The 127,682-nt window shown below is 43.6% G+C and overlaps 2 protein-coding genes across 10 annotated transcripts; one reads left to right on the forward strand and one right to left on the reverse strand.

Annotated features, from left to right (window-relative positions):
- Positions 1-18,668: 18,668 nt before the first annotated feature.
- Positions 18,669-26,586, reverse strand: RMI1 (RecQ mediated genome instability 1). Of its 2 annotated transcripts, none has more exons than XM_033927920.1 (2): positions 26,362-26,586; positions 18,669-20,503 (listed from the first exon to the last, which is right to left on the reverse strand). In XM_033927920.1, exon 2 carries the CDS (start codon positions 20,465-20,467, stop codon positions 18,863-18,865), a length of 1,605 nt encoding a protein of 534 aa, XP_033783811.1. In that variant the 5' UTR covers positions 20,468-20,503; positions 26,362-26,586; the 3' UTR covers positions 18,669-18,862. The 2 variants fall into 2 exon arrangements, with proteins under 2 accessions (XP_033783811.1, XP_033783817.1); XM_033927926.1 differs by lacking the exon at positions 26,362-26,586 and adding an exon at positions 24,588-24,650.
- HNRNPK (heterogeneous nuclear ribonucleoprotein K) lies at positions 26,584-90,754 on the forward strand. Of its 8 annotated transcripts, none has more exons than XM_033927966.1 (16): positions 26,973-27,059; positions 40,425-40,497; positions 40,589-40,669; positions 41,319-41,416; positions 43,107-43,163; positions 44,455-44,498; positions 45,374-45,446; positions 45,875-46,012; positions 46,594-46,722; positions 46,832-47,136; positions 47,399-47,432; positions 65,582-65,597; positions 65,799-65,866; positions 85,491-85,660; positions 86,416-86,494; positions 90,632-90,754. In XM_033927966.1, the coding sequence occupies exons 3-15, from the start codon at positions 40,621-40,623 to the stop codon at positions 86,453-86,455; spliced, it is 1,221 nt and encodes a 406-aa protein (XP_033783857.1). In that variant the 5' UTR covers positions 26,973-27,059; positions 40,425-40,497; positions 40,589-40,620; the 3' UTR covers positions 86,456-86,494; positions 90,632-90,754. The 8 variants fall into 8 exon arrangements, with proteins under 8 accessions (XP_033783849.1, XP_033783857.1, XP_033783875.1 ...); XM_033927950.1 differs by lacking the exon at positions 90,632-90,754 and adding an exon at positions 87,944-88,114 and having other exon boundaries at positions 26,974-27,059; XM_033927958.1 differs by lacking the exons at positions 26,973-27,059; positions 90,632-90,754 and adding an exon at positions 26,584-26,605 and having other exon boundaries at positions 86,416-86,991.
- The last annotated feature ends 36,928 nt before the right edge of the window (positions 90,755-127,682 follow it).

Raw genomic sequence — 127,682 nt, forward strand, 5'->3', positions numbered from 1 at the left:
CCTCCCAAGTCCAACATCTCTCTTCTGCGTTCCTCTTCTCCCTCATGTCTAGCCATCTTCTGTATCCATATACCCTCCTGTGTCTGGCATTGCTCTACTGACTGTATCCATATACCACTTCCATAAAACATTCTCCTTTGTGTTTCTGTTTTTATGCTTCTATCCATGCCCACATCTCTCATATAGCTCCATGTCCAGCTTCTCCCCTCTTACTCCTTTACACAAAAGTGTCTCTCACCTTCTCTTTCCCCCCTCCCTGCAGTGTGTTAAATATTTCACTCTCTTCCTCCCTTTGGTTCAGCATCTCTTTCCCTTCCCTCTCCTTCTCCCTGAATGTCCAGTTCCTCTCTCCTTTCTCTCAACACTCCCCAAGGACCCAGCACCTCTCTTCCTTCCAAGTTTATTTATAGTTTAATATACTGACCATTTATGTGTAATCTGGCCGGTTTGCAAAGCTAAATGTATAAAAATAAATATAAAATGGGGTAAAAAGAAAGTTAAACAAAGAGAAAACTAAGACATTGACAAAACTGGACATGGAGGAGTTGGGAGTGATGAAAATTAATAATTCACCATCCCTGTAGCCCCTCCTCCCATTGGTCAAACAGCTCTCCCTTCCCTCTAGCTCCAGCTCTGAATCGTGAATCCAGTACCTCTCCCTTCCTTCAACTCCCCATTTCAGGTCTAGCACTTCTCTTTTCCCTTCAGGTTCAGTCCCCCCTCCACATTAGTACAGCCCCCTCCCCCCCACATGCCCCGCCCCCATGTATTTACCCATTTTCTTATTTACTTCTTTATTTCCACTTTATTTCTTTTATTTTAAAATTCAAAACAAACAACAAAGATTACCATATCAGTACCAGTGTACAGCTTTACTTCTATGCAACATCTAAACATCTCTGAACAAATCTCCCCTTCTTTCTTATAGGAAGCGATCTTCAGCTGGCAGAGCTATGGGAAGTCCACCAATTTATATTTTGCTTATGGACAGGAGGCATGAGGCATGGCAGGAAGAAAATTTAGTGCCCATCATTTTATTGGACTAATACATTTCTCACTTAGCTTTCAGAGATTAAAACCTCTTTCTTCAGATCAGTAAACTATATTGCTGTTACAGTTTCCCTGTCCTGACCTGAGGAAAGGAGTTATGATCTCTGAATTGGTAAAAAATGTATTAAAATTAGTTCAATAAACAGTATTATTTTATTTCCATTTTCTATTAATAAACGGTTATCAACACAGCTACAATAATACCTTATCAAAAAGCAAAAATAAATAAAACAAATATAATTTTTTTTCTACCTTTGTCTGGTTTCTGCTTTCCTCATCTTCTCGTCATTCTCTTTTTTTCATCCACTGTCTGCCCTCTCTGCCTCTTCCATATGGCATCTGCTCTCTTTCCATGCCTCTTCCAGAAATTGTCTGCCTCTCCCTTCCATATCTCCACCCCCATTGGTGTGGCAACCATCTTCTTCCCTTCCCTCCTCCAGTGGTCTGACATCTCTCTCCTCTCCTTCCCTCTCCCATACCCCCATGGTCTGGCATTTCACTCTCTCCTTTCCTCTCCCATCCCCCCCCCACTTGTATCAGCATTTGCCCCCTTTCTTTCCCTCCATCCCAATTGCATCCAGTATCTTTCCCCCTTATGTCTCTCTCTTTTACTGCATACCAATTCCATCAGCATCTGCCCCCTTTCTTTCCCTCCACCATCATTCCATACCACGCTGCCCCACCATCCTTCCCACCACCCTTCCATAGCACCCTGCCCCCTTTCTCTCCCTCCAAACATTGCAGCTGCTGGCTCTGCCCTCTGAGCTCCTTTGCAAAAGACAGCCCAAAAGCAGAAATAGAACAGCTGGCGGCATCAATAGCAACGGCCCCCCACCTGCATCAACGGGCCCCTCGGCATCAACAGCAACGCCCCCCCAGCATTGATGGCAACGCTCTATTACAGGAAGGTCTCGCGATGACTGCATCTGCCGGTCCGTCCCTCTCCGACGTCACTTCTTCTGGAGCAAATAAGTGACATCAGAGGGGGATGGACCAGCAGACACAGTCATCGTAGGACCTTCCTGTAATAGAGCCGGCCACGTTGCCATCAATGGGAGTGGGCCTGTTACCGTTGATGGGCCTGTTGCTGTTTTAAAAAAATGGCAAGGTGAGTCGTCCTTCAGCGGGCCCCCCTCACAGTTTCAGGCCCTAGGCACGCGCCTACTGGGCCTATCCATTAATCCAGCCCTGAGGGTGGCAGGTTGTGGGCAGCAGCTCAGATCTGAGGAGGTAAGAACATATGAATAGCCTTACTGGGTCAGAGCAATGATCCATCTAGCCCAGTATGCCGTCTTCACGGAGGCCAATCCAAGTCACAAGTACCTGCGTTAAAATTTTTAATGCATATTATTCTTATTAATTACATTATTAGCTGCATTAAATGTGCAGGCCTATTTAATTATAATAATCCATTAAAAATAGAAGTTATATAAAGAAAAAAAATGTTTACTTATTTTCAAGAACCCAAAGCAACCTCATCTACTCTTTATCTCCTCTAGAAATTACCAGATATCTTCTTCTTGTAATACATTTTTTGTAATTCTTTTGTAATCCGCCTTAAACCGCAAGGCAATGGTAGAATAGAAATCTCTAATATAATGTAATGTAATGACAGTGGAGAGTGATATTATGGGATTCATTGCCTTTTGAAACAAAAACTGTGCCTACACTACTGTACTTCAGGAAGATGGTAAAAGCTATGTTATTCAAGAGATGTTTTTCTTGAGTAATAGGGTTTTAATGTATGTCGTTCAGCCAATTCAGTTTTTGGACATGATGTAAGATAATGTTATTTGTAAAGAAACTTTTTACTATGTGTTGTTTTTGATTCTGTTTGTTAATTCATTTTATTATGGGGTTTTTTTTTTTAAATTGTACATCGCACAGAATTGTTGGATATCTGCAAGTAATAAAATTTTTAATAAATAAATTTAATTAAATTCCTGAAGTTCAGCCATTGCAGCGTAACTTTCAATATCCTTTATAACATGCAACAGTCCGCTTTCCAACAGAGGAGGCTTTTTACTGCTAGTCTCATATCTTCAGAAGACTTAAAAAGTTTGTTTACATTTCTAGCTGCACACTTCAATCTAAAAGGATCCTGACAAGGGTACCTTGTTTCGCCCAGCAGGGCTGCCTCAGGAGATATAAGCTCACCATTTCAATTGCATGTGTCCCTTGTTAAGATTCTGGTCAATTCAGCTGGCTGTCTAAATTCTCCTTTCTAGCCTGAGGTAAATAAAATGCTCTTGCTAATGGAAGCACAGACATAGGAGACACCTTCAGTATGGTAGTGACATTCCTTTTAAACATGTCTAGTGTTGGAACTGATGAAACATTTAAAAAAAATTAACAAATGTAGATTCTTTCTTCAAGTTTTCTGTCTAGAACTCCAGAATCTGGACTGATAAGGATATTTAAAGAACTACCAATCTTTCCTATAGAGAATGAGAATCAAAACAATCAGGTCTCGCCATTGCAAATCTACTTGAAAAAGCATCAGCAACTTCTTCTGCCTCAGGCAGTGATATAACTCCAGGGGCAGTTCCACTTGGTCAAATTGCTGACTGGCCAGCTATTCTTTCATCATACTTCTCTTGCTGCTCCATTGTGCTCACTTCCTTAGCTTCAATCCTCATGGAATCTTTCTTTTCAGATATGCCTTCATCTCTACTACCTCAACTGGGAGACCTTTCCACGAATTCACTACCCTTTCCATGAAGAAGTATTTCCATAGGCTACCTCTTTGAGTCTGTCCCCTTTCACCTTCATCCTATGCCCCCTCATTCTAGAGCTTCCTTTCAGTTCACAGAGGTATTTAAATGTCTTCTATTATATCTCTATTCTCTTGCCTTTCTTCCAAACAGTGTTCACAGTATTAGGTCAAAGTACTAAAGTAAAAGTAAAGGTACAGTGAAGCACACATGAAAAATTTTACTTAAGTGAAAGTAAAAAAGTAGCTGTCCTAATAAAATACTTTTTGAATAAAATGTAAAAGTACTGCAACTACAACAAAATCAACTATTATTAACATTTTATTCCAATAAGTTTATAGCTTTACAATTCTATCCACTTTACTTTTAGTAAAACTAAATTTATGAAATTGTTACTTATGCAAGTGAGCTTCCGAGTCACTAATCCAGCATAGCTAAAAACGGGTTCAACAACTATATTGGCCAAAAGTGTATTGTTCAGTCTAAATAATTCCTTCAAATACAGCCAAACTGCTGTATTACTGACTGGGTCTGCAGATGCTGAGAATCTCTGAAACACTTGATTTCAATATAACTAAGAATATTTTATTAGCATAATCATTGTCATTATCATCTACATTAGAAGTAGTGCTAATTCATCATTGTCATGCTGTCCAATTACAGAGTTTTACAAAGTTTTTCTAACTATTTTTCATCTGATGGCAAATTCTGAATATCTGCAAGAATTGATGCAAGAGTAATTGTGCAATTGATGCAATTGATCAAATGTGTTGGGGACTCTTCAGTCTTAAGGTAAGACAAGCGGATGTGTTCTTGAAAAACTATCAATCCATTCTAAAGTCACCTAAATGTAAATTTTTCCATGTGGTGACCAGCAATTTGCTGTGATCGAGACATATGCCTGTTCACCAAAAATTGCCATCAGCTTCAGCATCATCTCCACTTCAAAGTGACCCAGCTCATAGATTACATAGAGTATGAAGGCAGCAAAGGGCCGACGGCCCACTCAAAGAACCCTCCCCTTAAAAGAACCCTCCCGATTACGGGGGGAGTGGCCAAGATGGCGGCGCTTTGCTAGGACGCTGAAATCTGCTCTCGTTCGGAGGAGTTTTTTTACCTGAGTTCTATTATGCCGCACACAAAGCGAAAGGGTACAGTGAGGGTGTTTTCCTCCTCAACATCATCGACGCCCTTAAATCAACCGACAATTGAGCAATGCCTAGCAACACTTGCCTCAAGACCGGGCGAGTTAAGCCTCACAACGGGGGAGAGTCAGAGGCACTCAACCCTGTTGGGGCACGAGATCTCTCTCGCCCGCACTGGATGTCCCGCCTCCCTGTCTGGCAGAGACAGCTGCACTGGAGGACGAGAGCTCGGTGGCTGGAGATGCCCCCGATGTCTCCGTGGAGGATGGATCCATGGCAGAAGAGCCTCTGCCGGTGTTGACCAGCTCTGGGAACCTGACTCCTGACAGAGAGGACATTTTAGGAGTCATCTTGGAAACACTCCAGAGAGTGGACGTGGTGACCAGGAAGACTTCAGAAGAGGTAAAGAATTTGGGGAAGAAAATGGATAATTTTACAAAGGGTTTTGAACAAATACTGAAACAAAAAATTCCATAATTAAATTACAAAATGAAGTCCAGAATTTACAAGTTTATAGAACCGCAGCGATAAGACAGTGCTATGTTACAACGGAAAATAGAAAATATAGAGGACTTTAATCGTCGGTTGAATGTAAGGATTCTAAATTTCCCGAAAACTCCTGGAATTTCTTCATACGAAATGTTTAAAAAATATATGGTGGAAATTTTGTAATATTCTTCTGAATATATACCCCCATTGAACAAAATTTATTATCTCTACCATCTATAAAAAATTTTTAGGAGGTTAAGGAAAGAGAGGGTGAAATTAAACAAACTCGGCAAATTGATATGGAAAATATATCTGCTTTTTTGGAAGAATCTATTTCTGAGACAGCGGAGAGAGCTACATTATTGATTTCCCTTGTTTTCCAACAGGACTTGTACTCATTTATGAAACAGTACTTTAGATCCTCAAAATCTTTATTTTATGGGAAAAAAATATGGGCATATTTGGATGTTTCAAAAACAACACAGGAAAGACGGAAACAGTTCTTATCTTTAAGGCAGGAAACAATGGCATTAGGAGCCTCTTTCCTTTTGGCATACCCCTGTAAATGTGTTGTAAAGTATGCACAAGTTAAATATGTATTCTTTCTTCCTGACCAGCTAAAGTCCTTTCTGGAGTTGAAAAAGAGGACTTGAAGTTTTGACCCAGTGTAATTAGAATGGCAAGTTAATTGCGTTATAGCCTTTCTTCATAAATTGTTTTCTTCTTATTGATTAAGCTTATTTTAATTCTGAGCCAGCTCCCCCTTGATTTGTGGTCTAAGGAAGGATAATCGGATATGCCACAAGTTTTGTTTTCTTTTGAATGTATAATACATCTTTGTACTGTATTTCTCTAACAAGAAGTTAATTTTCTTGTAAACTTGTTGAAAATAATCTATATATATAAAATCGGATGTATGTATGTATGTGCCGCGATCACGCAAAAACGGCTTGACCGATTTGAACGAAACTTGGTATGCAGATCCCTCACTACCCGGGATGATATGTTCTGGGGGTCTCGCGGCCCACCTGCACACGTGGGCGGAGCTACAAACAGATAATCGGATTTCACCCATTCATGTCAATGGAAAAAATGTAAAGAGCTGCCAACGCAAAAAACGGCTTGCCCGATTTGAACGAAACTTGGTATGCCGATCCCTCACTACCTGGGGTGATATGTTCTGGGGGTCTCGCGGCCCACCTGCACACGTGGGCGGAGCTACAAACAGATAATCGGATTTCACCCATTCATGTCAATGGAAAAAATGTAAAGAGCTGCCAACGCAAAAACGGCTTGCCCGATTTGAACGAAACTTGGTATGCCGATCCCTCACTACCTGGGGTGATATGTTCTGGGGGTATCGCGGCCAACCTGCACATGTGGGCGGAGCTACAAACATAAAATCAGATTTCACCCATTCATGTCAATGGAAAAAATGTAAAACAGCTGCCAACGCAAAAACGGCTTGCCCGATTTGAACGAAACTTGGTATGCAGATCCCTCACTACCTGGGGTGATATGTTCTGGGGGTATCGCGGCCAACCTGCACACCTGGGCGGAGCTACAAACAGAAAATCAGATTTCACCCATTCATGTCAATGGAAAAAATGTAAAAACTGCCTCCGCAAAACCGGCTTGCCCGATTTGAACGAAACTTGGTATGCGGATCCCTCACTACCTGGGGTGATATGTTCTGGGGGTCTCACGGCCCACCTGCACATGTGGGCGGAGCTACAAACATAAAATCAGATTTCACCCATTCATGTCAATGGAAAAAATGTAAAACAGCTACCAACGCAAAAATGGCTTGCCCGATTTGAACGAAACTTGGTATGCAGATCCCTCACTACCTGGGGTGATATGTTCTGTGGGTATTGCGGCCAACCTGCACACCTGGGCGGAGCTACAAACAGAAAATCAGATTTCACCCATTCATGTCAATGGAAAAAATGTAAAAACTGCCTCCGCAAAACCGGCTTGCCCGATTTGAACGAAACTTGGTATGCGGATCCCTCACTACCCGGGATGATATGTTCTGGGGGTCTCGCGGCCCAACTGCACACGTGGGCGGAGCTACAAACAGAAAATCAGATTTCACCCATTCATGTCAATGGAAAAAATGTAAAAAGCTGCCATTCTCACAGTAATTCACAAACGGCTTGACCGATTTGAACGAAACTTGGTATGCAGATCCCTCACTACCTGGGGTGATATGTTCTGGGGATCTCGCGGCCCTCCTGCACACGTGGGCGGAGCTACAAACAGAAAATCAGATTTCACCCATTCATGGAAAGATAGAAAGATGACGGCAGAAAAGGGCTATAGCCCATTCATGTCAATGGAAAAAATGTAAAAAGCTGCCATTCTCACAGTAATTCAAAAACGACTTGACCGATTTGAACGAAACTTGGTATGCAGATCCCTCACTACCTGGGGTGATATGTTCTGGGGGTCTCTCGGCCCACAACTCTATGTTGCTTGCTCAAGGGTGGGTTCACCCAACAATTTATATGTTCTTGCTCCTGGAGGTGAAACTAAAAATGTTGTTTATAATCACGTTTTGCATTAGTTGTATTGTATTCATTTTGTCAAATATTTCACATTATAATTTGAATATTGTACTTTTTATTAAGCTGTAAAACAATAATTTCATTCACCACTATAAAGTATCTTTATTTGAATCCATTTACAGTGTTATTGCTATAATTAAATACCCGTGCACCGCCGAGTCATCAGCTAGTAAAGAAATAAAAAAATAAAAAAGAACCCTCCCCTAAGCATTTCCCCGGAGAGAACCCACATGTTTATCCCATCGTCTCTTGAAGTCGAGCACGTTGCTGGCTTCGACTACCTGACGTGGAAGACCATTCCAACGATCAACCACCCTTTCAGTGAAGAAGTACTTCCTGATGTCGCCATGAAGTCTCCCGCCCTTGAGTTTGAGTGGATGCCCTCTTGTTGTCGTGGTACCTGTAAGGAAAAAGATATCTTCTTCTACCTCAGCATGGCCTTAAAGATATTTGAACGTCTCCATGTCTCCCCTCTCTCTGCGTTCCTCGAGAGAATATAATTGCAGCCTGCTTAGACGTTCTTCATATGGGAGATCCTTGAGTCCCGAGACCATCTTAATGGCCATTCGCTGAACCGATTCCATTCTCTTCACATCCTTTCGATAATGTGGCCTCCAAAACGGAACACAGTACTCCAGATGAGGTCTCATCATGGACCTGTACAAATGCATTATAACTTCAGGCTTTCAACTGACAAAACTTCTTCGGATGCAACCCAGCATTTGTCTAGCCTTGGTTGAAGCTTTCTCCACTTGATTGGTAGCCTTCATATTATCACTAATGATTACACCCAGGTTCCGTTCTGCGACAGTTCTTGTTAAGGTTTCACCATTAAGGTTGTATGTTCTGCAGGGGTTACCGCTACCAAGGTGCATAACCTTACACTTTTTGGCATTAAAGCTCTGTTGCCAAGTATTTGACCATTTTTCCAGTAAAAGTAGGTCCTGCCTCATAGTGTGGGGCACGGTTGCACTGTCCACTACATTGCATAGCTTTGCGTCATCAGCAAATAAAGCAATTTTACCTCGAAATCCTTGGAGCAGGTCTCATACAAAGATATTAAATAGCATCGGACCCAAGACCGAGCCCTGTGGCACTCCACTGGTCACTTCTGACGTTTCTGAGGGAGTACCATTTACCACCACCCTCTGAAGTCTACCACTGAGCCAGTCTTTCACTCATGCAGACAATGTTTCTCCTAGTCCCATTGTATTCATTTTGTTCAACAACCTACGATGTGGGACACTATCAAAGGCTTTACTGAAGTCTAAATACACTATATCCAGGGACTCTCCCCTATCTAGTTGTTTCGTTACCCAGTCAAAGAAGCTTATCAGATTGGATTGACAAGACCTTCCCTTCGTAAATCCATGCTGGTGGGGATCCCTCATCCTCTCGTCATCCAGAATCCTATCCAATCTGGTTTTAATCAACGTCTCCATAAGTTTACACACTATTGATGTGAGACTCGCAGGTCTGTAATTTTCAGCCTCTGACCTGCATCCCTTTTTGTGGAGCGGAATGACGTTAGCAGTTTTCTAGTCCAAGGGGACTTTTCCCTTGTTTAGGGAAAGATTGAAAAGCGCAGCTAATGGCTCTGCCAGGACATCTCTCAATTCCCGAAGTACCCTGGGGTGTAGATTATCCGGTCCCATGGCTTTGTTCACTTTTAGCCTCGATAGCTCCTGGTAGACGCTGCTCGCGGCAAATTTAATATCCCAGAACGCGTCCTCCGAGCACTCCCTTGTCTGCAGCTGTGGTCTGGATCCCGGCGCCTCACAGGTAAAGACCGAGCAGAAGTAGCCATTGAGTAGTTTGGCTTTATCTGAGTCCGAGTCTACATAGTTACCGTCAGGTTTCTTGAGGCGCACAATCCCGTCTGTGTTCCTTTTTCTTTCGCTAACATACCTGAAAAATGATTTATCCCCTTTAACATGCCTAGCTAGTTTTTCTTCCATCCTGAGTTTGGCATCCCTGACTGCTGTTTTAACAGTTCTAGATTTCATCAGATAGGCTTCTTTAGTTTCCGATCGTTGTGATTGTTTGTAGGATATAAATGCTCTTTTCTTCTGCTTTACTAGTTCCGAGATCTCTGCGGAGAACCACTGGGGTCTATTATTTCTCTGTCTTTTACTCCCGGTTTGTATGTAAAGTTTGGTTGCTTCCTGCAGGGTAGATTTCAGAGCCGACCACAGTACCTCCACATTGTCTATTGTGTCCTGGTTTTGCAGCATCTCTTGGACAAAATCTCCCAAGTTAAGGACCTTTGTCGATGTGACTCCCTTCCTGAGGTGAAACCACACCATGTTGTGGTCACTGGAGGCCAAAGCATCTCCTACCGAAACCTCTGTGACACTGTCTCCATTGGTGATTAACAGGTCCAGAATCACCTGATCCCTGGTGGGCTCCAATACCATCTGTTTGAGGCATGCTCCCTGTATGGAGGCTAGTAACCTTCTGCTGCCACTGGTCATAGCGGTAAGTTTGTTCCAGTCTATAGAGTTGCGCGGGGACAGAAATCCCACCCGTCCCCGTGAGGACTCCCACCCGTCCCCGCGAGGAATCCCTCCGTCCCCACCTGTCCCCGCGAGGAATCCCCTCCGTCCCCGCCCGTCCCCGCGAGGAATCCCCTACGTCCCCGCGAGGAATCCCCTAAGTCCCCGCGAGGAATCCCCTACGTCCCCGCCCGTCCCTATAAACTACAGAAATAGTTATTTCATTTAATTATGCTACTGAATTAAAGGCTCTGGTAGAAACCCATTTAAAAATAAGCAAAAAGACTTTATTAATTTGGAAATATTAATTGGGAAGAATACATACTTTGTAAACGGGTTTCTACCAGAGCCTCTAATGTTTATAAATTTTTATCAACACAAATAATATACTACTTTATCCTTAAGCAAAAAAAAAAAAAAAGAATTTTTTTCCTACCTTTATTGCCTGGTTTCTGCTTTCTTCATGTTCTCATTCAATTCCTTCCATCCACTGCCTCTCTTCTCTCTGTGTCTTCCATTTGCTCTGTTACTGTGCCTCTCCCTTTCTCCCCCCTCCCAAATTGGTCTGGCACCCATCTTTTTCCCTCCGCTCCCCCCATAGTCTGGCACCTCTGTCTTCTTCCCTGCCAGCATCTTCTTCCCATTCCCTCTTCCCCATTTCCTTTCAGTGTCCTTCTCCCCCACCATCTTCCCCATGTCCTGTCAGGCAGCATCCTTCTCCCCCCTCTGCCTTCCCCATGTCCTTTCAGCGTCCTTCTCCCCCCTCTGTCTTCCCCATGTCCTTTCAGCGGCCTTTCTCCCCTCTGTCTTCCCCATGTCATTTCAGCGGCCTTCTCCACCCCTGTTTTCCCCATTTCCTTTCAGTGTCCTTCTCCCCCACCATCTTCCCCATGTCATGTCAGGCAGCATCCTTCTCCCCCCTCTGCCTTCCCCATGTCCTTTCAGCGTCCTTCTCCCCCCTCTGTCTTCCCCGTGTCCTTTCAGCGGCCTTCTCCCCCCTCTGTCTTCCCCCATGTCCTTTCAGCGGCCTTCTCCACCCCTGTTTTCCCCATGTCCTTTCAGTGGCATTCTCCACCCCTTTGTCTTCCCCAGTGCTTTCAGGGTCCTTCCCCCCCCTCCCGTTTACCCCATGTCCTTTCAGCGTTCTTTTCCACCCCTTTGTCTTCCCCAGTGCTTTCAGCGGCCTTCTCCCCCCTTAAGTGTCTTTTCTTCTCCACCCACCTTTCCTCCCTCCCTGCCTCCACCTTTGTGGCGCTTTTGCACCCGACCGACAACAGAACAGGCCCGGTCGGACAAATCTCCCTATCCTGTAGCCGCGAATCTAAATTACCTTCTTACAGCAGCTGGAGTAGTAAGCTGCTGTAAGAGGTAATTTAGATTCACGGCTACAGGGCAGGGAGATTTGTCGGCCGGGCCTGTTGTCGGTCGATCGGGGGACCTGACCGGCTGTGCACATTCTCCGGGGCAGACCGCCCCTTCCCCCCTCTTTCGTACGCCATTGCCTTCTCCCTACCTGCCCTGCCGCACACAGCCGACCGGAAGTCTTCCTGATGTCAGCGCTGACGTTTGAGGAAGGGAGGGCTTTGCTTAAGCCCTCCCTCCGACATCAGCGCTGACATCGGGAAGATTTCCGGTCGGCTGTGTGCTGCGACAGGGCTGGTAAGGAGAAGGAGACTACCCTCGCGGCTCGAGTGCACTGCGATCCAACCCCGCAGGAACCCCGCGACCCTTGGAGGCGTCCCCACGGGATCCCCGTGACCCAAAGGGGAACCCGCGGGTCCTGCGGGATTCCCGTCATCCCCGTTCCCATGCAGCTCTCTATTCCAGTCTACATCAGGCATGTTGAAGTCCCCCAACAGCACAGTGTCTCCACGCAGAGTGATGGTCTCAATGTCTTCGATTAATTCTTTGTCTATGTTGTCTTGTTGTTTTGGAGGTCTGTACACAACACCAAGATACAGGCATTTGTCATTGCCCCTGGCAAGGTTCACCCAGAGGGTTGGCTGGAGACCAGTAACCAGGTCAACAAATAGTAATAATCCACTGACAAGATTTGCAATAGCAAAATCCTGTTCCCAGTTTTGCTGTTTCATTTGGTTTACTGAGGAATTTTCATTTACATCTCGCTCCCACTTTTATTTTCACCTTTAACTGCAAGCATCAGATGTAACTGAGTAACAGTGGTAAAAATCTGCAAAATTACTTCAGTAAAAGTAACATCCTGTACTTCTTTACAAGTATAAGTAACACAACTTTTACTTAAGTACAGTAACTAGTTACTATTCAACACAGCATTCTGGTGCTCTTTCTTGAATCTATACCTCAAGTGACCAGAATTTGGATTTTCCGAGTCTGATGCTACTGAACCATTTTGTGAATTTCTAGCTACCTGAGGTATATGATAACAAACATGAAAATCAATATTGTAGAAACTATGCAGCATTGATCCCTGCAGTTGTAATGTTTTAGAATAAAGATATTTAAAACATTTAAATGTAGCAACTGTTCTCTCAGTATGGACTGCTGAGATTTTTTTTTCCATATAAAATCCTAGTAGTGCTCTGAGCTGTTATCATTTGATTTTCTTGATCAAAATAGTGATTGGCTAAGGTGATCATTCTGCTAGGATTCCACTATATGTACTTTGGTAACCATGTGTTTGCTATATGAATAATTCACACAGGTTCAATACAGTTGCTATTTTCCTGTGCCAAACCATCAACTTGTAAAATGTCAACTTCATCTATAATTAACTCTGGGCCTTAATCACATCCAACCTCATTTTTTAGACTTCAATTTTCTGAGTGTTTGGAGAGGAAAAGCCAGCCTTTAAATGATCTTTCTTTTAAATTGCCCTCAATTTTGAAGAAATTCCTTTTCATTTCAAAATTTAATTACATCGTCAATGTTTTTCATGTAGTCATAATTTCTTAAATGATGGATACCTCTTGTTCACATAAAGTTCCTGTCATTTTTGAGATCTTACACAACATATTCATGTTCAAAGTATAGGATAATTGTATAAGAGTGTTTTATGCTTAGAGGGGGTAATTTGAGAAAGCATTTTCCATATGCAAAGTGTGATTTATACACAGAAAAAAGCTCTTATATGCATGTATTCAACTGCAATTTTTGAACTATATGTGTTGACATGATGACATATATATATATGTGGATTGCATGTGGTTGTTCTTGGGGTATGATTGAGTGGACTGGGGCAGAATTGTAATATTTGCACTAATTCCCCCCCTTTTTTTTTTAACAAAAAGTCTTGGAGGTAACAGATCTGATGCTCATAGAAATTCTATGAGCATTGGAGCTGTTACTGCCATGGCCAGTGCTAGAAACCATGCTATGGTTTTGTTAAAGGGGGGTGGGGGCGGGTAAGTTAATTAAGAAACACCATTTAAAACAGCAAAAAAACATTAAAGTGCCTATTGGTGCCTAAAAAATCCGCACTGAAATTGAACCTCTGTAGGCACTTTAGGCCGCCTAATGCCACTGTGGGCGTAGCTAACACCAGAACTGGCATTAGGCGGCCTAAAGCGCCTACATAACATCCTGTTAAGGGAGAGAAAGTGAAATGTTGGCAATGCTCTTTAAAAGGGAGTCAAAAGAACTGTTGTTCTTTGGATTGCAGTCAAGACTGAGATTTTGTTGTCTCTGCTATCTAGGATGCATTTGAGTAAATGGTCGTGAAGACATACAAGGCTGATTATAACAACACCTGGAAGTATAGTAAGAGTGTTTACAGATATTAGAATACTGTCGAGATGGTCGTGTTTGTGAAGACTGCACTTTGGGGTATTAACGTAGAACAAAATCTTTTCCAGAGAAAGGAAAATGGTAAAACCAAGGGACATGATTTGAGGTTGAGGGGTGGTAGATTCAGGAGCAATGTTAGGTAATTCTACTTTACGGAGAGGGTGGTGGATGCCTGGAATGCGCTCCTGAGAGAGGTGGTGGAGAGGAAAACAGTGATTGAGTTCAAAGAAGCGTGGGATGAACACAGAGGATCTTGAATCAGAAAATATTAAATATTGAACCAAGGCCAGTACTGGGCAGACTTGCACAGTCTGTGTGTCTGTATATGGCCGTTTGGAGGAGGATGGACTGGAGAGGGCTTCAATGGCTTGGGAGGGTGTAGATGGGCTGGAGTAGGTTTTGACGGAGATTTCAGCAGTTGGAACCCAAGCACAGTAACGGGTAGAGCTTTGGATTCTTGCCAAGAAATAGCTAAGAAGAAAAAATTTAAAAAAATTTAAATTGAATCAGGTTGGGCAGACTGGATGGATCATTCGGGTCTTTATCTGCCATCATATAATATGTTACTATGGACAAGGATTTCTACTTGAAAGCTTTAAAATGAACCTTTTTTTTTTTTTTCTTTTTGTGTCTAAAATGTTTGAACTGTTTTGTGGAAGGTTTATCCTTTTCCTTCACTGGAACCAGTGAGTTTGAACTGTGCCAAGTGGGGAACATTTGTCTCAATGTTTGTTATATTTCGTGGGGAATGGGCACCACATTGTGCTGAAGAAGGAACTGTTTGTGTTTCTAAAGTACTGAACTTTATTTCTTTACGCTACTTTATTTTCATTCAGCAAGAAGCTGAGGATTATTTGGGGAGAAGTCTGCTAATACTTGTTTTTTTAGTCTCCATATGTTGGAGGTGAGATCCTGCTTCCATCAACATTTTTATGTTCTTGTACAATCAATCATTCTTTCGAGGTTGGATTATTGTAATGCGATCTTCTTAAGCCTGACTAAGAAAAGTCTTCAAAGACTTCAGTTGATCCATAATACTGCAGCTAGGCTGATCTTTGCAAAAAGTAAATTTGATCATGTTTCTCCACTTTTGCTAAAACTTCATTGGCTTCCAATTATTTCTAGAGTCTATTTCAAATGTGCTAGCTTTATATTTAAGATCTTGCTTGGCATCTTTCCTTCCTTCCTTCCTTCATTTTGGAATTCTACAAGATCTGACCGACCTACTCAAAAACTTAAATTATCCTTTCCTATGCTGAAAGGTGTCATCTATACTGGAAAACTAGGGAAGTCTCTTCTTTTCAAAATTACTAAGCTCTGGAATAATTTTCCTGTCCAGTTGCGTGATCTGGGCTCTCTCCAATTATTCCGAACATATATGAAAACTTGGCTTTTTTCAAAATTGTGATCTTCGTTTCCCTCTATATTATCCATTGTATTTTTTTCTTTAATTTTCTGTAAACTGTGTCGAGCTCTATTTTATAGAGAAGATGTGATATATAAGCTTAAGGTTTAGTTTAGTATTTTATAGAGAAGATGCGATATATAAGCTTAAGGTTTAGTTTAGTAAAGAGATTTTGGAAACTGTATGCAGCTACAGAAAGCAGACTAAGTAATCTTTCCAACCTAGCTCTTAGGAGCTGGAGCCTTTTGCTATTTTAAAAACAGGGCCAATTGAATGGACATTGTGGGATAAGTTTAATGAACTGTGTTAATAAAAACTTGTTCATTAGAATTTGGAAACAAGGATATTTTTGTTGTTTGTATAAAAGCCTAGGCCCAAGAGTGAGCTTCATAGAATACAGAGTATGACAGCAGACAAGGGCCAATGGCCCAACAAGTCTGCCCACTCAAAGAACCCTCCCCTAAGCATTTCCCCGGAGTGAACCCACATGTTTATCCCATCGTTTCTTGAAGTCGAGCACGTTGCTGGCTTCAACTGCCTGACGTGGAAGACCATTCCATCGATGAACCACCCTTTTGGTGAAGAAGTACTTCCTGATGTCGCCATGAAGTCTCCCACCCTTGAGTTTGAGCGGATGTCCTCTTGTTGCCGTGGGACCTGTAAGGAAAAAGATATCTTCTTCCACCTCAGCACGGCCTGTAAGATATTTGAACATCTCCATCATATCACCCCTCTCTCTGCGTTCCTCGAGAGAATATAACTGCAACCTGCTTAGACGTTCTTCATATGGGAGATCCTTGAGTCCCGAGACCATCTTAGTGGCCATTCGCTGAACCGATTCCATTCTCTTCACATTCTTTTGATAATGTGGCCTCCAGTACTGAACACAGTACTCCAGATGAGGGCTCACCATGGACCTGTACAATGGCATTATAACTTCAGGCTTTCGGCTGGAAAAACTTCTTCAGATGCAACCCAGCATCTGTCTAGCCTTGGTTGAAGCTTTCTCTACCTAATTGGTAGTCTTCATATCTTCACTAATGATTTCACCCAGGTCCCGTTCTGCGACAGTTCTTGTTAAGGTTTCACCATTCAGGGTATATGTTTTGCAGGGATTACCGTTACCAAGGAGCATAACCTTATACTTTTTAGCGTTAAAACTCAGTTGCCAAGTATTTGACCATTTTTCCAGTAAAAGTAGGTCCTGCCTCAGTGTCGGGCACGGTTGCGCTGTCCACTATGTTGCATAGCGTAGCGTCATCGGCAAATAATGTAATCTTACCTCGAAGTCCTTGGGGCAGGTCTTGTACAAAGATATTAAATAGTATCGGACCCAAGACCGAGCCCTGCGGCATTCCACTGGTCACTTCCAACGTTTCTCAGGGAGTACCATTTACCACCACCCTCTGAAGTCTACCACTGAGCCAGTCTTTAACCCATGCAGTCAATGTTTCTCCTAGTCCCATTGTATCCATTTTGTTCAATAACCTACGGTGTGGGACACTATCAAAGGCTTTACTGAAGTCTAAATAGACTATATCCAGGGACTCTCCCCTATCTAGTTGTTTTGTTACCCAGTCAAAGAAGCTTATCAGATTGGATTGACAAGACCTTCCCTTCGTAAATCCATGCATGCCTTTTTGCCTACAGAAAAGTTAATTTTTCAATGAACTGTTTTTGTGTGTGTGTGTGTGGTGAGGGGGGGGTTGCCTTGGAAGAATGTTACTCCTATTCTTTTCTTTCCTTAACTGCAATGCTACTAATGCCTAGGTGTTCTGAGGAATATGAACTACACTATTCAGTTTGAGTATAATTTTCTTAACTGGGTTTGACACTAGTATCCTGGGTTTCTTAACTGGAACAGTTTCATCATCCGAGTATAATTGGCCAGTTTCATCAACTGAGTATAATTTTCTTAACTTTGTTTGACACTAGTATCTAGACAAAGTTACCTGTAGGGCTTTCCCCATATTGGGAAGCACACCAATCTATTGTTTGTCGCCAGGCAGGGTCCCCACCGCACAGTCCATGGCCCCCTGCGGCAACAAGAAGGAAGAGTTGAAAACCGTGATTGATACTTTCTGCACAGTTTACGGATTCAGACTGAATACCCATCCATCCAGAATGACACACCTATTGCACTAGAATGCCCTTTATAGAACAGTGCTGAGAATACATTTTTCCTGGAGACTAAGTTTTGGCACCATTTACTGAATCTTGCCCTTAACATGTGAATTAACATGTGTTGTTACATTGGCTTGACACTTAGCATCTGTTAATTCCAAAGTTACATGCATGAGGAAAATAGGCATGACTGCACCTTACAGTTAGCACCGATCGTTTACCACCACCTACTGAGGTGGCATTAAGTGCATCTGCATTACTGTCTTATGCTTAATGCATGGTATTTTATTTTTTTTAAATCTGTATTAACACTAGGAGAAGATACTGGGCATGCACAGAGACTTTACAGTTTCTGTGCATTAATTTTTGCAACCAGTATACCATGCTTTAGTAAAAAGAGCCAAATATAGCAGAGCTGCTCAAAAGTTTAGTCTGTTTATTTCTTACATGCACATATAGCATTTGGACCCCAAAAGCCAACTTCCTCAGTGACGGTGGCCATTGTGTTTTAATTTTTGATCCCCTTTTTGAAATGTCATATTTTTTGACAAACTAATACTTTCCTTACTTGGATATCTTTATCATATCTCTACAAACTGCAAAATGTCCTATTACAACAGCTACACATAAAAACAAATTAAGTATACTGTACTATTAATACAGTATATTGCTGTTATCTCACCTGAAAAACTCAATAGTAACTATAGTAAATATCTGTGAAGAAAAAGTCTGTATTGCTATTGTTATTTCAAATTCAGGAAAAGGCTCAACAAGATATTACGTTCACACTGTGAAGTCTTTTGTAATATTTTTTAAAAGATGTATTGTTGTGGATCTTAGAAACATTTCAGACTCTTACAAAGACAATGTATTATTTCCAATGCAAGTCATTTTTAAAAAATCCATGCAAACAAGCTGAACAAAGTGTTTTATTATACTCGGTGTAAGCTTGCACAATGTTTCAGAGAAACAGAATATTGTTTCAACATAAAAGTCAGTTTTAGAGAGATTCAGAGTATAGAAATGTAAAAATATATCTACCTCATTCTTCCTTGTCCTGCTTTCGCTCAACTAGTTTCAAGATTTAAGAAATGGTCCTACACAACTAGTACCTGTGTAAACGCTTCTTTAAATTCTCTATCATTTCCATGGTCACATCTTGCAACGATAACACTGTTGCATTACACTCAGATGGATTAAATGTAATTGTCATCAAACAACAAAGATCTATTAGTCCTTTTTGGCACTGCTGTAGACCAGACATAAGTTTTTGACGTTGATTAGGAGCCTTCTTTAATCGTTTCATGTCAGACACAGAGAATCCAATAAATTTAGTTAGAACTTCATCTTTAAAATCTACATCTAGGTAAGCTGTCCCATCAGATATCTTTGCTTTTATACTCCAAAAGCCACTGCTGCTAGTCAGACTTCCACTTAATGTTACAATAAATGATTTGATTTGTACAGTTTCTACTTTATTAGTTTTTCTGGCCAGTAGGACTGAAAGATACGTATAAGGTAGATTGTCCAAGTTCTCATCCATACCATTCTGGCACTTATGTTCACTAGTCCTGCAATGCAAGGGTGAAACTTTTGAGTCAAAAGACAAATTTGTAAAGCTTCTTGTAGGTATATCTTGATTTCCTTTCAGAACCTGTGGCTGGCACGTACCAGGTTCTTCTAATTCCTTCTGGATCTCCTCATCTAAAAACAAGTTATCATCCAATAAATCATACTCATCCTCTAAATATCTATCTAAATCTATTACAGAATCCTCAGGTGGACCATCATCTGTTTGTAATATTCTCATATCTCCTTGCAATATTCCACTGTTTTGTTGTGCTTCACGTCCAATGCTTGAAAAGGCAGAATACGATGGTGTGTTTGAATGATCATTTCTACTGCAATATCCACTTTCTGAGGCAATTCCGTTACTTATTGTATATTCAGCATTTTCATCAAGACTTGCTAAAAGTTCTTCATCTGAAGGCCCTAAATTTTGGCCAGTTTCATCAACTGATTCTAAAATACTTTGTTCTGGATTAACTGGTTGAATAAGGATGGGGCTATCTTCTCCAATTAATCTAGCAAGAACTTTTTCTTGAGTATATTCTTCAACAAGAGTTTCAACTTCACCACCAAGTACTTTCACATTTTCTGGCTTCAGTAAAATTACTCCAAGACGACATGTCATTTTCCCCTGTAGCATAACTTTGGTACCTGGAGAAATGTTACTGTGAAGGACAGAAATGGGTTGATATTCCATACCTTGAATCGGCTGTAATCCATCGGTTAGCATTAGCATCAACATTCTAGTAGGTTTTACTTCCCAAGGCTTTTGGGGCATCTGGATGCAGGCTGAAACTTGCTCATTTGGGTTGTTTTTTCCCCTTATTTTTTGAAGCTGAGAGTATGCTGGTTGGCTGACATCAACCAGCGAGTCAATTTGAATAGAATAAAAGCCATCTAGTTCACATTTTGGAGTATCAGCAATACCATCTGGCAAAACAGGAAATTCCAAATCTCTCAGATCTGTAAGCAGCCACTGTTCATATACCTGTTTGTTAATTTCTGCCTGTGACAAATTACCACCACTATTTTCTTGTTTGATCCAGTCAATGCAAGCTTCTAACCATCGAGCAGGAACTTTTACATGCCAAGCAGAGGAAAGCCAGGTGTCCACTCTTACAGCAACAGTTGATGAATTCATTTTACTTTAAATTAATTTTGTCCATAAATGAATTCTCTAAAAAGGAAAAAATATACATACCTTTTAAATCAAACATTTCAAAATCATCATTTTGTACCTCACTTTCGACAAAATATTACTCTTACTTACTTAAAACATTTGGGGAAGGCAAACCTCAGCTATCTTTAGCTGACCTAGTAAATAAAGACTGTGGAAATATTTACTGAATAAATCATCAACAAAACTTGTTAATACATTATGGGGTCCTTTTATCAAGCTGCGCTAGTGGGGTTAGCGTGTCGGACATTTCATCACGCGCTAACCCCTGCGGCCGGCTAAAATACTAATGCCTGCTCAATGTAGGCGTTAGCGGCTAGCGCGGCAGGCGGTTTAACGCGTAATATTACATGCATTAAACCCCTACCGCAGCTTGATAAAAGGACCCCTATATCTTTTCCAGTAGAGAGGGATGGTGTGCTGAGCCACAGGGTACTCGATCACAGAAAGATGTCAACCACAGCTTTTGAACACCTCCCTTCTCTCCAGTCTCTGCTACCCCTGTCAGTTCATCCCAAAGCATGCGAGAGCTCTAGAGTAAAAAAAGACAGGAGAATAAGGGACACAGGGAACTCCCCGAAACCAAGGTTCTGATCTGCTCATATAAACATTATAACAGTCAATAATGAACTGGAATTTATAAATGAATGAACATTGCTATTGAACAGTAAAACACATCAAATAAAAGCCACAGATTGAAAATTAGTGGAGCTCAAACATCTTTTGAGATTCTAATTACAAACTGATTTGGAACCCATAGTCCATTTGGCAGAGAAGTCTTAGCTATGAAGAGGACCATGAAGCTTAAGGCAGAAACAGGTGATTCAGAAATTATTGGGGGAAGGAAGGGGGGGGGTTCAGCATACCATCCCTATCTACTGGAAAAGATTATCAAGGTAAAAACCCAATCTCTTTTTCCAGTGCAATAGGAATGGTATGCACCTAAGCAGTCCCCAAAATCCTGGGAAGGATATATAAGCTTGCTCTCAGCACCAAGGACATAAAAGCATCCTTCTGAGCTACCACGTATATACTACAGAATTTAGTGAACATATGAAGGGAAGACCACGTAGAAGATCTACATATCTCTTCCAGAAGTATCACTCGCAATTCTGCCCGAGGAGGCCACTCCTTTTGTCAAATGTGCTTTCAGCGACAATGGCAGTTTGCCACAGACAATGTATATAGAGGAAATCACAGCCCGAATGCACCTGGAAATGGTGGCCTTGGAAGCTGGTCTGCCTTGCCTCTTTGGTTAGCACAAAGAGATGGTTCAACAAATGAAGCTCATTAGTTACTTTCAGGTAACGCAAAAGAAATCTGCGGACATCCAGAAGCTTTAAAGCCTTGTCTTTCCTTTTAGAACCTGTAGGTTGAAAGACTGAAAGTCTGACTTCCTAGTTAATGTGAAATGCTGAAACAACCTTTGGCAAAAAGGTACCATATGCAAAGTTTTACTCCCGCTTCCGTGATCCTTAGGAATGGTTCCCTATACAACAAGACTTGCGGAGAGTTTGCTTGTGAGAAGTACTGTAAAGAGGGGCTGTTTCCTACCTGCTGGAAAGTTCAGTGCTCTGTTTAACATCATCAGAGGAGGCGATTTCGGGTGCCATTTCCCTGCAGGCATCCGCAGAGACACATATCCCTATGTCATCGGGGCCTTTCACCTGTGGGTGAAAAAGTGAGCTGCCACTGCTGCGCGCTGCCGGAAGGGCACGCCAGGCCCCTTTGGAGACTCAGGAGACACGGGGAATCTTTAAATTGAAGATAAGTGAGAACTTATTATTTTCCCCAATGGGATAAAAAAAGCCCAAGGACTTCATCCCAATCAATTTTGAGACATAATTGAACTTCTGGATGCACAGGGAACTTTTGAAGAAAAAAAAAGATCACTAAAAATCCAAGATGGTTGCCATCAAGATTTTTGTACCTAAAAATGCAAAAAAAATCCCCCAAATAAATATATACCCTCCCCCCCACTAAATTAAAATAAAAACTGGCGAATATAGGACTTTTCAGGAGAGGAACATGCAGAACCCCTAAAAAACCTGCTTTTTTCAGGCCCCTCCTCCCCCCCTGGATTCACATAATAGGCATTAACAGCCTTACTCACTGTGACCTGTGTTGGCAATATGCTGTAGCCCTTGGCTCTTTACACTAGCTGGAAAGGAGAATCACTGCCTCATGCTGGATATGCCTCTTCAATGCTGATCTTCGGGCTGCCAGTCAGACAAGGTGTCTGACCATACCCCCACCCCCATGGACCGACAGATGCACTAACAGAAGGGGGAGGTGAAAAAAATGCATCCGGACCCTGCGAGACACAACTAAGCCTCCTACAGAAGCCTAACAGCCTGCGCTTGAACTAGAGGTCTGCACAGGAACAGGGGATTGCATGAATCCTGTGGAACTCCCACAGGAATTCCCCCCAGGTCTATGGGACTCCCGCAGAGATCCCCCCCAGGCTCACAGGACTCAAACGGGGATGGAACCGGGGTTCACGAGGCCTGGAAAGAGAATTAGTAGAAGATAGACAAAAGAAGAAACTGGGACCAAGATAATAGAAAACCAAAATGTCCCACCAGCTACAGGCAAGGGAGATGTTCATTTTCAGGGGGGGGCTAAGCTCAAAGGGGGAGGCCCAGTCCCCTCTCATGGTTATGCCACCAATTGTGTTTAGTACAAAATGAAGTACTTGCTGAGTTGGTTTTGGGGTTTTCAGTTCAGTTTTGGCACATTTTTCTTATTCAACCATTGTCCTGAAAAGTGCCTCAATCAATTCTGCTTTAAATTATTTTGATGCTGTATTGTTTGATTATTTACTCATTGCTGCATTAAAAACCATTTGTGGATCTTGGAAGGACCTCTCCCAAGTTACCTATGCCAGATGGTGGATCTAGATTTGTTTGCTCTACAGATATGAGTTTTATATTGCCAAAAAATCCAACTAATTTCTTTTAACAAGAAATGGTGGACCCTAAAGTCAGATGACCTAATTCTTTCCGGTGATGTATGCATTTCATTTCTGTTCAATGTTATTTATTTATATTGTATTTTATTGTTGGTTTAAATAAACTAAGACTTAAAAAAAATAATAAATAAAATTAAAACTGTCAGAAGTAATTGCTGCTTTTTATGGGGACAGGTAACTTTTATGGGGGGACGGGCGGGGACAGACAGAGGAGATTCCTCGTGGGGACAGAGGGGATTGATTCCTCATGAGGACAGAGGGGATTTCTGTTCCTGCACAACTCTCTAGCTTGAACCCCTGTTAAGCAGTAGGTGAGGGATTAAAGCAGGGATGGCCCTGCTGGCTAACAGGTACCACTAGGGATCGGCCTATCTGCTTCTTCTCTAAGCAGGCAGAGCTGAAACCAAGGTGAAAGCTCCAAGCATTGAAAACACAGGAAAAAAAATAATCAAACACACTAAACAAAATAAGAAAAAAGGAGAGCAAAACAGAAACACTCCTTCCGGCTTGTGTGGCAAAAGGGAAAAATTGCAGGTGGCAATAGAGCTCCCAGTGAAGTAAAAGGATCACAGAAAAAAATCTAGAGTGGATTTCTTCTGCACAAGACTCACAGCCAAGGTGAGATAATCCACTTGTCCAGAATGACACACCTATTGCTCTGGAAAGTACAGAATGGCACAGGGAGAAATTTGTCCCTGTGGGATCTCTCTCCATCCCATACACACAAGTTTTGTGTCTGTCCCATCCCTGTAAGCCAGTGGTCTCAAACTCAAACCCTTAGTGGAGCCACATTTTGGATTTGTAGGTACTTGGAGGGCCGCAGAAAAAAATAGTTAATGTCTTATTAAAGAAATGACAACTTTGCATGAGGTAAAACTCTTTATAGTTCATAAATCTTTCCTTAACAGTTAAAGGAAAGATAACAGTTAAAGGAAAGATTTATAAACTATAAAGAGTTTTTATCTTATGCAAAATTGTCATTAACTATTTTTTCTGCGGCCCTCCAAGTACCCTATTTTTTCTGCAGCCTTCACATTTAAAGTTTAATATCTTTCCTTTCTCAAAACTGATACATTTCAATCACTATATTGAAAATAAAATCATTTTCCCTACCTTTGTTGTCTGGTGACTTTATTTTTCTGTGCTTTTAACTATGTTTCCAGGGCCTTCTTGTCCTTTGTTTTTCTCTCTGTTTTCACTTTCTGCCTTACATCCATCTTTGGCATTAACTTAATATTCAATTTTTCTGCTTTCTTTTCAAAATCTACGTTTCCATGTCTTACCTTCACTTCTATCTCTCTCTTCTTCCGTCCCTATTTCCATGGTCTGACATCTCTTTCTTTCCTTTCTCTCCCTCCCTCCTTCTTTCCCCCTGGTCTGGCATCTGTCTCCTTCCCTCCCCCAACTTTTTATTTCTTTCACCCTGCACCCTTCTTTCTTTCTATATGTCTGACTTTTTCTCTCTCTCCGTGCCCTTTCTTTCTTTTTTTTCTTTCTCCATGCCCTACCTTTCTTTCTGTCTTTCTCTCTCAATGCCCCTTTCTGTCTGTGTCCCATCTCCCTTCTTTCTTTCTGTCTCCCTGACCCCCCTTTCTTTCTTTATTTCTCCCTGCTCTCGCCCAAGCCACCACCATTGGGGAACAGGCCGCCACCACAATCAGGGAACAGGCCACACCGAGGTCTTAACTCTCCCTGCTTATCTTCCCCAGCACAGGGCCGACCAATTCTCGCCACCCAACGTCAATTCTAATGTCGGGGAGGAACTTCCAGGCCAGCCAGGCAGGTGGTGAGAATTGGTCGGCTCCGAACTGGGGAAGATAAGCAGGGAGAGCTAAGACCTCGGCGTTGGCCTGTTCCCCGATTGCGGTGGCTTGGGGGAGGGAAGTGGGAAGGGAAGCAGATTGGGGACCTCTGCTTTAGGTGAGGACAGATCATGGGCCGCAAAATAGTCCCTGGGGGGCCGAACGCGCCCCGCGGGCCACGTGTTTCAGACCACTGCTGTAAGCTGTCCTCGTCTGCACAAGCCTCAACACAAAGATGGGAGGGGGACAAATTTGTTTCCTTATCTTTGTCTACATCATTACCATCTTGACACTATGATGAAATGATTATCCCAAGGATATATGTTTATATACTTCTCCCTCTGAATTCACTGTGATAAGGGATATACAGAAAAACGCAATAACTTTTTCATACGTTATTCGCTGTTTTCTATCAAAAACCATCGGGAATATGGTGAAACCACAAACAACATGGTGGGAGACCTGGCCTGTTCCAGAAGGACAGGCAAAACACGGTGGAGAAAGTGCTGGGAATCGGTGATTTGCTCTGTATCAGCGATTTCTCTATGTAAGCTGACATCATTTGGGGGGGGGAGGAGCCAGCACACTAATAATCGAAACTGCGAATATGGAGGGAGAAATGTATTACAGGCAGCAGACGACAAACCTAAACATGAAATATTTAATAAAATTTCATGGAAAAAAAACAAATATTTTTAAGATTAGCTACCTCTGCCTTCATACCTTCCTTTTTTTTTTAACCCGAACCCCCCCGATATCTGGTAATTAACAAACAGAAGTATGGCTCTCGTCTGCCGTATCCACAGGGGTCAAATTTTCAAGCCCACTGTGGGTATTTAATTGAACTTAAATTACTTCGCCCTATACACAAAGGAGTTTACTTGACAGAATAGAAATATTTAGCCAGTTGCGCAAAACGTAAAAATATGGAAATAGAAAGCTGTTATCTGCCTACTTATTCCCTCAGCAAAGCACCAAATCTCATCCCGAATTCTCGTCCATCTCTCACACCAAACCTTAACAAAAGTGGGAGGAAAAAAAAGGCCACACTTTTTTACAACTTTCCTGTAAAAAATATAACTTACAAATTGGTCTACCCGTCAGTTTTCCGCGACTGGAATTTTCAAAAGAAACCGTTAAAGAAAGTCACAAAAGCGAAGAATATTCTGAATTCTAGAAGCACTTTACATTCTTCCCGCCATCGCTTTCATACTCAGTAAGTTTCAAACGCCACATCTTGGTCACCACTCCCACAAGCTAAAAAGAAACAAATAAAAACCTCGCGAGATTTTCCTATCAAGTGGCTTCCATTTTGTACTTCGGAAAAAGGTAGGGTAAGGAACTGTTCTGGCGGTTTGTTTTACGTATCTAGGACGCTTTTTTACTGTTTATTTCTACGTAATAAACCTATTTGTTATTTTCCCATTTGATTTGTGATGTTGTTCTTTGAGTGTATATGTTGGTGACTAAAGTTTTATTTTTTAATCGTTTTTACTATCGTGGCACAAAAAAAAATTCTACGGTCAACCTAACTACTCCGCAAAGTAGGTGGAGAAACAAAGCAGCAGGCGGGCCCGAGCCACCGAATTGCTGCTTATTGGCATAGCAACTAGCCAATCGATATGTAGAAAGCAGCTCATGTTACTGGGGAAGCCAATCATAGTGTGCCGTTTGGGCGACAAGTTGTGTAATCCGATAGACGGTTTAGGTTGTGGTTGAATTTTTTTTCTCTCTCTCTTTTTTGCCTTGTCTGGTGAGTGTACTCGGACCGGCTGCGTGCGCGGTAAGATGAGTGGAAATAAATGGGGGGGGAAATAAATTTGTTCTTGCCAATATGCATGTATTACCTTGCTTCGTAGGAAATAATGGATTTATTAGCCTAAAAAAAATACTACGTGGTAATTTTTTCAGTACGCCGTGAAGGGATGCGCCACGTTGTTTAGCACCGATGTTTTTTTTTTTCTTAAGATTTTTTTTCCCAATCGCCTTCGAGCGTTAAATATTTGTGCCTGGGCTTGTTTGTTTCTCCCATCCCTTTTTCTCTTCTGTCTTTGTGCTTTCGCGGCTCGCTGATGGAGGTACTACGATCGACGTATGATTTCTTGCGCAGGAAGGACACGCGCCTAGGCCGCCATGGGCCGACATCTTTGTTCGGAAGAGCGCATGGAAGTATTTTCTTATTCTTTCGTCCTCGTGCTTATTAACTTTGCAGCTATTAATCATTCGTGACTCTCGGCGGAGTTCGGAAATATGCACGTTCTGGAATCGTCTCGAGCGTTTTCTTTTGTTCGTGAGGGGAGAGAGAACTTGGGAGGGTAGATAGTCGTGGGGTTTAGGCTGTACTATAATGATAAGAATTGTGGTCTGCGATATGGTATAGGTGTAGAGAGCTTGTTCTAGAACGAATTCAGTAAACGGTCGATTTTTTTATGTGTCTTTTTTTTCCCTTGAGCTCGTGTGGGATGGAAACGCGCACGCGGTTGGAGCATTATCGTGCACGCGGTTTTCTGCCTGCCGCGGCCATGTTGCGTTTTCGCTTCTCATGTGGCCTGAGTAGTGGAAATGGCCGACTACGTAGTTCTAGGCAGCCTCCTTCATCTTGCTCTTTATCTCCCTACACACACACACACACACAATCTGCTCACTTTTCGTGTATGTGCTCGGTCGAGAGTAAGAATTTATTGGTTGCCTTAAGAGGAAAAATATTTTTCTGTACAGTTGGGTCGAAATTTACACTTAAAGTTTTAAAGAATTATTTTCATTACATCTACAAACGGAAAATGGCTATTGTAAAATTGTATAGCGTCCTGTAAGTCTGAATTGAAGCCCAGTAGGTAGAGCTTAATTTTAAACGGCATCTCTAATGTTCCTGAGGGTGTAGCTTGGACAGTCACGTATGCTCATATTTTATGCAATAACTTCCTAATTCTATGTTATGCACTAGAGTACATGTGCCTATATGTAAACGTGCAAATGCTGACTTGGGTCCTATTCTGCAGGTGCCTTTATGGCCTATTGTGATGCATTTTGGTACTTAAATTTGGGTGACCTTTACAGATTTGCCCCATGTACACACTTATCTTTGTAATAGGTGTACAGGTTGCACAAGATCATTTGTGCAATGTAAAGCTAGTTTTGGAACATATTTCATAAAGGCCAGTTGTCGTTATAAAATAGTTTTAAAGGTTTTCAAAACTGTGCCTAAATTGCAGTGAAAAAATATTAGTGTCCTTTTTGCTAAGTCATGCTAAGCATTAATGTGTGCTTACAGCAGTGGGGGTATGCTGAGGCAACCTGCAGTTAGATGTGCATGCTCTACCCACATGTTAAAAGATATTTTTCTCAGGGCGTAGAGAGTAGGTGTGTATTTCCTACACTTGGTATTTCCATACACTTAATGATTAGAATGGGTTTATTAGCATGCGAGTCCTTACTGCCTACAAGATAGGTGGGGATTAAAGCCTACCTACTAATGGCAACATTAGTGTAGCCATTGATGCTGAGAATAGAAAATCAGCCATCTTATTGGCTACACTAAAAATGGCCTTGGAGCCATAGTCTGTTGGTGCCATCAACTAGCATGATTGTATAAAAGGTATGCGCACCTTATATAATTGTGCTAACCACTAGTGCATCAACTAATCTACCGTGTTTCCCCCATTATAGGACCTCCTCCTTTAGTAAGACACCCCCCTTTTTTTCCCCACCTGGGAAATATAAGGCCCCCCCCCAAAAAAAAAAAAAAATAAGGCACTATTTGGCAAGCATGTCTTGGCGATCCAGAGTACTGGTACAGTACCGTATGCGTGGTCACACAACTTCCTGCTTCCGCTGTCCAGGAAAACAAGCCCAGGAACAGCCTCTGTACACCGAGGCCCTGATTCTCCAAAAGTGCGTCCCGATTTTAGGCAGCTGTAGACGTCCTACAGCTGTCTAATCAGCCAATCGGGATGCACGTTTTTTTAAAAAAAATGCTCCCCAGGCAGGCCGCCCGGGAGAGGCGTCCTATACTAAACGCCGATTCTGTAACCGGCGTCTTTAGAGAATCGGGTTAAATTAGACGCGGCCGCTATACTTATGGCAGCAAGGGATCTCCCTGCTGCAATATGTATAGCGGCCGCGGTTGTTGCGGCCGCCTGTCCCATCACCGACAGGAGAATGCCTAACTCCTCCTGTCGGAACCCCGAGCCCCCTCCCCCCCAAACTCGTAATCTCCGACAGGAGGATGCCCAACTCCTCCTGTCGGAACCCCCTCCCCCCCCCCAAACTCGTAATTGCCGACAGGAGGATGCCCAACTCCTCCTGCCAGAAAGCCCAACGACCCCCCCGCCCCAACTAATCTCCCTCCCCAACTAACCTTTCAATGTTGGTCAGCTGGACGGGTCTTGCTGCCGTCCAGCCGACGGGTCTGCCTCGTGGAAATGAGACGGCACACCCCTTCCCGGCCCATCCCCGCTAAATCTAAGGCCTGATTGGCCCAGGCTGTAGAAGCCTGGACCAATCAGGCCTTAGGCATAGCGGGTCCGCCCATCCCCACTAATCCTAAGGCCTTATTGGCCAAGGTGCCTAGCCTGGGCCAATCAGGCCTTAGATTTAGCGGGGAAGGGGCGTGCCGTCTCAGCAGTGAATTTACCAGTTTTGTGTATACTCATTTTGAAAAGTTTTTTTTTTTTTTTTTTGTAAGTTTTGCTTTTTCATGTAAATAAACTAGTTGGCAGCACAAAAAAAAAGGACGTCTACAGTTGCCTAAAATCGGGACGCACTTTTGGAGAATCAGGGCCTTAAATGTTTTTCTGGTTTGTGATACAGCTTTTCTGGTTTGTGATGACCTGTACCATATACAGGTAATAAATGTCTTTTTTTCAGCAATAAATGTGTACTGTATTCTTCTTCATGGAAAAATAAGACATCCCCCTGAAAATAAGACCTTGTGCATATTTTGGAGTTTTTAAAAATATAAGACAGTGTCGTATATTCGGGGAAACAGGGTATGCACACAAGGGGCATACTGTATAACAGTGAGCGTAAATTTTTAGGAAAGCCTGCCTAGGCTCATCCTTGACCACGCTCCGTTCAGATTTCATACACTAGAACTGTGCACAGCACTTATAGAATATGCCAACAAAGTTCTGCGTGTCACTTGAATGATAATTAGTGTCAATTGAGGAGCTAATTGCCAGTTATCAGCACCAACTAGAAACCTGATGACATAAAGGCCAGCTGGCCCAAACAGTCTGCCCATCCATAGCATCCACTATATTCTCTGTTCCCTAAGATCACATATGCATGGCCCATGTTTTTCTTGAATTCAGACTCTCTCCACCACCTCTTCATGCTATGCCCTCTCATTCCAGAGCTTCCATTCAAATGAGAGATTTGCCTCGTGCGCATTTATGCCACATAGGTATTTAAAACATCTGTCATATCTCCCCTCTCCCACCTTTCCTCCAAAGTATACATATGCCTTATGACAAATACCACTGACCATTTTAGTAGCCTTCTGGACCGATTCCATCCTGTTTATCTTATGAAGATGCAGTCTCCAGAGTTGTACACAGTATTCTAAATGAGATCTTGCCTGACTTGGTGCATCGATACCTCCTTTTTCTTACAGGTTCCTTAGGATCCTTCTAGCTTTCACCATTGCCTTTTCAACCTATTTGGCCACCTTTAGTTCATCACATACAACCCTACCCCCAAAGTCCTGCTCCTCTTCATGCAAAAAAAGTTCTTCACTCCCTAAACTACCGTTCCCTCGGGTTTCTGCAGCCCAAATGCATGACCTTGTATTTCTTAGCATTAAATCTTAGCTGCCAAATTTCAGACCATTCTTTAAGCTTCACTCTTCCTCATGTTCACACCAAAACAGGCCCAAGAACCGAACCTTGAGACACCCCCACTAGTAACATCGCCCCTTCCACTCAAACAGTTCCAGACCCAGTCTTGTTACTTTGGAGCCCATCCCAAGGAAACTCAGTTTTAGGCACCTGTGTGGAACACTGTCGAAGGCTTTGCTAAAATCGAAATATACCACTTCTAGTACACCTCTATCCAATATTCTGGTCACCTATTTAAAGAAATTGATCAGATTTTTCTGATAAGACCTGCCTCTAGTGAATCCATGAGGCGTCAAATCTTGTAATCTAATATAATAAAATGCTAGCCGCGCATGCACACTCCATCTGCGTGTTCTGTTTTCCGTGTGCTGTAGGGCACCGCAGGTAGGAGTCCTGAAAAGCCATCGGCCGTGAAGTATGCCGCCTGCATACTTCACGGCCGATGGCTTTTCAAACCTCCCCCCACCACCGCTGTACCTTTTAAAACCCTCCAACCCCCTCAGCTTTGTGGTTAAGGCCTGGCTTCTTTGGGCAGCAGCAGCGTTTAAAATTCGCTGCTGTTGCCGGCTTCAGGCCTTCCTCTCTGGCAGGTCCTGCCTACTTCATGTTTTCATGAAGACAGGACCCGCCAGAGAGGAAGACCTGAAGCCAGTAACAGCAATTAATTATAAATCTATCCTCTGCATCCCTATCCATTCAGTGTTTTCCCTCTGTATCTTTTTCCCTAGCCTACCACATGTTCAGTATCTCTTCTCTGTGTCTCTATCTTACTCTGTCCAGCATTCCCCACTGTGCCACTATTCCTCCCTTTGTGTACAGTATTGCCTCTCTGTGTCCCTATTTCTATGCTCCCTTCATACCCAGCATCTCTTTGCTGTTTTCCTGAACCTTCCTAAGTTCACTTTCTCTTCTATCTCTTCCTTTCCTCATGCAACCACCGCCCCTGAACCCCACCCCCCACCCACTCCATAGTCCAGCATCTCTTTTCTTTCCTTCTCTCCCTTCATGATCCAGGGTCTCTCTCTCTCCCCTTGGTCTAGGATTTCGCTCTTCCTCCCTTCTTACTTCAAGGAATCTCTCTGTCCCCCTCCTTTGTCCAAGGTATATGTGTCTCTCCCTCCTTGGTCTAGCATCTATCTGTTTTTCCCTCCCTCCTTCCTTGGTCCAGGATGTCTCTCTCTCTCCCCCCCCTTTGCTTCCATGGTCCAGGGTGTCTCTTTCTTTTCCCCCTTACCTTCTTAGTCAAAGGGAAGTGGGGTGGGAGGGAAATGCTGCAGCACAGGAAAATGGAGGGGCAGAAAAAGGAACGGAGGCGTACTGCTGGGCAGGGGGAGCAGGAAAAAGGGGTTGGTGGACAGGGGAAGTGGTGCTGATGGACAGGGGGGACAGAAAAATTAAGGCAGGCCTACTGCTGGACAGAGGGAGCAGGAAGGAGGTGTTGATGGACAGGGGGGGAGGTAAAACAAAGGGAGAAGGGCTTCTGCTGGATAAGGTGAGCAGTGATGGGGTGGTGGAGGACACAGGGGAGGTAAAAGGAAGGGAGAAAGGACAGGGGGAGCAGGCAAGGGGTGGTGGTGGTGGACAGCCAAGGAAAAAAGAAAGAAAGACAGAAATACAGAAAGTGGCTAAAGAGAGAGAAAAAAAATAAAGACAGACACATACACATATATTCTAGCACCTGTTAATGTAACGGGCTATAAGACTAGTTACTATATTCCAGAAACTACACTATTCTCGGGTTTTGAAAGCATTTCCATTACTGGAAGCAAGTCATACTTACCAGCCTGTAGTTCCCTACTTCTTCCTGACTTCAAGTTTTGTGGAGAGGAACCACATCCACCCTTCTCTAGTCCTCTGGTACCACTCCTGATTCTAGAGAAGCATTGAATAGTTCAGCTACAGAGCTGCCAGAACTTCCCAAGTTCCTTCAGTAGCCTCATATACCATCTGGCCCCATTGCTTTATCTGCCTTTCAGTTCAGCTAGTTTCCTCACAAATACAATCCTCTGAAAATCAAATAGGGTCTAACCACACCTCTATTACTTTTTGTCTTTTGTGGTTCTGCTCCTGGTACTATTTGTCTTTTGTGGTTCTGCTCTTGGTACTTCACCTATGAACACAGAACAGAAATATTTGTTAAGCAATTCAGCCTTGTCTTTAAGCTTCTACATTTTTCTCTCCTCATTTGAGTCTCACAATGCCACTTTTGCACTTCTTCCCATAACTAATGTATCTTAAAAAAAGTCTTGTCTTCCCCATTTTACCATGTTGGCTAACTTTTCTTCCATTTTTATCTTTGCTTTCCTGACTACTTGACCAGCTTCTCTTAATTTTTACAGATATTTTAGCCTGTCTTCCTCTTTCTGTGATCTTCTGTATTTTATGAAAGCTAAACCTCTCTTTCCTTATCTTTTCAGCTACTACTTTTGAGAACCAAAGTGGCCTTCTTTTCCTTTTCCTTTACTTATTTCCTTACAAAGTGTTTTGTTTCCTTACTATACAGGTCCTTTCAATATTGCCCCCTGCTTTCCTACTTCCAGATGTTCCCATGCAGGTGACAATTCCTTGATGTAAACCCCCCCCCCCCCCATCTGAACAAAGTTGTTTTTTTTAAATGTCTAGAACAGGGGTGTCAAACTCAATCACACTAAGGGGCCAAAATCCAAAACACAGGCTAAGTTGCAGGCCAGACCCCGCCCAATCTCCACCCCAGACCCGCCCCATAGTACTAATTATAACACAATTTTTTTCCATTCATTTTTCATATATATGAAAAATGAATGGAAAAAATTAAACTACACAAAGCACATTGTATGCTTCTCATTCCTACCAGAACACAGATAACCTCTATGCAAATACAGGGCCAAAAACTAAGAGTACTAATATAGAAAAAAAGAAACCCCAGTACAACCCCAGAGGAAAACAAATGTATGTCTTCCTGAGCAGTGCAAAAGATAGATTAAAATTCTCAAAATTGACACAATTCAAACACTAAATTGAAAATAAAATCATTCCACCTACCTTTGTCATCTCCCTCCCTAACCACTGTGGTTGTGCAGAATATTACTGGAGGCAGGAGAGGTACTCATGCTCCTCCACCCCTGCGCACATTGCACCGCTGGGCCAGACCAGTAGGGAGGTGGAGCTGGAGGAGGAAGTCAGGAGGGGAGCTAGAGCTGGAGATGGAAATCAAGAGAGTAAGCCTATGGTTATAATCACCCCCCCCCCCCCCCCTCCTTGCTGCCTCAATTTTCTCTTGTGGTCTGGCTTCCTCCTCTCTTCAGCAATAATTTAATAGTGCCGGCCAGTAATTTACACCGCTGGTGTGGTTGTCAACTTGCATGTGCCGGTACCGCACCAGAAATTTAACTGTGCCAGCTCCAGCGATGCAACCTAGCTGGGGCCGGCACAGTTAAATTCATGTATGGTGTGCTGCTGAAACGCGCAAGATGATAATCACACGGGCAGTGTAAATTTACTGGCTGGCAATGGGGGTGCATCGCTGGGGTCGGCACCGTTAAATTGTTTTTGTTGTGTTGCCGACGAGCACAAGCTAATGATCACTGCGGTCCACGAGTGCTATTGTTGCCGTCAGGTGAGGGCCTAAAACAGAAAGCAAGATGACATCTTGAAGCCCTGTTTTCTCCCCTGTAATGCCGGCCCTGAACCTCGGGCCGCAAAATACAGCCAGGTTGGCCAGATTCGCCCCGCAGACCTTGTGTTTGACACATGTGGTTTAGAACCTTTACTTTTGAATGAGCCCTTTCTACGCCTGTCTTGGGGCAAGATTTACTAAGCCCACCAATCCACAACGTGCCCTCATGCAAATGAGGGCGATTGGATGCACGCCCCTCACCAATGACATGGATCACTGGAGAGCGATCCCGACGCATGTGCAGACCTTCTACTTTGCCTGTAGATGGTTTGCTGTCTGTGGTTTGTTTTTGGGTGTGGTTTGTTTGTTTTTTTTACACTTTTCTCGTGAGCCAGCTTGCACTGCAGGGAGAGCGGGGCGGGAAGCAGGAGAATCGCGGCAGAGAGCAGTGCGGATAGCATAAGACTTGGGGCAGAGAGTGGGGCAGGGCGAGCAGGAGAGTTGGGGCAGAGAGCAGAGTTTTTTCTCAAGTGACTGGTCCTCATCAGTCGCTTGTTTTTGGATCAGCCAGCCCAGTTGGTGTGCCTTCTTTAGTTTAGTGAATTGTGTCCTTCCCACTTTGCCGTTTCCCCCTCATTTGCATGTGCGGATTGGGTGTGGGAGGGAAGGTTAGTGAATCGGGTTAGGACCGCAAAGTAGTTGGGACACGATCGGTGTCCTTAGTGAATCTAGCCCTTAATATTAAACCACGCCAAATGGTGATCACCCACTGTAACATCAAAAGCACTTTCCCTGTTTGTAAGTACTAAGTCCAGTATGGCCTCATCTTACTTGAGTTCCATTACCAACTGAAACAGTTCTTGTACAGAATCCAGGATCTCTCTACTTCTAGGAGACCCCCCACAATAAAAATATCCCAGTCAATATCTGGCGTAATAAAATCACTTTTTAGTATTACTTCCCCTATATTCTGAATGTCTACTATTAAATATCTGTGCATTCCCTCTTTTCAGATTGATCCCACAGTACCTTATCCTGTAGTTGTGTGGCTCTAATGATATTTAATATATAATGCCACTCCCCTCCTTTTTATCCCAGGACAAGCAGGCAGCATATTCTCACATGTGGGTGACGTCATCTACGGAGCCCCAGCGCAGACAGCTTTTCAAGCAAACTTGATTGAAGTTTCAAGCTTGCTATGCTACACCACGCATGTGCATGCCTTCCTGCCCACTAGAGTGCGCATCCTCACCTCGTCCTCAGTTCTTTTTTTTCCGCGGAGCCAGAAGCCCTGTGGAATTTGTGCTCCGTGCCTTTTGCCTTATGACACCGCGGTTGGGTTTGTTTTCTCAGTCGCTGTGCTTGATTTATTGTTTTGTTCGTTCGTGTTTTTGAAATCGTCAAAAAAAAAAAGTTTTTCATTCTAGCTCCGGGGGCTCCCAGTAGCCGCGGCCGCGGGACCTCGCTTGTTCCCGGCCGTTTTTCGTGTTCATGTCCCGTCCTTTGACGGGCTTTAAAAAGTGCACCCGGTGCGATCGGCTGCTTTCCATCACCGATCCACACCGGTGGTGCCTTGTTTGCCTGGGTGCGGATCACCCGACTGATTCCTGCACTCGGTGCTCGACCTTTCAGCCCCGAGCGATCCGCCGCCGGCGTGCCTGCATGGCGGAGCTCTTTAGTGTTGACTCCGCAGCGGGGAAGGCCTCGACGTCGGCCTCGACCCCGGCTTTGACCTCGGCCTTGACCTCGCCGCGGAGGCCTTCTTCGTCGAAGCCTGCGTCCTCGACCCCGAAGTCAACTGTGGGTAAGTCCTCACTTCCTTCTTCTGCTCCAGGGTCTTCGAAGAAGCCATCCTCGGGCTCCTCGACGGGGGCGAGAGGGTCGTCCTCGGCCCCGCCCTGGGCGTCTTAAGTCGGGTGCTCCACGGGAATAATCCTCGCCGAGGTCGCCCTCTAGAGAGCAGCCGCCGTCTTCGAACATGCCATCTATGATGGCTATCCCTGTCTTCCAGGACATGCTCCGAGCGCTTATTGCCTCGGAGCTGTCCTGCGCCATGGCCCACCTGCAGTCGTCCTCGACCGTAGCCTCAACCTCGGCTCCGACTTCGGCTCCGGTGGTGGTCCCGGCCTCGACCCCGGCGGTGGAGCAGCCTGTGCAGAGTGTGCGACCTCGGGACAAGGTGTGCCGGGTTCGCAGGATTTCCTCCTCCTCGAAGTCCTCCCGCGGGTCCTCGCCCTCGGGTCGGCCTCAGGCGAAGCACCAGTCCCGGAAGCCCAAGCGCCCTCGGGGGGTCTCCGCGGAGGCGCGGTCGCTCCTCGCCAACCCGGGAGGTGCAGCGACTAGGGGTTTCGGAATTCCGCCTTGATAATCCGAGGCTTCTGCGTTCCCCTGCATGGAAAGGATCCAGGGACTCCTCCCCGAGGAGGAGGGGGCGATCCTCGGTGCCTTGTACCCTGGGGACTTCCCCGAGGGGCTCCTCGGGTCGTTGGAGATCTCCGACTCTGACGAAATCCCTTGGTGCTGCTTCCTGAGGTTTGGAGTCTGGCACCGGGCGGTAACCCAGATACTCCCGGGAGGCTTATCCGTCCTTCATGGCGGCAGAGGCCTCTCGCTCCTCTTCCCCACCCTCGAGGCCCTCTTCATTCTCGAAGTTTGTGGTGGATATGGGGAAAGCCTTGGACCTCGACCTGTTTTCGGGGTCTCAATATACAAAGGACTTTTTGGAGGAGCAGGATTTGCCCTCTCCTCAGCGGGAAGCTCCGCGTTCGCCTTTGCACAAGATCCTTCATCATACGTTCTTGCGCAATTTGGAGTCCCCTTATGCAGTCACGGCTGTCCCTTCGAAAATGGAATCGAAGTACCGCACAGTTCCCTGCAAGGGCTTCGAGAAGGCGCAATTGTCCCACCAATCTTTGCTGGTGGAATCCTCGTTGAAGAAATCTCAGCCTTCTCGCGTCTCTGCAGCGGTTCTGCCCGGGCGTGAAGGGCGGATGCTTGATAAGTTTGGGCGCCACCTCTATCATAATTCCATGATGTCCAACAGAGTGCTCAACTACGCTTTCGCCTTTTCTTCTTATCTGCGTCGCCTAGTCAAGTCTATGCCCCGTTATCACGGGGTCCTGCCTGACTCCCATAAGGGGGACTTTAGTGAGCTCATGGATACTTTGTCCCAGCTGCGTCTCTTTCTTTTTCATGCAGTCTACGACGCCTTTGAGTTGTCGTCCCGGGTCTCCGCCTTTGCCGTGGCCATGCGCCGTCTTGCGTGGCTGCGCATTGTTGATATGGACCCGAATCTACAAGAACGCCTGGCAAATTTGCCGTGCGTGAGGTCAGAACTATTTGATGAGTCCCTGGAAGCGGCTACCAAGTGCCTGTCCGATCATGAGCGCTCTTTTGCCTCGTTGGTCCGTCCCAAGGCCAAAGTGGCCACTCCGAGGCCTTACCGACCTCCCCCGCGGCGCTACCCACAAAAGTCCACGCCGGCTTTTTCTAGGCCTCTGCCTCGGCGACCCCCTCAGCAGACCAGGGCGTCCCACCAAAAGCCTCAGGCGCAAGCGGCATCCAAACCGGCGCCGTCTTTTTGACGCTCTGAGCGGATGGGGGCGGGCCCCCTCCACGCTGTCGCCGTCCCCGCTTCCAATCGGGGGCCGGCTGCGAGCTTCGACCTGTTTTTCCTGAACAGATTATATAGCCCAGTGTAAAATATATTTGGATGCTTATTAAACTACATACTGGTACACCTGAAATTCTGTTCCTCAATTTTTTTATTTTGCCCCTCCATTTCCTTTGTTAAACTTTTTGGTGCTTTTGGAGGGGGAGGGGGGCGGTTAAAAAAAATTCCAGTCATGGATGTCTGTGGTTGCCACTAAATGCAATTCAGCCTTTACCATCAGAACATCTGGCTGCATGCACAATATAAGGTGCCATATACAGAATTATTTGTGAGTTAGTGTAAGGGTGTATTAAAGCTGATGTTTGGCACTGCTTTGTAAAGGGGTCCCTAAATGAGTAGTCCCTTCAAGGGACCTGAAATAAATGATGGTGGTTTTATTTATTATATAAGTGTGTATATACTGTATATGTATGTATATATGATACCTGTATTGAGCAAATTTCAGTGTACAGTAATTTTAGAATAAAATTTAAAGGTCAAGTTGGTGTGTTTAGTAGCAAAAAAAAAAAAAAAGGTTGGTAGTACTTAATAGAGAATGACATGGGGACAATTTTTTCCCTGTTCCTGTGATTTTTGTCTTTGTCCTTGCCCCATTCATGTAAGCTCTGCCTTAACTGCACAAGCCTTGAACACTTGTGGTTTTAATGTGTTTGAGGCTTGTGCAGATGAGGACCTAGCTTACAGTTATGGGGCAGGGACAGGAAAATAACTTGCCGGGACAGGAATAGGAGTTCCTGTGGGGATGGGGAAAAATTTGTCCCCATGTGATTCTATACTTAAGACTGAATTATTGAGGTATAATCTTGAATAACAAGAGTATAATGAAGTGAACTGTGTCCTGAAAGCTTATACTTGTTAGTTAAACCCATTGTTTGCATATAGGTTTAGATGAATGTATTATTATAAGGGGGGGGGGGGTGATTTTCCAGTCAGGATTTTCATTATCCTTCCTGCTCAATTGAGGTATGATGTCATATCCCCCCCCCTTCCCTATTCTTTTACTTTGTTTTTAATTATGTATTTATCGACTCCCCCTTCTCCTCTTTACTCTCAAGTCCAAGTTTGTATTTGTAAATTGTCTTTTAATGTTCACTCTTCCCCCACTTATAATTATTATATATTAACCTTTTAATTTTTTTAGCATTGTAAACTGGCTAGATGCACGTTGATGGTCGGTATATTAAAATTAATAAAACTTGAAACTGTATGAATTGACTGCTTAACTTCTGTGAAAATAGATGATCCTAAATAGCTGGCTTAGGGTATTATGAATCCTGTGATCTGTTGTCCATCATACCTTTCTTTGTTTTAGATATGTGCAAACTGCTCACTTTCATTGATACATTAAACATTTTTGATGGAACTGTTTAAAACTTGGTATATGATTAATGGTGTCCTTTTTTTTTTTTTTTTTTTTTTTTATATATAAAGGAAAAACCCTGGGTGTAGGGGTTTAGCTTTCTTGCAGTAAACATTTTTTGACTAGAAGGTTAGTCGTCTTCTGGATAAAGAATCATTCACCTTAGGTCTGTCACAACCAGTTGAAATATGGTTTGTCGGTTGAGAATTTAATTAGTCTATTAAGCTACGAAATAACCTTTTTATCATATCAAGAAAGTCCCCAGTGTTCTAGAAGCAAAATTTGCTTGGGTTGTCTTTTCAAAGTAGTAGGTGATCCTTCCAGACATTGCTGAAACAAGTTGACAGAAGCCGGTACTGCTTCAATCTATCCCAAACTATATTGATGAATGAAATAATTTTTGTAATACCATTAATCTGGCACTTCAATTGCACCAAGCTTTCTGAAGAATAAATTCATGTTTGTCAAACATTTGCTTTTAATTTTTCCTATAACTAAAAGTAGCATAGCATGGGAGTATTTTTATTAGATGAGATGAGTTGGAAAATAGGATTGCAAGTATTACATATAGATGAACTCCATTTGATATTAGTCTGAGTTTTTGCATGTTTTGTGTGTCGTTAACCTAAATACTTTTATCATCAGAATTGTAAATGAGCAAATTCAAAACTTTGTTTTTATAGGCTGCTGTGACAATTAGGGTGCCAGTGGTTGATCCCGCCCAGAACACCATTCTGCCAAGGATATATAAAACTGGTATGTTCTGGAGGCAGTTATTTGCTCTTGTTTATTCAAGCAAGATGTTGCATGTACTATATAAAGCTTATGTGCTACTGTCACTTGACAGGTTGTATCCATTATTATATATAATACAAAAACATGGAAACAGAACAGGAAGAGGTTGAGTTTACCAACACAGAAACAAATGGTAAGATCTTTTAAGAATTCAAGAATGGTTTGGTTGAAAGTTAGATGTTTTGTTTTCAAAATATAAAATCTTTTATTCTAATGGCAATTGGCTCACATAATTTTTTATAGAATACGGCATTACACTTAGTATGGGTGCTTTTCTGTATAAAAATGCATTTGTTTTATAAGCCATAAAGTGTTTGGGTTTTTTTTGGGGGGGGGGATGTTGGTTTTTGTTTGGTTTGGGTTTTTTAACACTATTTGGTTTGTACTGTATCAACTTAAATTTGTTTCTTTTGCTTAAAAGCTCACTTAATTCAGAATTCAAATTCATCTGTGATACTCAACTTTTGATTGTTAAATTTGTGGTTAATATGGAGGTGTCACATCTTGAGGGGTATTTTAGTACAATGCTCTGGTTAATATATAGCAAAATTGATTAGGTAATTTTGATTTCCAGATGTATTGGCCCCTTTAGGAGAGAATGCCTGAGTATCACAAGTAGAGTATTTTGTGTGAAATGACATTCTATATTCTGAATGTTAAACACAGAAATATTTAGTTAGAATACTGAGGCGCTGCATCTTATATTCTGCAGTCAGCTGTGAAAAGGAATTGTAGAATTTCTCCTTTTTGATCATGGAGGTATGTTTGTTTTTGATGAGTAGGCAAACGACCTGCTGAAGATATGGAAGAAGAGCAAGCTTTCAAGAGATCACGCAATACAGATGAGATGGTTGAACTTCGCATCCTGCTGCAGAGCAAAGTGTGTACTTATGTATTTCTTATGGATCATATAAAAATGCACATATATAGATAGATATTAAACATTTGCTTAAGGTACATCAGCATCTAAGACCTTTTTTCCTATAAACCCACAGAATGTAAGAAAAGCCTTGTTGAATTAGGCCCCTAGTTAACTTGTATAAACTGCATAGAATCTAAATTTAGAGGAGGAATGAAAGCATCTGTGTAATAAGCAAGATAATTAAACTCTGGTCTAGAGGTCAACTAATAGATCTTCATGATCAAGATGTAACAAATTAGCTTACTTCGTAGACCAAATATCATTGTGGTAGTTATCTTAATGTAAACAATTACCCTGAAGGAAAAAAATAATATAAAAAGGAAAACCAAAGTTTAGCAATTGCCTGCTGTGGGTGATAATTTGGGGAATGATTAAGGATCATACACCTACTGATACTCATACTGCTTTTACTCTTGGGTTTTCTATGTTCATTTATACATATATTGTTATCCCTAGGTAGTATACATTGATTTAAGTTTCATAAAGATCTGCTTGCATACAGTAAGGAGTATGAGAATAGATTTGAATCCATTAGTGGGTTTTCAGGGATAGTCAAACTAATACATACACAGAGAGCTCCTTTTACTAAGCCATGTTAAGGCCTTAACGCGTGGAATAGCGCATGCTAAACCTTTAACGCCAGCATTGAGCTGGCGTTATTCTAGAAGCATACTGTGTGGTAATTTTGTGCATGCGCTAAAAACGCTAGCACACCTTAGTAAAAGGAGCCCATAGTAGACGGGTCACAAATTTGTATTGAACAAAAAGTTGTGTGCATTTATTTTCGTAGTGTCTGAATATAGCTTGTTATGCAAATGGATACCTTGCATCTTGAAAATAGTTATTTGTTGCAGAAAAGAACATACTCTATATTTAGAGTATAACTTTCTATTGTGACCACCAAAGTATATTTTTTCAAATAGGCAAATCTTGCACTGACTTCACAAAATCAATTTGAATTGAATGAAATGGAAAATTAGCTACATATTTAAAGTTGTGTTTTTAATTGTTCGGTACATTGGGAGGAGGTTAACTGAGAACATAAGACTAGGTCAGACCAGTGATCCAGTAGCCCATCCTCACTGTGGCCAATCCAGGTCAGTAGTACCTGGCAAAACCCCAAATAGTAGCAACATTCCATGCTAACAATCCAGGGCAAGCAGTAGCTTCCCCCATGTCTGTCTCAATAACAGACTATGGACTTTTCCTCCAGGAAATTAAACCAGCTACATTAACCGCTCTTGCACAACATCTGGCAATACATGCCAGAGCTTAACTATTCTCTGAGTTAAAAATATTTCCTCCTATTGGTTTTAAAAGTATTGCCCTGTAACTTCTAGTATCCCCTAGTCTTTGTAATTTTTGACAGAGAAATAAAACATTTCCAGCTGCACAAGCACTGTATGTAGTCTAAATACCATGATTCTGGTTCCAAAGTACCCATTGTCCTTTCCCTGCTTTAATATTACATAGGAAAATATTCTGATTGTATAATTTTTATACTTTTCAAAGAAATCTTATTTTCTCTGTTACAGAACTAGGGGATAATTTTGTCTCTTTTTAAGAGAATCTATATAGCTCATTTCAAGTAAACAAAATAGGCAAATAATTTGATAGTTGATAAAATGCCAATTTTTTTTCTTTAAAGAATGCTGGAGCAGTGATTGGAAAAGGTGGCAAAAATATTAAGGCACTTCGTACAGACGTAAGTTTTTCAAGAGTTTCCTAAAGTTGTGTTGAATGTATTAAATCTATGTACATAATTTATAAAGAGAATAGATACTTTATGATGTAGTTTAAAGCTGTTTATGTAGACTTTAAATGCATATATATTGTTTTTGTAAGTACTTAATGTGGTAGGATAAGACTTGTCATTTTTAAGCAAAACACTTCTAACAAGGTTCCATTAAAGTTTTTAAGCAACAGTATTTCCATTAAAAATATTGAATAAGCCCTCAGTCAGTTCTTCAGCTATCTGAATCAGTTAGTGAAACCATTGGAGGTGATTGGCTTAAACTAGAGAGATGAGTATATTTGAAATTTTTAAAATGTCCATCTGTTCTTATTTAACAGCTTGCACATGAAGCACAAAGACATAAATGTAAAGAAGATTGCATGATTAAAAATTGGGTATAGAACAGTATCCATTGTAATATTTGTAGCTAGGCTGAAGTTTTTGTTAAAATGGTATATTTGGACATAAATTTTAGTGGGTTGACTCTTGTGATTAGACACATGTAGTTAATTAAAAATATATACAAACATTTCTTTTACTACTTGGAGCTACTTCTGATAAGGCAATTTGAGCATGAGAAATTTGTTAGTACGTTTAATGATTTTATGGAAAAAAATATACTAATTGTAGCATAAATTAATGAGAAACTTGAATTTTCAAAATTTTCAGTTCAGTGTGTGTGCGCTGCTTCTTAATATGGAATATATATAAACTTTCTGAATCCATATAGTGTAGTTAACATGCCTGGATTGTATCATTTCCTGTTTGCCTTAGATTTTAATATCCAGTTAACCTCAATAGGATGTGTCTACCCTCATGAGCCAATCTGCTACCAAAACGTATGTTTTAAAAGTAATGTAGTTTTTATAAGAAGTAACTCAAGGTCCACAAATGATAAACCACAGTAAATGTACAGCAATCCTTTTATTGTATTAATCTTAATCTTAATACAATACAAATTAAGATTGTTTCATTGAGAGTAATGAGTATAGTTTTGTATTAAATTAAAATTTATTGCTTTTCCCCCTTTTCCCTCTCCTTGTTTTTTTGGCCACATATCTCCGTTGCCCATGTACTGGATCAACATGCCCCGCGTTGCCCATCATGACGTTGGCCCATCCACCCCTGAACGCCCATGTGAAAACCCTGGTTGGCTTTGCCCAAAAATGTGCTCGTTGCCAAACGGGCATCATTCTTGACAACTTCTGATTGAATACCCATGCCCATTGCCAACATCCACGAACGCCAATGACCAATGCAGTACAATGCCAGTGTTTCAGTCCCAGACAGCAGTGGCCCCGAGCGGTATGTCCCAACAGTTTATGCCTCACTGCCTGATTAGAAAGAGAAATGTATTTTATTACCTGCCTTTAGTATAATTAAATAGTAACCCCTTATAGACAGTGTATTGTTTCTTGTCTTATTTTCCCCATTTAAGTCTTTTGTCACTGAACTTGTACATAAGTTGCCCACACAAAACAAACACTAATATTTCAGTGGAAGGTGCACAGCTTCAAGTATTGAATATTTAGCTGCATCGTACATCAAGTTATTACAGGATAGTCTTTGCTCTGTCTTTGTGACCCACCTTGCTCCCCAACATTGCCTGTTCATTTTTTTTTTTCCCCCTGATGAAATGCTAACTCTCTGGTTCACATTTCTTCGCTTCTCATTTGTGTTGTCTTTGTTTTAGTCTTGCATCTGTATTTGTTTTCTTGCAGAGCCCATTAGCAATCTAATTTCTAACTGGTCTCCATAACTTTACTCCAAATACAATGTTCACTCCTTGCATATTCCCAGTTTTCCTATGAGTAAGGTGCGCCAGTTTGTTTGTTTCTTCTCAGTATGAGGGAGTAACCTAAATTAGTGGTGGCGGGGAGCATTGATAGTCACTTCTGCTTTCATTTCTGCTTCAGTATTTTGTCCACTTAATCTGAGCCCTTCCAGAAGCCCTTCTCTGCCAGGCATATACTTTAAATTTTTATCATGTATGTTATGTTGAGCATAAACAGATGCATGTGTAAAAAATTAATTTACAAATTTTCTATGGGGAAATTTTAATTAAGTTTTAAATATATATATATAGCTGTCAATTTTTTAAATATAGATTTCTGTATAACAGATAAACTTACATTTTCTCTTCCTGCTTGTCCTGTACTATGTGATTTTTACATTTCCAGCATATTGAGTATCAGTGCAGATATAGACACAACTGGAGAAATATTGAAGAAAATCATCCCTACCTTAGAAGAGGTAACTATTTAATTTATAATGAAAATGTTGATCTTTCTGTAATAAAAGTACTTGAAAATATTTTAAAATAAGGGTTTATGAAATGGTTTTGTCAAAACTATGCTAAAGATATTTGAATGTGCACCATAATGGTAGAGTAGGACTTAGAATTATATAAAAGTATTTTGCAGATGATGCTGTAGTTTGGTTAATAGGCACTTAAGACCCACAAGTATTTTGTGAGCCCTTTTTTCCTTTTGGGGATGAAAATAGAACTGCAAAAACTAGCATATTTGGGGGGCTTCTCTGTAGTTTATTTATAACTGTTTCTATTGATCAAAAGACATCTCTTTGGGGAAAATGGGATAGAAAATGAAATAAAGTATTTAAGTTGTGAAAAATGTCTTTTTGGTATTGAATTTGACACTATGTTAAATTATTTAATGCAGCACAATTCTGTATTTCATATACAGTATCAACACTACAAAGGAAGTGACTTTGACTGTGAGTTAAGATTGTTAATTCACCAGAGTTTGGCAGGAGGAATTATTGGTGTCAAAGGTGCAAAAATCAAAGAGCTTAGAGAGGTAAGTTGTCTTCCCTTTTTGTTAAGCCTCTTATTTTATGGGAAGGAGATGGATGCACTTCTGGATTCAATAATTTTATATTTTTCCAACACTTCTCTTCTACCTAAAAATGTGGAGAGGTTGACTTAACAGCTTAATATCTGAGGGGAAGTCAAAACTACAACTCTCCAGGGTTATTTTGTCAACTGCTTGTGTCCTGCAAGGGAGATTAATATTAATATATGGAATATGTAATACATATTCAAAATACTAAAGTTTGAGTTCATGGAAATCTCTCATCATGGTTCTGTGGAAAGCAGTTCATTTATCATATTGGAAAACTTCAACTGCTTCTGCCATTACCATGCTTGAATCTGATAAGATACAAAATTGTAACCACTTTGTGTAGTAATAGGGTAAGTGTTTAATCCTACAGCTGAAGTACTGCTAATTTAACTTTTGAATTGTACACCTTTTGAATACATAGAGGAGTATTGAGGAAATAGGGAGAGAACCTGGAAGAGAAAATTTAAAACAAATGTGTGTACCCTTGACACAAACATGGGAATTTCAGTTGATCTTGGTTTAAATTTGTTTTACAGAATACTCAGACAACAATTAAGCTTTTCCAAGAATGTTGTCCTCATTCCACTGATCGTGTGGTTCTCATTGGAGGAAAGCCTGACAGAGTTGTTGAATGTATCAAGATTATCCTTGATCTTATTTCAGAGGTAATTTTGCAGCAAAGTGCCTGTTTTATAGCAGTTTTAAAATATTAGTTTAATATCTGTATAATTCACACCTTTATAACTTTTTTTTTTTTTTTTTTTTTTTTTTAAGTCTCCAATCAAAGGGCGTGCACAGCCTTATGATCCTAACTTCTATGATGAAACATATGATTATGGTGGTTTTACAATGATGTTTGATGAGAGAAGAGGACGCCCAATGGGATTCCCAATGCGTGGAAGGGGTGGCTTTGATAGGATGCCTCCTGGTCGTGGTGGACGTCCAATGCCTCAGTCAAGAAGAGAGTATGATGATATGAGTCCTCGCAGAGGTCCTCTCCCACCACCTCCAGGTCGTGGAGGAAGGGGTAGCCGAGCCCGCAATCTTCCCCTTCCTCCTCCACCTCCACCCAGAGGAGGGTAAGTGTATGATTTTATTTATTATTTATTTTTAATTTTCTATAAGCCATCAATCTGAGTACATGGGTTGTCTTTCAAAAAAAAACCTCCACTGTTCTAGAAGTCGCATGCCATTAGTGAGATAATGGGGTTTTTATTTGTTGAGAGAAGATATGCATATCAGCTTATAATCAAGTATTATTACAATATAATACATTTTTATTAGCATATACAAATAACTTAACATAGCATGTTTCTTTTTCCTTCCCCCCCTCATCATCAGTAGAGGTAGACCTGGTGACCATTATGATGGAATGGTAAGACCTTATCTATATTTTTGGGGTTTTCCCACTTTTATAAAGTAAAACAAATTTTAATATATCGGGGCTAGAAAGTAAAAACTGTTCTAATTTTATTTCATTTTTAAAGAGCAGCTATTAAGCATTGGGGACTACTTTGTGTTATAAAAGGCAGTATATTGACATAAATGTGCATTTAGTGTGGTGTAATGATTAGAGCAGGGGTGGGCAACTTCTTGAGAGCCGGAGTTGCCCACCCCTGGGTTAGAGCTACAGCCTCGGCACCCTGAGGTTGTGGGTTCAAACCCTGGGCAAGTCATGTAATCCTCTGCCCCAAGTACATTAGATTGTTAGCCCACCAGGACAGATAGGGAAAATGCTTGAAGTACCTGTATGTAAACACTTTGAATGTGGTGGTAAAACTACAAAAAGGCAGTATACAAGTTCCAGTCCCTTTCCCTATATTAAAATTTTATTCTAATCCTACTGTCCTTAGCAGATTACTTTAATTCTACACAGGGACAGACAAATTTTTAAGAAACATTTGCAAAACCAAAGGCAGATTGTAACCTTTCATAATTGTTGAATAGTATTGTTATCTTAGAAGTTTGTAAATTAAGAAAATCTTGCATAGGCTACACAAGGACATGAATGTATGCATTAGAGCAGGGGTGTCCAATGTCGGTCCTCGAGGGCCGCAATCCAGTCGGGTTTTCAGGATTTCCCCAATGAATATGCATGAGATCTATTTGCATGCACTGCTTTCAATGCATATTTATTGGGGAAATCCTGAAAACCCGACTGGAATACGGCCCTCTAGGACCGACATTGGACACCCCTGCATTAGAGAATGACATGATGGCAGGTAACCTGCTGAAACGGTGGAGGGAGGGGGAGTGCTCACTGCGGGCACGGGGACAAGGCCATCCACAACCCTGTGGAGCGGTGAATGGCCTTGTCCCCGCAGTTAAGGGAGGCAAGGCGCATTTTGCCCCCTCCCTAAGGCCAAATCTATCTCCTTACCTTCGGCGCTTTAGTAAAGAAACTTACTGAAGCTGGCGAAGTCTGCCTGCGTGCCTGCAGTCGCATGTGTGTGGACGAAAGCTTCTCCTCTGACGCAACTTCCGGTTGTGTCAGAGGAGAAACTTTCGCCCACACACACGACCACAGGCAGGCAGTCTCCGCTGACTTCAGTAAGTTTCTTTACTAAAGCGCTATGAAGGTGAGAGGGAGATTTGGACATAGATTTGGCTTTGGGAGTTCCTGGCAGCCCTGACGCCCAACAAAGCTGGAACCCAGCCAGGGACCTAAACCCAAGCAGGCAGTCTCCACCGGCTTCAGTAAGATTCTTTACTAACGCGCTGCGAAGGTACGGGGGAGGGAGGGAGGGAGATTCTCAGACCGCTGAAGGGCGGTGAGGTGGCGAGAGGGAAGGGTGGATGCTACGGGGGTGGTGGTGGGGACGGGGTGGTGAAGGGGACGGTTGTCCGGGGATGGGGACAGATTTTTTTTTTCCCTGTATCATTCTCTAATATGCATATCATTAAGAAGGTTTGTGGGTTCTTTATTCATGGAAATGTTTGTCCTGTGTGTGTGGTGGTGGGGGATTATCTAACTGATTTAAAGTGGTGGTAAAAATTACAGGAAATAGTTGATCTATATTGCCACATGCTATACAAGGCAGTATTTTGCCTTATTTTTTTTACTTCATTGCTTTCTGTTGGCCCTACTTGTTTTTACTTTCTGCATTGTTTTCAGTCTGTTCCTTGTTCATGCTGTATTGGAACTTTTTTTTTTTTTTTAATGGCTGATGGCACACTTAACGCAGACCCTGGGGCTAAAATATAGCAGTCTTAATAGTTAAGCTACTGAAGTCATGTAAAAAGTGCTAGTAGCTCTGGTTCATCTATGTAATACATTGCCTTTGTGGTACACTTCTCCCTCTGAATCCGCAATTTTTTTTTTTTTAAATCCATTTTCAGGCTATTTTTAAGCCCTCTTAGACCTCCCCACCCTTAAACCATGCCTGGTGGTCTAGCAGGTTTTCGGGGCAGGAGCAATCTTCCTACACTCCTCAATGTTCTCCCCAGAATTTTTTTCCAGCTGGGTGGTATGAAAAAGTAGCCAGGTGGGGTGGGGCAGGGAAATTTGGTGGTTAGAATAGGGTCATTAAATCCAGTGGTGTATCTGGTATATATGACAGAGAGGTTTCCAGTTGAGGTGTAGGAAGCGGGTAGGAACCTTTTCCCATGGCTTTGTGCACTGCAGCACTCAAGGAGCCTGCCCAAAGACGCCGCGTTGATCGCTGCAGAACATTGTCTTGGCCCGATGGAGGTGCCGGCCCTGTGGACTGGCAGAAAATTTCTGCGGACCGGCACCGTTCCACAGACTGGCGGTTGAAGAACACTGCATTAGAGCACCAACACACGAATTGTAAAACTAAACAAGTCAGATCCTGCACAGTCAATTGATTTTGTACAGTCAGTGCTAACAGAAAACTATGTCCTTTTCATACACACAGAACAGAGAAACACCCTCGCCCAATATGGAATAATCACAAATTAAAAATAGAAATATGTAGACAAAAGTTAAATTATCCCAGGACAAGCAGGCAGGTATTCTCACTAGTGGGTGATGTCATCCGACAGAGCCCCGATACAGACATCTTGCAAGCATGTCTTGCTTGAAGAAACTCAGAAGTTTCGAGATGCCCGCACCGCGCATGCGCCAGTGCCTTCCCGCCCGATGGTCCGGGCGTGTCTCCTCAGTTCTTTTTCTTCCGCGGAGCTGAGAAGTCTATCTTCAATTTGCGCCATTGAATCTCTTTTTTGCCTTCTATTTTGCCGCGGGTTGAGTTCTTTTGGCTCTCCTGTGCATTTATTTCTTTCTTTGATTTCTTTTATTAAAAAAAAAAAAAAATTTCCTTCCGATACCGGGTCGGCCGCGTGGCTGGGGCCCCGCGCCTTCGACCTTGCGGCGGAGCTTTTCCGGCCTGTGTCCCGGCCGATTACCAGTTTTAAAAAGTGTAGCAAGTGCCAGTGCGCTATTTCGCTCACGGACCCTCATCGACGCTGCGTACAGTGTCTGGGACCGGATCACTTCCCGAAATCGTGCCAGCCTTGCTCCACTCTGACGGCGAGAGCGTTTAAGCGCCCCTGTCTACTGTGGGAGTCCATGTTCAAGATGGAAGCTTCATCGGATCTTGCAGCTTCGACATCGACAGGTGCTTTGACTCCTTCCGCGAAGCCCTCTGCCTCCCCGGCTGCTTCGGGCCTCCTGAAACCGGCATCGTTCACACCGGTTTCGGCCCTGGCTTCGGCGCCGGTGCCTTCCTCCGTCTCCTCGGAGCAGGTATCGACCCCGACAGTTCCACCGGTGGTGCTCAAGGTGCCGAAGACTGGCAAGCAGAAGCACGCAGCACCGAAGGAGCGCGGAGACCGTGCGGAAGGGCCCCCTTTTGATGCGGATCCCTCCATATCGGCTTCGTTGTGGTCCCTTCTGGAGGCTCATGAGACCATGGTGCCTCGGCTGATTGCCACCATCCAGGGTGACCTCCCAGCTTCGGCTCCTCCTCCTCGCCGCACGACCTCGTTGCTCGGCGAGGAGGAGCGGCGAGCGGTGTCAGGGTCCTCGAGGAGGTCCTCCGTTAGTGCTGTGCCTCCTTTGGAACAGATTCCCTCGAGGAGGGCCTCCCTTAGTGATATGCCTCCCTTGGAGCCCATCCCCTCGAGGAAAGCCTCGTTTAGTGACCTGCCTCCCTTGGAACCGATTACTCCGCCCCATGACTCAGTGTGGGGTCCACCTTCGGGGCCACCCAGTCCTGGGCATAGCAGGAAGCAGGACGAGTTCTTCCGAACCCCCTATCAAACCTGGGCGGCGTCGGGGGAGGCGCCGACTCTTCCGCCTCTGCGATCAACGGCATCGAGTCCGATCTGCTCCTTGGAGGCGTCTGACCCAGTTTCTCACAGACGGGCTCGATCCCCTTCCAGGCATCGGGAAGGGCATCGATCCAGACATTCTTCGAAGCATTCCTCTCGGCACTCGACCGTCTCGCCTCAGAAGAAATTGCATCGGTTGGGGTATGCTGCTTCGACTGGGTCTCCTCCTCCGGGCCCGGAGTTCGAGGACCCCGAGGTTTTCTACTCGTCCTGTTGCTCGCAGGCCTCTCAGGAGCCTGAAGCCTCTTCTTCTTCTAGTCCGTCTCGCAGACCGGCGACGGCGGACCAACTGTCCTTTTCATCGTTCCTCAGGCAGATGGCAGATGACATGGACATTACTCTCAATGCTGGGTCTCGATATTCCAAGGAGTACCTCGATACCATGCACTTGCCTCGTCCTCCGGCAGAGTCCTTGCGGCTTCCCCTGCGCAAGCTCCTCGACCAGACCTTCATGCGATGCTTCGAGTCTCCTTACTCTATCCCTGTGGTCCTTGCAAATTGGATGCGCGGTACCGAACGGTGCATCATAAAGGCTTCGAGGGTCCTCAGCTTTCTCACCAGTCCCTCCTGGTCGAATCCTCGCTCAAGCGGTCTCATCCTGGCCAGGTCTATGCTTCAGTGCCTCCGGGCCGCGAGGGCAGAACCATGGATAAGTTTGGTCAACGCATCTATCAGAATTCGATGATGGCATCTCGAGACCTGAATTACAATTTCCACTTTGCAGCCTACTTGGAATTTTTTCTACCTGTGCTTCGGAAGTTCACATCATACATCGAGTCCCAGGCTAGGTTTGAGTTTGAGGAAGTGGTTGCTTCGCTGTCCCAACTTCGGCTTCAGTTGATGCAATCTGCCTATGATGCGTTCGAGCTCTCAGCCCGAGCGGCGGCCTGCTCGGTGGTGATGCACCGGTTGGCCTGGTTGCGGACCATTGATATGGACCCGAATCTTCAGGCGAACGTCCCGTGTGCTGGGGCGGATCTTTTTGACGAATCCATCGAGACTGTCACGAAGAAGTTGTCTGACCACGAAAAGTCCTTCCAATCTATCCTTCGGCCGAAGCCTAAGCCTCAGCAATCTCGACCTTCTCGTCCGCCGTTGATTTATCAGAGGCGTTATCAGCCGAGGCAAACTCCACCTGCGAGGCAACCGGTGAAGCGTCAGCCTCCCCAGAAGGGTCAGCCTAAGTCTCAGTCGCCTGCTGTCCCTAAGACCACTCAGCCTTTTTGACTGTCTCGTCGAGGGCATAACCAACCTCGTTCTGCCTCCCCCTGTTTTTCCCATCGGAGGGCGCCTCCATCATTTTTATCATTGCTGGGAGGCCATAACAACCGACCTCTGGGTCCTTACTATCATCAAGGAAGGATACTCTCTTCATTTCTATCGGGTCCCTCCGGACCACCCTCCAAGAGAGTATCCTTCCAACTTGACTCAGACCGCCCTTCTTCTTCGGGAAGCTCAGGCTTTGCTCCAGCTTCGTGCCGTGGAGCCGGTTCCGACGGACCAACTGAACCAGGGGTTTTACTCCCGGTACTTCCTTGTTCCGAAGAAGACGGGCGACCTGCGACCCATTTTGGACCTCAGGGTCCTCAACAAATTCCTAGTCAAAGAGAGGTTTTGCATGCTGACACTTGCTTCTCTCTACCCCCTCCTCGAGCGGAACGACTGGTTATGCTCTCTGGATCTCAAGGAGGCCTACACTCATATTCCCATTCATCTGGCCTCTCGCAAGTTCCTCAGATTTCGGGTGGGACATCTCCATCTGCAGTATCGAGTGCTTCCATTCGGCCTGTCTTCGTCCCCCAGAGTCTTCACCAAATGTCTGGTGGTGGTGGCCACGGCCCTCCGGAACCAAGGTCTTCAGGTATTCCCCTACCTCGACGACTGGCTGATCAAGGCTCCCTCGGCCTCGGGGGTCCTCTCAGCGACCCTGTCAATGATTCGGTTCCTGCAGAGTTTGGGATTCGAGATCAACTTTCCCAAGTCTCATCTACAGCCGACCCAGTCTCTTCCCTTCATTGGGGCTGTCCTGGATACTGTACGTCTCGGAGCATTCCTTCCTTCTCAGCGCATGGATGCTCTTCTTCATCTCGCCAGACCATCTCAGCGAGACACATGATGGGCCACATGGCCTCTACAGTTCATGTGACGCCGTTTGCCAGACTCCACCTCAGAATTCCTCAGTGGACTCGGGTGTCGGATCCGTTGACTCGACACATCACAGTCACTCCTGCTCTTCGGCAGTCTCTGCTCTGGTGGATGACCTCTTCGAATCTATCCAGAGGTTTGCTGTTTCATTCTCCTCCCCACCAGAAGGTTCTCACAACAGATTCCTCGACCTATGCCTGGAGAGCGCATCTGGATGGGCTTCGCACTCAGGGATTCTGGACCTGTACGGACCGACTCCATCAAATCAATCTTCTGGAGCTCAGAGCCATCTTCAATGCTCTTCAAGCTTTTCAACATCTGCTTCACGACATGGTGGTCCTCATTCGCACCGACAATCAGGTCGCCATGTATTATGTCAACAAGCAAGGGGGCACGGGCTCGGCCTCCCTCTGCCAGGAAGCTCTCAGAGTCTGGGATTGGGCAGTTTGCCACAACACCTTCCTCAAAGCTGTCTACATTCAGGGGAGGGACAATGTCTTGGCGGACAAACTGAGTCGTCTTCTCCAGCCTCACGAATGAACACTCCACTCCAAGCCCCTTCATCAGATCTTTGCTCAGTGGGGAACGCCTCAGATAGACCTCTTTGCGGCTCCCCACAATTTCAAGCTGCCTCAGTTTTGCTCCAGGATCTACGCTCCTCATTGCCTCGAGGCAGATGCTTTTCTGCTGGATTGGGGGAATCGCTTTCTGTATGCTTTTCCGCCATTCCCTCTCATTCAGAAGACTCTAGTCAAACTGAAGTCGGAACATGCCACCATGATTCTGATAGCTCCTCGGTGGCCCAGGCAACCTTGGTTCTCCCTTCTTTTTCAACTCAGCAGCAGGGAACCGTACCTACTTCCAGTGTTTCCTTCACTGCTTACTCAGCATCAGGGGTCTCTGCTTCATCCCAACCTGCAGTCTCTCCATCTGACAGCTTGGTTCCTCTCAACGTAACTCCGCACCAGTTTTCCCAGGCGGTGAGGGATGTCTTGGAGGCTTCCAGGAAGCCTGCTACTCGTCAATGCTACTCCCAAAAATGGACTAGATTTTCTTCATGGTGTATTTCCAATTCTAAGGAACCTCAGCGAGCCTCCCTATCCTCTGTTTTGGACTATCTTTTACATCTGTCTCAGTCTGGTCTCAAGTCGACATCTATACGAGTCCACCTGAGTGCTATTGCGGCTTTCCATCAGCCTCTACAAGGGAAACCTCTCTCTTCTCATCCTGTGGTTTCCAGATTTATGAAAGGACTTTTTCATGTCAATCCTCCTCTCAAACCGCCTCCAGTGGTTTGGAATCTAAATGTTGTCCTTTCTCAGCTTATGAAACCTCCTTTTGAGCCTCTGAGCAAGGCTCCACTAAAGTTTCTCCCTTGGAAAGTGGTTTTTCTGGTGGCCCTCACATCTGCTCGCAGGGTCAGTGAGCTTCAGGCCTTGGTGGCGGACCCACCTTTCACAGTATTCCATCATGACAAGGTGGTCCTCCGCACTCACCCGAAATTCCTGCCTAAAGTGGTCTCTGAATTTCACCTCAACCAATCCATTGTGCTTCCAGTGTTCTTTCCAAAGCCTCATTCTCATCCTGGAGAATCAGCTCTTCACACTCTGGACTGTAAACGTGCTTTGGCTTTCTACTTGGATCGCACCAAACCACACAGAACTGCTCCTCAACTTTTCGTCTCCTTTGATCCAAACAAGTTGGAACGACCTGTATCGAAGCGCACCATCTCCAACTGGATGGCGGCTTGTATCTCTTTCTGCTATGCCCAGGCTGGATTACCCCTTCCCTGTAAGGTCACAGCACATAGGGTCAGAGCAATGGCAGCCTCTGTAGCCTTCCTCAGATCGACACCGATTGAGGAGATTTGTAGGGCTGCCACTTGGTCCTCGGTTCATACGTTCACCTCTCATTATTGTCTGGATACTTTCTCCAGACGGGATGGGCAGTTTGGCCAAACTGTGTTACAAAATTTGTTCTCCTAAGTTGCCAACTCTCCCTCCATCCCATTGAGGTTAGCTTGGAGGTCACCCACTAGTGAGAATACCTGCCTGCTTGTCCTGGGATAAAGCAATGTTACTTACCGTAACAGTTGTTATCAAGGGACAGCAGGCAGCTATTCTCGCGTCCCACCCACCTCCCCTGGGTTGGCTTCTCTGCTAGCTACCTGAACTGAGGAGACACGCCCGGACCATCGGGCGGGAAGGCATTGGCGCATGCGCAGTGCGGGCATCTCGAAACTTCTGAGTTTCTTCAAGCAAGACATTCTTGCAAGATGTCCGTATCGGGGCTCTGTCGGATGACATCACCCCACTAGTGAGAATAGCTGCCTGCTGTCCCTGGATAACAACTGTTACGGTAAGTAACATTGCTTTAATGCAACACCACAGAAACAGTGACACATGTCCCCTAATACAGTACAAAATATAAAGACAGTAGATGTAAATTTGAAAAAAAACTGATACATAACAATCACGACTTTAAAAACAAATAACAAGAAATAAGAAAATAAAATTTTATTGGACTAATCCATTTTTCAGTTAGCTTTCAGAGGCCAAATCTTTCTTCAAGACAGTACAGTATACAGCTGTTATGATATCCTTTCCTGACCTGAGGAAAGGGGTTTAGTCCAAAAGAAATAGCCTTATTTCTATTTCCTATTTATAAAGTTTTATCAATTCAGTACAATACTACTTGATTCTATGTAAAGCAACAAAAAATATCTCTTTCTACCTTTTGTAGTTTCTGCTTTAATCATCTTCTCTTCGTTCTTTTCTTTCTATACAGTGTTGTTGCATCAAAGGGAGAGAGCACAATCTGCCCTCTATCTTTGCCCCTTCCATCTACTGTCCACCCTCTCTCTGCCCTTTCCATCTAGTGTCCGCCCTCTATCTCTTCCATACAGCATCTTCCCTCTTTAGGTCCCTTCAATAAACTGTATATCCTGTGCCCTTTTATACATGATTCATTTCAGCTTCATCCCCTCTCCATTTTTCTGTCTCCACTCCCTCCCCTATGCTCTGGCATCTCTCTCTCTTCTACTTTCCTTCCTTCCCTTCCCTCCCCACCATGCTCTGGCATCTCTCTCCTCTCCTATCTCTCCCTCTCTGCTCTGGTACCTCCTCTCCTTCTTTTCCCTCTGGTCTGGCATTTGTCTCCTTGGTTTCCCTTCCCTCTCCCTTGCCCTAGCATCTCTCTCCTCTTCCCCTCCATTATCTGGCATCTCCTCTCCTTCCTTTCTATCCCTCCTTCCTTCCTTTCCCTTGGTCTGACATCTCCCTCTTCTCTCCCCCCCCCCCATACCCTGACATCTCTCCCTCCATGGTCTAGTATCGCCTTTCCTTTCCCCCCTCCCATGGTTTTGGCATCTCTCTTTCCTGGTCTTCCTCCTTCTTCCTTCCCTCTCTCCCCAGTTGGGTGCAGCAGCATTTCTCTTCCCCCATCCCCTCTCACTCTCCTTCTCCACTGCTGTTCCCCCTTCCCCTATCCACTCTCCTCCTCCACTGCTCTCCCCTCAGTCCTGCTGCAGCTTTCCCTCTTCCATTTTAAGTCCAGCAGCACTCTCTTCTGTTCCCAATCCAGCAGCACCTCTCACCTCCCTCCAACAGCACCTCTCCCTCCCCTCAACTTCCATTTCCCCCACTGACTAGCTGCAGCACCTCTCCTTTCCACCCCCAGGGCCAGCAGTACGGCTCCTCTCCCTTCCCTTACCCACTCACCTCCCAGGTCTAGTAGCACCACTCCCTCCTCTTTTCCTCTCCTTCTATCAGCACCCCTCCCTCTTATCTCCCAGGTCCATTGGCACCACTCCCCCCTCCCGATTAACAGGCTCTCTATTGTAACTTGCCTGACTGCTGCCACAGCTTTAGCGAGTAAATTCCCTCCAGCAGCTTTGGGGCCTCTGAGGAAGAAGGAAGTTACATCATTGGAGGTGGAGCGGCCTAGCAAAATCCCCGAGGCTGCAGAAGGGAATCGATTCGATAACACTACTGCAGCTGTCAGGCAAATTACAATAAGGAGAGAGCGGTGCTGCTGCTAGTCCAAGGTATAGAGAATAGAAAATGGCAGCAGGAAGCATGCCGGTGCTTCCCCAAAGCAATTTTTTACCTCCCCAGGCCCATCTTCCTGATCGGAAAGCCGCCCATCGCATAAACACACCAAATACAAATTGCAGGCTAGTGCCGCCTTAGCCCATAGCGAACGCATGTTCCGGGGCTCTAACGTGTGTGTGCGCTTGCTTCCCTTCTCTTCACCCCCTGGACATAACTTCCGGTTTCGGGGGGAAGAGAAGGGAAGCTGGCACGCACACGTTAGAGCCCCGGAGCATAAGTTTGCTACGGGCTAAGGCGTCAAATCTCCAAGCTGGTTTTTTTTGTTTTGTTTTGTTTTTAATGTTGAGCAGCAGGCGGCAGCAGAATTCACCAGCGGATAATAGTTGGGCGGTTATCTAAATTAGCTGGGCGGACCGCCCAGCTAAAAGGCCCTAGGGAGAACACTGCTCCTGCCCCGTACAGATCACTCATAGGAAATGGCTGCCGTGAGCTCCCGTAGTCTCTCGAGACTGACAGGAGCTCGCGGCAGCCATTTCCTATGAGTGATCTGCACGGGGCAGGAGCTAGGAAGATCACTCCTGCCCTGAAAACCCGCTAGACTACCAGGTAAGGCTTAAGAGATGGCGGGGGATGGGTCAGAGCTTGTAAAGGTTGGTGGGGGATGGGTCAGAGCTGGTAAGGGATGGCGGGGGATGGGTCTGCCCTTAACCCCCTTGGAAGGTTCTCAGCCCACTGCATGCTGATCATTGTGTGTATGTCAAAACCTTATGATAGGTGTGGAATTGCGTTTGTCCTCTTTCTCAGATAATGTTCAGTTTATATACCATATTTTTTGCATCATAAGACGCACCCTAGATTTAGAGTAGGAAAACAAGGAAAAAAACATTCTGAATAGAGAATGACACGGTGACAAAACACCGTTCCCGTCCCCGCGGATAACCGCAGGAAACCATCTTCATGTAATTCTTTTAAGGAGAGAGGGAAGAATCAGAGTATGAATGGGCCCAGCCACTGACCCTCAAGCTTTGCTTTGAAGAATGCTGGTGTAGAAGGACTGAGGCTGAAATAGCCACTAAAAAATGACATGGGATTATTTCCTGTGGTTATCCACGGGGACGGTGATGAAATTTGTCACCGTGTCATTCTCTAATTCTGAACCAAATTGTGTGCATCCAACACCACACTCCTTGCCAGGCTCTGCACCCTGCGTCGTCCCCCCCCCTTTCCCTACTAGTTGTAATGCAATTTTTTCTTTCATGATAGTATTTCATGTTGTTCTTTATCCCAGGACAAGCAGGCAGCATATTCTTGACTGATAGGTGACGGCACCCCGGTACGGACAATTTTTGAGTGATTGCACTTTATACATTTTATAATATAATATGTGATTCATGTATTGAAAGAATGAAAATTCTATAAATAAAAAGTTTAAAAAAAAAGAGTGATTGCACTCTAAGAACTTTGAAAGTTCTAGTAGGCCGCACCACGCAGGCGCGAGTGCCTTCCCGCCCGACAGGCGCGCAGTCCCCAGTTTCTTAGTTTCCACGGAGCTAAGAAGACGCGTGTTCAACTGCTGTTGGAAAATTTTTTCAAATTTTTCTCGTCTTCCCGCTCGCGCATTATTTTCTTGTCGTGATTTATTCACCTTATCATTTCTTTCTTTTATTTATAAAAAAAAAAGTCCATTTTTTTCGACTTTTTTCCGGTCAGCCCCAGCGGGGCCTGTTGGCACCATCTCGATTTTGCTACGGCTGTTTTTCCCTTCATGCCCCCTTCACCGGGTTTTAAGAAGTGTCAGCGGTGTGCACGTCCTATTTCCCTTTCCGACCCGCACAAGTGGTGCCTTCAGTGTCTGGGTCCGGACCATAGGGCAGAAACATGCACCCGCTGCAGTTCTCTCCAAAAGAGAACTCTAAAGAATCGCCAGATTCAACAGCGAATTCTTTTCGGTGCCGCCATGGAAGTTCCCCCGGCATCGACACCATCATCTTCCTCCAAATCGGCACCGGTGACTTCGACACTGCAAGATCCATCCTCGGTGTCGCACCCTGTAGGTAAGCCTGCTAAGAAGCCATCCCCTACTGTCCTTAGCCCGCCAGTCGAACAAGCAGTGAGCCAAGTCCTGCAGACTGCGCGCCGGCCTCGCAAACGCTCCGCTCCTATTGAAGTCACTGCCTCTTCATCGGCATCGACTTCGCCTGAGCGTCGAGCTGCACCGCAGGTACCGAGCAAGAAAAAAGCAGTACCGGTGCCATCGGGACCGTCTCTGGATGAGAGAATAGCATCCATCCTTCAGGTCCAGCTTAAGGAGCAGTTACAACACTTGCTCCCGGCTCTGCTGACTCCGAGCCTTCCAGTGTCGGTACCTACTGAGCATTCGGTGCCGATCGTCGAACAGCCTGTTTTGTCGGCATCGACATTGTCGGCACCGCAAAAATCTGTTTCTATGCCTGTTCTCTCGGCGGAACCGAAGTCTCTTCGACGCACTGCTTACTCGACTTCGGAGCCGGTGCCGTTCTCTGACACCCGTACTGCTGTACAGTCACCCGGTACGGTGTCCATGAGGTCTGGTAAATCGGTACGCAAAACCAAGCATACCGAACCTTCTACCCCACTTTCTCAGGGCCGTCTGTCATCGATACGGGACCCTGATTTGTGGGATGATTCTGATGACCCCCTCGGTACTGAGGCAGATTATTCCTCGGAGGAGGATGTTACATCGGTGCAGGATCCTGCTGGTAAGCCAGAGCACTCGTCCTTCACCAAGTTTCTTAAGGAGATGTCTGACACCCTTTCCATCCCTCTAGAGTCTGACAATAAAAAATCCAAAGCATTTCTTGATGCTTTGGATTTTGACCAGCCTCCGAAAGAATTTTTAAAGTTACCCCTCCATGACATCTTGAGGGAAACTTTTTACAAAAATTTAGAAACTCCTCTCACCGTTCCAGGAGCCCCTAGGAAGCTGGAATCGCTTTACAAGGTGATTCCTATTCCAGGGTTTGACAAACCCCAGCTGCCCCATGAATCTCTGCTGGTGGAGTCCACCCTCAAAAAATTGGCAGGCTCTAGTGTATATGCCTCTGTCCCTCCTGGCAGAGAGGGCAAGGCCATGGATAAATTTGGTAAAAGACTTTACCAAAATGCAATGCTGGCCAACCGTTCAGGTAATTATGCGTTTCACTTCTCTTTTTACCTGAAACATTTGATTCAGCAAGTCTCTTCTTTTCAAAAGTATCTTCCTGACCGTAAGCTTCCTGCATTCCAACAATGCACTTCCAGTCTCCTACAACTCAGGAAGTTCATGGTCCGGTCCATCTATGATACTTTTGAACTCACATCCCGAGCCACGGCTATGTCTGTAGCGATGAGACGATTGGCATGGCTCCGAGTCTCCGACCTTGATGTGAAACACCAGGACCGCCTTGCCAATGCTCCCTGCCTGGGTGATGAGCTCTTTGGAGAATCTATGGATACCACCACTCAAAAGCTCTCTGCCCATGAGACGAGGTGGGATACTTTGCTGAAAAATTAAAAGAAGCCTCCTCCTCCTCGTCCATTTAGACAGCAGCCATCATATCAGAGGCGGTTTTCTGCTCGGCCAGTTCAGCCTCAACCTCCACAACCTCAGAGGCAGCGGCAACAGCACCAACAAGCACGTCAGCAACAGCCGCCTACCATAAAGCCTGTCACTCAGACTAAGCCAACTCAGCCCTTTTGACTCCCTTCTCCTGGGCATTGCCAGTCTCCCTCCCTCCTGTCCTCTTCCACAGCCCATAAGAGGTCGATTAACCATTTTTCACTCTCGATGGGAGGTAATCACCACCGACCAGTGGGTGCTCTCGATCATAGCCCATGGCTACTCCCTCAATTTTCAGACTCCCCCGCCGTTAGGCCTGCCAAAAGAGTCTGCTTCCAACAAGTCTCAGTCCCTCCTTCTCGCTCAAGAGGTTCAATCCCTCCTTCTTCTCAATGCCATCGAAGAAGTTCCTCAAGATCAGCGAGGTCAGGGTTTTTACTCCCGGTACTTTCTAGTTCCCAAAAAGACCGGAGACCTCAGACCCATCTTAGATCTCAGAGATCTCAACAAATGTTTGGTCAAGGAGAAGTTCAAAATGCTCTCTCTTGCCACCCTCTACCCTCTTCTCGCTCAGGGCGACTGGCTATGCTCCCTCGATCTCAAAGAGGCTTACACACATATTCCTATCCATCTGACGTCCAGGCAATATCTGCGTTTTCTCATCAATCAACATCATTATCAATACAAAGTGCTATCCTTCGGCCTGGCCTCCTCTCCCAGGGTATTCACCAAATGTCTGATTGTGGTAGCGGCCTATCTCCGCTCTCACAACTTTCAAGTCTTCCCTTATCTGGACGACTGGTTGATCAAAGCTCATTCCCCTCAGGCGGTTCTGCTTGCCACCAATCAGACCATTCACTTCCTTCGACTATTAGGGTTCGAAATCAATCTACCCAAGTCTCACCTCATTCCGACCCAGCGACTTCAATTTATTGGAGCCGTTCTGGACACTGTTCTGATGAGGGCGTTTCTTCCATCCAACCGCCTTCACGCCATCCTCCATCTCTGTCAGCAGGTGTTTCAACAGATTACCATTTCTGCGAATCACATGATGGTGCTATTGGGGCACATGGCTTCGACAGTACATGTCACACCCTTCGCACGTCTCCACCTGCGTACTCCTCAATGGACCTTAGCGAACCAATGGTCCCAAGCGACGGATTCTTGTTCACAACACATATCTGTGACCTCGTCTCTTCGACAGTCGCTTCTTTGGTGGTTGACATCTTCAAATCTATCCAGAGGTCTGCTGTTCCATCTACCTCTTCATCAACTAGTCATCACCACAGATTCCTCCCCCTACGCCTGGGGAGCTCACTTGAACGAATTCCAAACTCAGGGATTTTGAACTGCCCAGGAAAAGAAACACCACATCAATTTCCTGGAACTCCAAGCGATGTTCTATGCCCTCAAGGCGTTTCAACATCTTCTCTTTCCTCAAGTACTACTCATTTGCACAGACAATCAAGTTGCAATGTACTACATCAATAAACAGGGAGGAACGGGCTCTCGCCTGTTGTGTCAGGAAGCACAACGGATTTGGTCTTGGGCGACAGCTCGTCACTTATTCCTGAAGGCTGTCTACATTCAAGGGGAACAGAATTCCTTAGCGGACAATCTCAGCAGAATTCTCCAACCTCACGAATGGACTCTCGATCCCTCGACTCTTTAGTCCATTTTCGCTCAATGGGGCACTCCTCAAGTGGACCTTTTTGCAGCTCCCCACAACCATCAGCTGCCCCTGTTTTGCTCCAGACTCTACTCTCCTCACCGTCCGGCGCCCGATGCATTTCTCCTGGATTGGACCAGTCTCTTCCTATATGCTTTTCCCCCCTCTACCGCTCATGCTGCGAACACTGTTCAAGCTCAAGAGGGAACAAGCCACCATTATTCTCATCGCTCCACGGTGGCCCAGGCAACATTGGTTCTCCCTTCTACTTCAACTCAGTTCCAGGGAACCCATACCTCTTCCACTGTTTCTTTCTCTGCTTTCTCAGCATCAGCAGACCCTACTGCATCCCAACCTACAGTCTCTGCACCTGACAGCTTGGTATCTCTCGGGCTGACTTCGGCTCACTCACTTCTTTCTCAGCCTGTCCGCTCTATCATTGATGCTTCCAGGAAACCGGCCACGCTCCAATGTTATCAACAGAAGTGGTCTCGGTTTTCTTCCTGGTGCCTCTTACATCACCATGATCCCATGTCTCTAGCAGTGGGACTGGTGTTGGACTATCTTCTTTCCTTGTCTGACTCTGGTCTTAAATCTACTTCTATCAGAGTTCACCTTAGTGCCATTGCTGCCTTTCATGAGCCAATTCATGGAAAACCCCTCTCGGCTCATCCTTTGGTTTCTCGGTTCATGAGGGGCCTTTTCAATGTGAAGTTTAGTTTAAGTTTCAAGTTTATTAGATGGCTTGATTAACCGCCTTTAACCAAGTTTCTAAGCGGTGTACATTTAAAAAGTTACATATGTTGGGTAACAAAACAGTCCATACAATTAATAAATAAACTTATTGTGCTAAAAATTAACATTGTTAAACACAAGGAAAGGAGGGATGAAATACAATTTTTAAAGAAAAGAGGAGACATCAAAGGAAAATACAAAAGGGTAAAAAGACATTTAGGGGAAATAAGCCTCCTCCTGTGGTCTGGGATCTCAATGTGGTTCTTTCCGCTTTAATGAAGCCTCCTTTTGAACCTTTGGCCACAGCGCATTTCAAATTTCTTACCTGGAAAGTGGTCTTCCTTATAGCTCTCACTTCTGCCAGGAGGATCAGTGAACTGCATGCACTAGTGGCCGATCCACCTTTCACTGTTTTTCACCATGATAAGGTGGTTCTCCGTACACACCCCAAATTTCTTCCTAAAGTTGTGTCTGACTTTCATCTTAACCAGTCCATAGTCCTGCCTGTATTTTTTCCAAAGCCTCATTCTCATCCAGGTGAACAGGCTTTGCATACCTTGGACTGTAAACGTGTTCTGGCTTACTATCTTGAACGTACTAAGCCCCACAGATCATCTCCTCAACTATTTTTGTCCTTTGATCCTAACAAGTTGGGTCATCCTGTATCTAAACGCACTCTCTCCAATTGGCTTGCTGCTTGCGTTTCTTTCTGTTATGCTTAGTCAGGCCTGACACTGGAAGGTTCTATCACGGGCCACAAAGTTAGAGCTATGGCAGCGTCTGTAGCTTTCCTCCGATCTACTTCCATTGAGGAAATCTGCAAGGCTGCTACTTGGTCCTCAGTTCACACTTTTACATCACATTATTGTCTGGATGCATTCTCCAGACGGGATGGACACTTCGGCCAATCTGTTTTACAAAATTTATTTTCCTAATGGCCAACCTTCCCTCCATCCCTCTTTTTGTTAGCTTGGAGGTCACCCATCAGTCAAGAATATACTGCCTGCTTGTCCTGGGATAAAGCACAGTTACTTACCGTAACAGGTGTTATCCAGGGACAGCAGGCAGATATTCTTGCGTCCCTCCCACCTCCCCGGGTTGGCTTCTTAGCTGGCTTATCCTAACTGGGGACCGCGCGCCTCTGTCGGTCGGGAAGGCGCGTGCGCGGTGCGGCCTACTAGAACTTTCAAAGTTCTTAGAGTGCAATCACTCTAAAATTGTCCGTACCGGGGCTCCGTCGGTGCCGTCACCCATCAGTCAAGAATATCTGCCTGCTGTCCCTGGATAACACCTGTTACGGTAAGTAACTGTGCTTTTTGTGCACTTGATGTAAGTTTGAAAAAGAATAAAGAAATTAAAAAAAAAATTCTCAAAACTGACGCATTTCAAACACTAAATTGAAAATAAATCATTTTTCCTACCTTTGTCTGGTGATTTTTAATTAGTTTCTGGTTGGACTTCCTTCTGACTATGTATGCAGCATTTTTCACAATCCAGCCCCATCCCCTTTGGGTCCAGGTCTCTATCTCTCTTTCTTCTGCTTACAACCCCACCCCCCATCCCATCCCCATTTGTTTTCCATCTCTCACTCTCTTATAGGGATGATGTGGCATACAATGCTTAGATTAGATCTAACGCAACACAATTAAATTGCTTTTGGGGTTCTGCTGCACAGGGGGATGGGAGGGAGGGATAGAAATATGCTGTACAAGGGGATGGGTGGTGAGAGATGATCGTTGTACACACACACAAAAAAGACATCACGGAAAATAAGCCGTAGTGCGTTTTTTTGGACCCAAAATTAATATAAGAGAAGTGTCTTATTTCGGGGAAACATGGTAGTAGACCATGTTGGCAGTAATGAACAGGTTTTTTGTTTTAAATAGATTTCTTTTAGTTCAGGTTATATTTTTTTGTATCAGTAAAATCCTGTCACTTTGTATGCATATGTGTTGGTTCTGATAAAGTTGATTATGGAATAGTACAATGATTAACACACTTTCTCCTCCACCCCACTTTCTTTTTCTGCATATACCCCGGATGTCTATCAGGGTGCTTCTGCATATGGTAAGTTGTAATTTTGGGGGGGAGGGGGAGTGTTCTCCTTTTATTTTTATTTTTTTTTTGTTGTTGTGGGAGGAAAGAGATTTTGAAGTAGGAAAATTGATAGCAGTGAATAACATTAAATCATCAATCTTACTGATCTTTGAAAGCTTCTTGTGATACCTAAATTAACATATCTTGATCAAACAAATTTTCTTCCCATAGGAGGCCGTAGCTCATATGGTGATATTGGTGGGCCTGTCATCACAACACAAGTAACAATTCCTAAAGATGTAAGTGTGCAATTCAGTTTTGTAATGCAAGAAAACTATTGTAGATTGTAAAAACTGCTTTGAAATTGTATGTTTGTCACTAGAAGAAATGTTTTCACAATTAAGCGTGATGCATTGTGGTAAAACAATATAGTATCATGTTTATTAAAACCTTTATATACTGCATATATGCTAAGTTAGGACCATTTTAGAACGCCATGAGTGCAGTGGGGTGAAGTGATATATGCCAGAAAGATTTCTTATGCATAAGCATTTGGGATCCCATGGCAATAGAGTAATCTTTCTATTCACCTTTCTCTTGTATATTCCAAAGCAAATGTGAACAATGTAAAACACAGAAGCACAAACTGCAGTTTTATTCCAACATGTAATGGAACAGCTCTTTCTCTACATAATGTCCTGCCATGTTGCAAAAAATCCTACTGTCTTTCCTCATTATGGGACCAGATTGGCTGTTATCTATCCTTATTACCCAACTATTTGTCTTGGATCCAATTAAATTGCCCTCTTCTGAAATTAATTTGTTCTGCTTAGTATCCTAAGGGTCATATGGAATTCTTCCATAAAGGTTATTGGTTATAATTTCTAGTTCAATGGAAACTTTGATTTTTGAGACCATAGGAGTTAGCTCTTTGGAGGTTGAGCATACCATAATTGAACAAGCTCTTTCTGTTTTTATCTGTTTTAAATCTTTATTCATTTTTTTGTGTTACAACAAGTGTTACAAATAAACTCAATAGAAACTTAAATACACACTTGACTAACTCATATATTAATATCAAGTATAACATTAATATAATAATCCCCTGTCCCACCCTCCTTCCCAAACAATAATACATAAATCAATTTTATTGTATATTTTTTTTTTAAATATTAATTTAGTATGTAATAATCAAAATTGAAAAACCCACCCCATTTCCCTCTTTACAATTATCTTATCATGGGAAAAATTCATTAGAGAAATCATGTTAACGGTCTTTAGATGTTTCCAGTGTTATTTATAGGAAAAATTATCCTTAATTACAAAAATCGGTTAATGGTCCCCATATTTTTTTAAATTTATTCATGTATCCTTTGTGTGTTGCAATAGCAAGTTCCATTTTGTATATGTGGCATACCGAATTCCACCAGAACATATAGTTCAATCTATCATGTTGTTTCCAATTGAATGTAATTTGTTGTATTGCAATTCCAGTTAAAATAAATAAAAGTTTGTTATTACTGGATGAAATTTGGCTTTTTGCTCTCATAGTTGTTCCAAATAATATAGTATCATATGTCAAGGCTACTGGATTTTCTAACATTCTGTTAATTTGGGGCCAAATTGATTTCCAGAATGATAGGATAAATGGACAAAAGAATAAAAGATGATCTAATGTCCCAATTTCAATATGACAGTGCCAGCATCTATTAGATCTTGAACTATCTATTTTTTGTAAACGAGTAGGGGTCCAAAAAGCTCTATGAAGAAGAAAAAACCAAGTTTGTCTCATAGATGCTGACACCGTACATTTTAGCCTCCAAGACCAAAGTCGTGGCCATTGAGATGCACTAATTTGGTGTTTTATCTCAATGCTCCAAATGTCTCTAAGACCATTTTTTGGTTTTTTATTTATATATCCAGATATTAATTTATACCACTGTGCGGCTTTGTGACCTATTGAGTCCATCTGGAAACATAAGAATTCCAAACTATGATATTTAGCGAGATCTTTCCATTCAGGGAACCCTTTCTGAATAGATTGCTTCAATTGCAACCATTTAAAATATTGTGTTTTATTGAGACCAAATTTTTGTTGCAATTGTGAAAACTCCAGCAATTTATCATTTTTAATTACATCATCCAGAGTGCGGATGCCTGCTATCATCCAATGTTTCCAGATGACTTTAAAACCGCCAATTTTGATCTTGGGGTTTAGCCATATAGTTTGGTTGGTTGATTTACTAATTGGAATTTGAGTAAGATTACTTATGTATTTTAGAGTTTTCCAGGTATCCATAAATATTTTATGATCTTTGTATAACCTTGGCATCTTGATACTAATTACATGATTAAGACGTAATGGAAACATAAGCCTCCATTCTAGCCAAAACCAGTCTGGAATATTATCTGTGGGTTCTGGGAGGATCCAATACATACCATGACGTAAGATATAGGCTTGATGATACCTATAGAAATTGGGAAAATTTACCCCTCCCTCCTTAATTGGTTTTTGTAATGACGCTAGAGCAATTCTTGGTTTTTTATTAAGCCATATAAATTTTGTCAAAGTCCTATTTATTTTTGTATAAAACGTATCTTGAAAGAAAACTGGTATCATCCCCATTTGGTAACATACTACCGGTAAAATCATCATTTTTACAGTTTGTACTCTTCCCCACCAAGATAAATGCAAAGGATTCCATTGCTCACTCATTTCTATTACTTTTTGTAATAAGCATTTTTCATTAATTTTCATTGTTTCATCTACTGTTTTTGTTATCAAAATTCCAAGGTATTTGATATATTCTTCCTTCCAAACAAAAGGGAATGTATCAAATAAACCTTTTGTACAATGTATATTTAGTGGAAGAATTTCTGATTTATTCCAATTAATTTTATATCCTGAAAAATTTCCAAATTTCTCAATCAATTCAAGTAGATGTGGAATGGTGGATTCTGGATTCTTCAGATATAATAATAAATCATCTGCGTAAGCAGATATTTTATATTCTTTATCTGAATGAGGTATACCCTGTATCTCCTTAGCTTGTTGGATAGCTAATATTAAGGGTTCTAAAACAATATCAAACAGCAAAGGGGATAAGGGACATCCTTGTCTAACTCCTCTCTGTAGATTAAATTTTTCTGAAAACGTATTATTAATATATAGTCTAGCAGAAGGGGAGCTATACATTGTTTGTATCATTTGTATAAATCCAGGACCTATACCAAACCATTCCATTGCTTGATACATAAAAGGCCATTCTACTCTATCAAAGGCCTTTTCTGCATCTAATGAAATTGCAAAAGTAGGTTCGTTAATTTTCTTTGTTAAATATAACATATGGAATGTTAATCTGGTATTATGAGATGAATGTCTTTGAGCAACGAATCCTGTTTGATGCATACCTATTATATGGGGGAGAGCTTTAGCTAATCTTAGCGCAAGTATTTTTGCTAATAATTTTCCATCTACATTTATTAAAGATATTGGTCTATAGTTTGATACCAAAGTGGGATCTTTATTGGACTTTGGCAAAACAATAGTCAAAGATTCTGCTATAGTGCCTTTAATACAACCTTTATTGAGTTGATATTGATAAAGATTTAATAAATAGGGTAATAAAAAGTTTTGAAATGTTTTATAAAATTCCACTGTATATCCATCACCACCTGGAGCGGATCCAACTCTAAGGGACTTCAAAGCTGTTCCTAATTCTTTTAGTGATATTGGTTCTTCCAAACTTCGTTTTATATGTTCAGGAATTTTTGGACCCTCTAACATTTTTAAAAATTCAAAACCATCTTTTTCTTTATTTAGATAATTTTCGGAAGAATAAAGAGATTTATAGAATTTTAAGAATTGTTTTAAAATAGGTTCAATTTGTGTATATGTATTTCCATTTTCATCTTTTATTGCTATTACTTTTGTTTTTCTTTTTTTCGCTTTAAGATAGTTTGCCAATATTCTTCCTGATTTGTTTGAATTACCATAGTACAATGTTTGTTGAGAAAATAAATCTTTCCTAATCATCTTAGATGAGATTTCATTATATTTACCTTTTAATTTTAATAATTCTTGTTGAATAGAATATTCCCATTTTTCTATAAGTTTTGATTCTAAATTTTTAATCTCTTTTTCTAATATTAAAAATTGTTTTTTAATTTGTTTTTTTAGAAAAGCCGAATAGGAAATTATTTGTCCTCTAATTGTTGCCTTAAAGGCATCCCATAAAGTTTCTCTGTTAATATCATCATTATCATTTATTTGAAAAAATTCTTTCATTTTTATTAGAAGATTTTCACAAAAATTTTTGTCAACCAACATTGTACTATCCATTTTCCAAATTGGTCTATTATTATTTTGATTTGTAGTTTTAATTTTGATCCATACTCCACCATGGTCAGATAGAATAATTGGATCAATGGTTGCTTGTGTCACTTGATGTGCAAGATGTTTTGAAGTAAAGATATAATCGATTCTTGAAAAAGAATTGTGAACATGAGAACAGAAAGAAAATTCCCGACCATCAAAATGAAGTATTCTCCATATATCTATTAAATCACAAGATTGAATCAAATTATCTAGTCCCATAGATTTCATAACTCTACCTGGGTTTTTATCTAATAAAGGATCCATTACAGCATTGAAGTCCCCTGCTACTATAAGATTTGAAGTAGCCAGTGGTGTGATCAGTTGTTGAAGAGTTTTAAAGAATTCATTTTGGTTCGAATTAGGGGCGTATATATTGATTAACGTCATGGTAGTATTTCCCATATTCATTTCCACCATTATCCATCTTCCATGAATATCTGAAGCTTTTAGTTTAAATGAAGCAGAGCATTTTTTGTTAATTAAAATAGCAACACCTGCCTTTTTCCCTATAGCTGGTGAGAAAAAACACTGTTTGACCCAGCCTCCTTCTAGTTTTTTAGATTCTATATGTGAGAGGTGGGTCTCTTGTATAAGGCATATATCAGCATCTTGCCTTTTTAAAAATAATAGTGCTTTTTTCCTTTTTATCATATGATTTAGACCGTTAACATTTAAAGACATAATTTTAATATCCATTTATTTTTAAATTTTCAGGTATTAAATTATGTATATTTTCCCAATGTTTTAAGTATTTCATTTCTCTTTTTTCCTTTATTCCCATGAATTCCTTATATATTTCCTTTTTATACCCTCCCATCCCTCTTATCCCTCCCTTCCCCCCCTTATTAATTACGAAAACTTGGATACGCAGGTTGAGGTTAGATTTAGATAACTCCCACAAGCTATTAACAATTATCTAAAGTACTACCATTTTTTTTTTTCTCTATTTTTGTATATTTTCTTTTATTATTAATTATAAGAATAAGTAAAAAGTTTTTCATTCTTATGTATTGAAAGATTATTTTCTGTATTTGTATATCTTTAAATACATAAGAATGATTATATTAAATCAATTATATCTAAGAACATTTCAATTATTATTCGTTTCTTTTAGGTGGTATATTATTTTACTTTAAAAAGCTTTCCAATTTAGCCTCTTTCCTTAGAACTGCAACAAGAGTTTATAGCACAGGAATCCACTCATCTCTTATATTCATTATTTTCTTATGATTCAGGAGAGAGTTATCAATTAAGAGGAGCTAACATTCCCATCAGTGTTCTTGTAAGTTCTGTCTCAATAGCATCATTTATGATTTTAAAGTATCTGAGGCCTGTGTAGATAAGAGTGAAGTCCTGTGCCAAAAACCCTCCTTTTATCTCGCATTGAGGATTCCCAGGTTGAATTATTGTGGATACTAAATTAAATTTAATAAATAAAAGAACGTAAAATTTGCGTTTCAGACTTATTCTTTTCATATATTTCGTATTTGAAATGCATTTTAATGTATCTGAAACGCAAAATTAAACCTGAAGTACCACCTTCAACCGGAAATACAACAATCCAATCACTACATCTTTTTTTTTTTTTTTTTTTCCTTTCAATCTTCTTTGTGATTGAAGGATGATTTTCTTTCTCACTATTACTCAGCTTTCAAGATTTCGGATTCAATCAGTACATTTTTAAGTTTGTTGAAGAAACTTTCTTCGTCATCATTTGAGTTCGGAGATGTGTTTCAAATCATTTACGTTCCTGCCATTAAGTTTATTCTATTTATTCTGAGTAGAATTTTTATATTTTTCAGTTTTCTTGTTTTCTATGGAGAATGTTACAAGTTGTTTAAGTCTTTAATTTGATCCTTGTGTGTTCTTTTTCCATTGCTTTCCGTTTTGATCTGTCTTTTAACCGTCAATAAACTTTAGTATGAATCCATTAATTATTTTTAGATTGTCATAGGTTGTTCCAGTTGATTTATAAATTCCTGTAGTTTTTTTGGATCTGTAAAGTTTTGCGTTTTGTTAGCAACGGTAACCTTCATAATTGCCGGGTACAGGAGCCCAAATCTAGCTCCTAGAGATCTTAGTTGTGGTCTCATATCTAAGAATTGTTTTCTTCTTGTTGCTGTTTCTTTTGCAAAGTCTGGGACAATGTATATTTTTGAATCTTGGCATTTAAGATTTTTGATTTCCTTGGCTAATTGGCATATTTCAATTGCTTGTTGGTGTCTTAAAAGTTTGAAAATTAAAGTTCTTGGACCTGTTTGAGTGTTATTTCTTTGTGTTGGAATCCTATGAGCTCTTTCAATTTCCAGTTCCGTTTTAAATTTCAATGGTAGTATTTTAGGTAGAAATTTTTCAAGAAATGCAATCGGATCATTCTTTTCCACTCCTTCAGGTAATCCGATTATTCTTAAATTATTCCGTCTTTCCCGATTTCGGCTGTCTTCAAGATTTTTTTTTATCTCTGTTATTTCTTTCCATATGATTTTGCTGTGATTCATGTCTGTATTTAATTGTTCTGTAATATCTTCTAATGTTGAAATTCTATTCTCTGTAATGTCCACTCTTTTAGTTAGGATTGCAGCATCTTCCATTGCTTTTTGTAGTTTTTTGTTACTATCTAAGACAATTTCTTTTATTTGTCTTAGTTCTTCCATAACATCCAGATTTTTTTCTGTTGGTAATGGGATTTTAGAGGGTGTACCTGGCTCAGGTTTCGACCTCTTATTGCTTCCTGATGTTCCAGCTCCTAAGTCAGCTTTATTTTGTTTAGTTGAAGTCATATTTCAATATATATTTTAGTTTTTTTTTTAAAATATTTGGTAGTAATTCTTTTTAATATATTTTTTTTTTTATATTTGCTTATAAGGAGCTATTCGTTTATCCAACCTTTCATCCAAGCCACGCCCCTTTTATTCAGTATTCTTAAGGCAACTGTAAGTTATTTGTTTTTAGGCTCTATTGCAGACTCGTTGTTGGCACCTAGCCTGAAAAAATTTGTAGCCTTCTTTTCTAGCTCTCCTCTTACAAGCCCAATCGCAGCTTTTATCGAGGAGAGCAATATTCCATCCAATATATTACTTCAATCTTTCAATGTGCATGTATTTGTATTTCAGTGTCTCTCAACTGCCTCAATGTCACTTTTCTTCAGGTCAAAGAAATTACCAATCCTTTTATTTGACCTTCCTCAGAGCCCAAAAACCTATAGTCTCTTATATCTGAATCTCTTGAATTACAGCCTGAGAGATTAACATTTATATTGATCTTTCATAGTTTATTTTTGAAGTTAGCAGCAAGGAAATAGTTAAAAATAAAAACCGTTGCCAAGTAGCTTTCACTGCAGATCTCTCCTCATTTCCAGCAGAGGACAGCTATTTCAAGCAGCCCATTACCTGAATTAAGCAGGCATCAGGCATTTCAAAAAACTTATCCTTGTCAGTAGGTAGCTCACCGGCCGACCCAGACCTTGTAAAAGTTTCTTTTTTTTTCCGATCCAAGATGGCCGCGGTCGTGGTGCAACGAGCAACTGCCTGCTAACCCCCACCTTCGGGAAATCTTTCCTCTTGCTCTCTGCCAGAGAGCTTTGATCGTGCTAAAGAGGGAAGGAAAGCCTCACTGGCCTCACGGCGTCCCGGACCAGCCCACCCTGGCAACGTTTAAAATTAAATCTTGTTGTCTCTGCCTGGGGGACCCGATCTTGCCGCTTCTGCCAGCGGGGACCCAATCTTGCCGCGTTTGTCAGCGGGACCCGATCTTGCAGCCTTTGCCAGCGGGGACCCGATCTTACCGGCTTTGTCAGCGGGGATCTGATCTTGTCGTCTCTGCTTGGGAGACCCGATTTGCTGTCTTTGCCGTTGAGACGGATTCAGCCCTCCACACCTCGTTTTTCAGAAAACAATGAAAACGGCACTTTTTTTTCCGATTTTCCCCTTCAATTGACTCTCCCACCTAAACAAAGAGGTAAACTCCAATTTATATACTTTTAAGAACGTTTTTTGTAGTTTTTTTTTTGAAATTAAGCTTGTTTATACAGGAGCTCTTTCTTCATCCAACCGTCATCGTTCGCGTCCAAGCCACGCCCCCTGAACAAGCTCTTTCAATGCCTCAGTGTTAGATTTCACATTGACATTCTTCAGTCATTTCTGGAATGTTGGCAACCATCTATGGAGCCCTCTTCTTTATTTTGTGGTTACCTATCCATGTTTTTTGATCCCTTTGGCTTGATCTTGGGCAGTTAGGTAGATAACCTCGGAGGCAAATTAGAACATGTTTCTGTTGCCTGTGACTGTTCAGAATTATGTGGACACAATTTCTTATAGTAATTAAAGTGACCTTCCCTTTTTGGGTTACGATAGCCATTCAAAACTAAAACTTAAAATATGTTGGCATGCTGACTAATTAATCCAACGTGTTAATTAACAAGATTAATCCAAAGTAATTTTTAATGCGATCAGGCCTACCTTCCTTCCCAGTCGTGGCATTCTTCATCTGACTGATGTCGCATCCAATGCACTCCACAGGAAGTGAAGTTGGGCAGAAGAATGTTGGTTTAGAGCCTTATTGAGAGCTTTCTCCGCCATTGCTGCCCTCGGGGAGCCATCCTTGCTACACTGCCCTCCCAGAAGAGCAGCCTTGCTGCTACTTCCTCCACCTGATGCTGCTGCCATCCACTATATCCCTCTCCCTCCCTCTAACTTTTCATAGCCTGCCAACAGTGCTAGCAATTTAAAGCACAGCACTGCCAACAGACTAGCCAGCTCCAGTCTCTACACCAGAACAGGAAGATACAGCAGTTGTTCAGATGTATCAGGGACTGAAGAGACTGGAGCTGGCTAGTCTGTTGGCAGTGCTGTGGTTAAATCGCTAGCACTGCAGGCAGGCTATGAAAGGTTAGAGGGAGGGAAGGAGGAAAGAGACCTGGCCACGATGGGAGTGTTGAGACCTGACAACAGGAGGGAGGAAGGAGAGAACGACCCAAATCGCCGGGGAGAGGTTAGGAACAAAGATTGGGGGGGGAGAAGGGGTTGGTACGGTAACTTGAGAGGGCTAGTTTCTTGAAATAGGAATGGGGGGGGTGACGGAGGGAAGGAAAGAAACGGCGACAATGGAGTGGTGGGGGAGAAGATGCCCATTAATGGCAGGAAGAGTAGAGACAGATTTGAATACGAGGAAAAAAATGAGTTGATCGTGAAAGATGGATATAGGGAAGGAAGTAAGAGAGTGAATAGACAGAGCATGGGGAAGCAGAACCAGAGATGTGACATGAGATGATTAGAAAGATAAAACTGTATATTGGTTTTGGATCCCTAGTTTGTGTCATTGCATTGGAATTATGGCAAACTGAACTGTATATTTATGTATATCAGATCCCTAATATGTGTTCAATTAGGATAAAAATGTACCATAACTATGGAAAATTGTAACCTGTTAACAGTATATTACGTATATTGAGTTTAATGTCCATTTTGAGGACTTGCATCTGCTATGTATATATTGCACTTTCTGTTACATCTACTCAGGAGTCCATACATTAGGTGATCAATCCATTCCCATGAACCGGGTTTTGCAGAAGTATGTTAACATTAAGCACCTTCCACAGGAGTGTAGTGCCCCCTTCAGTTTTTCTTTTTGCAAGCGAACTGTGCAGAGGGGTTTCTCCAGAGACAAGCAGGGAATATGCAGGCACACTTATTGGTGAAGTCCTCTGAGCCCGTGTGTCAAGTGTTTTCCTCTAGCTATGTTAAGCTTTTGGCTTACTGAGCATGTGCCGGATGCCCTACACCTGGGACCCCTCCCCTCATCCTATCAGTTTTTTCTTCAACAACTCCTGTATAATTGCAGCTTTCCCCTCTGTCTCCTCGGAGAGAGAGAGAAAAAAGAAAGCCAAAAGGCTTTCTAGCCATTAGGTCATTAGTTCATTCCATTAATTTACTTAAGAAAAAAAGTGGTGAAAACCTTTCGATGAGGGGGAAAAGATAGATATATAATAGGCGAAGAGCATCGGACCTCAGAAATGACCTCCATGACTGGTTGGCAGATGCTTGCTGCTTGGGAGATGGCTTTTTTGGAGAAGTACAAGCCACAGTCTCAACTTAAAGAGGATCTCCACTGTGAAGGTGTCGAGGCAGTAAACTTCCTCTTGCTCCCTCCCCCAGGGCCCTGTGTCTGTAGCAGGGGGGGGGGGAGCTCGGCACCACTGACACCAGCAGAAAAGAAAAATCCCAGGACATAGAAAATTATTTTTTCAGAACAATGCTATAGAAATGTACCACTCCTACAAATCAGGGGTTTTATTCAAAATTTTCCCTAATTTCCAAGAATATGCAAGGTCTCCGCCCGATCCTCAATCTCACACCTCTCGGTGCCTGCCTAAAGAGAGAAAAGTTCAGAATGATCTCCCTTCAGCAAGTCTTCCCTTACTAAAACATGATTGGTTAGCCACCCTAGACCTAATGGATGCATACACTTATATTACCATTCATCCGTCGCACTGGTTCTTTCTACTCATCAAGTTACTCAACATGCATTTCCAGTACAAAGTCCTTCCCTTTGGCATATCATCAGCACCACGGGTGTTCACAAAGTGCCTAGCTGTGTAGTGGTGCATTTGTGAAGACAGCACCATATAGTGTTCTCTTACCTAGACGATTGGTTATTGGTAGCCCATTCCAAAGACCATCTGCTAGTCGTCATTAAAACCACAGTGCACACCTTGCAAACACTAGGTTTCATTATCAACTTCGAGAAGTCCAAGCTAATCAGTTTTGAAAGTGCATGGAGACGTCGATTCCAGGAAGCTTCAGGTGCCATTGTAGTGCATGCATGTGGAATCTGGCATGTGGCACCAGTGAAAGCAATGCTGCCTAAAAGACGTAGTATAGTTTTGAGTTGGTAGGGAAGAAGATTGCCTTACTTGGTTTGCTAGTATGATTATGGCTTGTCTTTCCAGAGGAAGATAGGCCCTAGCAGATATTATGTTTAAAAGTGCTCCAATTAATGTGACGGAACTAACTAGAGTTCCTCTGCCTTCAAAGTTCAAAGATTCTCCTTGATGGAACATCGTTTTTGCAGGAAGGTATAATGAATCCTCCATCTGCTTACCATAACTGATGCTTCCATCCAGGGCTGGGGGGTGCACCTCAATAGTCTCAAAACTCCACGGTCAGTGGTCAACAAATGAAAAGACCCTGCATATCAATCACTTAGAACTCCAAGCAGTTTATTACACTCTTCAGGCCTTCCATCCGTGGATTTCCAAAAGAAATATTCTCATTCAGACAATCAAGTGTCTTCTGTTTTATGTAAACAAGCAGGGGCTCGGGATCCCTCAGACTCTGCAAGGAAGCTTATCGTCTATGGAACTATGCTCTTTCTCTTCAAGTGGGCCTTCATGCAGTCTATATTCCAGGGCACAGGTGTCAAAGTCGGTCCTCGAGGGCCGGAATCCAGTCGGATTTTCAGGATTTCCCCAATGAATATGTATGAATCTATGTGCATGCACTGCTTTCAAAGCATATTCATTGGGGAAATCCTGAAAATCCGACTGGATTACGGCCCTCGAGGAGGGACTTTGACACCCCTGTTCCAGGGGAACACAATGTTCTGGCAGGCTCCCTTAGCTGGAAATTCAATCCTCATGAGTGGACCCTAAATCATACTGTTCTACACCACATTTTCCAACAATGGGGGACTCCCTAGGTGGATCTCTTAGCTTCTCAGATCAATGCTTAATGCAACCTGTTTTGCTCCCTACATCCAGCTCCACTAGCAAGAGATGCATTTTCCATTCCATGGGGGACACAATCTTCTTTGTTTTTCCACTGTTTTCTTGTATTTCCAGGATTCTTCAGAAAGTTACCACAGACAAGGCACAGCTTTCATATGCTGAGAAAAGTTAGATCTTGTTTCCATCAACAACATTTTGCTTTCCTTGTACAATTGATCATTCTTTCGCAGTTGGACTCCTGTAATTCAATTTACCTAAGTTTGACTTAAAAAAAGTCACTTCCATTGATCCAAAATACTGTGGCCAGGTTAATTTTCGCTAAAAGTAAATTTGAACACATCTCCGCTTTTGCTAAAACTTATTGGGCTTCCAATAATTTCCAAGATACACTTCAAATGTGCCTGTTTAATATTTTAAGATCTTGTATGGCATTTTTCCATCACTAATCCCTTTGTCATATTGTCATGGAATTCTAAAAGATCTGTCAAAAGCAGAACTACACAAGAACTCAAATTATCTTTCCAGTCACTGAAAGGCATCGCCTTCAATGATAAACTGGGGAAATCTTTGTTTCAAAATAACTGATCTATGGAATAATTTCCCTTTACAGCTGCGGGACTTGGACTCTTTTCAATTATTTCATAAACATCTGAAAACTTGGCTATTTTCAAACCATAAAACCTCTTATCTCTTCTCTACGAATTTCACTGTATATCTTTTCTTTCCCTTATGCTTTATTCATTTTTTGTAAACCATGTCGAGCTATAGAGAAGATATGGTTTATAAGCTTAATGTTTAGTTTAGTTTAACTTATACTCATTGCACCCTGGTGGCCCAGACAGATATGGTATCCACTGCTCCTGGATCTTTTGGATGCTCCTCCAATTCCCTTAGGGGGCCATCCTTCTCTTCTCTCTCAGCAGAACGGCTAACTAATACATCCCAATCTCCGCAGTGTATCTCATGGCTTGGAAATTGAGAGATCTTTTTCATTGCCTGCTGGATTATATCTTCGCATATTTTCTACACTTGTCGGACTCCGGCCTAGAGACAAACTCAAGATTTTGTTTCAGCCTTCTCTGCGTACCACACATTGGTGCATGGTAAACCAGCTTCACAACACTCATTTCTCGCTTTATGAGAGGTCTTGCCAATCTTAGACCGCCACTGAGATACCCTCCTCCACCCTGGGACCTCAATGTACCCCTCTTTTACAAAGGCACGCTAACGCGTCTATAGGATATAATGGACGCATAAGCGCTTCCTAAATCGGCTACCGAACCTTAGTAAAAGGACCCGTTAGGCCTCCACTGAGAGACCCTCCTCCACTCTTAGACCTCAGTGTAGTCTTGGAACAATTGATGAAGGATCTTCGCTAGGATCTGCATCCCTCGCCTTTCTTTCCTGGAAAACAGCTTTTCATACATTATTCTTATTTACAATTTTTTTCAAATAAAGTGCAATTACAGGCTCATCCTACATTTCTTCCCAAGATCTTAATGAAACCATCACTTTCCCATCGTTCTTTCCACCTCCTCACTCTTCTGCAGCAGAAGAGTCCCTTAGATTGCAGAAGAGCATTTCTTTCTTTTTTTTTTTTTTACCTCAAGGAGATTTCTCAATTCCGCAAATCCAGCCAACTATTAATTTCCTACAATCCAGCTATTTGTGGCCAACCAGCAACTAAAAAAGCTATATCATCATGGTACATCCGCTTTTTTTTTTTTTTACACAAGAGCTCATATACAGCCCCCTAGTTCAATTGGGGCACACAAACTACGAGCTACAGCTGCTTCAATAGCAAACTTGAATTCAATCCCAATTTAAGATATCTGCAGAGCAGCAACCTGGTCTTCAGTGCATACGTTTACAAAGCACTATTAAGACCAAAGTTTAGTGCAAGTCACTCTTTTTGGACAATCAGTCTTATGTAATTTATTTGCATTGTGACTTATATACACCACCCATCTGCTTTTGCAGCTTGGGACTTGCCAATAAGTGTGCCTGCATATCCCCTGCTTGTCTCTGGAGAAAGCAAAGTTGCTTACCAGTAATTGGTGTTTGTAGACAGCAGGGGAATGCAGCCACACTTGCCCATCCACCGTCTCCTCATCTCAACTTGTTATTGCTAGAGACAAAACTGACAGGATGAGGGGAGGGAGCGCCAAGTGTAGGGCATCCTGCACATGCTCAGTAAGCCAACAACTTAATATAGCTTAATACATCATAAGAGAATCAGTCAGAGGACTTCACCAACAAGTGTGGCTGCATTCCCCTGCTGTCTCAGGAGAGCACCTGTTACAGGTAAGCAACTTTGCTTTCTGATTCAGTTTTTCTTATTTTTTGCCTATAAATTATTTTTTCCCTAAGGGTTTGGTTCCCTATTTGGGGATTCTCTATCTGGGAAACGGTGCAGATTCTGCGGAGCTGCACTTCAAGCTCCCAGGGCAACCCTTCAGGTGGACTTATGGAGCCAGCCTGCTGTATACTTTTTCAGGGCTCGGTCCATTCTCCTGGGAGCCAGCTCATCTTCTGAATTTTTCAGTGGCTTGAGCACAGGCTGTGGGAGCCCTGAGTAAGAACCCTTACATATTTTGGCCCTCCCATCCTGCTTTGAGGTTCTGTGGAGATGAGGAGTCTTGGACGGAATGAGTCTAATTAGCAGCCTGAAGATTTCCTGGTTTAAAGCCATTTGAAGTTTCTGAGGCAGAAAGTCCTTTCTATATCTTCTAGCTGTAGGAAAAACTGACAGGCAGACACGTACATATAAGTACACCCCCATTATTTCCTATGGGAAAATCAGGGAGGGGTGTTAACCTCTTTTTGGGGGGGTCCAGGGGTCAGGTTCCCCCACCTCCAAAACCTCTGTTTCAGTGTTTATTCAATTTTTCTAGCTGCAGCCATCTTTCTTGAAACCTCTGCCTCAAAACCCTCGCCTTAATTTTTTTTTTAAAGGTGGACTTGTCGGGGGGGGGGGGAGGGGTGTTAACACCATTTCATGTGAAGTTTGTGCTGGATGGCCACTGTGAGGGAGGTTCAGGAGCTTTGAACTTAGCCACATCCATGTCCTCTAGAGCTGGGGAACTGCTGTGGATCTGGGAAATGGGTAGAAAGTCCCGTTCAGAGCCTGAAATCACAAAGATGCGAAGCACAGGTATGTGGAGTCTGTGGAACCTACAAAAGCCCAGTTGGAGGTTCTGTAGGATTTGTTTATCTCCCCTACATAAGGCTTCTCCCCAGATTTTGTAAATCTCATAGAGAGCATATTTAGCAAGGACAGGACATGTGGCACAGCCTGAATGCACACCGCCATTGGTCCAGGGAGTGTCTCTGCATCCTGTGATTTCTCCTTAGCAAGCTAGCCACCAGCTCCAATGACCACTCAGAGTCTAACTGACAGGCTTGTAGTTCAGACTCTGTCCCTTTATCTTGGGTCTAGGAGATGGTCCTGGAAGTATCTGGTTCTTCATTTTGGTCCAGCAGCCAAGATGCCTCTCTGGCACTTGACCAGGGAGACAACCCTTTGATCAGGTGGCTATTCAGGTTGGTCTCTGCCCACAATTTTATAGTGGTGGTTAAGGAGTTGAAGCTGGAAGCTTAGCCCACCACTTCTCAGTGCACAGTCATGAGTGACTGCAATAATCCAGAACACCTTTTTTTTCACACTAGTTAGGGAGCTGTGGGAGACCCTATAAGGACCCTTAAGAATTGCAAATGCCATGTCCAGACTCTACCTGATGACACTTGAGTTCCAGCAGCTGTTTAGTCAGCTGAAGGTATACTCTGCGATGGCTCAGGTCACCACCCACAAGGCTCTCCTGAGTGAGGGAGGAGTTGTGCTGAAAGATGTGCAAGATCACAAGCACAAGGTGGACTTGATTTTGAAGAGACAATTTGAAGCTCAAAGCAGCGGCAATAGCTTCATTTGCTGCATGGGCTTATCACACCAGATTGAGATGACAACCCTCTGGAGAGACTTGTCTGCCCCCAGCTGGTGCTAGAAGGGGTGGATTATGTGGCAGATGCCCTATATGACCTTATCAGGGTCATGAGCAAAGTATCAGTGTACGTGTTCTCTGATCACAGGATATTCTGGATCAGTTGGTGGGCAGGTGACTCAGCATCCAAGGCAACCTTAATCACACTGCCTTTTACTGAAAAGCATCTGCCTCTTAAGGACCTAGATCTTACAGCCAGGGTGACAGGATTGCCACCTTGTGTATCTGCCAGAGAACAGCGCTATGTCGACCCTCAGGAGGGAATGGAGATGATTTTCATTTCTCTCATTGTTCTCGCCAGTACAACTTTTAGTTCCTTCCAAGGTTACACACAGTGACTTAGCAAGCACAGATGTCTCCATCCCTCGGCCTCATGTCAACTCTAAAAATTCAAATGGACCCCCAGGGAGGCAACCACACCTCCACACATTAGAGGGAGGCTCTCTGCGTTTCAAAGGGAGTGGGAGAAAATTTCCTCCAACCGGTGGGTGCTGTACATCATCCGAGTGGGTCACAAGATCAAGTTTTTGCGTCATCCTGTACATTTGTTCTTGATTCCTAGCCGGACAAAGAAGCCAAGGTCCGAGCCCCACTTCAAAGGCTCTTAGATATTCGGGCCATAGAACCTGTGCCTGTCAACGAATTGTGCTCAGGCAGATACTCCCTGTAATTTATTGTGCCCAAGAAAGGCACAGAAGGCTGGAGGTCCATCTTAGATCTCAAGGTGTTTCTAAGGATCTCGCGTTTTACACCTTTAAACTGCCTGTTCGGTCATTGTGGGAGTTTCTTGCCTCTCTGGACCTGACGGAGGCATATCGGCATATTCCCATCTTTCTGGGGCACAGGAAGTATCTGGTTTCATATTCAGGAATACTTCCATTGAGCGGTTTTTCCATTCAGTTTCACAACAGCCTCCCTCACCTTCACCAAGGTAATAGTAGTGCGACGGCTCACCTCCAAAAGATGGAGATCCAGTTACAATTTAGATGATTGGCTAATTAGAACTCTGTCCAAACTGGCGTGTGAGCAAGCAGTGCAAAAGGTATTAGATGTACTCCAGCAGTTAGGCTGGATAGTCAACTTCAAGAGGAGCCATCTAGAACCAGCCCAGAGTTTAGAGTATCTGGGTATTCACTTTGATAGGGCTTTGGTTTTCTTCCCGACCCACACAAACAAAGCTCCAGCAACAAATTTTGGATCTCTTAATGATCCTTCTGTCTCAGTGGCATTCTCTTCAGATGCAGCTCTCGTGGATAAGAACAGCTTTACTCTGGTGGCTTCAAGGAGACTCCTTGTCGAATGGCATGCCTCTCTAACCAGTGCCAGCCTATTCGGTTGGGGGATCCTATTGCCGGGACCGCTCAATTCAGAGCCAGTGAGCTCTCCCATCAGAAGGGGTGGTCCATAAACCATATGGAGCTCAGTCATTCGGCTAGCATTGAAAGCTGAAGAGAATGTCTTAGAGGGAAAGGCAGTAAAACAACAAGAACAGTAAACAGACAGGAGACAGCAGAAGCGCTCCCTTAACGTCTGGAAGCTCAGATGCTCTTCTGGTGGGTGGAAGTCCATCTGCATACTTTCCACTGCCCATGTGGCTGGAGTGGAAAATGTTCAAACTGACCAGCAGTTCCTGGACCCAGGGGAATGGTCTCTATCCCAAAGAGTGTTCAATTTCATTTATGCCAAAAAAAAAAAACCCAACCTCGAAGTAAAGCACTTCAATCAAAGGGAAGAACCAGTCAGCTTAGGGTTGGACTCTTTGCAGATGACCCAGCCCATCACATGTCAAGGCGGGAAGACACAGATCATAATTCATCCAAGACTCATGATCTTAGTGGCACCAACCATTGTATGCAGACCTAGTACGTCCTCTCTCTGTCTTCCCTGGCAGTATTAGTGATTTCATAGAGCCCAGTCCCCATGGACTATCCACAGCAACCACTCCAAGCTCCTATTCCAGTTATTCTTGTTTGCTGCAGGTCTGGAAATATTTCTTGCAGTGGCTTCCTTCAAAGTGCAAGTGGCAGTCCTTTTATACTTCCTATATCTAAAAACCGTACTTTGGAACATAACTGAAGGGGGCACTACAATCCATTGGCATTGTGGGAGGTGCTGAAAGTTTCAAGTAACACATTTCAGCAAAACCTGGTTTGTGGGAATGGATTGATCACCTAATATACAGACACTTTGGAGAAAATTAACAGACAGATTATCCAGGTAAAACTTCTTGCAGTGGCTTCCCTCAAGGTGCAAGCAGCAGTCCTTTTCATGTTTCTGGGCGCAAAGTGAAGTTTCACGTACGGCTCACCTGGATGTGGGGCACTCAGGTTAAAGTCTCCTAAGGCCTCCTTTCCCATTGTAGACTAACACTGTCTTCAAAGGCTTTTCTAAAGCCCCATATGAACCACTCAGATGCATCCCTTTTGATCTCACAGTTTAAGACTCTGTTGCTGGTGGCGGTCATCTCGGCAAGATGTATCTTGGAATTGCATGCTCTCTTGTAGAGAGCCCTTTCTCAGAATCATGGAGGCGAGTGTAGTTCTTTGGGCTGTCTCCTCCTCCTTCCGAAAGTGGTATCTGATTTTCACATCAACCAAGGAGGTTCATATGCCTGCTTTTCAACCTAAAGATTAGGACAAACAGGATATTGAAGAAACTGGATGTGTAAATTTTTACTTCACAACTTGGGAAAAAAACAAAACAATGACTTTCATATTTTCGATCATCTGTTAGTGCTAACAGCCAAACCATACTGGTGTCCAAGGCCTCTCTAGCCAGACGGATTCGCATGGCCTTTTCACTGGCATAACTTTACAATATTTTACAGAGTGGATGTGGAAGCTCAAGCAGACACTGCTTTTGGATCCTTGGTGTTGTGGGCAAGTGTGCTCTCCCACCCTAGACGTCTTCCATTGCTTTGGTACCTCCCACCCTAGATGTCGGCCATTGCTTTGGTACCTCATCTTAACATAAGGACTCCTGAGTAAATGTAACAGAATGAAAGATTAAGTTCTTACCTGGATAATCTTCTCAGAAGTCCATATGGCCCGCCCTCAGTATATCCTGTATTGCCAGCTTTTTTTTTTTTTTTTGCCTCAGATATTTCTAGATTCCAGGCTTGGAGTTCTTCTATTAACCAAATGATTAAGTGTAAATAAGTCCTGTATAAATAAGTGAATTGCTCAACCTCTGGCTCCTTTGATGTTGGTGCTGTTGCACACAGCAGATTTGGTTCACTGTTGCAGCTATGTTTATAAATTCCTGTTGGTTGACCTCTTAAGTTGCAGAGCAGAAATTGTATGTCTGGGGAAGTTCCCCATACCCCTCCTTTGTATTCTATTCCAGAGGAAATCAGTTGTTTTGGAACATAACTGAAGGGGGCACTACAATCCATTGGCAATGTGGGAGGTGCTGAAAGTTGTGAGAACACACTTCAGTAAACCTTGTTTATGGAAATGAATTGATCACATAATCTTGAAGATTACCAGACTATCCAGGTAAGAATCTAAAGCGCGTTGTGATTTTAATAGTGCAATTAAAAACGTTAATCATTATACAGCCCTAATTATAATTTACTGTAACTACCGATACCACCTGCTGCTGTATGTTCAGTATTCCTTTAACATAAGACTGATGCACAGCACGTGTAGCTGTCAAAGAAATGCTTTTTCTGTGTGTGTATTAGACTTTGATCTTTTTTTAAATTAATGTCCACTTGAAGATTTGGTGGTTATTGGCTCATTTTACTGTGTAACATGGAACACCATACAACTTTGTGAAATCTTTTTCATGATATCCTTTTTATATATTTTTTTTCCGTTCAGCTGGCTGGCTCTATTATTGGTAAAGGAGGTCAAAGGATCAAACAAATTCGTCATGAATCGGGGGCTTCCATCAAAATTGATGAACCTTTAGAAGGATCAGAAGATCGGATCATTACCATCATAGGCACACAGGACCAGATACAGAATGCACAATACTTACTGCAAAACAGGCAAGTTGAGCTGCAGCTTAGCATCTCCATATTTTGGGTTTTAAATTCTTAAAGCTTTTCTTCTCCTAGTTTTCTTAGTTAGACATCATTTCAGACATGTCTTGAGTGTGACCTAACTTCTCAATTTCTTCCTTCATGATAGTTTTTGCTCTGATTTTTTTTTCTCTTTTTATTCTCTATTTCTTACTAAAATGAAGATAATGCTCAAAGCCAACTTTGCTGGAAGAAGTCTTAACCAATGAGTCTTTCACGTTTCTTTGGTGAAACTGCTGCAAAAAGTACTTGTAAATAGAAAAACTTCATATTATAGTATAGAGCCTGTAGAATATAGAGAAGATTTCAGTGGATGTTGGTCTAGTTCTGTGTGGAAGACTAGTGATTTTGTTGTTTTTAGATAACTAAATTGACAACAAATCACAGTCTGCCATATGGCACAGACCATGCCTCTACAGGACAAGTTGAAAATGGGTTTTGACTGGTGCTATTTAATGCAGCATTTCACACTATATACTAGCATTCTTTTCTGCCATTAACAGCTTTAGATTTCTTTTGCTTAATTATGCATTACTAATGTTTTTTGCTGTAGTAAGCATTTCAGTGTACTGCATCTCTAGCTAGCATAACAGATTGTTTAAAAATAGTTGAAATAGGAAGTTTAAATCAGCTGTAAAATTTTATACTTATGGGTTTTGACTTCTTAACATTGAAAGGCACATGCTTAAAGGTTCTAATGCAAGGTTTTCTTTTTTTTATAGTGTGAAGCAGTATTCTGAAGATTATTCTTATGGGTTTTGACTTCTAAACATTGAGAGGCACATGCTCAAGGGTTCTAATGTAAGATTTTCTTTTTTTATAGTGTGAAGCAGTATTCTGGCAAGTTTTTCTAAGACTAGTGAAGAATGAAGGAGTCCTGCATCTTTTTGTTTTTTCATTTTTTATTTTATCTGCACTTCCGTTTTAAAATAAAAAGCCAACATTCCTCTGCTTCATAGGTGTACTGCATTTGAGGTGTAGAAAAATCTTTGCTGTTCACCAGATGTAATGCTTTAGTTCTTTAGATACTGGGGGGTGGGATGGGAATGGGGATATTAACATTGTAGTTGAAAACAGTAGCAGACTGAGTGAATTTTATTTTTGATTGTCAGTGATTTAAATTGTAATGTTCTCTCTAACTATTGTGAACTCACTGCTTTAAGTACACTGTATGTTGTGGAGGGCATATATGCTGGTCTGTGTTCCTTATTTGATTCAGAGCAGTGTGCAGAATGTAATGTTCATTTTTTTTTTGTAAGACATTTTATGATTTTTAAAATAAATTTAGTGAACCAGTGCTTTTGTTTTATATTTGCATTGAGGTTATTCTAAAATATTTGTATCCAGAAGGTAAATAAGTACTGACCCAGCTGCTAAAATATTAGATTTCTTTTCCTGCTGTAGCTTCAATACACAAACACACAAGCCACAATACATATGCCATAAGGTTACTTCGTTAGGTTAGAAATGGAATATCCATGCCCTAAAAATAATCCAGTATTTATTTTAAATCAATGACCTGAGTACACATGACATGGCTTAAGCAGTGTTAAGGGAAAGGATCTTGGGCTTGATGGACCTTGTTTGACCAATATAGTGCATTTTATGTAGTCATTCACTGACAATATTTTTACAGTTTTGTATACATGGTTTTTGTTCTGTTCATTACTACCATGGTATGCTTGATCACTAGTATTACCCCTAGTTCCTTTAGAGGAATGAATGAAGTCATGCTTGGTCTGTACTATTACACCCTAGTTCTATAAAGGAACGAATGAAATCGCTTGTCTAGCAGGCCACAGAAGGATGTGAAAATCATATACACATAAACAAGTTAGGCAAACTGGCAGCAGTACAATTTGTTTTGATTGCAGTGTATTTAAAGTTTTGTTATTCAGAAATTGATTCATGGAATTGAATGGATCGTTTGGGATGTAGAAGTATGTCAGGACTAAGCAGGAAACAGTTATACTTATTCTGATCAAAATGGCAGCAGAGACCTTAAAGAGGCAATATGTTACTTGGCAAAATTGTGTACGTAGTTACACTTTTAAGAAATGTTCCCTAAGCAGTGTGTAAACCTAGAATCAGTAAACATTTTTCAGATGTGTACTTTTTCAAAAGGCTTGTATTTTTCATATGTTATGAAAAGCCATTGACCTAAAGCCATCAAATTGCCAATTTTTAAATGCAAAAAAATGTGCATTAGCTGAAAGCTCAAAATCTTTGTTTTTTTCTTTCATTTTTTAGGTGAGCTGAGGTGCCCTTGTGCCCAAGGCAGACTTTGCTGTAGATCGGATGTCAAGAGGTTGAAAGGGGACTGTACAGTGAGCAGTACTGAAATGAGTACTTTGAATTTTTGACAGTTTGTTTTAAAATGTTTTTTTTTTATTCTTACAAATAAACTTAATTAAAAAAAAATGAGAAGGCTGTGTGTTTTTCTGAATTTTTAAAACATTCATTTTTGGTCAGCATTCCCCCTTTCTCTCCTTCTACAGACAGTTATCTGCAGATTAAAGTCTATAGTAGTGGTGATTTCTTTTTGGGGGGCTGCAGCCCAAAAAGTACATATAATCACCACTACTATGACGAATAAAGTGGAACACAGGTATTTCTCATACTTTTTTGGAATGTGAATTGCTTTATGTATTTGAAAGCTTTTTAACTGCACACACGATTAGATGTTGGCATATCCTGCTATAATTGTAAAGAGTAATAAAGTACTAGAGGTTATAAAATACTGATTTGTTTCATTTCCATTTCTCACATTTAAAAAAAAAACAAAACAATTTGATATCCCTGAGAACTTGTTCTGTTTTTACCTTGAGCTTTGTGTATCTTTGATTAGAAATTTTCATTAGACAATTCATCTTCATCAAACAGTTAACATAAGATACTAACCCAGAAGACTTGTATGTATATAATTTGAGGAAAGGAAAACTGTTTTAGTAGATTAATAGAAGTAAACTTAACATAAATTGCTAATACAGATTTGTTTAAATATCTTCCAATAATTCATTTATTAGCAAAATGGTAGCTTTTATAAAACAGTACAATTACACCGGTTTCCCTTATACTTTTGTTTAATGTAGGTTTCTGTTAAGTACCCTCATTTTGTACACGAAAAGTTTTATTAAATTTATTTTGAGGTATATTAGTAAATTGACCTTAAACACATTTTCAAGCAACTTAGAGCATTCTGCTATTAGTCTATAGTATCCTTTGGGACTTCGTATTTCCCTATTAGGCATAGAGGCTCTGATTTAGTCCTGTTTTCTGTAAGGTTTAAATTACTCAGGATGAAAACTACTTTTTTTTTGGTTTCTTTTAAACGTAGTGCTTTGACAAGTCTGGTATACAATGAAAATGGAACATTGGGTGTAGTTATTACAATGCTTAACAAATATCGCATTCCAAAGAAGGTTGGAATTTATTTTTTAACTGTACTTAACACTTCTAAATCCAGCATCTCCTTTACCCATTTGAACTTCCAATGCTTAAATGTGTGCATTTTCTTGATATGTTACCTTGACAGTCTGAATAAATGTTCTAGTGCAAGAGGCACATCAGTCTTGAACTATTGGGTAGTCACCACCCTCAAACTCTGAGTTTGATTGCTGATGGCATCGATCATTTTCTTCAGCTCCACTTCCCTGTGCTGTAGCCTTTATTTTTCCCTTCTGCAAGCAAGTTGAGAAGGTGTTTTTTCCTAATCTGTTCCCCTTTTGTTATTTTTGGGGAGGTTTGTTCCGGATCTTGAGACTTCGGTGATGCTAAGGTACCCAGAGTTGCTGGGACAGCTCTGATTGCAAGAGAGGCAGTCCTTTGGTGCAGGGTTCTGTAGTTTGGCAGGCTTCTCTGGAGTACCTGCTCAGCCAGCCTGCTCTTAACAGTCATGGATGCTCATTTACACAAATGCAGGTTTTTCTTATGTTTTGGTATATTTCATTTGGTGTAATATGTAACTATATATATACATGTATGTGTTCAAGGGACATTTTATATATGGATCCCTAAAATATAAAGCTGGTGAGGATCAACATATTTAATACTTGTAAGTACTACAGTTGATTAATTAAGATGGCTTTGAATACATCAGTGGTCCATTTTAGATCATGAGAGACCAAAAATGAATGGATAAAAATTGCACAACAGCCTTTTATAAAACACTGGGAGAGGAAAACGTAAAACAAACTGTCACTGTATTTTAAACAAATCCTCATTTCATTACGGCTTGTTTGTATTGCACTTTCTCCTTGTAAATGTCATCCTCTGCAGTGAGGCCAATAGCTTTAAGCTAATGCTTTTTAACTCTAAAATGGAAGTTAAAATGGTGCACTGTATGGAATAAGTGGTGAAAGTAAGGAAAATTTGCTAGTTATAATCTATTAGAAAAAGGTACTCCTCCCATAATTTGGTCATTAGGTTTATATTGACAAGATGTTGCTACAATCATTGCTTGAATTTCATTTTTAAAAGATTGTCAGGTCTCAGTGTAAATCTAAGAGTGGAACTTAAATACAAGTCAATTTGTCTTATTTAACTTTTCATAAATTCCTCTTCATCTATACCATTTTCTGTCCTCTGGGAAAAAACCCTGTCCCAACTCCTGTGCATTTATGTACTCATTACTTTTGCTATTCCCTTAAGTTCCAATACTTTTAGTGTTTTGTATTACTCTGTTAGAAACCACCAGTCACCTAAACATTAAAAAAAAACATAATCCTTTTATCTACATAACACCTGAAAATTTTTGTATGCATAGCAAAAAGCAGCAATGGGAGTGAGCTCTAATGCACTACCTCACACATTACACACATCACACACCAGAAGTTTGCACCTGATGATGCAAAAGTAAGCAGTCCTGTAGGGGAGAAACTGCAAGCATCCTACACCTTAATGTGGCAATAAAATCACTTCAAATTTTTCTTTCATTAGGTGATAGGATCAGGGAAACAAAGAACATGAAGAGTGTCAAAGCTCCAACAAGAAGTGTTTAAAAAAAAAAAAATAAGTAACGGTTTTAGAAATGACTCCATATTCAACATAACCACCAAGACACTTACTGTGTTCTGATGAAGACAGCTTTTTCCAGAACATTACCTGTGTTGGATCCTTTATCTACAATAAAATGCTGCTGAAAATTTTATTTTTGTTTGCGTGGTGTTTCTCACTTTTTATTCTGACATGATAAATCACAAGCAGGCATGGTTAAGGAAATTACATGACTGGTAGCAGAAGAGGAGTGTTTTCTGTATTACTTGAAAAAGTTTTAAATGAAATGGATGATTTGTCTGCTGAAAGAGCATATTGATAAGATGCCTTTATACCATTTCATTTGGTATGACCTTACAAAATGTTAAGCTAAATCTGGTTTTAGATTTTCATCCCAGTATTTTTCATGTCCTACATACTATTATCCGGATCATAATTAAGATTTTAAGTTTTTAATTATCACAAAATTTATGTTAAATGTAATGTAATGTAGACAACTTTAATATGAAATGGATCATAATTTCTTTTGGCTGGATATGTCTAGACCCGAGTTCCCTTAATGGAATAAAAAATGGAAAAGTGATGTTTCAGTGTTGAGACTTTAGAATACAGCAACAAGAAGAAACCCTCCACTCATGGAAATGCACCATTTCTACAACTAGTATTCTATTTTTTTAAAAAATGGGACCACTACATTCTAGAGAGAGGCCTTCTCACTTAAGTAGCCCAAACCATGTGTGTTATCCTAAAGTCAAGAGATTTGTGGAAGGCACAATAGAAACATTTTTAAACTGTATAGTGCTGTTAGGGCCTATGCTGGCCTCCCAGACTTCTTGCTGCTTAGGAGGGCCCAGACTAAGCAAGTGTATATATCACTTTTATCCCAAACTGAAATGATAAAGCTAGTAGCTAAATTTTTTTTAACAATCCTGACCCAGAGTGCATAGTATTGCCTCAGCTTTGTAACGGGGATTGGTGAACTTGAGTACACCACCAAAGTACATGTATATAATTCATAAAGTTTTATTTTAAGTTCCGGTGAGTTGTAAACAGCCTACATGTGAAAAAAGGCCACGAGACAGTTTTGACAAAATATTTGGATTGCTGAATTTTGCTACACAAGTTTCTGTTGTTTATCACTATGTAAAAGTTTCTGCAGTTAGATGGCCCATTCCTGCTTACAAGATCATACATGTATAATTATATATTGTTATGGTGGAGATGGAGAATAAGCCTTCATTACAAGGACTAATTTGGAAACTTTACTGTTGGTGTGCTAATTAGTGTGCACTAAGTTCCATGCAGGCCACAGGAATACAATGGGTTGCACAGCATTTAGGCCCTGATTGCAAAGTGCGTCCTGATTTTAAGTAGCTGTAGGTGTTCTACAGTTGTCTAATCAGCCAATTGGATGCACATTTTTTATTTTTATTTTTTTTAAATGCTCCACAGGCAGGCCGCCTATATTGAAGGCGCCTCCAGGAGCCTAGGGAGGCCCGCAAGATGCCTAAGCTTGCCTAAAAGCCTTAGGCAAACCTAGCCCTTCACTTCTCCCTAGTAGAGGAAGAGATGCTTAGAAATGTAGGCCAGCAAAATGCTGGCCTACATTGTAAGTAGGCGCGGCCGCTATACTTATTGCAGCAAGGGACCTCCCTGTTGCAATAAGTATAGCGGCCGCCTGTCCGCTGGCAGGAGGGTGCCCAACCCTTTCTGCTGGAACACCGCCCCTTCCCCCCCCCCCAAAACAAAAAACTCTTGATCGCCACCAGGAGGGTGCCCAACCCCTGCCGGAAAGCTATACCCTCTCCGGACCCCCCGCGCTACCACCCCCTAAACCTCTAAAGTGTTGGCTGGACAGACGGGTCTTGCCGTTCAGCTGGCAGGCCCGCCTTGTCGAAATGAGGCGGGCTTGACCTTTCCCAGCCCATCCCCTCTAAGTCTCTAGAAGCCTGGACCAATCAGGCCATAGGCATAGCAGGTCCGCCCATCCCCACTACTCCTAAGGCCTGATTGGCTGTGATAGTGCTGCCTGATTCGGGGAATTTTATTTTTTTTTCCCCCTATCCAATTGGGTGGGGTTTTTGTGTTGGGTGATTTATTTATTTTTTTTCTTTCAAACATCCTGGTGGATTTATTTTATAGCCTCTTCACCCCCTTTGCCTTCTGCCCTCCTACCCACATTGGCGCTGTGGTGTAAACAAGACTTTTCCTCTCTTAAATCCTAACTCTTGTTCGCAGTCTAACACCAGCCCTGGCAGGATGCACATTTCAAATATGTAATCGCAAAACAGAAAATAAAATTTATTTTTTCTACCTTTTTGTTGTCTGGTCATTATTCAAATCACATTGGTCCCAGGCTCTGGTTGTCTTCTGATAACTTGCTTGCCAGGATCTAAGTACTAAGCATCCATCTCTATCCCCTTCCGTTTCCCTTCCCTTCTCTGGAAGTCTGGCATATTGTGTTTTTTTCGTCTCTCCCGCAGCTGCAGTGATGGACCCCACCAGCCCCAGATCCACCATCTCCTTTTCTCAACTACCCTTTCATCCATTATCTCCCTCCTTCCCCACCACCCCAGGGTCCACCATCACTACCTTTCTCTTCCCAACTACCCTTATATCCAGTATCTATCCCCCTCTACCCCATCCCTTGTGTGTAACTTCTCTCCCTTTCTGTTCCCTCCCTCCATCCTATTGTCCAACATTTCTGTTTTTAGACCCATTATTTCTTCCGTTCCCCGCTGGCCTCCTGGTCTTACCTTTAGCTAACACTGCAGCCTGCAGAGAGGATTACCAGTGCTGTAGCGATCCTTGCAGGCTGCTTTTGTCCAGAGCAGCATGTTTCCTCTGACATCAGAGGCAGGATCATGGCAGAGGGAACGTGGTGCTCAGGATGATGGCAGCCTGCATGGATCGCTATAGTACCAGCAGTCCTCTACAGGTTGCCTTATTAGCTAAAGGTAAGACCAGGGGGGAAGCCGGAGGATGCTGCAAAGGCCTATGCAACCCTTCCTGATTGACCCTCGTCCTCTAAAATGGGAGCGGCAGTGAACAGCCAGCAAGAGGCAGGGCTGATGCTCGTGCTTTAGTGGGGAGGGCTGGTAACCGAATCGGCAAGGCTGATTTTTTTTTTTTTTTAAATGAATTGATTCACCTGATTCGAATTGGAAATCGGGCAGCACTAGTGATAGCCTTGGTATACAGATCTAGTGTATCTGCAGAGATAAAGCCTCCATTTAACAGTACATCTAGACTTACTATAACAGGGTTTGATATCCATGGAAAATCCCGAACACTTTACAGTCTTACAGCATGGCTCTTGAGCGCACAGCCTTAGCCAGAAAGGGTATTTAGAGGTGGTGATTGCTACTCTCCTTAGAGCTAAGAAGCCAGCAATAGTTACAGAATATACTAAGGCCTGTAAGACATTTCAGTTTGTTGGAGGGTGTTTGGGCTGCTGTATCTGAAGTGGGGAGGGTTTTTGGGCTATTGGACCTATGGAAAGGGGTGCTGGCTCTGGAGCTGAAGGGAGACAACTGGTGGATTGTGGGGGAAAGGTGCTGAGCCTATGTTGGGGGCTGAACTGGAGAGAAGGAAGAGGTGCCAGACCCACACCTAGGCGCTGAAGGGAGGAGAGACAGGTGTTGGTCCCATAGGAAGGGGGTTAGAGAAAAGGGAGAGGTGCAAGAAAGAAGGGAAAGAAGCTGAACCAAAGGGCTGAAGGAAGAGTGAAATACTGAATAGTAGTAGAGTGAGGGAGGAAAGAGGGTGAGATGCATTGGTGTAAGAGGAGAGAAGCGGGACACATACAAAAAGATGGGCATGGATGGGAGAATAGAAACGGACAAAAAGGGGAATACTGCATGGGGGTGGTATATGGACACAGGTAATGCCAGGCATGGTAGAAGATGACTAGATTGGAAGAATAAAAGCAGAAGGCAGATGCTGGACTTAGGGTAAGAATAGGGATGTAGAGGAGTGATACTGAACACGGGGAGAGGATCATGAAATGGTGAGATGATGAAGGCAGGGGGATGGGCACAGGGAATACTAGGAAGGGATGTATAGGAGAAGGGAGATGCTGAACAATATGCATACAGATAAAAGAAATGTCAAATGGTCAGGAGACCTTGGCAAGCGAGTTAAGACAAAAAACAGACCCCTGATGTAGAGGGTCAAGTCACAGCCCATAAAGTTAGAGCCATGGCGGCATCTGTAGCTTTCCTTAAAACTACTATTGAGGAAATCTGCAAGTTGCCACATGGGGTCCTCAGTTCATACTTTCACATTATTGTCTGGATTCTTTTTCCAGACGGGATGGCCATTTTGGCCAGGCAGTATTACAAAATTTATTCTCCTGAATTGCCAACACTCCCACCATCCCATTATGATTAGCTTGGACATCACCCATATGTTGAGAATATGCTGCTGCCTTGTCCTGGGATAAAGCACAGTTACTTACCGTAACAAATATTATCCCAGGACAAGCAGGCAGCATATTCTTAACGCATGGGTGACGTCAACGACGGAGCCCCAGTACGGACCTTTTTAACTAGAAAGTTCTAGTTGGCCGCACCGCGCATGCGTGAGTGCCTTCCCGACGGAGGAGAGCGTGGTCCCCAGTTTCTTCGTTTCCGCGGAGCGAAGAAGACGCATGTGTTTTCAACGGCCGTTGAAAAACTAATTTTTGCCTTCCTGCTCCCGTATTTTTTCACTTTTTTTCCTTTTTTCTTATCGGTTTCCCTTTATTTTTGTTTTCACAAAAAAAAAAAAAACGTCGAGTTTTCCTTATTTTTTCAGACAGGCCCCGGCGGTGCCTGTTGCCACCATACAGGCCTCCGGGTTCGATTTTGCGGAGGCCATGTTTCCATTCATGCCCCCTCAACCGGGTTTTAAGAAGTGCCAGCGGTGTGCACGCCCGATCTCCCTCACCGACCCACACAATTGGTGCCTCCAGTGCTTGGGTCCAGAGCATTGGGCTGACACCTGCACCCGCTGTGCTACGCTTAAAAAGCGTACTTTGAAAAATCGGCAGATCCAGCAAAATATTTTGTTTGGTACCGGATCTGCCATGGAACCGGCTGCGACATCGACGGCACCACAAAAGTCGGCACCGACGACATCAACACCACCGGACCCTTCCTCGGGGTCGTTGGGCCCAGGTAAGCCGGCTAAGAAGCCTCCCACTTCCCTTGAGCGCCCTCCTGCCACGGTTGCGACACCGGCCCTCCCGGCACCGCACCGGCACCGCAAACGCTCTGCTCCGATCTCGGTGAGTGCCTCATCGGCCTCCTCATCGCCGGAGCTTAGAGCGGCACCTATGGTACCGAAGAAGAAAAAAGCGGTACCGGTGCCTCCCCTGGACGACCGCATCGCGGCCATACTCCAAACACAGTTACAGGATCAGCTGCAACAACAGCTCCAACAACTGTTGCCGGCGTTGCTGGCACCGCACCTTCCGGTACGGGACCAGTCCGAGCCTCACACTGTCCCATCGGTGTCGACCCCCTCGGTACCGATTAATACTTCCATGCCGGTGCTCTTGGCAGAAACACCTACAGTACATACCCGTGATGCTGCCGACCCTGTCCGGTCCCAGGAACGACATCGGTCTTCCTCACCCGGTACCGCATCGGTGCGCTCAGGCAAATCTCTTTCAAAGACCCGCCATGCCGAGCCCTCCACACCGATGTCCAAACGTACGCACTCTGACGTTAGGGACCCAGATTTGTGGGAAGACTCCCCTCACGGTACCGAGGAGGACGCTTCGTCAACCGACGAAGAACCCTCCATGACCGACACCGTCTCCAAACCAGAGCAATCCTCTTTCTCCAAATTCCTTAGGGAGATGTCAGCAGCTCTTTCCATTCCCTTAGAGTCCGACTCTTAAAAAGTCTCAGGCTTTCCTCGATGCCCTAGACTTTGAGCAACCTCCCAAAGAATTTCTGAAGTTGCCCGTCCACGACATCTTACGGGAAACTTTCTATAAAAACTGGGAAGCTCCCCTCATGGTTCCTGGAGCCCCTCGTAAATTGGATAGCTTGTACCGGGTTATTCCAATCCCAGGGTTTGATAAACCTCAATTGCCCCACAAGTCCCTCCTGGTGGAATCTACTTTGAAAAAATCTCAGGGTTCCAGTGTATATGCCTCCACCCCTCCTGGCAGAGAGGGAAAAACCATGGATAAATTTGGTAAGCGCCTTTTCCAAAATGCCATGTTAGCCAATAGAGCCAACAACTACACCTTCCACTTCTCCTTCTACATGAAGCATCTGGTGCAACAGCTCTCCTCCTTACAGAAATACCTTCCTGAACGTAAGGTCCCTCTTTTCCAGCAACATATTTCCAGCTTCCTCCAACTCAGGAAATTCATGGTTGGCTCCATCTACAACTCATTTGAGCTGACCTCTCGCGCATCTGCCATGGCGGTGGCCATGCGACGTTTGGCATGGCTGAGAGTCTCTGACCTGGACTTCAACCACCAGGACTGCCTGGCTAACGCACCTTGTCTGGGTGATGAACTCTTCGGAGAGTCCCTGGACTCAACAACCCAGAAACTCTCAGCACATGAGACCAGGTGGGACACTGATTAAACCTAAAAAGAAGACTCCACCTGCTCGCACCTACAGACAGCAGTCTTCCTACCAGCGCAGGTTCTCGGCCAGACCTCTCAACCCGCCTCAACAGCAGCCTCGCCGACCTTGTCAACAGCATCAATCTCAGGCTCGCTCACAGTCTCACCAACCTGCCAAGCCTCTCCCTCCGTCAAAACCATCTCAGCCCTTTTGACTTTTTCCTCCAGGGCATAGCCAGTCTCCCATCATCATTGCCTCTTCCTCAGCCTATCGGAGGTCGCCTCCAAATCTTCCTCAGCCGTTGGGAGGTCATCACATCAGACCAATGGGTCCTCAACATCATTCGCCACGGCTACTCTCTCAACTTCCAGACTCCTCCACCAGACAATCCTCCCGTAGAGTCTGCTTCTCACTCCTCCCAAACCCCCCTCCTCCTGAGGGAGGTCCAATCCCTCCTTCTTCTCAATGCCATCGAAGAGGTGCCTCCGGACCAAAGGGGTCAGGGATTCTACTCCCGCTACTTCCTGGTTCCCAAGAAGACAGGAGACCTTCGTCCCATCCTCGATCTCAGGGACCTCAACAAGTGTCTGGTCAAGGAGAAGTTCAGAATGCTCTCCCTTGCCACGCTTTACCCTCTTCTCTCTCAACACGACTGGCTATGTTCCCTGGACCTCAAAGAGGCCTACACTCACAGCCCAATCAATCCGACTTCATGTCGCTACCTACGGTTTCAGATACAGCACCGTCACTATCAGTACAAAGTGCTACCTTTTGGCCTCGCTTCATCGCCCAGGGTGTTCACCAAGTGCCTTATTGTGGTGGCGGCCTTCCTCAGGTCTCACAACCTCCAGGTGTTCCCCTACTTGGACGATTGGTTGGTGACAGCACCTACGTCTCCACTTGTGCTACAAGCCATTCATCACACCATCTCTTTCCTCCATCTCCTGGGGTTCGAGATCAACTACCCCAAGTCGCATCTGCTTCCCACACAGCGACTTCAGTTCATTGGAGCAGTTCTCGACACCACACTAATGAGGGCGTTTCTCCCCTCCGACCGTCAACGGACCCTGCTCCACCTCTGTCGTCAGGTGCTCCTTCATCACTCCATTCCTGCCCGACAGATGATGGTCCTCCTGGGCCACATGGCCTCGACGGTCCATGTGCTTCCTCTGGCGCAACTCCACCTCAGGTCACCTCAATGGACTCTTGCCAACCAATGCTCACAGACCACGGATCTTCTTTCTCATCCCATCTCTGTGACATCGTCTCTTCAGCAATCTCTTCAATGGTGGTTGAACTCCTCAAATCTTTCCAGGGGTCTACTCTTTCATCTACCCCCTCACTCCATGATCATAACCATGGATGCCTCGCCCTATGCGTGGGGAGCTCACCTGGGAGATCTACGCACCCAGGGACTCTGGACCCCTCAGGAGCGTCAACATCACATCAATTTCCTGGAACTCAGAGCCATGTTCTATGCTCTCAAGGCCTTCCTGCACCTTCTCTGCCCTCAGGTTCTTCTCCTGTGCACAGACAATCAAGTCGCCATGTACTACATAAACAAGCAAGGCGAAACCGGATCTCGCCTCCTTTGTCAGGAGGCTCTCAGCATCTGGACCTGGGCCACGGCCCGCAATCTCTTCCTCAAGGCTGTCTATATCCAGGGCGAACAGAACTCCCTGGCCGACAATCTCAGCCGCATCCTTCAACCTCACGAGTGGACTCTGGACCCTTCAACACTCCACTCCATCTTTGCTCGCTGGGGCACTCCGCAGGTGGACCTCTTTGCAGAGCCTCACAACCATCAGCTGCCCCAGTTCTGTTCCAGACTCTTCTCTCCTCATCGTCTGACCCCAGATGCATTCCTGCTCGACTGGACGGATCGGTTCCTCTATGCCTTTCCTCCACTACCTCTGATGTTGCAGACGTTATCCAAACTCCGCAGGGACAGGGCCACCATGATTCTCATCGCTCCTCGGTGGCCTCGCCAACACTGGTTCTCCCTCCTGCTTCAGCTCAGCTCCAGGGAGCCCATTCCTCTTCCTGTGTTTCCTACTCTACTTACGCAGCAACGTCAGTCTCTACTGCATCCCAATCTGTCTTCGCTCCACCTGACAGCTTGGTTTCTCTCGGGCTGACCTCTCCAGAGAATCTGTCTCAGCCTGTCCGTCGCATTTTGGATGCCTCCAGGAAACCGGCCACCCTCCAATGTTACCATCAGAAGTGGACCAGGTTCTCCTCTTGGTGTCTCCTGCATCATCACGATCCCACCTCATTAGCGGTGGAAACTGTACTGGACTATTTGCTCTCTCTGTCCGACGCTGGCTTCAAGTCTACCTCAATCAGAGTCCACCTCAGTGCCATCACTGCGTTTCATGAGCCTATCCTCGGAAAACCTCTCACGGCTCATCCATTGGTTTCCCGGTTCATGAGAGGCCTCTTCAATGTCAAACCACCTCTGAAGCCTCCTCCTGTTGTCTGGGACCTGAATGTGGTTTTATCAGCCCTCATGAAACCCCCTTTTGAGCCTCTTGCCACAACTTCGCTCAAACTTCTAACATGGAAGGTGCTTTTCCTCATTGCCATCACCTCTGCCAGGAGGGTTAGTGAGATGCATGCACTGGTCGCCGATCCACCGTTCACTGTTTTTCACCATGACAAGGTGGTTCTGCGTACCCATCCTAAATTCCTTCCCAAGGTGGTCTCGGCTTTTCACCTCAACCAGTCCATTGTGTTGCCTGTCTTTTTCCCTAAACCCCATTCTCATCCTGGGGAACAGGCGTTGCACACGCTGGATTGTAAGCGTGCCCTTGCATACTACCTTGACCGTACCAGGGCTCACCGCTCGTCCCCTCAGCTCTTTCTGACCTTCGATCCTAACCGTCTAGGTCGTCCTGTCTCTAAACGGACGCTTTCCAACTGGCTTGCTGCCTGTATTGCGTTCTGTTATGCTCGGGCCGGTCTCTCACTGGAAGGTGCTGTCACGGCCCACAGGGTAAGAGCTATGGCTGCTTCTGTGGCTTTCCTCCGTTCCACGCCCATCGAGGAAATCTGCAAGGCTGCCACTTGGTCCTCAGTTCACACGTTCACTACTCACTACTGTCTGGATGCCTTCTCCAGATGGGATGGACACTTCGGCCAATCTGTGTTACAAAATTTATTTTCCTAATGGCCAACCATCCCTCCTCCCTCTCTGTTAGCTTGGAGGTCACCCATGCGTTAAGAATATGCTGCCTGCTTGTCCTGGGATAAAGCACAGTTACTTACCGTAACAGGTGTTATCCAGGGACAGCAGGCAGATATTCTTACGTCCCACCCTCCTCCCCGGGTTGGCTTCTTAGCTGGCTTATCTTAACTGGGGACCACGCTCTCCTCCGTCGGGCGGGAAGGCATGCGCAGTGCGGCCAACTAGAACTTTCTAGTTAAAAAGGTCCGTACCGGGGCTCCGTCGGTGACGTCACCCATACGTTAAGAATATCTGCCTGCTGTCCCTGGATAACACCTGTTACGGTAAGTAACTGTGCTTTATCCAGGGACAGCAGGCAGATATTCTCACGACCACCCAACTCCCCTGGTTGGCATCTTAGCTAGCTATCTGAACTGAGGAGATGCATGCCCTACCTTGGGCAGGAAGGCACTCGCGCATGCATGGTGCGGCAGTCGCAAACTTTCTAAAAGTTCTTCAAGCAAGTCTGCTTGTGAAGCTGTCCATATCAGAGCTCCATGGATGATATCACCCATATGTTGAGAATATCTGCCTGCTGTCTCTGGATAACACCTGTTCTCCTAGGACAAGCAGGATGAGTCAGCCACATATTGGTGTTGTTCCAACACCTCCCAATTTGCGGATAAGCTCTCCAATAGCTCAGAGAGATTTTTTTATTTTTTTTTTTTTTCTCTGAGCACGTGCAGTGCCTGGGCCCCACTGGGCATGCCCGAGCCCTACCCCTTTCCCCCTAATCCCCAGTCTTTAGTTTCCGCCCGTTCCCATCGGTCAGATTTTTCTACAGCCCTCCATTACAACTTTTCTACTCATCAACTTGAAGACGCCTAAAGAAACAACTGGGATGCAGGAGGAGGATGAACACACTGGATCCTCATGAATTGTGCGCCCACTGATTGGATCCGGCGCTCGAGGTTTCCGTGTGGCTTGCATTGTGCGCACATGTCACCACGTGCACGCAAGCTAAGGAAGAGGGCACTGAGAGACTTCATGAAGAGAAGTGAGGCCCGAGAATCTTCCTCCAGCAGCCATCCTCATCGGAGCGTAGCAGCGGGGGATCCACAGACGAATCCGGTGAGGAGCCTCCAGGATATCCTGGCTCAGTCAACCCCCCCGACTGCAACTTGCCCGGTCGAGAAATCTCTCCCGGAGGTCCTGCATGCTGTCGCTAGCCGCCAGCCCATGCAGGAAGCCGATAGGAGTCTCACCAGACCGAGAGATCTCTCCAGGAGTTCCTGCATGTTACTGCTTACAGCCAGCCTCTGCAGGGCATGAAGAGAAGTGAGGTCGAGAATCTTCCTCCAGCAGCCATCCTCATCAGAATGCAGCAGCGGGGGATCCACAAGCTACAGTGGCAAGGAGCCTCCAGGATGCCCTGGCTCAGCTAATCCCCCCGCCTGCACTTGGCCCGGTAGAGAAATATCTCCCAGAGTCCCTGCATGTTGCCGCTTAGAACCAGCCTCTGCAGGGCAGCTGATAGGAGTCTCGCCAGACCGAGAGATCTCTCCAGGAATCCCTGCATGTTGCCACGCACAGCCATCCTCTGCAGGGCAGCCGATAGGAGTCTTGCATGCTGCTGCGTAAATCCACAGCCTCTGCAAGCAACAGATCGGGGCTTTCACCCTCCAGACGGCATGCTGCCTCTTACAGCCAGCCTCTGCAGGGAGCCGATTGGGGTTCAAAGGTAAGTCCTATCTGCTTGTTTTTGGGAAAACCTCTGATAATCTGTTGCAGCCCTGAGGGCTCTGCCCCACCCTCCTCCCAATCTGAATTTAAGGAGAAAGAATCTCCCATGCTTCTTTCCCTTGGAGGGGACCTGCAGATCTCTCCCCCCAATAGGAGACATGCTGCCCCAGAGTTCAGCTCATAAAGGACATGCTGGAAAAAAAAAAAACAACTCGATGTTTCTTTCCCTCTTGGGATCCTGCAGAGTCTACAATTCACACCTTTCCCACCCTGCCCCCTCCCCCTCTCATGTTGGGAACGAGGAGTCTGCCTTTCTCAACAGGGTGCTGATATCTTCAGAGATGCGGCATGTCAGACCATGCCTCTCCAAAGGTGGGGGTTTGAAACTCCTCAGTCTAAAAAGCTGTTTGCTCTTCATAAAACCTAGGCAGAGTGCTTTTCCAGCTAGCATGAGGGACTCTGTACTATTCATGATTTCTATAGCAATGAAACATAGAAACATAGAAAGATGACGGCAGAAAAGGGCCAAGGCCCATCAAGTCTGCCCACTCTATAGACCCTCCCCTTAATATTAGCCAATGTTCTACCCTGATCCACTTAGGGATCCCACATGGGCGTCCCATTTATTCTTAAAATCTGGCACGCTGCTGGCCTCGATTACCTGTACTGGAAGCTTGTTCCATTGATCAATCACTCGCTCCGTGAAGAAATACTTCCTGGTGTCGCCGTGAAATTTTCCGCCCTTGAGTTTGAGCGGGTGCCCCCTTGTGGTTGAGGGGCCTCTGAGAAGGAAAATGTTATCTTCCACTTCTATACGTCCGGTGATGTATTTAAACGTCTCAATCATGTCTCCCCTCTCCCTGCGTTCCTCGAGAGTGTAGAGCTGCAAACTGTTTAGTCTTGCTTCGTACGAGAGACCTTTAAGCCCTGAGACCATTCTGGTGGCCATCCTTTGGACCGACTCGACCCTCTGCATGTCCTTGCGATAATGTGGATTCCAGAATTGCACGCAGTATTCCAGATGAGGTCTCACCATGGCATTATGACTGCAGGCTTTCTGAAAGGCATATGCAGCGCCGTACAGTTTAATATACAATAGGCAGTACAGCAGCAGAAGCCCACTCAAGAGGCATTATCACTCCTCTTTCTCTGCCTCCAGGCACAGTGGGAAACACAGCCAGGAAAACTGGCACAGATGAAGGGGTGCATCCTGCACCTTCTCTGCAGGCTCTCCCCCCCTCTCAAGAAGGACAGAGAAGGGCAGTGGGGTACATGGAGCCACCCAACCAGTCAAGTGGAGCAGCACATGAACCTGCGAACCACCAGGGGTGGGACCAGCAGCCACAGTTAATCCTCCTGCTGACCCACTCCTCGCTCAGCGGGCTACACTCCCCACTCCCTTTAGAGGGAGCCACGCACAACAACATGGCACAGTTCAGCAGCATGCCATGCACCCAAGCAACAGAGGAACAAGCTACACACCAGCCTCCAGCCACGCCCCGAGTCACCACCCACAAAAATAAATAAATATTTGCTAAAAAAAAACCCACAAACGAGGACTCACCCCAAGTCCCTCCAGAAACTCACAGCCTTTCTCAAGATCCACGTGGGTGGACAACAAGTACCCAAGACAGAGTACTACAAGGCCTGAACTACCAGTACCAGTACTTCACGCAGGCAGTGGCGATTCCAGTCCACAAGAACCTCCTGGACTGCAGAGACAAGATTTGGCTGACTCCCTTCTCAGGGCAACCAACATCAAGGAGACTGGGATTGAAGTACCAGATCTTTCCAGCCCAGGGATTCAACAACCCGCAGCAGCCATACATGGACATTGCGGTAGCTTAAGAGAAACAGGGCAGCACGACACCCCCCCCCCCTCCAACCCCCGTCAGGGAAGGACCTGAAAAACCCTGATTTCCACGGGGAAAAAGACCTTCGAGGGCGCAATGCTGAGCGCACGAATTGCTGCGCTCCAGTTCCAGATGCGGCTTTATCAGGAGGCCAGTGAGAGGAAATAAATAAATAAAATAGAGACTCCAGCTCACAACTGAGCCAGTCCACACTGGCAGCAGTCTGTGCCCCAGCGCTCGCAACAGTAACATAACTACTATGCAAACAAGCACCGCCCGAGGGGCAGGGGCATCCAAGGGCAGCCCTCTCCCCAAGACAAAAACAGAACCTTGACCACCCTCCGGCCCAGCAGGATCAGATTGTCTGCGAAGGCTTGGCCCAGCATCACCATCGACCAGTGGGCCCTCAGCATCATCAAGCAGGGATTCCGAAGTCATCTCCACTCCCCCCCCCCGAGTGGGCGGGGCACCCTCCATCTGACGACCCAACTTTCCTGCAGCAAGGAGAGGACCTGCTTCAGCAGAATCAATAGAGGCGGTGACGAACAGAGGAGATCACCACGGGGTTTCTACTCCAGGAACCCCCGCGTCACCATGGACAAGGACAACGCTCGTTCCTGGATCTCTGTAATCTCAACAGATGCATACACAAGGTCCAGATACACTCTCTGGGTACAGTCTTGGCCCTGTTACAGCCCAAGTATTGGCTAGTATCCCATGCACCCAGCCCACAGGAGGCATTGTCGCTTCTAAAGCCAAGACAGACGCCTCCAGTACAAGGTCCTGCCCCTTGGACTCTCAACGGCTCCAAGAGCGTTCACAAAGTGCGTGGCAGTGGCACACCCTCGCCTTCAAGGGGTGCGCATCCTATCTTATCTCGACAGCTGGCAGCTCCGTCAACCACCATAACCCTCCTCCAAGAACTGGGGTTCCTCATCAACTACATGAAATCCCACCTGATACCCACCCAGGGGATATCGTTCATCTGGGCAGTCATTGACACCACGCAGACCAAGGCCGTCCTACAGGACTACCAGATCGACGCCATGACATCCCCAGTGCATCCCTGCCAGCAGCTCATCGTCAGCACGCTCCGGTCTTTGTTGTGCAGCACACCAGACTACTCATGTGATCCCTGAAAGGGCACCTCAGACGTCACTGGGACCAGTGTACCCAACCTCTGACCACCCACCTACTGGAGCTCAGGGCCTTAGGGAATGCCCTTGAAACCTTCAAACAGGCAGGGCAGTCCTCGCCCAAACAGAAAACCAGGTGGCCTTGCACTATATCAACAAACAGGGAGGGACAAGGTCAACCTCGCTATGCAAGGAAGCTTGCCACATGTGGGAGTTCTCCAACTCCATTCAATGCCCCATCCAGGCAACTTACCTCCTGTGGGAGCAGAACGACCTGGCAGAAAGACTCAGCCACCAGCTGGATCCCGATGAGTGGTGTCTCAACCCAGCAGCGATGAAGAAGATTTTCAGCACCTGGGGCACACCGAGCATTGACCTGTTTGCAACCGAACCGAACTCAAAATACTCGACCTTCTGCGCAAAGAGATCAACCCATCGCCGTCTCAGCCCCGACGGTCTGTCTGTGAGTTGGAACACCCTAAGTCCTGCAGAAGATTCTTTAGGACAGAGCAACGGTGATCATGATTGCCCTGTTCGGGCTCCTGTAACCATGGTTCCGGCAAGGGATAGCGGTTCACCCACCTCTCCCCGCTCCCGATCAGTGCAGTTCTCATTACACAACGCGGGAACCTTACCCTCCACCACGACCTGCGTTCCTTAGCCCTGACCGCATGGATGATGAGAGGATGAACCTACCACAAGACGTGGAGCACACTCTTATGGCAGCCAGAAGACCTTCAACCAGAAAATGCTATGGGTTGAAAGGGAGAAGGTTCCGCTACCAGTGCACAGACACGCAGCGAGACCCCTACAACTGCCCCATACTGGACATCCTGCAGTACATACTGAGCTTATCTCAGGGTGACCTAAAACCCACTTCCATCAAGGTCCACCTAAGTGCAATCATGGCATACCACGCTGGCCTAGACAGCAAACCAGTGTCGACGCATCCAGTAATCACAAAATTTCATGAAGGGACTGTCCAATCTGCACCCACCGGTCAGACCACCACCACCCGGATGGGACCTCAACTTGGTGCCGCATCATCTCACCTCGACCCTTCAAACCTTTGGGGGAGGCAGATCCCGTATTCCTGGCTGGGAAAACCCTGACCATCATGTCTACCGACACACTCCCTCATGAGAACAGGGTGGTACCCAGAACTCACCCCCGATTCTTGCCGAAGGTGGCTTCAGCGTGCTTCCCGGCACTCTACATCTCCCCACAGGGAGGCACACTGCCACCTCAGCAACACCTCCTGGACTGTGCGGGCCCTGACTATGCAGCAGATTAGACAAGCCTCAATTGTTCGTCTCCTACGACCAAAACAGACCAGGACTTCCGGCCACCAAACGCAGGCGCTCGCGCTGGATATAAGAGTGCATCCCCTTCACCTATAGAAAAGCGCAGCATCAACCGCAGGTGGGAGCCAATGCCCACCAGCGCAGAACCATAGCCAACACAACGGCACATCTGCACCACACACCAATAGGGGACATCTGCGATGCAACCACTTGGTCCTCCATGCACACCTTCACCAAGCACTACTGCCTCGACATAGCATTCCATGCTCCAAATGCATTCGGCCGAGCAGTCTTGGAAGTGGCTCTTCCCTCCTGGGAGGGACAGCAACCACTAGCACAGCCTTGACAAACACTGATCAAGTAGAGTGTTATAAATATCGACAAACACTGTTCAAGTAGGGTGTTATAGATATTGATTAAGTAGGTCTTCCAGCACTCCTTCCTAGACTGAATGTGGAATAGGCAAGTATGAATTCTCACATGCAAGTACGATTTGTCACTGTTGATCAGTTGGTTTCTCACTGTTCATTGATTGTCATTGACCAATTTCACTGTTCTGTGAGTTAAGTAGGTCTTCCAGCAATCCTGTCTAGTCTGAATGTGGAATAGGCAAGTATGAATTCTCATATGCAAGTACGAATTGTCACTATTGACCAGTTATGAATTGTCACCGTTGACCAGTTGGTTTTCTCACTGTTCATTGATTGTCATTGACCAGTTTTCGCTGTTCTGTGAGTTAAGTAGGTCTTCCAGCACTCCTGTCTAGACTGAAGGTGGAATAGGCAAGTATGAATTCTCACATGCAAGTACGAATGGTCACTGTTGACCAGTTGGTTTCTCACTGTTCATTGATTGTCATTGACCAGTTCATTGTTCTGTGAGTATTATTGCTCAGTTAACACAGCACTTTATCTAAAACCTTGTTTCCACAACTTTACCTGCTTTGCCTGATTACCCTGCCCGGCTCGGCCTCCACAGCCAGGCGAGGGATGCACAAACCGCTAAGGCGCAGGTCCAGTCGGTACATCCCTCGGCTAGGGAATCACCCATATGTGGCTGACTCATCCTGCTTGTCCTAGAAGAAAGTGTAGTTACTTACCTGTAACATAGGTTCTCCGTGGACGGCAGGATAGTCAGCCACACAACCCACCCGCCTCCCCATACGGCCGACCCGGCCACAGCTAGGAACATCCTGGGGATTAGGGGGAAGCAGGGGGAAATGGGTAGGGCTCGGGCATGCCCAGTGGGGCCCGGGCACTGCACGTGCTCAGAGAAAAAAAAAAAAATCTCTCTGAGCTATTGTAGAGCTTATCCGCAAATTGGGAGGTGTTGGGACAACACCCATATGTGGCTGACTATCCTGCTGTCCACGGAGAACCTACGTTACAGGTAAGTAACTACACTTTACAGTAAGTAACTGTGCTTTTCAGGTATATTAAAAGCAAGAAGCTGGGAAGAGAATCAATTGGACCATTAGATGACTGAGGGATAAAAAGTCAGGTAAGACAAGGCCATAGCAAAGAGATTAAATAATGTGGGGGGAGTTACCTGTGCCACAAATGGTATTAAATTCTGATGAATCAAAGAAAAACTCAAATCTCTGTAACACTGGAAGATGTAATGGGTTAATCTGATAAAATGAACAGTAGCAAATTGCCTGGACCTGATGGTATACATCCCAGAGTACTGACAGAATTGAAAAATGAACTTGCAGAGCTATTGTTGGTAATTTATATAATTTCTTTAAAATTCAGCATAGTACCAGAAGACAGGAGGTGTATGTCAGTGCTAGACAAATGAAATGATAGAACATATATAGAAACATGGATTAATGAGAGGAAGCCAACATGTATTTAGTCAAGGGAAATCTTGCCTCACCAATCTACATGTTGTTGAAGGGGTGAATGAATATATGGACAAAGGTGAGCCAGTTGATATTGTATATTTGGATTAGCAAAAGGTGTTTGACAAAGTACCTTATGAAAGACTTCTGATAAGAACATAAGAATTGCCGCTGTTGGGTCAGACTAGTGGTCTATTGTGCCCAGCAGTCCACTCACGGGGCGGCCCTCTGGTCAAAGACCAGCACTCTAACTGAGACTAGCCCTAACTGTGTACGTTCCGGTTCAGAAGAAACTTGTCTAACTTTGTCTTGAATCCCTGGATAGTGTGTTCCCCTATGACAGACTCTGGAAGAGCGTTCCAGTTTTCTACCACTCTGGGCGAAGAAGAATTTTCTTACGTTCCTACGGAATCTATCCCCTTTCAATTTTAGAGTGCCCTTTCGTTCTCCCTACCTTGGAGAGGGTGAACAACCTATCCTTATCTACTAAGTCTATTCCCTTTAGTACCTTAAATGTTTCAATCATGTCCCCTCTCGATCTCCTCTGTTCGAGGGAGAGGAGGCCCAATTTCTTTAATCTTTCACTGTACAGCAACTCCTCCAGCCCCTTAACCATCTTAGTCGCTCTTCTCTGGATCCTTTCGAGTAGTACCGTGTCCTTCATGTACGGTGATCAGTACTGGACGCAGTACTCCAGAGGGCGCACCATGGCCTGGTACAGCAGCATGATAGTCTCCGATCGGTTCGCGATCCCCTTCTTTATCATTCCTAGCATTCTGTTCACCCTTTTTGCCATGGCCGCACATTGCGCGGACGGCTTCATCGACTTGTCGATCGGAACTCCCAAGTCTTTCCTGGGAGGTCTCTCCAAGTACCACCACAGATATCCTGTATTCGTGCATGAGATTTTTGTTTCCGACATGCATCACTTTACACTTATCCACATTGAATCTTATCTGCCATGTTGATGCCCATTCTTCGAGCCTGATTATGTCATATTGCAGATCTTCACAACCCCCCTGTATCTTCACTACTCTGAATAACTTCGTATTGTCTGCAAATTTAATCACCTCACTTGTTGTACCTATGTCCAGATCGTTTATAAAGATGTTGAAGAGCATGGGTCCAAGCACCACTGGTGACGCTCTTCCAGTCCGAGCATTGTCCATTTACACCCACTCTCGGTTTCCTATGCTCCAGCCAGTTTTTAATCCACATGAGTTTTTAATCCACCCTCGATTCCATGGCTTGCAATTTTCCAAAGTAGTCGTTCATGCGGAACCTTGTCAAAAGCCTTCTGAAAATCCAGATATACAATGTCGATCGGGTTGCCCTTATCTATCTGCCTGTTTACTTCCTCAAAGAAGTGCAAGTTTGTCAAGCAAGATCTACCTTTGCTGAAACCGTGCTGGCTGGTCCTCATAAGACCATGTCCATCAAAGTGATCAATGATGCGGTCCTTTATCAGCACCTCTACCATCTTTCCTGGTACCGAGGTCAGACTCATCAGTCTGTAGTTACCTGGATCCCCCCTCGAACCTCTCTTGAAGATCGGCATAACATTCGCCACCTTCAGTCCTCTGGAATCTTTCCCAATTTGATCGACAGATTGGCTATTAGTTGAAGCAGTTCAGCTATAGTCCCTTTCAGTTCCTTGATGACCCTCGGATGGATGCCATCCGGACCTGGGGATTTATCGCTCTTTAGCCTATCAATCTGCCTATCAATCTGCCTTATCTAGATTGACCGTCAACCCTGTCAGTTTCTCTTCTTCATTTCCAGCATATAGCCTGATGGGTTCTGGTATGCTGTGTATATCCTCTTCGGTAAATACAGACACAAAAAATGTGTTCAGTTTGTCGGTGATTTCTTTGTCTTCCTTTAGCACTCCCTTTATTCCACGGTCATCCAACGGTCCCACCGCTTCCTTCGCGAGTCGTTTCCCCTTAATATATCGAAAGAATGGCTTGAAGTTTTTTGCCTCCTTGGCTATTTCTCGTCTTTTGGCCCCTTTCACCGCCTTGTGGCACCTGCATTGATGTTGTTTGTGCTTATTCCAGTTTTCATCTGTTTTATGACCTTTTCCATTCCTTAAATGAAGTTTTCTTGTCTCTGATCGCTTCCTTCACTGCTACAGTGAGCCACACCGGTTCTTTGTTCTTTTTCCTCTTGGATCCTTTGAAACGTGGTATTTGTAGATTTTGCACCTCAGTGACCGTGTCTTTAAAAAGCTTGCTCTAGCGTTTTTACAGTGCTTATACTCTTCTTAATCTTCTTCCCCAGCATGAGTCTCATCCCTTCATAATTTCCCTTTTGGAAGTTCAGCGCCATGGCCATCGTTCTGGACTGATTTTTCTTCTTGAAGCAGATCATATTGTGATTGCTGCTTCCCAGTGTCCCTTCTACTTCTACATCTTGTGCCGGTCCTCGCAATCCATTTAGAATTAAGTCCAGAATTGCATTTCCTCTTGTATTTTCCTTGACAAGTTGTTCCAGGAAGCAGTCGCCTACAGTATCCAGGAACTTGGTCTCCCTAGCGCAGCTGGAGGTGCCTAGGTTACTGTCTATCCTCAGATAGTTGAAGTCACCCATGATGGCGCCTCCCTTGAAGTTGTGTTTAATCTTGACCGTCATTTCTCCATCAATTTCTTCGGACTGCCCTGGGGTCAGTAGTAGATGCCAATCTTCGTTTCCAGTCCATTTGTTCCTGGAATTTTGAACCTTAGAGATTCTAACTCAGTGTTTTTCAACCTTTTTACACCTATGGACCGGCAGAAATAAAATAATTATTTTGTGGACCGGCATCGGTCCATGGACCAGCGGTTGAAGAACACTGGGCTAAGTTGTGGGCCAGACCCTGCCCATCTCTAACATATCTCCACCCCAGACACCGCCACCATAATAGTACTAATTGCACCTTGCACGTCCCATGCCTCATCTGGAAGCCTTCCCTCTGACGTTGCAATGTCAGAGAGAAGGCTTCCGGTTCAGGCACAGGATGCCCGTAGGAGCCACTGCTCGTGGCTTTGTGCACTGAATCAGGACGAGGGAGCTGGCTCGAAGATAACGCCACATCAATTGCACCATGGACCAGCGGTTGAAGAACACTGTTTTGGGCCTGATGTAAGTGCTGGCCCTGTGGACCAGCAGGAAATTTCTGTGGACTGGTGGTTGAAGAACACGGTTCTAACTTATCTGTTGGTTGTGGCGTGTTCTCTCCAGTAGATTCAATTCACTCTTTGACGTATATGGCTATGCCCCCACCTGTCTCTGTGGTATAGTTTGTATTCCGGTAACACAGTTTCCCAGACGTTTTCCTCAGTCCACCATGTTTCCGTGATGCCAATGATGTCAACATTATTTTTTTGTGCCATAGCTTCTAATTCACCCATCTTATTCCTTAGGCTCCTTGCGTTCGTGTACATACACTTGAGTTTGTGACCTGTTCTTTTCTTGCATTTCCTTCCCTCTTCGGTCCCTTATGATCTATCTTGCCTATGATCTGGTGAGTCTTCCCCTCTATATTCCTGCACAGTATCCTCCAGGTATACCGGTTCCCTAATCGTCAACTCTCTCTCAGTCAACTGTTGGCTTTCCCCTTCTTCCTAGTTTAAAAACTTCTCAACCTCTCTCTTGATGTTGCTTGCCAGAAGCCTCGTTCCGACTCTTCTGAGGTGGAGTCCATCCTTCCTGTATAGCTTGCTCTTCCCCCAGAGCATCGTCCAGTTGCGCATGAAGTGGAATCCTTCTTCCTCACACCAGCATCACAACCACACATTGACTGCTTGCAGCTCCATCTGCCTCTTCTTGTCAGCCCTGGATACCGGCAGGATCTCTGAGAATGCTATCCTCTGCGTTCTTGTCTTCAGCTTCTTTCCTAGCATCCAGAACTGGTCCTTCAGTACTTCTCTGTTGTAGTTCCTGTGACTCACGTTGTTCGTCCCCACATGGATCATCACTGCCGTATCTTCTTCCACATTGTCAATGATCCTGTCAATGTAGCTCACTGTGTCTTCTACCTTGGCTCCTGGTAGGCAGGTCACCAGTCGATCCAGTCTTCCGCTATGTGGCTATCAACTTGTCTGATGATGGAGTCCCCCATGACAATTGCTGTCCTCTCTTATTTTCTCTTGATTCTCCATCTGCAGATGTGTCCCTGGTGTATGTCCATCTCTCCAGCCATAGGTCCCCGTGTCCTTTGTTCCCATCTATTTTCTCTCAACCTGGCGGCTTGCACCAGGCTCGTCTTGTGGGTTCCCTCCGCTGCTTCCAGATCTCGCTGCTGCATCACCCATTTCTTCCTGGTGGTTGTCCGTCGGGTGGTCCACAGTCTCTGTATGTGTATCTCAGCAGTTCCACTGTTGCTGGTGATTTTCCACGGCCTCCCTGTATGCCTCCTCTATGAACTTCTCCATCTCTCGGACTTCTTCCTCGATGGTCCTCTGTCTTGATGATCTCTGCATCTCTGTCCTCCTGAAGTTCTCTGCATCTCCGTCTTCCTCCTCCATTGCTTGAAGTGCCTCCAGTTCCAGAATTCTGCCTTCAAGGAGTCTGACTTGTTTCTTCAGGCTCTCCAGTTCTTCGCTTCGAGCACAGGAGGAGGTAGTCATACATATGGCAGAAGGTGCAGAAAACTGGGTAGCTCAACATCCTGCTTCTGTCTGCTGCTTCCATTGCTGCTTACTTGTTGGTCTACTGTGGCTGTCCTCTGTGCCTGCTGTGTCCTCTGTGCCTGCCTGGCTGTGTGTCCTCTGTGCCTGCTGTGTGTTCTCTGTGCCTGCTGTATCTGCCTGGCTGTGTATCCTCTGTGCCTGCTGTGGTCTCATTCTGGTCTCTTTTAAAGGTGACTCATCCCTTCTCGAGGCCCTTCGCAAAGGTGCTCTCGCTAAGGCAAGTGACTTTGACACTCGCCTTTGACGTGCGCCGAATGGCTGAGTGCCATTGGCCCCTCCCCTTTTAAGGGGGAGCTTCAGTGGTCGACGTCAGGGGATGGGCAGAGCTAACTCGCCGATTCCCCTGGTCTCCTGTCTCTACTTCCCCTTACCAAGCCCCGATGGAAACCTACCCGAGTGCTTTTCTGCCTTTGCTTCCCCTTCTACTGCTCTCTCCTGCTTGCCTGATGAAATTAAAAAGTCCATTGGATAGGAGGTAATGTCCTATTAATGGATTAAGAGCTAGTTGAAAAATAGAAAATGGAGTAGGTTTAATTTTCAAGGTGCTGCATGATAATGGACAACAGAAGTGCGCTCGTTGCTGCATGATAATGGACAACGAAAGTACACTCGTTGCTGCACTTTCATCAACCAACATGGAACCTATGATCAATGGACAAACTTTGGATGTGCCCCTTTTGAGAGCAGCAAGATGGTCTGGTTATTATAATACAATGTTATCCCTACAGGCCCTATCTGTTGGAATAAGTTACCATTAGTTTTAAGGCAAGCTTCCACTGTATTGTGGTTCAGGAAGGGGCTAAAAACTGTACTGTTCTCGTGGACCTTTGTAGACTGAAGCAGTGTACACCATCTTGTCAGTCAGTCTTCAGTAAATTGTGTTGTCTAGTTTATCTCCTTAAGGTAGTAAGCTGTATTGTTATTGGCTATGGTCTTGTCAAGTTTTATTGTTTTGATGAGTAATAGGATGGTTGTTGTTTTATTTGGTGAAATGTGTATGTTGCTGTCCTTTTATTATGCATATTTTGCTGTAATCCGCATAGAATTGTTAGATATGTGGACTATAAATTTTAAAAACAGATAGTGTGGTGCCCATTGACTGCATTTGTTGAATTGCACTAACCATTATGTATCTCTCCTTGTATTAGATTTCCTTGCACATCCAGGGTAAGGTATTCTGATTACTAAAATTACTTAATTATAATGTTTTAATTCCATAATATGTCTTCATCTATTAGTTTGGGGAGGCGGGAAATGATTGTTTTATGTATTAATTGTATATTTAAAGTGCCTTCTTTGTAGTGTTTGTCTAAATTAATTGTATGGCACTGACAAAGTTTGAAAATTAATAAAGATTTAAAAAAATAAAAACAAAGGTCAATTTCTTAATGGAGAAGGGTAAATAGTGGGGTTCCCAGGTGTCTATGCTGGGACCACTGCATTTAAACATTTTTCAATGATTTAGAGATGGAAATAATTAGTGAGAGAATTAAATTTGTTGTAGAAACAAAGTTTGTTATCGCAAGAGGATTGTGAAAAATTGCAAGAGGACCTTGTAAGACTGGGCCTCAAAATGGCAGATGACATTTAATATGAGTAAGTGCAAAATGAGAAGAACCTGAACTATAGCTATATGCTGCAGGGTTCCACATTAAGAGTTGCTGCCCAGGAAAAGGATCTAGGTATCATCATTGAGGATATATAAAAACCCTCTGCTTAATGTGCAGTGGTGGCTAAGAAAGCAAATAGAATTTTAGGAATTATCAGGAAAGGAATGGAAAACAAAGATGAAAATGTTATAATACTTTTGTATCGCTCTATGGTTCAGCCACACCTCAAATACTGTATGCAATTCTGATAACCATATCTCAAAAAAGATATAGCAGAATTAGAAAAGGTACAGAGAAGGGCAACAAAAATGATAAAAGGGATGGAATGACTTCCCTATGAGGAAAGGTTAAAGCAGCTTGGGCTCAGGGGGTGATATGATAGAGATCTATAAAATAATGACTGGAGTAGAAAGGGTAGATGTGAATCACTAGTTCACTCTTTCCAAAAATACTAGGACTAAGGGGGCACGTGGTGAAGCTACTAAGTAGTAAATTTAAAACAAAAACTGGAGAAAATATTTCTTCACACAACGTGTAATTAAACTCTGGCTGTAGTTGACGGAGAATGTGGTGAAATCAGGTAGAGTAGCAGGGTTTGGCTACTGTACACAGATTTATGGGACAAAAAAATGGGGCTCTGTTTATATTTGAGTCTACTACCGTAGTTTAAAAAAAATGCCACTTTTAAGCCTACTGGTTTGTTGGGAATAAAGTTGCGGGTCAGTGGCAGACCCAACATCCGAGGCAGGCAGCTTGTTTGCTGGCTGCCTGGAGGAGGGGGAAGTGAGGAGTCAGTGGCGCATCCAGACTGTGAGCAGCCCTGCCTTCGGTCCTGTCCTGGTCCCACTAAACTGGCTGGCAGTAAAGCCAGATGTTGTGAGGGCCTTCCCTCTTCCTAAATCACTATAGGCTCTGCTGGTCTCGATCCTGCCCCTCAAAATGAGGAAGTAATGTCAGGGGGCCAGGATCGAGACCAGCCGAGCCTTTAGCAATTTGACAAGAGGGAAGGTCCCCGCAGCGTCTGGCTTTGTTATTGCCAGCCACTTTAGTGGGACTGGGACAAAACTGATGTGCCACCAACTCCTTACTCCCCCCTCCGCCCAGCAGGAGGCATCAGCTGCCTGCCTCGCATGTTGAGCCTGTCCCTGACTCTACTGGAAGAAGCACAGGGTAAAAAGGTGATGGGGAAATATTACATTGATGTCTTCTATCCCACCAATACCTTTCAGTTCTAGGCGGTTTGCAAGAAGAAGTTAGCCTGGGCATTCTCAGAGAGATTACAAGATTGATAGCTATAGTATGCGTCGGGATCTGGGAATGGTCGATACAGTTTGGTTAGATCATTTGACAAATTTATTGAATAGTATGGTTTCAGATATCTTGGATGTAGGTGGGGACAGAGAGATGAGGTGCTGAGGGGAGAGGATATACTGGATGAGGGGGGGCAAGATACTGGATATTAGTTAGAAGAGTGAAAATAAAGGGGGGAAAATAAAGAAAATGCTGGAACGGGTGAGAGAGGGAAGAGTTGGCAAAAAAAAAACCTGTAGAAATAAAAGCAGATAGAGATGCAGAAAAATAAATGGAGGAAAATTGAAATGAAAAGGTTAAAGTCAGAGATGGATGTAGGAGAGGAAGTGAAGACAGGAATGAGAGAAGAGGCAGAGACTGCAGACTCCTAGAAAGAAAATTAAGAAAAGACAGAAGAAAGCAGAAACTGAGACACATGAATAAAAGGGTCAGACAAAGGTAAAAAATTTTATTTTTAACTTCATGAACAGAAAATGCAGTTTTACTGTAAATTTGCACTGCTTTCTTTTTATATTCCAGATTGTAGTGTCGTTTCTTTCTCTGATGTTGAACTGCATATGGCTTCTAGAAGTTTAAGTTTGATTTTTGTCTACATTTATTTAAGTTTGTGGTTGCTTGTAGTTGTGTTTTCCTATGTAGGGACCTTGTTGTGAATGTTAGCTTTGGGATATCACAGATTTGTATTATGTTTGGTGACTTACAAGCTAGCTGATGGAGGGGGAGGGGAGTAGTCTTTACAGATTGTTTTGAATATAAACCGAGGTTAGAAATTTGGGTTATCATGATTGAGCCAACCTTTTTTCCCCCTTTTTGGAGGGGAAAAGCGGATACCTCAGTTTATATTCAAGTATATATGGTAGCCTGTTTAGTCAATTTATGGTTCTTCTTCCGATCAATATATTCTATATATTTTTTTTTTTTTTGTTCAAATCATTTTTATTGAAGCACAAACATAGCACTGAACAAAACAGAGCACTATTTTCAAATACCACACAAGACCAATACCCACCCAACCTGCCAACCCCCCTCCCACCCTCCCTCCCACCCCGGCAGCAGCGGTAACAAATCAAAAAAAGATAAAGCAATAGGGGGGAAAAGAAGTCAATTAAGTACCCCAGAGTCGGTTTTGAACGTAAGGTGTAAAAGTCAAGCTAAAAGAGTACCAACACTGTGCGTACAATCGTCCAGCTTTAGTCGACAAGTCCATCACTTCCCGCCGTTCCAGCAACATTTGATGTAACATCAATGCTCTCCATTGTGGGACGGTCGGAATATTCTATATATTTTTTTAAAAAAAATTTTTCATCAAGATGTTCCTTCTACTAAAAATGTTTCCAGGAAGCATTCAGAAAACACTTTTGCTTAATAAGCTGCCAAAATTTGGAACCATATGCCTCTTAATATAGGACGTTATAATCTCAGTCAATACTCTGGCATTGGTAAACCATTCAGAATACCACAACTATATCTCTCAATGCCGCTCTCTCTTCTTAATAAATTGCTTTAGTCAAACTATCAGGGCTTCAGACATGCCATTTAGTCACCACACAATTTTTTGTGTTTGCTAAAATTCTTCTCACTGGCTATGGCTTCTTCACTAGCCCCTACTCAATATGTTTCACAATTTTTTGGTTTTTTTAAAGTGCTTCATTATATCTCAAACTTATTAAAGTGCTTAATATCAATAACTTAACCGTTATAAAAACTGGATAAAACTTATCTTATTATATTCTTTTTCTTGATGATCTTATCTCATCCGGAAAGGGACCTGTCATATCCAACATGTTTCGCTGACAGGCTGCTTCAAGAAAAGGACCCCTAAGAAACATATAAAATATTTAACTCTTAAACTCTTATGACTTAATTTATTTAGGAGCCAACGTCTAATTATACATTTAAAAACAGGCGCTTACCTCTTCACAACTTATTTTGCACCATCCCCATCCACATAGAAATTTTTTTGGATAAGATGGCCGCTGCATGTACTTCCTCCCTTATAAGTACCTCCCCCCAGGATGATGTCACAATAATTTGCAGCAAATCAGAACCCTACACCAACGATCCCCATTCAATTTCTTGATTTAGACCCCCCGGTTCAACCGTGTCCAGCATATAAATCCATCTTTGCTCAAGGAAATTTAATCTCTGTTTATAAACACCACCCTCCCACCCTTCTTTTATTTGTGCAATAATCCGCCATCTAATATCTTCAATTTTATGAGCCTGAGCTTCCCAATGCTGGGTCAATGGGCTTCAATAACTCCCTTGCTAATTCTGGACTTGTGCTCATTTAATCTAATATTAACTGGACGACTAGTTCTACCAATGTAATATATGCTATACTATGCTCATGCGATCTTACATATATTGGTAGAACTAGTCCAGTTAATATTAGATTAAATGAGCACAAGTCCAGAATTAGCAAGGGAGTTATTAAAGCCCCATTGACCCAGCATTGGGAAGCTCAGGCTCATAAAATTGAAGATATTAGATGGCGGATTATTGCACAAATAAAAGAAGGGTGGGAGAGTGGTGATTATAAACAGAGATTAAATTTCCTTGAGCAAAGATGGATTTATATGCTGGACACGGTTGAACCGGGGGGTCTAAATCAAGAAATTGAATGGGGATCGTTGGTGTAGGGTTCTGATTTGCTGCAAGTTATTGTGACATCATCCTGGGGGGGAGGTACTTATAAGGGAGGAAGAACACGCAGCGGCCATCTTATCCAAAAAAATTCATAAGTTGTGAAGGAGTAAGCGCCTGTTTTTAAATGTACAATTAGACATTGGCTCCTAAATAAATTAAGTCATAAGAGTTTAACAGTTAAATATTTTATGTTTCGTAGGGGACCTTTTCCTGAAGCAGCCTGTCGGCGAAACATGTCGGATATGACAGGTCCCTTTCCCGATGAGATAAGATCATCAAGAAAAAGAATATAATAAGATAAGTTTTAACCAGTTTTTATAACGGTTAAGTTATTGATATTAAGCACTTTAATAAGTTTGAGATATAATGAAGCACTTTAAAAAAACCAAAAAATTGTGAAACATATTGAGAAGGGGCTAGTGAAGAAGCCATAGCCAGTGAGAAGAATTTTGGCAACCAAGCAAACACAAAAAATTGTGTGGTGACCAAATGGCATGTCTGAAGCCCTGATAGTTTGACTAAAGCAATTTATTAAGAAGAGAGAGCGGCATTGAGAGATATAGTTGTGGTATTCTCAATATAGGACAGCTTGATTCTTATAGTTTTTCAGAGTGCTCTTAAATCTTATTTGTTCGGGATCTATTATACAAATCAAAATTAACTCCCCCTTTTATGAAGCCACATTAAGGCTTGTTTTATTTATTTAATCACTGTCCGCAGCAGTATTAGCTCCAATGCTCATAGGCATTCTGAGCGTATGAGCCAATACCACCACAGCTGGCAATAAAAGCCCAAAGCAGCTTCATAAAAATAGGGGGGGGGAGTGTTTTGACAGGTTTTATAATAATTTGCTACACGTATTTCCCCTTGGTTTTAGGGTTTTAAAAAAATTGGCACTGAATTGTAAGTGAATGGCTAGAATTGTTACTGTATGTTGATGCAACCATTAATAAAAATGTTGAAACAGAAAAATGTAGAACAGGTACAAGTGGATCGGTTTTTTTTGGGGGGGGGGGGTTCCCCACTCCGTCAAAAATCACAAACACTAGGGGACACTCGAAGTTACAGGAAAATACTTTTAAAACCAATAGGAGGAAATATTTTTTCACTCAGAGAATAGTTAAAGCTCTAATGTATTGTCTGAGGTTGTGGTAAGAGCAGATAGCTTAGCTGGTTTTAAGAAAGGCTTGGACAATTTCCTGGAGGAAAAGTCCATAGACTGTTATTGAAAAAGACATGGGGGAAGCCGCTACTTGCCCTGGATCAGTAACATGGAATATTGCTACTCCTTGGGTTTTAGTGACCTGGATTGGCCACCATGAGAACAGGCTACTGGGCTTGATGGACCATTGGTCTGACCCAGTAAGACTAGTCTTATGTTCTTAGAGAAGGGAATATCAAATAAGTATAGTAGAAAAAGACAACTATGATCAAAAGACCGCTGTATCACAAACACATTCAATTCACTAAAAAAAAGTGGAGAAAGAAAAAAAAGAGATTTCAGATAGTAAGTATGCTCCAAATTTCAGTACATTAAAGTCCTGTAGTAGAACTTAGCAAAGTCATTGGTCTCTCAAAAAAACCCTCCACTTTATGTGTCAATATTGCACTATATAATAACTTCATATAATGAGTCAAAATGTTGTGTGATCGTGGCACCGAGGTACCCCCCCCCCTCTTCAAACCCAGCATGCATCCAAAAAAGGGAGAAAAAGCCTTGACTAATGTAGCAGTATAGAACCAAAAGGTACAAATCAAAACTGCTTTAAATACTTTCACTGGCAAAAAACCTCCCTCACAGAACAGCTCAGGTTTAGAAAAGGGCAAAGTCACCTGGTGGCACATTTAAGGACTTAGCTGACAAAAGACGACTTGAGCTCCAACGCTGTCATGTCTTCGCCAATCTTCCCAACAAGTGACCTTGTTTCACCAATGTTTGGCTCATCAGGGGAACAAACAATTCAGCCTTGAAAAGTGCAGCCATGCTGCGACCAGCCAGCCAGCCATAGAGCCAGGTACTTATCTTCATAGTTAACAGTTAGAGACGATCAATCACTAGCGTGCAGAAAACGTCCGGCTGCAAATTCTTCATAAAGGCAACAGCCCACACAAACGCGAGGAAAAGCCAAGCCCAACAGCGGCCCTGTTTTGCTCCAGGCTATCTCAAGGGCTCTGGCTTTCCATTTCCAGCACAGCAACACAAAGTCCATACAAACCTTGCTGCCACCGTGGAGAAAGGAACCAAGAAACAGAGATTAAATTGCCTCATGATTATTTGACACCTGACTCCAAAAAAAGAATTGCCAACGAAACTTAAAAGAATCCAACAATGAGGCAAAAAATGGTCAAAAGGTTCCGTGAGTGATTGCAGAACAGCAAAACCACCAACATACAAAGGAATATGTATACTAAAATAATAATAAGAGTGTGACAATGTAAGGTACCCTCAGTGCGCAGGATAAGCGACGGGAGAAAAACTCCAACGCTTCAAGCGAAGAGGTAGAGGCTAGAAAGCCCCCACCTACACACCATCATGGGGTACCTATAGTGTGTTTTGAAATTAAATAACACAATCCCAAACAAGTGCACAATGAACACAAATAAAAAAATGGATTCACAAACTACAATCACTCAGGGAACCCCCCAGCCAACTCCCAGCAAAAAAAATCAAAAAAGCAACTTAGCTTGAAGAGTCTTCATTCAACGTCCAGGGGTGCGGGAACAACATCGATGAAACACCACAGAACCTGTAGTTTTATTTATTATTGGAACTTTGATGTCTAGAAGAGATAACAAGGAAGAATTCCAAGAAGATAGTTGGTCTTCAGTGGAATTGGAAGAGGATGTTAAAATGTATTATCTAATTTTGAATATTCTCGGAATGAGATAGTTTTAGTTTTGGAAGCTGGTTGTGGTAATTTTAGTTTGTATAGATCAAGAGAGAAAGATATAAAATGGTGATCAGACCAAGGGACAGGTGTGACTGACAGATCGGAGAGAGTAAGATAGTGAGATAGCGGAGCAAAAATCATATCTAAAGTGTGGTTTGCAATGTGGGTTGGTTCAACTATTTTTGGATGTACGTTAAGAGGTTTTAGGGTATTTAATAAGTCCTTGGTAAATACATTAGAAAGGTCATCAAAATGAATATTGAAATCACCCAAGATAAGGGGAAGAGTTGTAGAAGAGCAAAAATCAAATAAATTCTCTCTCCTTCAGGATATTCTGTTTTGTCCTAGAGGGGGAGGAACATAGAGTAGTAAAAAGTTGAGTTTGGTGTTTAAGTTAAATTTAAGATGAAGATATTCGATAGTAGCATTTTTTGAAGAGTGATCAGAGAGATTTACAAGATTATTTTGAAAAATGACCGCTAGACCTCCGCCTTTACGGTTATGGCGGTGGTTAAAAAGATAATCATAGCTGGGGGGACAGCAGTAAGAAAGATATGCTTCTTCACCTTCAGAGAGCCAGGTTTCTGTGATAAAGAGAATGTGCAGATTATGATGGACAATATCATCTTTTAAAAGGTGATATTTGTTTTTAATTGATCTTGCATTAACAAGTCCAAGTTTCAAGCTATTATTTTTGAAAAAAGCATTTGTAAAAGATGTTGAGGCAGTGGTTATTGATTTAGTATTATGAAAGGAAGTAGAAGTTGGGATTTCTAATAAGGAGGGGATAACGAGAAGCAGTTGTTTTATGATTTAAGGGGCGGTGGCCCCAAAAGGTTGGGATGTTATTGGTCGACATATTGACTTTTAAAGAGTGGTTCAAGCCAAAATTTTGGATTCCTGTAAGAAAAAGGCAGAGAAAAAGGAAAATTGTGGGCCAGTGTTTACATCTTATGGCGACCCAGTTGTGTGAGTTAAGAAGTGATAAAAATCTAGAAATTGTGGCGCCTTCCGTATGCGCACGAAGGAGCGCGCAAAAGGAGCAGGGCGCCGAAGGCATGCGCCGCAGTAGGCCCGGTTATGAAGGGCATCAGCTGACCTGGTGGGGGTGGCGTCCGGCACACCGCTGCTTTGCGGCGGCAGAAGAGGTAGCAGAAACTAAACAAATTAAACAGTAAAAGGTAAAACTCTAAAATAAGTTTAAAATAATTTAAAATAGTTTTAAGGTGCAATGGAGCAGTGCAATGGTGCAGAGGTGAAGCGTGCGCCGCAGTAGGCCCGGTTATGAAGGGCATCAGCTGACTTGGTGGGGGAGGCGTCCGGCACACTGCCGCTTTGCGGCGGCAGAAGAGGTAGCAGAAACTAAACAGAAATTAAACAGTAAAACAGTTAAAACAAAGGTAATACTCTAAAATAAGTTTTAAAAAATTTAAAATAGTTTTAAGGTGCAATGGAGCAGTGCAGAGGTGTTTATCCTGCGCACTGAGGGTACCTTACATTGTCACACTCTTATTATTTTAGTATACATATTCCTTTGTATGTTGGTGGTTTTGCTGTTCTGCAATCACTCACGGAACCTTTTGACCATTTTTTGCCTCATTGTTGGATTCATGATTATTTGAAGCTCCTCCCACTAGAACCTTTTAACAAATCGGAACACTTTTAGCTTTAAACAGTCTTCAGAATGCAGCAAAAATAAAACAAAACTAAAACCCAAAGTCTTCATTCCAAACAAACTTCAATAAACAGCCAGCAAAAAAATCAGAAAATTCATACAATCATCTCCGTCTCAACAGCTGAACAGCGTACTGACGTTCAAAAAAAAACCAGAGACCTAAAACGGCACAAAAGATAAAAGCATCTTCCACAGCACAAATAGAAGCTCCCAAGCTCTTCAGATTTCAAAATCAGAGCATAAGGACAATATCATCTTGTCCATATAGAAAAAAAGACCCCCCCCCCCAAAAAAAAAAAAAAAAAAAACCCCTAAGCTTTAATGTTCTCAGAAAAATACATTCCATTCAATGCCTGAATTCAAACCTGGCTCAACTGTCTTTCAATCCAAAATCCATTTTTGTTCTAACTGCCACAATTTCTTTTTTATATTCCCACACCTCATTTGAAAAAGTATATGGTCCAAAATCCAACATCATAGTAACATAGAGACCCTAAAGAGCTGCATGGGAACGGGGATGGTGGGAATCCCGCAGATTCCCCCTTCAGGTCACAGGGATCTCGTGGGGACACTCCTCATGGTCTGTGGGATCCCGCAGGGTTGGGAGGCAGCTCGAGCCGAGTGGCTCATCTTCTTTTCTTGCCCTCTTGCAGTGCTTCCAGCACACCATAGGTAGCTGACCCAGAAGTCTTTCCCCTTATGTCAGAGGCAAGGCTTCACACCAGCCATGTGGAGCGTGCAGGACCTGCTGCCCTACAAAGAAATGCAGCAGCACTCGGGAGAGGTAGCATCTTGCGGGAGGGGGCAGAAAAGACAGGGCCGGCTGCCTTGCGAAGAAGTGCAGCACTCAGGAGAGGTAGTGTCTTGTGGGAGGGAGCTTCGGTGCACTTTCAGTATAGTTTTAAGATGTCTTCCATTTAAAACAAAGAATTAGTTTGAAAGAAAAATAATCTGATTTTTCAGAACATGAGATCCACAAACATACTGGAAGGGGTGATAGGAGAAATGTTGGGCATGGGGCTGGTGGGCAGGGGCGAAAGATGAGAAAGGGATAAATGCTGGACCATAGTAGGAGGAACCAATGGACAGCAACAGAAGAATTTGCAGGAGACGGGAAAGTGGAAAAAAGAAACTGGGACCAACTTGATGGAAAAATAAGTCTCCAGACAACAAAGGTAAAAAATGGAATTTGACTAAAATATGTTAGCTTTTGGAAATGTATATAGCAGATGTCTTTGTACTGTATTCAAAAGAAAAGGAAATGCATTTCTGGTTTTATTTCTACTGTGTTGAAGTACTTGCTACCCTTGTTGTGGCTGGTGGAGATCCCCAAGCACCGCCAGCAGAGGACCTCTAGAGACGGCCAGAACTCCCCTCCACCAAGTGCAGCAGTCACTGGCAGCATCCATGAGCCACCGAGGTACCTGCCAAGCTTGGTAAAAGGGATTTCCAGCCAACTGCAGAGGAAGTCCTCAACTGACAGCTTGGGGGTCCTCATCAGCTGAGTATTTATATTTTATATTTATAAGAACATAAGAAGTTGCCTCCGCTGGGTCAGACCATAGGTCCATCGTGCCCAGCAGTCCGCTCCCACGGCGGCCCATCAGGTCCATGACCTGTAAGGTGATCCTTTGCCTAAAACCCTTCAATCCCCTTTATCCCTCTATCTATACCCTTTTATAATCCTATCTATATCTCTATCTGTATCCCTCAATCCCTGCATCCATCAGAAATTTATCCATTCCTTCTTTGAAACCCCGTAATGTACTCTGTCCTATCACAGCCTCCAGAAGCGCATTCCAGGTGCCCACCACCCTCTGAGTGAAAAAGAATTTCCTAGGCTCTGGTAAAAACCCGTTTACAAAGTATGTATTCTTCCCAATTAATATTTCTAAATTATTAAAGTGTCTTTGCTTATTTGTAAATGGGTCTCTACCAAAGCCTTTAATTCAGTAGCATAATTAAATGAAATAACTACTTCTGAAGTTTATAGGGACGGGTGAGGATGGATTTGATTCAAGCGGGGACAAATTTCATTCCACTGGGGACGGGCAGGGACGGATTTGATTTCTGTCCCCGTGCAACTCTAAAAGACCCGAATAGTCCATCCAGTCTGCCCAAACTGATTCAATTAAATTTTTTTCTTCTTCACTATTTCAGGGCAAGAATCCAAAGCTCTGCCCGGTACTGTGCTTAGGTTCTAACTACTGAAGTCTCTGTCAAAGCTCATCCCAGCCCATCCTTAACCAAACAGCCATATACACAGACTGTGCAAGTCTGCCCAGTACTGAACTTAGTTCTTAAATATTTACTATTATTTTCTAATTCTAGATCCTCTGTGTTCATCCCATGCTTTTTTGAATTCTGTCATCATTTTCCTCTCCACCACCTCTCTCGAGAGTGCATTCCAGACATCCACCACCCTCTCTCTAAAGAAGAATTTCCTTACATTGCTGAGTCTCCCACCCCTCAGCCTCAAATTACACGCCTGATTTTACCATTTTCCTTTCTCTGGAAAAGATTTTGTTCTACATTAATACCTTTCAAGTACTTAAACGTCTGAATCATATCTCCCCTGTCCCTCCTTTCCTCTAGAATATACATATTCAGGGCTTCCAGTCTCTCCTCATACGTCTTTTGTCACAAACCTCCTAGCATTTTCATCACCCTCCTCTGGACGGCTTCAAATGTTACGTCCTTTGTCAGATACATTCTCTAAAACTGAATACAATACTTCAAGTGAGGCCTCACTAATGACCTGTATAGGGGCATCAAAACCTTCTTTCTTCTGGTTACACCTCTCTTTATACAGCCCAGCATCCTTCTGGCAGCAGCCACAGCCTTGTCACACTGTTTTTTCACCTTTAAATTTTCAGACACTATCACCCCAAGGTCCCTCTCCCCATCCGCGCATATCAGCCTCTCACCTCCCAGCACACAGGGTTCCTTCTGATTATTAATCCCCAAATGCATTACTCTGCATTTATTTTTATTGAATTTTAATTGCCAAATATTAGACCATTCCTCTAAATTTTGCAGATCCTTTTTCATATTTTCCACTCCCTCCACGGTGTCTACTCTGTTACAAATCTTGGTATCATCCACAAAAAGGCAAACCTTACCTTCTATCCCTTCAGTAGTGTCACTCACAAACATATTGAACAGAATTGGGCCCCAGCACCGAACCCTGAGGGACTCCACTACTCGCCTTTCTTTCCTCCGAGCAACTTCCATTAACCACCACCCTCTGGCATATGTCCAACAACCAGTTTCTAATCCAGTTCACCACTTTGGGTCCTAACTTCAGTCCATTAAGTTTGTTCAAGAGCCTCCTATGAGGAATTGTGTCAAACGTTTCACTGAAATCTAAGTAAATGACATCTAGCATGTCCTTGATCCAGTTCTCTGGTCACCCAATCAAAAAATTCATTCAGGTTCATTTGACACGATTTACTTTTAGTAAAGCTGTGTTGCCTCAGATCCTGTATCGCAGTAGATTCTAGGAATTTTATTATCCTTTTTTTCAGCAACACTTCCATTATTTTTCCCAACAACCAAAGAGAGGCTTACCGGCCTGTAGTATCCTACTTCATCTCTGTGACCACTTTTGTGAATAGGGATCACATCTGCTCTCCTTCAATCCCCAGGAACCACTCCTGTCTCCAGAGATTTATTGAATAAGTCTTTAATAGGACCTGCCAGAACCTCTCTAAACTCCTTCAGTATCCTGGGATGGATCCCATCCGGTCCCATCACTTTGTCCACCTTCAGTTTTTCAAGTTGCTCAAACACTTTCCTTCATGAACGGTGCAGAATCTACTCCATTTTCTTGCGTAACTTTGCCAGACAGACAATCTCAGCCCTTCTCCGGGATTTTCTTCCATGAACACAGAACCGAAGTATTTTCTTTAGCACATTTGCTTTTTCCTCATCAATCTCCACATATCAGTTCCTAGCATCTTTTAGTTTAGCAATTCCATTTTTCATCTTCTTCCTTTCACTAATATATCTGAAAAAATATTTGTCTCCCTTTTTTCTACATTTTTAGATATATGTTCTTCCACCTGCGCTTTCACCAGACATATCTCTCTCTTGGCTTGCATTAGTGAATTGAATGTGTTTGTGATACAGCGGTCTTTTGGTCATAGCTGTCTTTTTCTACTATACTTATTTGATACAGTCAAACCTCAGTTTGCGAGTAACGCAGTTTGCGAGTGTTTTGCAAGACAAGCAAAACATTCTCGCAAATCTTGTCTCGCAAACCAAGCGTTGACTCGATTTGCAAGCACCCCCCTCCCCCGGAGAACCAGCATCGCTCCTCTCTCCTTCCCCCCCCCCCCCCAACAGCACTCAGCCTCTGGCACCAGCACACAGGCCGTGCTGGTGAAAGAAGTTCCTGCCTTTGCCTTGAGCATCTGCGCATGCTCAAGGCCTTCTGGTTCTCGCTCTCTCTGAGATCTCAGAGAGAGCGAGAACCAGTGCCAGTGCCAGATGGGGTAAGGCTGAGTGTTGTTCAAGGAGGGGAGCAGCACTGCTGGCCTTGGGGGGAGTGGGAACTTATCAAGTGA

The sequence above is a fragment of the Geotrypetes seraphini genome, chromosome 1 (assembly GCF_902459505.1).
Source record: "Geotrypetes seraphini chromosome 1, aGeoSer1.1, whole genome shotgun sequence".
In the NCBI taxonomy this organism is placed as follows: domain Eukaryota; kingdom Metazoa; phylum Chordata; class Amphibia; order Gymnophiona; family Dermophiidae; genus Geotrypetes; species Geotrypetes seraphini.

Excerpts from the sequence above, each read along its gene's own strand:
- RMI1 (XM_033927920.1), bottom strand. The coding sequence starts at position 20,467 with ATGAATTCATCAACTGTTGCTGTAAGAGTGGACACCTGGCTTTCCTCT.
- HNRNPK (XM_033927958.1), top strand. The coding sequence starts at position 40,621 with ATGGAAACAGAACAGGAAGAGGTTGAGTTTACCAACACAGAAACAAAT. Across the intron at positions 44,499-45,373 it reads GACAGCAGTGGCCCCGAGCG|CATATTGAGTATCAGTGCAG; the intron begins GTATGTCCCAAC and ends TTACATTTCCAG. Across the intron at positions 45,447-45,874 it reads TCATCCCTACCTTAGAAGAG|CACAATTCTGTATTTCATAT; the intron begins GTAACTATTTAA and ends TATTTAATGCAG.